The sequence below is a fragment of the Urocampus carinirostris genome, chromosome 6, assembly GCF_059441175.1.
Source record: "Urocampus carinirostris isolate Australia breed hairy pipefish chromosome 6, RoL_Ucar_1.0, whole genome shotgun sequence".
Lineage (NCBI taxonomy): Eukaryota > Metazoa > Chordata > Actinopteri > Syngnathiformes > Syngnathidae > Urocampus > Urocampus carinirostris.
In genome coordinates, this window is record NC_142354.1 from 27,452,379 (window position 1) to 27,556,924 (window position 104,546).

Genomic DNA, 104,546 nt, shown 5'->3' on the forward strand with positions numbered 1-104,546 from the left:
TTTATTTTATTTTTTTCAGCCCAATATTCGGGGAGTTACGTTAGATTAAATAGCACTTGTAAAACAGGGGTGCCGGTGCCCCCTTGGCAATAAGAAGGCTAAACAAAATCCTGTGAAAACACAGACTGCACTTAGTTTCTTCTTATGTTTGTCAATAGGTAGAACGTGATGGCCTATAAAAAAGCCCTGAGAGTTTATAAAATTCTCATACACTACAAACTCCACGTGCAGACATTTGCGGTTCAGTACTGACCTTTCCTCTGCACTGGAGGCTTATTGAGAGGAATAATGATACAGTTGTGTTTGCTGACTTTTTGATTTTTGTTGATTAATAAATCGGAGAGAAACGAGCTTTTTGTTTGTTGTCGTCAAAAATAGTACCTGCAGCCTTACTTTCTTGCTCCTTTCGTGGCCTTTTCACGAATGTGTATAAAAACTATCCTATCTATCTATCTATACATACATACACATATATATATATATATATATATATATATATATATATATATATATATATATATATATATATATATATATATATATATATATATATATATATATATATATATATATATATATATATATATATATATATATCTCATCTCATCAGCCGTACCGCTTATCCTCATTAGGGTCGCGGAGGGGCTGGAGCCCATCCCAGCCATCGCCGGGCAGTGGGCAGGGGACACCCTGAACAGGTTGCCAGCCATATATATATATATATATATATATATATATATATATATATATATATATATATATATATATATATATATATATATATATATATATATATATATCTGTGGTGACATTACCAGAATCCAAATTTACGTCAAAATAATTAGCAAATAACAATAATAACAAATAACACACATAATACACAAATTCGAATGAAAAAAAAAAGATTATGTACCATTACTGCTGATTTCAGGAAGGAAAACAATGCTCCAAATTTCACTGAATATAAGTTATTATGTCACATTCCCACTTAGAAGTGCTAGATGTTTCACTATTGGGAAGTGCAACTGAAAATGAGTGCCAAAAAAACATTAAAAAAAAAATGACAGAGGCTCAGTGATCGAATCAAACTTTTTTTTTTTTCAAATCCTTTCACATTTTGATTTTTGGGGGGGTAGGGGATACCTGTAGCAGCAGGATGGCCTACAATTATATCAATTCCTTTTATATGTGTTATGTAAAATAAATAGGCAGCACGGCAGCGCAGTGGTTAGCGCTTGTGCGGCACAGTTCATGTCATGGGAACCTGTCGTGGGTTCAAATCCAGCTCCAGACTTCCTGTGCGGAGTTTGTATGTTCTCCCCGTGCTTGCGTGGGTTTCCTCCGGGCACTCCGGTTTCCTCCCACATTCCAAAAACATGCATTTCAGGTGAATTGGCCGGTCCAAATTGTCCCTAGGTGTGAATGAGCGAATGAGTTGTCTGTCCCTGTAGGCCCTGCGATTGGCTGGCCACCAGTTCAGGGTGTCCCCTGCCCACTGCCTGGAGATGGCTGGGATGGGCTCCAGCCCCCTGCGACCCTAATGAGGATAAGCGGTACGGCTAATGAGATGAGATGTAAAATAAATGTAAATATCTCGACCTTTGAGTATTTTAAATACATGTTGATATGATCGTTCGTGTATTGTCAAATCAATGTTTTTTTTTTTTTAATGACTAAAGGTTGTTTTTTTTACCACTTGGAGGCGCTTAATCATACCTTATGTCCTTTTAACAAAAAGAGCTCCATCCTATTGGACTTATGCATGAAAACTGTCATGATTACTGATGCGGGGCACCTGAAACTGCTTCGTTGGCGCCAACAGCCGTGGACGCTGATTGGCTGCTTTCTCTTTTTTAAACCCCGCCTTGCTGACAACACTCGTCGGAGCGTTTTGTGAACCTACGCTACACGCTATGCAAACCTTCGTGACTCCTGACTCTATCCTGCCTGATACCTGTTGCCGACCTTTTTCTGGACCCGTTCCTGATTTTGCTCCTCCGGCCTGGTCATCGACCCGTTTTATCGCTGTCTAGGACTACCCTCGCTCGACACGGAAGTGCCACTTCCGCGTTCCTGCTATCTGCCACCCGTCACCGACGATCATCGTGGATCCTTCTTAATAAAAACTGAGTAAAACGAACGCAATTGGGTCCCATCTCCGTTCCTGGTTCGTGACAGAAACATGCGAACAAACAAACTAACTAACTAACTAACTGTGCTTTGGAATGCTCTGCCCTCTGAGATTCGATCTTCAACCTCAGTGGAAGTGTTTAGATCTAGGCTTTAAACACACGTCTCTATAGCTTATGAACGAAGCTGTAAAACGGCCCCTTCTCAAGGTTTCTTCTCTTCTCATGCTGAGGTTTTGAATTTTTCCTTGCCCTCATGTAGGTTTTAGGTCAGTATTGGTGTAGTTGTAGAAATAGTGGTAATAGTAATCGTAGTAATAGTAATAGCAGTCTGTCTTCTGTACCCCCTTTTGAGACTTCTTGTGATTAAGGGCTATACAAATAAACATGACTTGACTTGACTAACATATACATGTGCATACACACTAGCATGTTATAGGACGGTAACGGTTAAAAATCCGAGTTTAAATAACTTTTTCAATTATTATTTTTATTCGGTACTCGTTTTAATTCAGGTGTAATATTCATCGAACAATCCAACAAAGTCCTCATCTTCTAAATGAAATCAATTTAAAATGCTAAGTTCAGTCATTTTTCTGGCCAGTCTTAATACCACCGGGCGCATACACACTAAACAAGTGCTATGCACTTGTCAAGTACAAACCAAGTATAACTGAGGACAAAATGGCTGTCGTTGTATAGTCAAAAGGTTGTAGATCAAATAGGGGGACTTCCGATTTCTACATACACAATAGTACCGAATGACTCAAGTATGTTTAAAATATGTTAGATGTCATATATCACAGAAAGTATTGATGCTTCGTACAAGCATCAACAGGAAAGCCCCAAAGGGGTTAAAAAAAAAAAAAGCTATTGTAAGTGACTTTAACAAGTGCAAGTTCACACAGAGATTGGACAGATGGGATGTGTTTTCTTCTTGGAAAATGATATTTAATTCTTGCTAATCTTAACCACTAGCCAAAGGCTAAGGAGCAAAGATGACTCTTTGTCTAGTGCTCCTCCTCTTAATGAAGTGGTTTTGTCCCTACAAGATCTGATATCGCTGTTCAGAATAAACTAAAAATGCTTTTGATGAATCAAGTTTGGGTGAAAGTATTTATGCAATAACATTATATAACAAAATAATCAATATATTGATAACCTGATCATTGTTATGCTGGGGAAAAAATGAACTATATGAAGAGCAGTTCAAAATCATATGTGCTAAATGAAAAAGCTGAACACTTAGCTAGGAGTGTGGTGCAATGAACTATGAATGCTGAAGCGTTATATTAAAAGTTGATCGGCCAATCCAAAATGTGAAGGTATGAATGACTACTTCCGGCGCTGTCGCGAATGGCAGCCACTCCAGCAGCTCCCGTGTTATTTTCGCTACTTTTGTGATTTATTGTTTTGTTTTTGCTTATATCTTCAGTGTTTGCCTTGCAGCACTTGGGATTACTTTCTATCCTATGGATATGGGTTATAACGCACAAAAATGCGTTTATTCGAGGAATCAACTCCTCTACCTGAAGAATTCTCGAGCCGGCGTGGTTCCCCTTTTACCTGACGAGGTGAGGCGGCCCTATCGGGGGTTCAGAGCCGGTGCTAAGGTAAAGGCTAAGCGGCTAGCGGCGAAATAAGCCCTTGGTACCGTCCATAATCATGGGGAATGTCAACTCCCTACCAAATAAGATTGACGAACTGGCTGTGCTTGTGAAATACATCAAAGCATACAGGGAGTGCAGTTTGCTTTGCTTTACGGAAACGTGGCTCACGTCTAGCATCCCGGACGCTAACGTTGAGCTAACCGGCTTCTGCACTGTTAGAGCAGACAGAGACAGAAAAGCCTGCGGGAAGCGCAGAGGAGGCGGACTCGCTAATGTGAATTTCCCTGCGGGGATGAATAAAGTATCTATCTATCGAATGAGCGTGTGAATGGTTGTATGTCTCTGTGTTCCCTGTGACTGGTTGGCAACCAGTTCAAGGGGTCCCCTGGCTTATGCCCGAAAATAATTGGGATGGGCTCCTCTAGAGGGATAACTGGCTGAGAAACTGGAAAGATGGATAGTTATTTAAACTGCAGAAGATTTGCTTTTAAAATACAATGGGCCTTATTGTTGAGGAATGCGGCCCACTCTCAGTTATTTAAAGCAGCTCCCCTCATATAGCTGAAGCACAAAATGACCTGCATGAGCCATGCTTTTGAAGTGTATTTATGCAGCTTAAAATAAAAATGTCCTCTAGTGGTTGATCTAGTTTGCTACATGTGACATTTTTTGATGCAATTCTTTATGTTCCAGACAATTTCCAGTTTTTTTTTTAAGTTTTCATTAATTTTCACAGTCCTCTATTAAACAAATTATACATACATTTGATTACATAAATTATATGAAACCAAGTCTATTTCCAAACATGACTTACACAACACCACAGATTTAGCCATAAAGCATGAAAAAAAGACAAGAATTCAAAAGTAAAAAAAAAGACAAAATATTACACCGAATGCAAAATATATTTACAATATGATATTTTTTTGTCATCGCATTTAAAAGCAAAACATTTTTAGTTGTATAGTTTTTTTGTCAATAGCCTTTCACATCGCACTTCAAACACGTCCCAAAGACTCGGATTTGAACATCGTAATAAAATTGAGTAAATGTTTGGCATCTCCAGAAGATAAGATGCGCCCCAGGTGCAGCTTGTCGACACAGGAACAACTTGACTTGCCGGAACGATAACAATAGATGTATTTCTTTTAGGGGGTCAAGCATTGACGCCCCTTGCTTGAAATGTTATCAGTCCTGAAGGCGAAGTTGAAAACGTAGAGTCATGTGTTCTCTTTGAAAAGGTAATAAAATAAAACGAGAGCTTGTACGGAATAAAAGAGACATCCTTTGTCTAGATTTCCCTCTTCCACCCAAAAGTTGGGCTGAAGGAGAAGGCTGCTTTGCAAAGGGAACCTAAAGGAAGACTTGGTTACGACTCAACAATGAATGAATTCTTCCCTGGCTTTTATCAGTTAGCTGTTGCGCTGGAAGGCACTTCCACTGAGTTTGTATTTATCTCCTCAAATCCAAGTCAAATTCCAGCTATCCAAACAAAAGTTTTTTGTGTGAGTGCTAATGGCATTATGTGATGACATGGCATATATATATATATATATCTCACATCTCATCAGCTGCACTGCTTATCCTCAGTAGGGTCGCGGGGGTGCTGGAGCCCGTCCCAGCAATCATCGGGCATTGGGCAGGGGAAACCCTGAACTGGTTGCCAGCCAGTCGCAGGGCACACGGGGACAGACAACTCACTCGCTCATTCACACCTAGGGACAATTCGGACCGGCCAATTCACCTGAAATGCATGTTTTTGGAATGTGGGAGTAAACCGGAGTGCCCGGAGGAAACCCATGCAAGCACGGGGAGAACATACAAACTCCGCACAGTAAGGCCGGAAGCTGGATTTGAACCCACGCAGGAGGTTCCCACGACCTCAGAACTGTGCCGCACACGTGCTATATATATATATATATATATATATATATATATATATATATATATATATATATATATATAAACTTCAGACGAGTCTCACAATCCCTTTCGTCGCATCCCTCAGCCGAGGGATAGGAAGAAGGAGAACCCTGACTTGGGTTTGCCGTTTTCTGGCTGGGAAGACGAGGCTGTGGCTTTTGGCCTTCCTGGTCTTCATCGTCCCCAGGGAGCCAAGGCCGTCGAGACCGGTCCTGTGACCAGAGAGTTCCTGCTTTTCAAAATGAAGTTCTCTAACTAGTTGATTATGATTATCCTGATAATCATAATTGAGTATAGTAGACATAATTGTATGAACATGACACACAGATACAGTTCAACTAACTTTTGATTTCATATGAACACTTTGGGGGTTCAATTCTTCATTATTATTATTTCTTTCATTATTCCTATAATTTCATCTCATCTCATTAGCTGTACCGCTCATCCTTATTAGGGTCGCGGGGGGGCTGGAGCCCATCCCAGCCATCTCCGGGCAGTGGGCAGGGGACAGCCTGAACTGGTTGCCAGCCAATCGCAGGGCACACGGGGACAGACAACTCACTCGCTCAGTCACACGTAGGGAGGAAACCGGAGTTCCTGGAGGAAACCAACGCAAGCACGCGGAGAACATACAAACTCCGCACAGTAAGGCCGGTAGCTGGATTTGATCCCACGCAGGAGGTTCCCACGACATCGGAACTGTGCCGCACACGCGCTAACCACTGCCCCGCTGTGGCCCCCTATTCCTATAATAATTATTATCAATAGTTGGATCCCTTAACGACTAGGGTCATAGGGTTACCACTTCTTGTGGTTTGTCTAGGGCAAGTACAGCCTGTGGCGCCCAACCCTCTCCAGGCCAACATATGTTTTCACCCGGTCTCCAACCGGGGATCTTTCGCGTGTTAGGCAAATGTGATAACCACTTATCATTATTTCAGCTGAAGAGTCTGGTCACTTGTCTGGTCGCTCCTGTAGGTGGAGTAGGCTGGGGCCATAGTCTCTACGTATGTATACTACGTAAAGTAGTCGTTACGCATTTCAGTTACGTTCTTTGTTATTTTATTCTTTTTATACCGGGGTTCAAAAATATTAACGAAATACCAATACTTTCTATCCCCTGCCATATGGCAATTTCACTTTAGGATTCCGATTTCAGAACGGAATAAGGTTAGATCGGGGGATCTACTGTATGAGGAAATTATTTTACACAATGGTCTGTGCCATATTTAGGACAGGATAAATCTACTAGCCCAATAAATTTTACTCAGATTATTCAATTTAAACAATGTAAGTAAATAAAAACAAAAGCAGCAATCATTACACAGCAGTTTCACAACTTTAAATGAGACGTACTGTCTCACAATTCCAAGCTATTTATCAGCGTATTATCAGCTTGATTGCTACATGCTTTTGAATGATTTTTTTTCTTTCCATATTTTATCATAAATCATTTTTTTTCCTCGAAGGAAGAATGTCCCTTGCCCGAGAACTCATTTTTAACATGACCTTTTAGTCAAACACTCAAGCTACCTTACATTCCAGCATGTGCTTGATAGCCAAAGCTGCTAGCAAATAACAATCGGTGCTAGTATTGCAACTCTGTTTATTACTCCATTTACAATTTTGAGTTCAGTTGCTAGTGTTTCTGTAAATACTTCAAAGTGGATTGGACTTTCTTTTTTTTTAAAAGTTGGTTTAAAAGCTAAAAAAAGTACATTACTGTGTCAAAACAGAGGTCTTGTGGAAGACTTCTGGAGGCTCCTTCTTTCGTATGTATCCTCCATTGGAAAAAAAAAACTAAACAATTATTTCAAGCAACTATTTTGGGTATTAAAGTCTGTACAGTAATTTAAAAATATACTTCAGATATCTCATAGTATGTCAGAAAAATGGTGGAGAGTGAAGTACACGAAAAGCATAGCAACATAGCATAATGCAGCGTAGCTTTGTCAAAGAAATTGGCACTCTGGGACCATCTCCATGGAAACATAGGCTAAATATGAAGCTGTGGGAAATTTAGACACAGGGTGTTTTAAATGTTATGTGTGACCAATAAGTTAATCCTTTTGGAAGTCGCGGGCTAAAATCCTGGATGCAAATATAAGCTACCAATCTTGGTGTGGGAGGTCTGGTTAAATTTGCTCCACTGGCATGCAATAGTGTGGAATTGTAAGGAAAAGACACCCTTCTGTTGTATGTAAAAATTAGAATTTTTGCTGGACAGTTTTCTTTTAAAGGAGGACCCCTCAACCACGAGGGTCGTATGGGCACCATTTCCTGTGGGTGTCTGGGGCAAGTGCAGCCTGGTGGCACCCATTTTTTGTTTTTCCTTTCTTTGATCAAAGCAGTTTAGCTCATCTAATTTATTAAAATTCAAAGCACTGTAGAATAGTAATTGCTATGCATAATTCAAATCATTTTGTGCTCAAGTGTCTCAAGTTCTGTCTTTCACAAAAACAAGAATGGGATGTGGCACATTAGAAGTAAAATATTGGAATATATTTCACAATGTTTTGATTCTATCAAATTTACGGCCTGCAGGCCAGAGGCAGCCTGTTGGATAATTTAATCCTGCCCATAACAAAATTCTGAGTATGTCAAAAAAAGCGAGTCTCTAGGTAATTTCTATCAAAAGTTTTGTTTTTTAAATACAAACGCTGCTTTCTTACAAACCATCAGGGCGATCGTTCGTAAGTTGAATTTGCTCGTGAGTGGCTTTAGTGCTATATTTTGTATGTTTAAGGCTTGTATAAGTAACCTGTATTGTTTTGTACTAAAAAAAAACAAAAAATCATAAAATAAAGTGCTCTATAAAGATAAATAAAGTGAGGTTTTACTTACTTTTGAGACTTGTGCATCAAGAGGTCCTCCTCCGTGGTGAAAAAAGGCAGAAAAAAAGCATTTCCACCATTTTATCAAACACATCAAGCTTTCTTATACCACTTTCATTTCAAAAGAAACGGCTCGCCTCTACTTTACACTTCGTAGGTCGGGCAATGTCTGTAGTCAGTAAAAGACGCACACAATACAAAATCTAACTTACAGTAATGTCCGGATATTTTTCGACATCCTGAAAAAAATGTTAATTTCTAACGTTTTTGTAAGTCGAATGGTCGTAAGTAGGGGAGCATCTGTAAATGCAAACAAATGTTCTATACGGCCAAAAGAGGGCATTAAAGGATATAGCTTTACTAGGCACTAGTTTGATCTGATGTAGTCTAGTCTTATTGCCCATGGACTGCTAAAAAATATATTTTGTGTTTTTCTTTTATAAGCCATTATGACGATCAAGGCAAAAATGATAATTGTTTTCATAGCTCCCACTTTAGATTGTATAGCGTGGTAAGTTGGTTCAGGGGTAAAACTGGATGCACTCTAACTGGTAAAATAAACCAGTTAACACATTCATACCAAACATGAAAATCATATTTTTGGGAATGTATTATGCTTAGAAAAGATCCCTTGTCATCCATTATTTTAATATGTAGGGTAGGCTACTTAGTAGACCTCAGGATAAGACATTGTACTGAAAAACGACGGTGGGCTAAACATTTTGAGTTGATATTCTTTTACTGATCCGGCCCGCCTGAAAAAAGAAATCCTGGATCTGGCCCCAGAGCCGAACTGAATTTAACTTATCTGGGCTAACCCATTATTTTCTCAGTTTTCTCAGAATATTTATTCTCTTCGCTACGCATTTTTTAAAATTGTCGTGTTGGAAGATAATAACGTCAGAGGTGCTGAGCATGGTTTTTTTCTAGATGGTGACTTGAAGGATTTTTATCTTCTTCTTTGGCCAGACCCTCCATAGCACTCCAGGGCTTCTGTTTTTCCACTCCGCATTCTCAACGGTACTGAGGGCCAATGGCGCACAACCGCTTTTGTTTGTCACACTCTGGGAGGCTTTTGTCAAACAATAAATAAAATCCAAATCTGTTTTTCCATCTCAAAGTCATAATTCATACTGACCAGCGTAGTTGCGATTTGATCCAACAAATTTCCATTTCTACAATTTTCACTTTGCCCTTTGGGATGTTGCCAATAATGATGTTTGACACTGTGGTCAATAGTGTTACCCATAATAAGGTTATAATGTTCATTAGCACAGATGTTCTATAGAAGCCTTAAAAGTGCTATAAATATGACAGATGATGTCAAGCAGTGCCCGCTCGAGAGAATGATGCCCGTGGCAATACCCAAAAAAATTTGATCAAAAAAATAAAACGCATTTCAATGTTTTCATGCTGCTTAAAAAAATCGCCAACCCCCGCCCAAAAATGTTCAACTTTTAAACAACCCCCCTAAATCGTGCACATAAAAACCATGTCTAAAAATCTGCTTTTAACACCCGCCATACATCAGCTTTTTTGCTATGTCTGGCTTGTGTGCGGACAGAAGCACTCAGTTGTAGTCTTGATAATCAGAACAAACAATGTTCTATACTTGATGAGCAGAACGAAAGAATAAATGTTAGTTGGCCTTAAGCTAGCTTCAGTTCGCAGACTTCTGGCCAAATCATAAAAAGGCTTCTTTGTGAGCTGGAAGCAGTGACGTCAAACAGGCTCCATAAAGACATAAATTCATAGTTTAGCCAGAACAACACAACAGAGGGAGGTGTCCCTCTCTGTTTTTTAACTTGCATAACTAATGAGCCTTAAATCCTTGATAACTTAGCCAGGGAAGGCTGACTGCCACCACATTGACTCACGCTAGGCTAACAGGGTAAAACGAGATAGCAAACCTAGCGAAGTGAAAGTGTGAATTGTTTATTTTTTTACAAAACCTATCATGTTGGAAATGCTTGAGTACAGTCACTATCAGGTAAGATGGCTGGATTTTATACTCGTGTTTTCACTCAGACTATTTTCATTTGAATTGTGTGTGTGAAATGAATTACATGGCCGCTGCCAATATAGTTATTATACTCATTGTCATATATACAGAAGTACTTCACTTATTTTACTTTGATTACTTCGTTAAATATTGAGTGATACAAAGCAAAGCTTTTCATGTTAGATCATTTTAGCAATTCTGTGCGGATAACCAATTTTCTTGACCAATAGCTTTGAATGCAAGATGGAAAAATAGTAACCTCTACTTTTTTATCGGGATTTTTTTGCCTATTCTAGACAATCCTACATGGTTTTAGGCAAACAGTGGATCCCACACATACAAAATAGGCCTAGATTAGAACCAACAAACTCAACGTCATCTATAAGCTTCATGAGAATTAGTAGTGGATAAATTGATGATTATTGCCATTATTTTACAGTATTCTACTAAAATGATTCAAAACGTCCCGAGAAGTGATGAACTATTCAGGAAAAAAACATGTTTTTTAATGAGCTTCAGTGTTTATCTAATAGTTAAAGATTAACACTGTACTGGATAGCTCAGGAAAGTGTTAACATTTTCCATTTTTCGAAACCACATGTGTCAAACCCATGGCCCGCTGGCCAAATGTGACCCGCCGCTTCATTTCATGTGGGCAGCGAGACAATGTTGAGAGAATCAAAAAAGAAAAGTGTGATTATTGTTTTCAGGTCTGCATGAGTTTCCTCAAGTTAAATAACCTGTAGTGCAAATGAATTAAATTGCTCTTTTTTTCTTTTTTCAACTAATGCACAGTTGATAAACACTACAAGGGATTCAATCTCACTGGAGAAAAAATATTAAAAGAAAAAAATACACTCAATAATCAATTCATAATTAAACCTTACAATCTAGCGCTTTACCAGTGGTGGGCTGTCAGGGCCCGCAAGGCCTTCTCTGCTGGCCTAAACATATCTGAATCATGTGAAGGCAATTAGATCTTGTCGACGAACCTTTATTAAATAATTTCAAATTGTCTGTCAGCTTCCTATCATTGCTTTTCCTCTGGTCGTGCTATTTCCAGATGTGTGTCTTCATATTTAAGCATTTAACCAATCACGTTTCAAGTTTCCAGGGTCAGAAAATTAGACATCAGTTCTGCAGGCCCTGAGACACAGAATAAGTGCCAAAAAAAGCTGTTTGTTTATCCAATTAGATTTTGAGTTGATGCACACAGGGCCTTCTAGTTGGCTTAGGGAAAAGTCTGCTTTTTCACAAACTATAGTTGGCTAGGGCGTAACAAAGGTTTACAATAAAAAGGTGAAGAAAAATATCCCTGTGTCCACTGCTTCTGTCGTACAGACATTTTCAGCCCTAAGTCGAATTAATAATCTAGGCCAGAAATACGACAGGACAGGCTTGACTCTCAGCGTTAGCGTCTATCGCAATTAAAAAAAAACTTCTTGGTGGAACAGAAACGCACAGATAATCGTTACGACAAAGTAACTGAAAGCTAATAGAAAGAAAGAAGGACTAATCTTGGGCACACATGAAAAGGATAATGAGTGATTAAAAAGTGACTATGTTCCTAAATAATTGTGGAATTTTATGAGGTTATTAGTGATGTATGCTTATATGTGTCCCAGATGTAGCTGCAGTAAATGTTTTGAAGCCATAAAAAAGTTATTGAGAATTAGATTGAATCGGACATAGCACTACTGTAGGCCTCAATGTGAAATATAGGGCTCGCCACTATGGTTTACAAATAGCAGCATAAAAAGCAGTATTAAAATCCATCATATGAAACATTGACACTTATCTTGTGCTTATGTAGGTGCAATCCCATCTGGACAATCCCAGCAAGTACCACATCCCGCAGAACCAAAGGCAGCAAGTGAGACCTTATCTGTCCCCCGGCCTCGCGGGCAAAGCTGGCGGAGTGTGCCCGAGCCAGCCCCCCGAACACGGCATGCCACCCGGGCCCGCCAGCAGTGCCCCCAACAGTCCCATGGCTCATCTCACCCTAACTTCCAACTGCGAGAAAGAGGTACATTCAGCAAAGGTCGATATTATCAACAGTGCACTTATTTCCATTTGGAGTATTCTTAGAAAGGAATGCATCTTTTCCTTTCATAAAGATGGATGACGTCATTGATGACATTATCAGCATGGAATCAAGTTACAATGAAGAGGTTCTCGGACTCATGGATCAGGGAATTCAACTAAGCACCGCAGTAACTACAACTTTATTCCTTTTTTTCTATTACAAAATGGAGATTAAAAATCTTTAATTTCCTTTTTATCCGTCCAAAGATACCTGTAACGGGAAATCTTCTCGAAGTATATAGCAACCAGGGACTCCCCCTACCAGGCCACGCCATCAGCAACTCCTGCCCACCAAACATCAAAAGGGAGTACACAGGTAAAGTACTGAAAAACACAGATTATTTCACTGTTGAGACATTTTTTAACATATTAGTTTTGCTGAACATTGCATTGAAAAAACAAGTAAAATATGTCAAATATTATTCCTAGGAGAAATTAACTTTTAAGAGATCTTTTTGTAAACATCTTGTTTTACTTACATTACTTTGATAAAAGTACTATTTATTGATCTATTTGAGATCATTCATTATAATATTGTAAAAACATGAACACTACTATTTCAAATGGGCGAAATTGTATTCTACATCAGATAATTTTACTCGTTTTGAGCATTTTTGTTGGACTAAATAAACACAATAGCAGCATTGGAAAATAAGAAATATAATTATGAGTAGAAAAATAGTTTGCAGTGGACTTGTCCGAACAATTAAATGATTTAAACTAAGGATGCATTATTGTTCAAAATATCCTCATGAATCCGATTTTTGTTGTGAGTTATTGTAATTGCAATTTATCGGTGAAAAACCAAGGGACATTTTGGTAAATTCCTATCTTTTAAAATACATTTTTTTTATTACGATGCACCATTGTATTTATATTGTGTGCAATTTAAAAATGCACAAAATACAAAAAAATGAATATTATGTCAATCATTTATCAAACAATTGCTCCAGCTCCTGGCATGAAGCAAGTACTGGGCAAACCTGGACCGTGTGGCCGGTACGAAAACTATCAAAGATCAGATGGCTTTCCAGTAGGTAAGCAAAATGAAAAGAGATTCTAAACATGGTTGATCTGGATTTTTGAGCACATTTTGTGAAACGTTAAAATTGCACACAATATAAATCACTTGAATTTGAAAAGGTGGGATTGTTTTTATAGGCTAATCCTAAAAGTATTTCGCCATTTAAAAAAATCATATTGTTAAATGTACCATATTTTTAGATTCTAATTTGAAATCAATCTCATCAATCAAAAATGCCGCATCGAAAGGAAAACCTATGTAAACTAAGCAGCACAGGAATTTGAGCAAAGTTTTGGGGAAGTTTAGTTTATAAAAAAATACAAATACACTGTCCTGTTTTAAAAATAGCTCACCAGTGATGGGACATGATCAGTATTTTCAAATAAGTTAATTCTTCCCCCCCAAAATCAAAATGAGCCTATTTTATATATGTAAATCACTCAGTGCCCTTATACCAGTGAGATGTTTTAGTTGTTGACTGAGTTTCTTTTAATCCAACTCCCCAAAAATTACAACCTTCTAATAACATAATAACATATTAACAAATCAGTAATTACACAAACTCCCAATATAGAAAAGCTTATCAAACGGATAACCTTTCACGCTAATCAGTAACAAAAATTAGCCCTTATCTTCAAAAAGTTGACTCTGATTTAAAGCAAACAAGATTCATTTGGATTAAAAACTCCCACATAAAGGAAGATATATTTACATTTTTTTTTAATAATGAATAAATACTGAGTTGAATTAATACAACCGTTTTCAACTACTCTATTTCACTATATATTTTGCACAGCTCCTAATAGAACAATTTAAAAAAAAAAAAAATTTCTTAGAAGAAAAACATGTTGGCTTTCATTTTTGTGCAATATGCCAATTTGAAAAAAAAAATACATCTCTAAGCACAATGCGAGAATTAATTGTAGTTTTAGGTAGCCGTTCCACACTAAAAAGAAAAGAATTGAGGTTTAAAATATACGATTTAAAATATTTTTAAATATTTAACTCCACCGTAAAGAGGTTTGGGGAACAGCAGCTCGAATTTGTATATACAGTTTAGACCTTAGTACTAGGACAAATAAAGCTTTATGAAGTACTTGTGATGTTTTAATTGTTTTCATCTGTTTTATCATTTATTGCACTCTTAAAATGATCAACATTTAATTGCACTTTGCCATGAGTTAAACAAAAAACAAAGGCACCACTTAAAGGGGTAAAAATGTTGCAACTGCTTCATGGAGCTTCATTTTCCCATCACTACTGAGAAAAGTCACATAACATGAAAAAAGTGCCTTACTTACTACATAACCCAAAAATATAATGTGAAAACGTTAGTGTCTGAAATTGAAACAACTAGAAAAAACAAACAGGAAATGAGATGATTTCACAGTCTTTGATTACTTGATAGCAATAATCTCACTTTGTTTTTGCTTTAAAGAGGCTGAAGTTCGTGCTCTGGCAAAAGAGCGACAGAAAAAGGACAACCACAACTTGAGTGAGTCGCTTTTAGATTTATTTTATAATTTCACTATATGGGTGGATGGATGTGAATGTTATTATAAGTAAAAAAAATATTGCAAGTGCTTCATGAAACTTCATTTTTGCATCATTAATTATTGACACTGTTTGAGACGGACATTTTCCTTCGTTTTCTGAAACAGTAGACGTTGGGATATGGCCGTCCGGCCTTATAGTGTTTTCACTTTATGGTGCGGTATAAGATGTTTTTTCGGCCCCACTTCACGGCTTTGTCCCTTTAATATTACTTTTGCTTGCCAAAGAACTTGTAAAATTCAAACTTTGTGGTGTTCGTGCCTATGTAGAGTTTTCGATACCTCTCAGCTTTTGGTGGACATCATTTCAAAAATGCTGGTTTACTGTTGGTTCGCGTCGCCACATCATAAAAATGCAGAGATTACGCTTTGCGATTCCCACCTCAAAACGGATTTATGTTAATGGAATATCCCAGGGATCTACTGTTTATCTTTTAAAGCTAAAAAAAGAGTTCCAAAGCTAACTCTTTTTGTCTAACTTGCAGTTGAACGAAGACGAAGATTCAACATAAACGATCGGATCAAAGAACTTGGAACTTTAATACCAAAGTCAAATGATCCGTGAGTATGTTTGAAATGCATCAAAGCTCACGCGCACACACATTTGGGATTTCCCCCCCCCCCCCCCCCCCTCCCCCCGTTCACAGTTTTAAATCAGCTATCAACGGTATTGGGTTCACTGTCCTTCCCACCCAGCCCCTGTGCCCTTTAAGTGTAATGATTTATTTGTTCATATTGCCCATGAAGAATGGTCTGTTGTTCCGGACAGATGCTCAGCTGACTCTTGACTTTAGACCTTTTGTCTCCTGTATACCCCAGAGATATGCGCTGGAATAAGGGAACCATTCTAAAAGCTTCAGTGGACTATATAAGGAAACTTCAGCGGGAGCAGCAAAGGACCAAAGAGCTCGAGTGCAGACAGCGGAAGTTGGAGCATACAAATCGTCACTTGATGCTTCGGATTCAGGTGGGTTTCCAGGCTTGCAAATAACACAAGGGCAGTGAGAAAACTTTCATCCACGTCGGATGTAGAAATGGGAAAAGGAAGTTTCATGGAGCTCCTTCTTTGAATCATCATCTTAATTATTTTTTTACACTGTGCTGGATCTCAGGTGTATAGCTAGTAAACTATTCTTTGAATTCAGTAACCACAATTATTTTTACTACAAATACTTGTATGGTTATTATTATTATTATTATTGTTATGAAGTTTTATGAAGCACAATTTTAAAATCATCATATTAATTATTACATAATTTTTATTTATTTATTTTTATTTTTTTATTTTTTTAGACCCGGTTAATGGGGACCAAAACCACCCACGAAAAGTGAAAATCTGCGAAGTAGTGACGCCCCTTCAAAAATGCTTAAAAAAACTTTTTTTTTTTCAATAATTATTTTATTTTATTATTATTATTATTATTATATTTTAGACCCGCGAAGCTCTGAACCCGCAAACGTGGGACCGCAAAGTAGCGAGGTCTCACTGTATTTTCAAAAACCTAGAATTGTTATTATTACTATTACTATTTTGCTTTCTGCAGATTATTATTCATACACTTGCCACTAACCATCACATAATCTATATTGTCCTAAAACAACAACTAAAACATAAAGAACCAAAAAAGTGAAGTTAGTTACCGTATATTACATCATGTTATGCTCTTATTCTACGCTATCACGGGGAATAGTTCAAGACAATTTTAGTCAACCAAAACAATTCCTGTAATAACTTATTGTAATCATTTATACTTAGAGATGATTCTTCTCTATTTTTTTAAAAAATGGGACGACGAAAAAATTAAATCATTTAACTGTAAATTACGTCATGACATGCTCTTACGCTAAGCTAAGACAACAAAACAGATAGCCTAAAGGAAGTTACTGCCAGCTCTAATTGACCAAAACTATCAACAACACTATTAAAATAATGATGGGTTTTTTTAATCCTACTTACGGACAATTGTTGTTTGATTTACAACATAAAGGATTAAGACGAAGATCCATAGGAGCGATTCAACGTTGCGAGGCCATGTTGAAGATGTCATCGTAACATATACGATTATACACCACAAGATGGCGCTCAACGGGTACTCAACGTATACAATTATCATATTTGAATTTTATAGTCCAATTACGTTAACTGCCGCATTTTTAAACCCACGGGCGGAAGCACCCCCAAATTCAACCCAAGCACCCCCCAAAGATATAGCATTTTTAAAACTCTTTTCCTTAGCGATATGCTTAAGTATGATGAAAAACGCTAAAAAAGAAATAATAATCAGCCAGAAACTCTGGCTATGAACCTAAAATCGCCCGTTTAAACATAACTGGGCCATTTCGTCAATAGATTTAGTAAATGTAACTATAAATAAATATAAATAAACAGATATTGTGCTTCTTCCTGTTCCTTTTTGCACATGTTGTGTCAACTCTGTTTTTTTTAATTGTAGTTTTGTTTTTATCGTGTTCGAAATAAAGTATCCATCCTTCCTTCATTCATTCATTCATTCATTTATTCACCCATTCATCCATCCATTCATATCATAAGCACCCCCATTACATTTCATAGATTAATTGGCCCCTAAAACTGATAATTGGATTGGCCACCCACAAGTATAGACAAGTGATCACAATAAAGTGTTTACTATAACTTGCAGATAATTTTTGAAGAATTTGCTGGATACATTTTGAACATTTTGAATAAGAATTAAGAATTAAGTTAAGAGCTGCCCTATGATACTGATTAATATATTTAATATTTTCAACATTATTCTGAATGTCACATTACACAGTACTAAAACCAGAAAACACGGAGCTGTGATAGCTATGAAATATAAAGTTTTAAAATATGATATTAACAAAAGTAACTCGAAAAAGAGATTAGGTTAGCTCACCAACTCAATCAACTTAACAATTATAGAATATAGACAACAAAGCTATTCTCGAAAGGCTTACGTAGAAACGAAAGTTGTTGTTTTTTTTTAAATAAATTTGATTCCAATGGAAACTCAAAAATACCTTTATTATCCATAAAAACGGACTCTTGTCACCCACCCACCACCCATTTGATCTGTTGCCCTATGGTAGGCGCTACAGGTCGCTTAAAACAGACAGACAGGCTCGAGTTTCTTTTCCAGGGTCACCACCACCCTAAACTGGCGTGCAAAACTGTGAAAAAATATAACTTGTGACTCATTTGGGAATTTGTGTTGCCTCTTAATGTTATAGCACTATTTTCATTATATCTTATAGCGGTCTCAGGCACTATGTTGTAAATATTTTAGCATATTTATCCAGACAGTATTTGATCCTATTTTTCTCTTTAAAGACTTTATTACATGTTTACCCTGGAGTGCCATATCTAATCTCACTGCGTACAATGATTTACCACGTTGTTATCAATGACAATAACGACAATTCAATTCATAAATTACCTGATGAAGTGTAAATGTAATAGATTCAGGTGGTTATGCCTAGGTTTTTTCAAGGGATTGTAGTTTGGCATCTAGGGTGTCTCTGAATCCTTTTATATTTTTCACACAGGAGTTGGAGATCCAAGCACGGGCTCATGGTCTCACAATTGTATCAACTCCATCGGTGTGCGCGTCGGAGATGATGGGCCGGGTCATCAAGCAGGAGCCCATCCTGGACGACTGCAGTTCGGATCTTTATCACCACGCCTCGGGTCCCGACATGTCCCCTCCGACCACACTGGACCTCAACAACGGCACCATAAGCTTTGATCCGATTCCCGCAAGTGGCGGGGATTGCGGCCCGTACGGAAATCCCAGGTCTTGTAAAATGAAAGAACTCGTCAGGGACAACACTTTGTCACCGATTTCTCCAAGCGACCCGTTATTATCGTCAATGTCTCCAGATAGTTCGGCTAACATCCACCACAGTTCTAGAATGGAGGACAAGGAATGTTCCTGTTAGCTTAGTCTGCAGCCTCACTGACTTTACGTTTGTAGCATCTCAGCAATGAGACGCGCATTTTCATTCAGAAATTCAAAGGTCTTTTTTCATTGTATAAGTTGTTTTTCTGTTAGATTGAATGTATGGTAGAAGAAATGTGCTGGATTAGTACCTTTATGCAAGATTTCCTAATTATTTATCACCATAAAGAAGATTGCTGTTTAGTTCGCATCTCAAATATATGATGCTGATTTTGTTGACATTTCTTGAACAGTGATGTCACTTGCATAAAAGTGATGCCTTTTGGGATCTATGGAGATTTTTTTCGTCTTCAACGATTGTGAAGAAATAAGTGAACTGAATGGACACATTTACGAGATTCTGACCTGCCAAAACAACCTAGGCTATAGAGTTAGTAAGTTTCAACCAAGTTCACGCATCCCACTAGGGACGTCCGGCATCACTTCCCGTGGTGTTTTTTGGGCAAGAACAGCCCGGCGGCACCCATCCCTCTCCAGGCCGTTTTTAGAGGGTTAGGGGTTTGCTCCCCCACATGAAACAGATGGTACTGGTTTCCATGTTTACCAAGTGGCGGGAGAAGGTTCCTGATTTGACTTAGATACAGCACTTTCATCGCCTGGTCACTGTTCTTGTTCTTTGTAAAGCGTCATCCCGCTCTTCAGAGATGAGCCGGACCTCAGCATTGACGGAAGCGGCATGTGACGTTACTGATACGATCAGGACTGAAAGGTTTAAAAACAAACTTTGTCCTCATTGAAAAAACTCGTTTTTATTCAATTCAATTTCAAGCCAGAATACGTAAAGAGCATTTATAAGGTCGATTTGTCTTTACTGTGCTTTGTTTTTACATTCAGAAAATGACGATCATATTTTATTATCCTTTGCCAAGCCCCCATCCCTTATCCCACCCCAGAAAGAAAAAAACAAAAAACAAAAATAAATAAAATAAAAAAAGGCCAAACCAAGAACTGATTAACTTTGACCGTGGCTTTTCATTTGTCAGTTTTAAATACGTGTTTGCAAAAATGCCCCGTCCTTTAATTAAGATTACTGGAAAGCATCTTCAACGCACACACATACAAAACAAAACTTTAATTTTTTAATTTTTTGGTGGGAGTAAATATTTGTACAAACTACATTCAGGAGTCAAGAACGGTCCTGAAAGTGCCACAGAGCAATAAATAAAAATGAACTTTTTAAATAAAAAACATATAGCTAAATATCAGGCAATTATGAGATATGAATATGCATTTTTCAAATTAGAAACGTGTATTTACTGTAGAGCATTCTGAAATAAAAGTCCATTGTGCAAGAGGACGTCTTGTAACAAAAATACTTTGCGTAAAATAATCTTCAAAATTAACGTGAAATTACATTTGTATGAAACAGGGTTAGTACACATTTTTCCATGGCCAAATTTAAATATTTTTTAAGCATTTCAGCAAATTTCCCAATTTTCTCCACCATCCGGCATCTTAGTCTCTTCACCTGTCCCCCTACGACACATAGGGATAAGGCTTCCCATGACAACACCATACAAAATAATGCCAGCTGCCGTTAGTCACAAAGGAAGAAGAAATACAATGTCAAAATGAAGCCACCAAAGCAAGCGTGTCCGTGTTACTTTTGAGAACACTTGATTATTATTTTTTGTTCAGTTACCGCATTGTCTATCGATTCAGACTGCTAGGAAACAATGGCAAGAATTTCAAGTATTTTCAAGCACTTCATCCAAAATTCAAGCACTTTTGAAACCTTGGAAAGAAAACATTAAGATTCAAGCATTTTCAAGGATTTCAAGCACTTGTATAAATCCAAATCAAATGTAGGATGATCTTCAATTTGGGATAACGATTTTGATTAATAGATTTTAAAGAAATATCCGGACATTGCTGTCAGTTAGATCTTTTTATTGTGTGCACCTTTTTCCGAGTACAGGACAGTACCGTAGTGCTTCTTTCTGCCGCTACCGGCGTTTGGTGGCGCTGTGAGAGGTCACCCAGCATCCACCACGAAGAGGAAATCCGGCTTCTACTCCCTGGTTCGTGTGTAATCATAACAACGTGTACTGTATCGCTACAGCGCTAAGAACTTAAACCTTTTTGTTGTTTAATATCTCATGCATCCATTCAATATGGTTGGTTTAAAGTGTAAAGAAGAGGTAAGCCGTTTCTTTTGAAATGAAAGTGTGATACGAAAGTTTGATGCGGTTGAGAAAATGGTCGGAACGCTTTTTTTGGCCACTTTTTACCACGGAGGAGGACCTCTTGAAGCACATCTTCCAAAAGTAAGTTAAAATAAAAATGTATTTATCTTTATAGAGCATATTATTTTATGAATTGTTTATTTTTCAGTACAAAACAATACAGGTTACCTATACAAGCCTTAAACATACTTATATAAACCTTAAACAAATAAAATATAGCACTGAAGCAACTTATCTTGTTCGTAAGTAGGGCAGCTTCTGTATATTTTTTTTCTCAATCTGCCCTTGCAGGTGTTAAAAGAGCAGCACATTTTGCAAGTCCTGACAAAATAAATATATAAAAAAGTCACCACTTATTACGGAACAAGTGAAAGTTTTTTTAGTCTGTCCATTGCAGCATATTTAGACCCAGGTAAATTGTCCTTTATTGCATTGACGGCATCAGGTTTAATTTCCTTCTCTCTGGGAAGAGCCGTTTGCCTTTTATGTTTTGTTTGAAAACCTCTTCCTGTTCTCTCAAATCCAGCTTGTCTTTCGGCACCACTTTTTCTCTGCTCGGAAACGCTTCTTCTCAAACGGGATGCCTTGTTTCCATTGCATTCTCCTTGTTGATTTGGACCTTCCCTCGAGGCGCTGGAGCACCTGGCGGGTTTGTGTTTAGCTTCTTGGGCAGGATTGCGAATGTTTCCCAAAGCTTGCATTCTCTTTACGTGGATCGAATTAGTCCTGGCGGGACTGCCGGACCTCGGTTTTCGAAAGTTGTTTTTCTCAAGGTGTGAGCGATTCTCACTGGAACTCCTTTTAGGTATGAATACGGCACCGTGATGCCCCGTCAAGGGGGTGAGTCTTGATTGGTGGTTGCAAGGGTAACAATTTGAAGTTCTGTGAGCGTGGCCGGTGCAACGTCCAGCAAAAGTAGAAAGGAAAGTCATAGGGAAAGCGCGCTGACACTGAAGAAAACATTTCGGAGAGCTGAGACGAGATGAAAAAGCACTAGGTGTCTTATGACAGGTGGCTGCCCCACCTTCTTCCTGAATAGTTCTAAATTGATGGGACTCCAATTCCAGAAGTCTTTCCAAGTACCTTTCCAGAGGGGCTGCAGGCTTGTGTCGCGAAGCCCCTCGATGTTCTATGTTGTAGAAAAAACACAGCTGACTTATTGTCCACGAGTTAAACGGAGGAGGGAGAAAGTCCGGGAAGTCATACCCATTGAGTTTTTGAGTCTTGGTTTTGATAACGTGAGACGTACAGTCTATGGTTTGGATGACTTCTGGTCTCAGCTCAAGCTTTGGAGGAACTCCACCCGAAGGTAAAGTAGAACTTCTTTCGGAGTCAGACACGTCAGAGTCACTGTTTTCCTCCTCTGTAATATTTGTGTCCTCCGCAGTAATTTTGATCCTGTTTTTGTGATAATTCTTCAACGGTCTGCAATGTTGGGCAAAGTGCTGGATGACTGGATCCATTGCAAAGGAGATGATGATGACACTTTGCCTGAAACACAAAATGCAAAGTAGCATACCTGTCAACTGAACGTATGTAAAAGGGATTTTTAGATAAGGTTTACTAGATCCATCAAATTATGAGTTGAAAATTACATCTTTGGGGTGGTGTTAGAATTGAGGAGCGGTGGACCTCAGAAAATTTGTGTGAGAGAAAATGACAGTTGGCTTGCGTGCGAGTGTAGATTGTAACCTTAAAATGATGAAGTTATATTGCATTTGGTGTTTTGTTTGATACGGCTGGACGGTTGTTGAGATTTTCACAGGAATGTGCTTGTATATAGATCTCATAAACTGAAATTGATGTTTCCTATGTTCTATTGTGTATTCTACTCAAAGAACGATCGATCCAACCATTATCTGTACCTCTTATACTCACTAGATTGACAGAGGTGCTGGATCCCATCCCAGCGGTCTTCCAACAGTAGGCAGTGGACACCCTGAACTGATTGCCAGCCCCTCCCAGGGCCCACAGAGACAAGCATTGATATGCTAATTCATACCCAGGGACAATTAGGAGTCACCAATCAAAATGACATGCATGATTTTGAAATGTGGGAGGAAACCAAAGTTCCCGGAGTAAACCCACACAGGCACGAGGAGAACATGCAAACTCTTCACAGGAAGACTGTTTGATTTGTACCAATGACCTCAGAACCGTCCGACAGACGCGCTTAACACCCAGCGGTTTTGTTATAAAACAAAACACAACTGAAGTTACATATCGTAATCATGGTTAAACAATGAATCATTTATAAATGATGAAAGTACATCATCATGACTAAACATAGGCAGCGACATATATCAATATCAAAGACAACGTATACGTTTTCCCAGTATTTTATACGTTTTTAGATCATTACAAATTGTGTGCGTACGTCATAAAAAATATATGGGAATTTGATTTTAAATATACTGCTCCGTATAATAGTCAACACTAAATTTATTTGATGTGAGGAAATAACTAAAAAAGATGCTGAAACAATTTTAGATTAGTTTTTTGGTAAATAAAATATACTGGTTTGACACAAATCAGTCTACCTATCTGTCATGCTGTGAGTAAAATGGAACCACGTTATATTTCTAAAATTTCTTTTTGGGGAAAAAAGGGAAATGCAATAATCAATAAGGGGAGTATTTGGCTGACGTTGACGAGTAAGAAGTAGAAATAGGCAAATTGCATTTCATTACGCCTACGTGACATTTTCAAATTCTATATGGCAAAACAGATGCACATACCTGTCATCCTGTACGTTTTTGCCATACAAAGTATGTTTATTATGCATTTTAAGACGTGTACGACGTACAAGGAAATCTGTACGGAAAAACGCAAATTGGTCGATTATCGGTACCATCCGGTATACACCGACTATTACGAAACGGCAAATCAATCACGTCAAACGAGTTCGCCGCGGTAGCCTCTATCTCGGTATCGGTTTATTTTCGTTGCAAACGAAGCGAGCGGTTTGATGCTGCTACTGTGCGCATGCGTCTGCTGCCTGGGAATTTCGCATCATGCATCATTCCGTGGTAGTTGTGTGAGGTCCATCTCTTTTTAGACAACCGGCTTTTCCGGCTCAACTCATTAAAGAGAGCCAATTCTCAAACGGCTCACTCGCTTTGATGCATTATATTACGAATTGTTATGTTGTATAAAGAAGTTAAGAAAAAAAGGAAGTATAAAAGGAGAAAATGAAAAAAGACAGGTTTGTGGTTATCCCTTTAATCGGTATATTACCAACAATAATTTAATGCAAAAAATGAATTAGTAATTTGAATATAAGAAAAATCTACTTAATTATATTTGCATGTATTTTTTCCTTCTACAGTGAACGTCCAAGCTACTTAATTTTTGAACTTTTTTATAATAAACCTCATTCATGTCGAGCAACTCAGTATTTCACAACAAAATGATAATTAACAATACATATGATATAACGAAACACATGTACAATATAACACGTTAAACTACATAAATAAACACGTTTGAAAAAAAATATGGTGTAAGATTATTTTGTTTTTTGTGAGGGAAAATACGACAGTTTGTAAGAGAATGGAGCCCTGGAGATTGACAGGTATGGATGCAAGAAGAAAAACGATATGTAATGAATTCCATTGCACTAAACAAGACCACCATCCAGCGGAATAAAATATATTGTAAGCGCCCCATACATTTTATACATTCTCCCGTCTCTTTTCCGTTGGCTAAATTGAAAACATTTGCACATTATACACTAAAAATGTTAGTGAAAATGTGTACTTTGGAGCTATTTGCAACAGTAATTATTCTCTTGGCCTCCTTTGCAATTAATTGATTTTTTAATGAGCATCGTAGCCATAAACGCGCCTTCGTATTTTGAATGCAAAGCAATTGAAATAATAGCCCATAATCCGGGATGCATTGTAGTTTTAGAGATACATGCCGTGCTTCTGAATGTTACGTTCCAAAAATATCACAATCTTAAAATCAGAGGCGCAATGGCAGTAGGCATCAACACATCTTTTGTCGAATCTTTTGTGTCTATTAAACGCACTACCTGAAAATGACAGGTCCTCAGTCTGTTGCTCCAAAATGCTTGCTTCTTTGACTATTCTTTTGGGAAAATATCATAAATAATAAATACGGTGCATCAAGCTTGTTTTTCTTTCGTAGCTCCACCCTCGATGCGTTTCGAGCCCGGAGATGGCGTCGGGGATGTGCTTCCTGTTGATTTTACTTGCATGATCAGATTTTAAAATTATATTGCTTTAAAAATGAATAGTGACTTTTTTGAGTCCATGCAATTTTCAATTTCAGTCTGTTTTAGTGGATTGATGATAAATATAATAGTTAATTCTCTAATTAATATTTTTTTTATAACCTGCATTGCTTTAACGCCATGTCTGCCAAATCAAATATGGCGGACACACCGACGTGCCACAGAAATCAACGATGCTTTTGATGTCCAGCACAACTTCATATATATATATATATATATATATATATATATATATATATATATATATATATATATATATATATATATATATATATATATATATATATATATATATATATATATATATTTTTTATTTTTATTTTTTTTAGTATATATTAAATGTAGTATATCATATAATATTAAATATTATGACACACAGAGACGGAGAACTCACTCGCTCATTCACACCGAGGGACTATTTGAACCGATCAATTAACCTGACATGCATGTATTGGAATGTGGGAGGAAACCGGAGATCCCGGAGTGAACCCGCGCAAGCACAAGAAGCACATGCAAACTCTGCACAGGAAGGCTGGTAGCTGTATTCGAACCCATGATCTCTGCAGTAGCGGATTGATTTCGGAAAATACATTTAATGTGATGAATTCAGTGTTGGGCACGATACTGTAAAAGGTATTTGGTTATAGTTACTCACTTATTCTTCCAAAAGGTAAATGAGTTAGTAACTGAATTACTCTATAGTATAAGTAACTAGTTACAAGGGAAGGTTACTGTTTCCATGACTTAAAAAAGAAGTTGTTTGTCAAAGAGTTAGAATTTTTCGGAGCGAATTTGAAACACCACAGTGACATCTTTGATCACAGTTTACTTGAAAAGATAGGAATTCCGAAAGTAAGTTGTCGGTCTCTGTGTGCCCTGCGACTGGCTGGCAACCAGTTCAGGGTGTCCCCTGCCCACTGCCTGAAGATAGCCGGGATGGGCTCCAGCACCCCCGCGACACTACTGAGGATAAGCGGTGTAGATGATAGATGGATGGATGTTTCTCTCTGTAGGCCCTGCGACTGGTTGGCAACCAGTTCAGGGTGTCCCCTGCCCACTGCCCGAAGACAGGTGGGATGGGCTCCAGCACCCCCTGCGACCCTACTGAGGATAAGCATCGCAGATAATGGAGGGAATCTTTATACTATAAAGTATAAAGTTTATAGCCTTGAGGCAGTGTTGAGTTATAAAGTTTAAAGCTTTTTCATAGTCAATAGCCTGCACATGCCTGTTCCATACTACTTATATAATATGTATATTTATTGCACGACCATGTCCTTCTTTTATATATAGATAGATAGATAGAGAGTGAGAGAGAGAGAGAGAGAGAGGGATAGAGAGGGATAGAGAGAGAGAGAGAGATAGTTCACTCCTGCACTCTTATACATAAATATTTAATATGCATAGGCTGCTGTGCACTTCTGGTTGGACACTGCATTTCAATCTGCATTTTGTTGCCTTGTATTTGTGACTTGTGCAGTAACATTAAAGTTGAAACTTATCTAAAGTAATCTAATGTAGGGGGGGCATACCCCTACCCCAAAAAACAACCATGAGAGGCACAGGCGCCACCAGCCTGTACTTGCCCAAGACACACCACAGAAAGTAGTGCTCCGGGAATCCTGTGAACAGTGAAACTCACAGAAAAAAGGATACATTCAAATTGCAGATTTTATTTGAACCATGAGTACCTAAAACTGTTAAGTAGATGCAGATATTCATTGTAACAGCAATTACTTGTAACTAAAAAGTGCTTCTTTGACGATTGTGTACTGTTATTCCTTTCTATCAATGGGATATCATCAATGTCAATTAACAAACCTTACTCCAAAAAGTAATTCGTATTTGTATCACATTAATTGGGTCACTAGGAATATAATAATATATGTCCAGATCCTTGTCACATCATGGAAGACATAGAAGCAATTTATGTCTCACAAAGGCTTAAATTACTTCACGAAAACAAGGCATATTATTGACACAAGTGGGTGCAATTTTTGAACAGACAAAACAGGACATCAGAATCAGTAAGAAAAAGAAACAGCCCTTTAAACAAACACACCGAGCCTCAGAATCAATACTCGATGGTCACAGCCTTCGTCTTCAGGTATTCGTTCAGTGCTTCTTGTCCTGGAAGAAAAGGCGGTATTTTACCGTATTTTCCGCACTATAAGGCGCACCTAAAAGTCTTAATTTTTTTCAAAAGCTGACCATGCGCCTTATAACACAGTGCGCCTTATATATGGCTCAATATTACATTCGCAAGGTCTCGCAACTTACTCAACAGCCGCCGACTCGATTTTACCCCGAACGTGGAGTAGTCCGCAGTGTATGCTGGGATTTACATACCGGCGTTTCATTGGCTAACCAATGTGTCAATCATCATTTGAATCGATCACTATTGGCTGAAGTTATTCGGAGCCTCGGATTGGCTAGATGGCCAAAACAAACCCTGCAATCGGCCGAGTTTAGCAATGGCGTAGCAAGTCCGCGGTGTATGCTGGGATTTATATACCGGCGTTTCATTGGCTAACCAATGTGTCAATCATCCATCAAATCGATCGCTATTGGCTGAAGTTATTCGGAGCCTCGGATTGGCTAGAGGGCCAAAACAAACCCTGCAATCGGCCGAGTTTAGCAATGGCGTAGCAAGCTTGCTAAAGTACGGCATAAAGAAACATGTTTCATTAGTCTGTTTTTGTAATTATTCTACTCTCCTGGATTTACTTCACTCACGGTTGTAAGAAGACCATGATTGCGTATCATTATTGAACGTGAGAACTTAGGTGAGTTATGCGGCTTTATATTTTCCCGGTATCTTGTTTTAGAACGCTCTTGATGTTGCTGTGATGAGTTGAGTGAATTAAACTCAATTCCAAGTGTTTATTGTCATATGCACAGTAAAGTTGTGAGCGAAAAAGAAAATAGAAACATAGAAATGTTTGGCATTTCTTGAATCCCAAGACTTCAACCTTCCGAATGATATTTGAAATGACGCATTTAAGTGACATCGTACGGACACCGCATCCACACGTGTCTACGACACGTATTTGCTTCTTTGCAAGCTTTGGGAATGTTAAGGGGGTAATAAGTTTGACTGAACTATCTGACTGTTTTGTCGACGTTCCCATTGTAGCGCCTTATAATCCGGTGAGCCTTATCTATGGAAGATATAGGACCAAAAACTATTTTTTGGGGGTGCGCCCTATAACCCGGTGCGCCCTATAGTGCGGAAAATACGGTAATTTTTATTTGACATCATCGTCACCTTACGATATTTTCACTTTATGATGTGAAATAAGATGTTTTTTCAGACCCTCTTTGCATAGAAGTACATGAAATGAAATGAAATGATCTGCATTTATATAGCGCTTTTCAAGTCAATGACTTCCCAAAGCGCTTTACAATGTGCTCCACTTTTCCCAATGGCGGCCTTGTATTGCAGCCATGTAAGACGCTAACCTGCTTATTGGAGGTATTAGGGGTTCAGTGTCTTACCCAAGGACACTTCGACATGTAACACGGACAAGCCGGGATTCGAACTGGGATCCCTTGATCCCAAGACGAGACCTACCTCCTGAGCTACTGCCACCCATGGTTATAATATTTTTGCTTCTCCCTTTTGCATCACTGCAAGTCTTGGAACCCATAGCCAATAAATATAGCACAAATAAATACAGTACTGTACAGTATCACACTACTACACAAAATCTGAATGAAGCAAGCATAATTCTGAATCACACTACTACACGAAACTACTGTCTGTTAAAAAAAAATTCTCATCACCCTCTTCAAAAATTTTCTTTATTTTTCTGACGCAGTAGACCCCGATATAAGGTGATATCACATTACGATATTTTCACTGTATGATGTGGAATAAGATGTTTTTTCAGACCCTATTTGCAGAGGAGTACAAAAATATTTGAAATGCTTCATGAAGCTTCTCATCACTTATTTTGTCATCATTCATTTCAGAAATTGGCATTTTCTTTATTTTTCTGATGCAGTTGACCCCGGTATACGTTGATATCACATTACGATAATTTCACTTTATGATGTGGAATGAGATGATTTGTTGGCCCTCTTTATGGCACTTTCCCCGTAATGTGACATCAACAAGAAATTATTTTGCATACCAGAAACTGAATTATGCTGTGTACTTGCGTATCACGAGTTATGTCTAAGACCCCTGTCTGCTGTTAGTCAAGGTCAAATTAAATGCTGGTATGCTATTGGCTTTTGTACAGTATTATGAAGACGCCGATATACAATTGGTTGAACACCCTTTTAAGATGTCTTTCCCTTTCCGCTTTCGATTCAGAATTATGCTTGCTTCATTCAGATTTTGTGTAGTAGTGTGATACTGTACAGTACTGTATTTCTTTGTGCTATATTTATCGGCTATTGCAGTGATGCAAAAGGGAGAAGCAAAAATATTATAACCATGGAAGGGAAGCTTGCTATTATCAATAAATACAAATAAGGTACAAGTATTACATACCTGTCAACCTCCACGGCTTCAAGCCCTTACAAAATGTTGTATTTTCCCTTACAAAATACAAAAAAGTTTTTCAAATCTGTTTATTTATGTAGTTTAACATGTTATAATGTACATGTCTTTCGTTATATCACATATATTGTTAATTAACATTTTGTTGTGAGATACTGAGGTGGTCGACATGAATGAGGTTTATTATAAAAAAGTTCAAAAATGAAGTAGCTTGGACGTTCACCGTAGAAGGAAAAAATACATGCAAATATAATTAAGTAGAATAGTACATTTTCCTATTCAAATTATTAATTCATTTTCTGCATTAAATTATTGTTGGTAATATGCTAATTAAAGGGATAACCACAAACCTGTATTTTTTCATTTTTTCCTTTTATACTTCTTTTTTTTCTTAACTTCTCTATACAACATAATAATTCGTAATATAATGCATAAAAGCAAGTGAGCCGTTTGAGAGACGGCTCTTCTTAATGAGTTGAGAAGCCGGTTCTCTGAAAAGAGACGGACATCCTTACACTACATCAAACCGCTCGCTTCGTTTGCAACGAAAAAAAACGATACCGAGATAGAGGCTACCGCGGCGAACTCGTTTGACTTGATTGATTTGCCGTTTCGTGATAGTCGGTGTTTACCGGACGGTACCCATAATTGACAAATTTGCGTTTTTCTGGACAGATTTTCTTGTACACCGTACACGTCTTAAAATGCATAATAAGCGTACTTTGTACGGCAAATACGTACAGGTTGACAGGTATAGTATTATTACCCTTTGCTGAAGAATAATCAAGACAATTCTTAAGAATAAGGAGGCGGTTAAAGCAACTAAGTCTTCTGAGGGCATGGCAATCCTTACATACAAGTGGAAGTTTTATTCGTTTATAATGTTATTTAATCATATCTACATGTATAACACATAAGAAGTACTTATTTTAAACTATTATAATGTTTTTATTTGGGATACCAGGGGTTTGGAAGTAATTAATGACCATTGATTATGTCCCCATCTATTTGTCAATTTCACTTTGCAATCCCCACCTCAGAACCGATAATGTCATTTCCTGGGGTCTGGAGTATTCATGATATTTAAAGTATTTATGTGGTTTTGCTTCTCCCTGTTGGCGACTGAGTAAAAATGTTATAAAATCGTTTGAAGCGTCAACCTTACAATAACAAAATCTGCTTCACTCAATGGAATTCTCCGAAAATAAACCTTGGACAGGGCTGTTGTAATTTGGTGGAGGAAGACAGGGCAGTCTGAAGATTAACTGAAACTGATAGGACGATGAGACAACATGAATCTTTTAACATCTAAATAAATTTAATCTAATTTATATTTCTTTTATAAATCCCACTTTGTGTGTGTGTTTGTATGTGATTTGTAAGCTCCGAAATGGCTTAACTGATTTTCGTGATAATGTACACAGTTGTACTTGAGGCCTCGCTAAGTGTCTTTAGCTAGGTTTTATGTCCAGACACAGCCAATATCAACAAAATGATAAATATCTGCTTTTGTGGGGTATGCTTTTGTGAGGTTTCTAATACCTTCCGGCGGCCATATCAGGTACTGCAGTTCCCGACCACCAACTGTGACAAGTAGCCAAATCTAATATTCTATCGGAACACCTGGATTGATGCTATTGTTTCAACAAACACAGCATGTGCTTGTTTAATACTAAAGGTTGACTGAAACTTTAACAAATACGGAACTCTAATGCGATCGTTGGAGCAGATTATTCATGCACAAAATAAAGCAGCCGTAGACTAAAATAATAGTCTTACTTCTTTGTTTAAATTTGAAAAAGTAGTATATATTTTTTTGAAAAACAATAGGGGTTTTTAAGGGGGGAAAATCGGTAGTGTAACATGTAAAGAGGAAGTGTTGACATTTATTTTGAACTTATAAATATTAACATAATTTTCAAAAATTCTTACCCAGGTCTTTGCCAAAGCCGGACTGTTTGAAGCCACCGAATGGAGATGCCACATCAGTCTTGTTATACGTGTTTACAAAAACTGTTCCTGCATTGAGTTTTTCACTGACGTAAAGAGCTTTGTTAATGTCCCGTGTAAAAACACCTGAAGCTAGGCCGTACTCCGTAGCGTTGGCTCTTTTCAGGACATCGTCGACTTCACTAAACAGAATCAACACAAAGTGTCCGAATATCAAACCATCGTTTATTTCTCGGAGTAAAATATCCTGTGAATGTCACTCACCCACTCTTGAACTTCGATATGATCATCACCGGGCCAAATGACTCTTCTAGAGCGATGTACATGTGGTCTTGCACGTCGGTAAATACCGTAGGTTGAAAGAAAAATCCTGCCGAAAAGGAATATTTAAACTTAAACAACTTTACATCCAAGTTTTAAAATGTCTGACATCGCCTTACCTGGCCTATCTACCTGTTTGCCCCCGCAGACCAGAGTTGCTCCCTCTTTGACACCAGTCTGACAAAATAGGACCAGTTTCTCCAAATGGGCTTTGTGGTTTTGAGGGCCGTGGTCGGTTGAGCGGTCCAGTGGATCACCGATTTTCATTTTCTTAATCTCTTCAACCTGCACCACAAGAATTTGAATGAGAATTTTATTTCTACATGTTACTATATGTATTATGACTCCATGTCACATCACCAAGATATTTCAATCAATCATTTTATTGCAACTTAAAGGAGTTGTACGGAATTTGGAACTTTGTTACTCCCCGCCACCATCTCTTAGCTTGTGTCATCATTGCAGCCTCAGTCAGCTCATTCCTAATGCGCGTGCAAGTATGTGCATTTCTTAGATGCGCCCAAATAAACGATTCTTTTTTTAATCTTTCTTGGAGTTTGGGTTGGCGTTTGAAGCACCATTTTTGAGCTACACTGACAAAAATCTATGATATAAGTACAATAAGAGCAAATAGGCACAGTGGGGAAAGAACATAAAGGCTATTTGAACTCAGTTGGACATTGTTAACACAGGGACAATATTCAAGTTTAAACTTTTTATAGACACCTCAAACGCACCACACCTTTAACCATAGTTGGCACCCGTAATATATATATATATATATATATATATATATATATATATATATATATATATATATATATATATATATGTACATATATAATATACAGTATAAGATTATATATAAGATGTATACGATAGTCTAATGTTTTCTCCTTATTGCCAAAAATAAATATTAACCCTTTATTGACCAAGTATCATACTGGCTGCTTGGAATTTTTTTGTTATTTTGGCAATGAAATAAGTGATGACCTCTGAACAACTCAGACTTTCAATATCTGGAAATATCTACCATAAATATGTGTTAAGACAATGTAATAACAGTTTAAAATAAAAAACAAGACTCATGACGGACTTGGATATGTTGAGGATTATAATGAAGTAGAGACTGGAACTGAACATTAACAAGTTGTAAGATAACATAAACTGGAAAAATGTGAACTTTTATAAATGTATACCAATAAAGATTTTGTGTCTTTCTCTCTCAGTTGTCCATATATTGTCAACTATTTTTCACTATGACCAGGCATTTAATGGGTCTGTGTGGTGTATGGTAAAGCAATTACTGAAAATAAAGACCCACATTATACACTTGACAATCAAAACTAACTAAGTAATGCTCAAATAATTCAATTGTGTTTTTTGGTTATGGATAACAAACAAAGGTGCATGACTTATGTATGCCCCGTCTGTTTCATTTCTTGCCAGTGACTGGTCCGTTGCCACACGTGGATGCCTGTGAGATCCGATTGTGGGTAGTTGCTGCCACTTTGTGGGTCTTTTGGCAAAATACTTTGATTTAATTTGATGTATTTTATATTGCCGCAAAGCCCGTCTTCTCTTCCCTCATGGAGCTGTTTGAATTTTCTCTTTAGCCCAATGGTCGCAGATTTACAGTAATTTAAACAGCATTTGTAAAATGGAGGCGCTGGTGCCCCCATGGTAGGAAGATAAAAAATAAAGGACACATACCACTCTCGTCACAAAGTGGTCATGTATATTCTCTTCCACAAATAGTCTCCCAGCGGCGATGCAGTTCTCTCCTTTATTGAAGAACACCGAACTCATGCCCTTGAACACACATAAACCACTAGTTTGACTGACAGCTCGTCTGCAAGAACGAAATGCACGTACCATGCGCAACGCCTTGTCCATGTCGCAATCAGCAAAAATGATGAGAGGGGATTTCCCTCCGAGCTCCAGTGACACTTTTTTAACGTTGCTGATTGCACAGCTTTAGACAAATACAAATCGGTACTAATTAAAAGCTTGTTAAATGCTAGGGGTGATTTGTTTCTAAATTCACCTCTTACCTTTTCATGATGTGTTTACCAATTTCCGTGGAGCCAGTAAAGCCAAGTTTCCGAACATCGGGATGGTCAGAGAGTCGCTGACCCACCAGTGCACCTACAAGGCAAGTGTCAAGTGTTTTTTAAACGGTAGTTTGGAAACATGCAGGGGAAAATCACAGGCCAAGATGGCAAAACAACCAGTCTACAAGACTAGTTTTGAAGGGAAATGGGTTTTCCAATATTTTTCAGAACAAAACTATTTCTTCCCCCATTTGGAAGATAAATGTCGGATAAACAGATTTTTTTTCTTATTTACTATATTTGCCCCATTTTTGCCAAGTTGATAATGAGAATGATAATTAAAATGTGTAGCACATTCACGTTGGGTCAGAATTCCGTTTTACAATGTCAAAAACAATATTAAAACAATGTCAGAACATAAACATCAGAACGTTATCTAGTAACACCTGGGTGTAAAATATAATATCTTGCATGTGTGAAACAAAGAAACAGTTCGGGTTCCCAGGAAGCGGTTACACCAGTGGGAGCCCCCGGAGCTGGGAGCCAGGACGCCTGACACCTCGCAATTTTGTTTTTTTAGCCAGCTAAGAGGCAAGAGGTCTGGCTAACAAAGGCCCAAAAGAGTTCTCCAAAGCCAGAGAGCCAGGTTCCAGCCAAACAAGCAGTGCGGGACCAAATCCTGGTCCGTACGCAACTCAAGAGGTTCTGACCAAGTACCAGCTCAACAAGTAACCGGAGAACATTGCTTAGTCACCGGCCGAGCCTGATCGAGCCAGCGGCCAAACCGGTGGGACCCAGCCAGCGACCTCAAATAAGCCTCCAGCCACCAATAGTGTTCCCTCTAAGCTGCGCACGTGCGCAATTGCGCACTGCTCGCACATTCTCAGCGCACAAGAAAATCTAGCCAGCGCACAAAAATGAGGGCTCAAAATTACTACCGGTAATTAAGAAGCGACTTAAGTTACAGTGCATGAAGGTAAAAATACACGGGTTCCCCTGACGTTGTGTCCTAAATGCGGTATTTTGAAGTCGAGTCAAATTAGAACGAAGTTGAGTAAAGTTAGTAGAGTTTGTCAAAAACCGGCTTCTTTGGCTCGGCTCACTAAAAGGAACCGGCTCTTCAGGTTGTTTTTGCTTCTTTAATCCCAACACGACCAAATATTATGTAGAATTATGCACAAAATGACTTGAAGGAAGGGGGGGAATAGAACAAAAAAGAAAAAAATACCAAAATGAAAAAGTAGTGAAAAGCTGAGAAAAAAAGAAACAAAAGGAAGAGAAAAAAAGAAGGAAAAGTTTAGAAAAAAGGCAGAAAAAAAGAAAAGAAAGAAATGTAGGAAAAAAGTAAATAGAGAATAGAGATTTTTTTAAAGGAATTTAAAAAAACGTAGAAAAAAACACGGAAAAGAAGAAAAAAAATTGTGTTGCATTCAAATAATTTCCAATTATATCAAGCGAATCTTGTTGCCAACATTGTACTTCCACTAAAAATGTGATTAAGTACAGTTTTGTATCTTACAACCGACTAAATAAGCCCCCAAAAAAGTTAATACTATGCGACAAAATATATCAGGAAATAAAAAGAAATGGATATCTTGTGAAAGAATTGCAAGAACAAACGACTTTGTAGGCCGTACAAGCTTTGCAATTGTACATGAGTCAAATCATTCAAAAGAGAAAAATAATTTTGCATTGCCGGAAACTCAGCAAAATGTAACTTGATGTCAAGTTTTGGACATGTTTGATAATTAATTATCTTGCCACACTTGGGATTAAGGTTGCTCACTGTTGTTTCAAGCGTTGCTCACCGACTTTGTGTGAACGCTCACTCAGACCCGTGGAAAATTAGAGGCAACATTGGCCACCATTATAAGAATAATAATTGGATCAACCTGAAAAATAATTTGAGAAATATGAAACACAATCCTTTACATAAGCAAACTACTCTGTTGACAGATTTACTAAAATAATGAAAATTATAGTACCAGGAATTTCCTTTTATAGAACAAGAAAGACCAAAACCCTATGCAACGACGTTCATATATTTTAAGTCAGCTATTTTTTTCTCTTGTTTTCATTATTTCTTTGAAAATGTAAGTTAAAGGGCCACTCAAGTGATGAGTGCAGCGTACCTGATCCAGGTAGAATATTAATCACCCCTTTGGGCAATCCTGCTTTTGCTGCCAACTCAGCAAACTTGAGCGCTGTTAATGGAGTCACCTGCAAATAAAATATTAAGATTTTGAACCAGCAAGTAAGTGAAATGTTTTTTGGCTCAACCATTTTTTAGAGCATCACCTGTGCCGGTTTCAGGACAACTGTATTGCCTGCTGCCAGACAAGCTGCAGTCTTCCAAGCCAGCATCATTAGAGGATAATTCCAAGGAATCACGATGGCACATACTCTGAAGACAGAAAAAGCATTTTTATATGAGGACAATGGGAAGTGCACCAGACAAAAAAAGAGAAAAATAGTCAAGTAGAATCACAATTATTAAAAAACGGACGAAGAGACTCAGGGTTAGTGTCTTCCCCTGGGTCAGGGGTCAGCAACCCAAAATTTTGAAAGAGCCACAACGGACCTAAAAAAAAACTAAAAATGTGCCTGGGGCCACAAATAAGGACTTTTATAAACAACATATGTTTCCACCATATTTGATATATGTTCTAAATATTTATAAAGGTATGGAAGTAATTAAGAAATGTTTGGATCAAGCACGCCACCTTTATCCAGAATGTATCAATGGGTAGATGAATTGGAAGACCCCACACCCGTTCCTTATCACCTGCATCTGACTCTAAACAGGAATTTAGTATTAAAGGACTGTGCCGACAGCAAAAGCTGCCAGATAGTTGTTTGTCCTTGATGTTCCTGATTTCCTGCTCGAGTGTACCTGCTGATCTGTTCTGGACTGTCTGAACTTTGCCAGCCGAGAGAGTTTTCTAGATTGTGTTTTTGGTTATTCATTTTTGTCCACTCTCCCAAATAAACTCTAGTCAGTCAGCTCGTCTGTTTGCGTGTGGGTCCACCTCATTGGAACGTGACAAAGAATGTTTATTTCATATTTGGCCCCCTGATAAACAAATATATCCATCATTCCTTCCCCCAATTCCAAACATTTCTGAAAAGCTGCTGAAAGCCATTATTTTGGTGCAGCCTGGTCAGAGCCATAGGTTGCTGATCCCTGCCCTGGGTCATCACCACCATAAACAAGCAAACCAGGCTGTGGAAAAAGAAAAATATATCTTGCATGTATGTATAGAAAAATATAAACAGTATTTACTGTACATTACATTTCTTTACTCTTATTTTGGACATGGGTTGCTGCACTATTGTTCTGAAGTGCTTACAATTAAGGCCAAGTTACAAGGACCACCTCTTAAATATTCCCCTATTCATCCATGTTTTTAAGTGTTTTATTTCATGTCCTTCTCGAGTCACTCCACGTCTACTCTCATTCTTGGAGAGTGGTGCACTTAAGTACTTCAACGCACAAATACAGAACAGCCTCGACCAAAAACTCCATAAAGAGCGACCAAGATAGTATAAGACGAGGCATTACCTTTGATAAGACCGAGGCAAACCTTTCAGCAGATACAAAAAAATCAAATCAATCAATAAGTTATTTCCCATTAGTCCGACCCATTTGCCATAATTTTTCATCCAATGCGCTCCGCAACTCAAATAATTTGCCCACTGCTGTTCTTATCACAAGATAAAAACTATAAATTGTAAACAATGTTCACTACTCTCGTGACACTACAACCGAGACAATTCTAATTAAAATAGTTTTTGGTGAGACTAGCCATCAACTTGTTTTTGAAGGAAATAACAATGGATGTAATGAAAATTTGACAGGGCTCCATATTGTAAACTTTTTCTTCTTACCCGATTGGTTCCTTTTTGGTGAAGGTAAGGTTGCGATTGGGCCTTGCTTGGTTGATTGGGATAGTGCTGCCCTAAAATTTGGGAAAACAAGGACATTGAAATGAACCTGTGGGGTAAATTGATCCATGCATTTGTTTAAAGCCCTTTTTTCTAGTTTGCTCTTACGAAGCGTAGGTGATACTGGGAATTTTTGTATCGGTCCATTCTAAATAAATACAGAATAGCCTTAATTGATTGGATCAAATACCAGTCATTGAATAATTGAACCCCTTGAGATAGTTTAGAACTCTGATCAACATAGCAAAAAGTTTGTAGGAACTAAAAATGTTCTTTTTTAAAATGAAATAACTACAATGCAAACTTTGACAGCATTAAAACAAAACAACATAAATAGTTCTTATCAACTGTTTCAGGACAAAAGTCAAGTGAGTCAAACCCCAAAAAGCAGCAACGTAACGAAAATACAAGTATTAATAAAGAAGACAACTAAAATACCTTCCATTTGCACTAAATGTTTAAAATGAAGACAAAGTGCAAAGAGTGTAAAAAGTATTTTAAAAAGTACTTCTTCTACAACAACTGTTTTAGAACAAAAGTCAAAAGAGTCAAAACAAAAACAAAAAAATAAAAAAATACAAATTCCAAACAAGAATGTCAACAAGGCAACTAAAATATTTATCAGTGGCACATTATTTTAAAAATAAAGTCAGTAGTGAAGATAAAGTGTTAACACAATCGGATCAAATTAGAAAGTTATAATGTATATAAATAATTGTATTACCCGCCAACAACATTATCATAGTGATAGTTAAAATGTGAAGAGAATATCAGTCCTAAGAAAGTAGTATCATTCCGATCCAAGTACCGCTCAGTATTGATAAGATCTGCCCCTCCTTAGCTCTCACCTGAATCTTGTCACACCAGCCAGCAAAGTAGCGAAAGGTCTGAATTGACATGCCGACGTGAGTCTTCAAGGCTAGCGTGTAAACGGCTCCAGAGTCAATGGATTCGATGGTAGCCAATTCCTCTTGATGCTCCTCCATCAGATCAGCCAGCCTGTGTTGACACACAGGGAAAGTAAAGCTAATGAAATTGTCACGGGCATGCAAAGTTGTGCCTTGAAGCTGGAATTGAAGTAAGCCACATCATATGAATAAGGCCTTGGACACATTTCAAGTCAAGTCATTTTTATTTGTATAGCCCATAATCACAAAGAGTCTCAAAGGGCTGCACAGGTTATTGCACAGATTATTATTTCACCATCCCCTGATCTGAAACCAACATGAGGGCAAGGAAAAACTCAAAAACCTCAACATGAGGAAAATGAAGAAACCTTGAGAAGGGACCACACATATGGTAATCCCCCTTTCAGGATGACCAGGCTGCAATGGATGTTGCAATTACAAATAGTACAGAGATATTGATGTTACTTAATTTCACGGCTCAGCTTTAAATATTATATCCTAATAGCTCGAAGGGATGACGTGGGACCCTTTGCACATGGGTTCACCACTTGTGGGAGGGGCCAAAAGGGTCGAGTCCAGGGAGTGCCGTGTAGCAGCCAAAGGAGGGGTCCTTGGCATACCGATCCTCGGCCACAGAAACTGGCTTTTGGGACATGGAATATCAACTCTCTGGCGGGGAAGTAGCCAGAGTTGGTGTGTGAGGTTGAAACGTGTCCACTAGATATAGTCAGACTCAACTCCACACAAAGCTTGGGCTCTGGTACCAGTCCTCTCGAGAGGGGTTGGACTCTCTTCCATCTGGAGATGGCTCAGCTTCACACTGCGAACTGCTTCACACTCAGCTGCAAACCGCTGCAATAAGACTTAAATTGAGTTGGCTCGGGCTTCTGATAAGGATGCCTCCTGGAGGCCTCCCTATGGAGGTGTTTTGGGAATGTCCCACCGGCAGGAGGCAACCGGGACAACCCAGGACACGCTGGAGAGACTACGTCTTCAGGCTAGGGATGTTTTGAAGAACAAACTCTGTTTTTGAAATGCAGAAAAATAGTCTAATCTGGCTCTTCAAGTCGTTTGTTGAGTTTCAAAAATAATTGCGACTGGAGCATCAATAAATAGCCCATATGAAACGAGACTATTCTTTATGAGATTATTAACTTTTTTGCTCATTCATTTACTTAAGTATTTTATATAAACGCATACATTTTACACCACTAGGGTGCCCTACAGAATTCCCTCTGGGGTGTAAAAGGGACATTGTGTATTATTTAGTGACTCTAGTGGTAAAAATAAAACTTCATTTCTTAAAAAAAATACATGAACTATCATAGCATTAAAAAAATACTCATTGATCCAGAAATTTCTTTTTATTTTACATAAGATGAGCCTCACCTAAAAGGCCTGACAATAATAGTTTGCCATCTTGCCTCTACGTGGAGCCAAAATCTAAAAAAGGCGGGGCAAAAAATTGAAAATTAAATGGTGCTTTTTGATGACTTTGAGTCTCTGTAGTTTGTATTCTCCCTTGTGCTTTTCAGCATCTGTTTTAGATTGCAGAGCACAATGCAGCAACATCTAGTGGTCAAATAATACACACTGTCCCTTTAAAGGAAACGTAAATATTCTTTTAAAAAAATAACAGGATTATTAGATAAAACATGTGTTTTTTCTCATTATTTTCATAATGAATTAAGTATTTTACACCACTAGTGTTCGTTTTATAATGCACTTTGGGGCATACGTGAGTAGGTTCGTCAAGTTGTTTTACTTATGTGTACAGCTTAAACCGCAATTCTATTGACCCACAGGCAGATACAGGCAGCAAAGGGTCAGGGTGACTGCTTAGCCAATCACAATGCAGAACATAATGCACTACGAAAATATGCTAAGCAGTGAAATCGCGAAAAGTAAACTGCGATACAGCGAGAGATTTCAGTACGATTGATCTATTTTGGGTGAAATGAAAATAGTCTATGTTGTGATTTAGATACTGACTTGTACATGAGTCTGCCTCTGTCTCTCGGGTTCATTTTTCCCCACTCCCCCTCCTCGAAAGCTTCCTTAGCTGCAGCAACGGCCTTGTCCACGTCACTTATCTGCGCGAGAGCCAAATCGCAGATCACCTGCAAAATAGAAATGCACGATTTTTACATCTAAAATGTAGGCAAGTGTTCGATGACAGAAAATCCATGACTAATTGATTTGTTTGTCTTTACTGTGCCATCCGTTGGGTTTATCGTCTTGTAGATTTGTCCTGCCTCTGCATCGACAAATTCCCCATTGATAAATAGCTGATGAGGCATTTTAATAGTCATGTTGTTGATGTTTTTTTCCACCTGTTGAAGAAACTCAAATGAATAAAGTTTAAAAAAAGACTCCAGTGCCTGCGTTTTAGCCAATTGCAAAAAAACTAACGTTCAAAATATACGTATCGCACATAATCAATGATCAGTTCGTCTTCATCTTCTTCTCCTCGCAGCTTCCTGACACACATCTGAATAAAATCCTGGAAGGTTGTGTACATGTAGACGTCCTCGTTTTGGAGTTGGCAGGCGCTGGCGCATAGCTTCACTTCTTCTACCAGCCTTCATATAAAAAAAAAACAAATATCAATGTGAAACAGAAATACTGTATTTTCTGCACTACAAGGCGCACCGGATCATAAGACCTTTGGTCTTATAATTTTCATACACAAGGCGCACCAGAATATAAGGCTTAAGAAACTGAGAGTGATTATTCATGTATAACTGTTCTTATATCAGTCGGTACGTGTCGCTGATCAAAATTGCAAAATACTGTTTGCTACGGGAATAGAACTCAAGTTGTGGGGATGAGAGTGGCGACTCTTTACCCCTCGGACACTAGTGCCAGAGATGACACAGAAAAATGCATTAGGGCTTATCTCATTATCACACTATTTTTTACTCACGATGCCAGAAGCCCTGATTTGCATAGTCCATTTTGTTTTGCCTTCTGATAGGTTAAACAGTCGCCACAATTCTTCACCTGTGCGTCATAAGATTACTGTTTGAAAGGTATATACATGTAAAAGTCAGGTCAAGTCATGCCCTTAATCACAAGGAGTCTCAAAGGGCTGCACAGACCACAGAATATAACAAACTACAGACTATTATTACACCATCCCCTGATCTAAAACCTACATGAGGGCAAGGAAAAACTCAGAACCTCAGCATGAGGAAAATGAAGAAACCTTGAGAAGGGACCGCACATGAGGTAATCCCCCTTCCAGTATGACCAGGCTGCAATGGATGTTGCATTAACAAACAATAAAATTAAAATAATTAAAGTATAATATAATGACAGGCAGCACGGTGAGTGAGTGGACAAGCGCGTCCGCGGCATAGCTCTGAGGTCATAGGATCCAATCCAGCTACCAGCCTTCCTGAACAGAGTTTGCATGTTCTTGTGCCTGCGTGGGTTTCCTCCCACATTCCAAAAGCATGCATGTCAGGTTTATTGGCCAGTCCTAATTGTCCTTAGGTGTGAATGAGCTTGTGAGTTGTCTGTCTCTGTGTGCCCTGCAACTTGCTGGCAACCAGCTCAGGGTATTCCCTGCCCTCTGCCCGAAGATAGCTGGGATGGCCTCCAGCACCCCTACTGTGGATACACGGTCCAGATAATGGATGATGGATAATATAATGACCAGAGGCGTGTTCAGGAGAGTGAGTGATTGCTATCGCGAGCTATCGCTAGCTTCTGAACGGCTAGTGATTATTGAGCGCTCGCGTGCCCGAGTAATCACGGGAGAAAGACCGCTTACTTTGATTTCCAACATGGCGTCGACAGTGCAGAAGATGGAGGATCTCACCCTGACGAGTGCTGTTGGCGATGTAATATATCGTCTTACATTGCCTGGTAATGTTTGTGAACAATGCAAGACAGGTATGACCCTTCCACTGCGTTTAGGATAACCTTAACTGTGTCAATATGCGAACTGTCGCTCATATCAGCCAACTCGCTCAAAGCAAGCTGTAGAACGAAATCCATTGTACTGTCGTCGGCCATTTTGGATCAGTAAGGCAATCACAGTGAGCGATTACAAAACGTTCAGCAGTGCGCAGCAAGCGATTATCAAGAGACTACATGTCTGATCACTCTCCTGAACACGCCTCAGGTTGCAATGGATGTAGCCTTAACAAACAATACACAGATATTGTCAACATGACATATAGGTCATTCATAAGCCATAGAATGTAAAGAGTTTGTATAGTATTTTGTTGAAAGACTTTTTTGTTTTCTGTTTCTACCTTTTGCAACGTTATTGACATACAGGTGAAGATGTGGAGATACGGTTTAACCTATTCAGAATGCTGAACAAATGCACAATGCAAATCAGTGTTTCTGGAACCTTGAGTAAAATAAGTGTGATAATGAGATCAGCTCCGGTGCCTTTTCATATGTCAGGTGGACCACTGATGGTTTAGTGGATAGTGTGTGCGCCCTTAGGGTTGACCCGAATATGACATATTTGTCTAATCACGAATATGAAAGTTATTCGCGAATGTTTTTAACATTTTCTATTACCGTCTACTATACCTCCTTTTACTTTGTACCAGTTTTTTTAAACTCTTCAGGACTTGTAGCAAAGAAAATACATTTGCATGCTGCTGTTAGCTGCATTTCCTTTATATATGTTGAAATCTTAAAACGTGAAGCGAAGCAAAGAGAGCTCTGCTGCAGTTTTCACTTCAAGTGTGTGTGTGTCGAAATTAGACTATTTTTTTCTGAACTGTGCACCTCATTTTTGCACTTTGTTCAATTTTGCACTTTATTACTGAAAAGTTGAGTCAAAGACCTGTTGCTTCACCTCTGCATTGCTCCTCACAAGGTTTTAACCTAACTGGCTGAAATCCTGTACTGTTGCAGTTGTTTTCATAAAAGGAACAGAAAGATAAGTTGACATCGATTTCGTCATCATTTCTTGACCAATAAAATGCTCTTCTGTGTTAAGGTGTGCAGTATATGCAATATTAAGCCCATATTAGTATAGTAGCATATTAGACAGAGAGGGAAATGACAATATATTTGTCAATCATGATTATTTGTGTGACAATTAATCATTATATACAATGTATTGCGATTTAGGTCTGAGATGTTACTTAAATACGGTAGCGGAGAATAAAACCGCCTGTGGCAATGCACACCCTGTACAAAGTGTATGAATTATCACTCCTATCCTCCATATTCTGCTGTATATAAGGCCAGGGTTATAAGGCGTACGGTCTGGCCAACTCAAGGTTTTTAGGTGCACATTATAGTCTGGACAATATAATAATAGAAAGCTATCGAAAATGGAATATATATGTATATATTTTTTTACCTGACTACATCCATTGAAGCAGCACCTGATTTAAAGAAATCTGTGGAGTCTTCAATATGGCTGACATTAGTCAGAATGCTCTGCCACACTGACTGAAAACAACCGTGACACATTATTGGATTAGCATGCAGCTCCCAAGCAATTTATTGGTCGAGTCAAAAAGACTTCTTACCTTGATCTTCCCAGCAAAAGTTTTTTCCTCCTCTGTTAATTCCACAGCTGATTTGCTCCCAGAATGGAAATACTTCGAGGCAGAGATCATCCTCCCGTCTTCAAACTGCAAATTCTTCACCGAAAGCTACAAGCGGAAAGAGTTATATCTTAAAGGTTGACTTAGAAACCTTGCAAACAGTTATTTAAAAGTACTTGAAAATGTACTTTTTTTAAATGACATTTAGAATTTGTCGGAATCTGGCATCTTTCTTCCCACAGAGGGTGCCAACATGGGGGGAGCGGCGCAACTGTGCCCACCTGCGTCCAACACCCCCAAAACAGACTCCCAGGCAAACATATTTGCTCATTTTAATGATTATCAACACTTGTATCAACAAAAAGATACGACTCATTTCTAACAGATTTTTTTGCTTTTTTAAGGAATGTTTTGGCTATTCTTCCAACACTTTTATCTTGGTTGAATTGCATTTTTTACATGTTTTTTTTTTCACAAAATAAGAAAAAATTATCCCAACAGATATTTTTTCTCGTTAAAGAGTTTTTAAAAATTGAAATAAAAAAAAATTCTTATTTTTAATACAATATGAAGTATGTTACAAAAACACTGTGAAATAAATTTTAATTAGGTAAAATAATTCTCAATAAAAATTCATGATTTATTCTTAAAAATTCCTTTATGGTATAATTAAAGATTATTTAATAAAATATAAATCACATTTAAAATAGTCAATAACAACACAATGTTAGTATTTTACTGGGTTGAAAATCCTAAAAACATTAATAATAATGAGAAAACAACTGTAATCCCTGACTACTTCCCGCTTTGTACTTTGCAACCTCAGTGCATCGCAGATTAAAAAATATTCCGCGATTCATTATCCCGATCGCATATTGCTGCAAGAGGGGACTAGCAGAGCATTTTTGTTCGGGCCAGGCAACTTTTTTTTGCAGTTATTTCTGCCTAAAATGAACTGCACCCATGCAGCTGCGATCCATTGTCCCCGTGTACTATTGTTGCGGGTGGGCGCCAGGAGAACACATGGGGGGGTGTTTTGCAAACTTTTGCATATTGTGAGGGGGTTTTGGTTTTCATTAACCGTGATAAATGAGGTACTTAAAATGTCTGTGAATGAGACTATTATTTGGCAGTATACAAAGTTGAGGTGTGTTCATTTTTTAACAAGTGTTCATCAATTATAGAATATGAAAAACACTGATACAGAGGAACTAGCATTGAGGAAATGGGATATATCACGTGTGTACATAAACATGCACTATATTTGCAACACATTTGTTGTTTCACTCTTTTGAATTAGCATCAGCCCACAGGGTCATTTTCGTTTAAAGCCTAATCCCTTATTAGTAGTCCGCACGGTCTGTGGTTGGGCAACTTACTGCCTTTGAGTCATTTCCATAGAGCAAGAGGCCTTCTTTCGTGACCAGGCCAGGTCGACTCATTCCAGGGATCTCCAGGGGCTTTCCCTTTCTGTCGTTTTCGCCATCTACTAACCTGGAGCCGTAGAAAGTCACCTTCTACACAAAAGAGGAAAGAGATTGAGCATGCGTTTCCAAATGCGATTAGACACTTAAAATGTTCAGTTTGATTCCTTGTCAATATTCTCGTTTCATTTACAGTGATCCCTCGTTTATCGCAGGGGTTAGGTTCCAAAAGGAACACATGATAGGCAAAATTTGTCAAGTAGAAACCTCTGTTTACAATAACTATACAATTGCACTGCATTCAAACCAGAGAACAAAACCTTTTTACAGGCCCTAACATTCGGTGAACAAATACAATTTCTGTATACTGTAAACATGTACTCATTTATGACCAATAACTACTATCTTTGGGACTCTTGAACCAATCAGAATGCAGAACACAAAGCACGATGCAAATCCATGAAGTAAAACGAGGTATAGCGTGGGATCACTGTATTTGTAGGCCATCAGAATTTTGAGATACCTGTCCATCAATTTCCGCCCAGGCACCGGGAACTTTGTCATGCCCTCTGATCCAGTCATGAAGAGCTTTAGCCGACTGGTCCCAGTTGATCTTCAAAACAAATTGTAATTACAAGGAAAATAAAATTATTGTGATATTCATTTAAAGCCCTAATGTGTAATATTTGACCACTAGATGGCACTGTGTTGTATGGTATGAGCGTGGGCCAGTGGTAGCAAGATGCCAGACAAAAATGGCACTGACTTAAGTTGGTATTTCACAGTGTAAAAAATTCAAATTTCCCTACCTAGGATGTTTATGTTACGATTGGTATTTTAGTTTAAAGTATTTTTGCCTAGTATTATAACAATGTGATTTTTTTTTTTTTTACTGGATAAAAGTTTTTTTGTGAGGACTTCCGGTGGCGCAATGAGGTAGACGGCAGCAAGGAAAGTAGCTCTGACAAAAATCACTAAAGAGTAATGTAATACTTGGAGAAAGACAGAAAAGGTATAAATTGTGACTCATATTAAAGACAAATTATTCAACAAAACATGGTCAAGAAGGGGAAACTTGACGAGGAAAAGGGCGCTAAGGAGAAAAAGATCGAGGGAGCAGAAGGAATGGCATCGGTCGACGAGGGACGTGACTCGGCCATCCTCCACGAAATCCGTAAATTACGGCAAGAACACACTGAAGCAGCAAGGGATAGCAAGATTGCGATGACAAGACTGGAAAAGAGCATCGAAGAACTTCTGGAGCGCACTGTGTTGCTGGAGCGGAGGGTGGAAAGCATGGAGGAGCTACATGCTAACACGGAAGAGCGAACGTCAAAACTAGAGCAATTAACAGTCTCCTTGCTCCAACAAACCACCAAACTAGCAACAAAGTGTGAGGACTTGGAGTCGAGATCACGACGGAACAACATTAGGATACATGGGATTCCCGAGGGTGCCGAGAGAAAAGACACAATCGGCTTCATAACAAACTTTATTAAATCGAACATTCCGACAACCGAGCATATGGATGTGCGCATTGAGAGGGCACACCGCTCACTGGGGAACACGTTTCAAGATAAAGCACTGCCACGGGCAATTATCGTACGTTTCACCGACTACGTAGTGAAAGAATCCGTCATGAAAGAAGCATGGAAGCAGAAGACAACGTACGAAGGCAAGACCGTTTACTTCAACCAAGATTACACCACAGAAATCCAAAAAAAGAGGAAACAAGTAAGGGACGTTATCAAAAAGTTAAAGGAAAAGAACGTAAAGGCACAATCACCATATCCCGCCCAGCTGAAGATGTTTTTGGACTCAGGAATAAGAACATTCTCTACACTGATGGAGGCAGCAACATTGCTAAAAGAAATGGGGATCGAAGTGGAAGAGGACAACACGGAGACACTGCAAAAGATGTTGTCAAAGAACATTTGGACCACAGTGACCGGAATCGAGAGGAAGACAAGGGAACACCCCCATCATAGAAGGTGACTTACAAGCTCCTATGGAGCAAAACGAAGCCATATTCGGATTTGGGGAGAAAGAGTAAGGACCATATATGCCCTTTCTATTATAAATTCAATAAGTTAGAAGTAAGTTAAATACCAAGTAAAATTGTTATCTTTGAATTAAAACAATGTATGTATATATATTGGCATAGAGCTACTTTAAAATATTTAGTTAGTTATAACTATGGACGACGGTACAAAAGTTGTTCACGCACTGAGTGCATATTTCCAGGAGGGTAGCCACAACTCTCCAATTGGACTCTTGGAAGACATGGGTTTTTGTTTTTTGGGTGTGTTTTTTTTCTTTTTGGTGGGAAATTATGTGTGCTTGTCAATATGTTTGTTAGTAATTTGGTTTGTTTTGTCAATGGAGGTGTTAGTAATTAATGTAGTGTTTCTGTATGCTTCAAAAATCAGTGAGACTCAATACAAAGCATGAGCAATCTAAATATTGTTTCATATAATGTACATGGGCTAAACCACCCCATCAAGAGAAAAAAGATATTGAATCAACTCAAGACATTGCAGAGCTCAATAGCCTTATTACAAGAGACACATTTGACCGAAATTGAACATAAGAAGCTAAAAAGAGAATGGGTGAACCAGGTGTTCTACGCATCCTATGGTAAAAGGAGGGGAGTAGCAATTTTACTTGGAAAAGGGGTGGCGTTTAAAGTCGAAAAAGAAGTGAAGGACAATCTGGGGCGATATATAATGATTATAGGGTCAATGGCCGGTTGGGAAATATCAATAATGAACGTTTATGCACCAGTTGAGGAAAAGGGGACTTTTTTTCAAGTATTAGCTAAAGTAATAACCAACTGTGCGAAGGGAATGTTACTTATAGGAGGTGACTTTAACACTGTACAGAATTGCAAAGTGGACAAGTATCCTTCAGTACACGGAACAAATACAAAGACGTCGAGGATGTTAAATAACATAACTAAAGAATTGGGATTGATAGATCCATGGAGAGAGAAGAATCCCCAAACTAAAGACTATACTTTCTATTCAAACCCGCATGGCAGCTACTCGAGAATTGATTACTTTTACATTTCAAGACAACATATGCATACAGTAGTAGAGTGTGGTATAGAGAATATTACTATAAGTGACCATTCTCCAATTACTTTGAAATTAAGTTTAGACAATGAACCCCATTTTAGGTATTGGAGGATGAATGTATCTCTCCTCTCAGATAAAAACGTAGTACAGGAAATAAAACGGAGTATAAAAGAATATTTCCAAATCAATGACAACAATGAGGTTTCTCCAACAATATTATGGGAAGGAGGGAAAGCTGTAATAAGGGGGAAATTAATAGAAATATCGTCCCGGCTGAAACGAATACGCTTAAAGAATCAGAAGGAATTGGAGGATAAGATTAAGGAACTAGAAGAAGAACATAAAAAAACACCAAATGAATCCAGATTACAGGTATTAAAAACAACCAGAAGCAAATTAGATGAACTTTTGACAAATAAAGCAGAAGGGGCTCTGCGCTTTGTGAACCAGAGATACTATGAAATGGGCAATAGAGCCAGTCGACTGCTAGCCTTCCAACTTAAAAAGGCCCAAACAGATAGAATTATATCACAAATAAAACATCCTATCTCTAAACAATGTTTAGTAAAACCCAAAGGTATAGCAGAAGCATTTGCAGATTATTATAAAGAATTATACAAGGACTCAGAAAATGACTTAGATAACTACAAGGCACAAAACTTTTTAGGAAAACTACATTTACCAACACTAACAGGGGGGGATACATTAGAAATTATTCGCCCCATTACAAAACAGGAAATACAAGATACAATAAATAACTTAAAAATAAATAAATCACCAGGAACGGATGGATTCCCGGGGGTGTTCTACAAAAGCTTTAAGGAAGAATTAACACCAGTACTGCAGAAAGTATTTAACTATGCTCTAACAAAAGGAGATCCCCCCAAATCATGGTCGGAAGCCATCATAACAGTCCTGCACAAAGAAGGAAAAGACCCAATATTGTGTGAAAGCTATAGACCAGTTAGTTTACTTTGTAATGATCTAAAAATTCTTACAAGCATACTGGCAAAAAGAATGCAGAAATTTATAGCGAAATTAATTAGAAATGATCAAACAGGGTTTATTCCGGGAAGGCAGGGTGCAAACAATATTAGGAGGATACTAAACATAATTACGAGCACAAAATCTAAGACCCAACCCTCGATGTTACTGAGCTTGGATGCACAAAAAGCTTTCGATAGGGTGAAATGGAGCTTCTTACATCAATCACTTATAGCTTTTGGCTTCCCTCCAATATTTGTTGAATGGGTGAAAATTATCTATAAAAATCCGAAATCTCGTCTTCGTGTAAATGGTCACTGTTCAGATTTCTTTGAAATCAAAAGAGGAGTCCGGCAAGGGGATTGCTTAAGCCCACTCTTGTTTGCAATAAGCATAGAACCACTCGCAGAATCAATTAGACAAAATGAGCAAATAAGGGGGATATTGGATGAAGGAGGAACAGAACATAAAATATCATTGTTTGCAGACGACCTGTTGGTAATGCTGAAGGAACCTTCGTTATCAATACCACCACTGTTGGAGAGCCTTAAAATATATGGAGAAGTAGCTGGGTATTCAAATAATGAGAGCAAATCAATAGCAATGATGATATCGGGAAAATGTCCAACAGATGTGATTGAAAGGTTTGATTTTAAATGGACAAATAAAGGGTTTAAATATTTGGGGGTGACCATTACACCACATTCCACACAGCTGTTTGATGCAAATTATGGAATGTTGATAAAAGAAATAAGGAAAGATTTGGAAAAATGGGAAATTTTGCCCTTAAGTCTTATCGGCAGGATAGAAACAATCAGAATGAACATATTACCAAGACTATTATTTAAAATGTTAAATAAGTTAATAGCAAAATTCCTTTGGCAAAACAAGAAACCTAGAATAAAATACAAAACCCTGTTAGCTCCTAAAGAAAAGGGGGGCCTAGACCTACCCAATATTAAATATTACTATTGGGCAGCTCAAATTAAAGCACTCATCTTGTGGATTACTACAGACAAAGATGCGATATGGGTGGACATGGAGCAACGATCTTGTCCAAATATGCTGGTGGAATTGTTACCATACATATCAGTCACGAGGTGGAAGAAATTAAAAATCCAGAATGAATGGATTAAGGGAACTATTAAAACTTGGTCAACAATACAAAAAAAATTAAAAATATCAAGATCTGTGAATAGGGCTACCAAAATAGCGAAAAATCCAGACTTTAAACCTGGGGGTATGGAGGTAGGGTTTCAAAAATGGGCCCAAAAAGGACTGATGTTGATTACCCAAGTATTGGAAGCACAGGCAATGAAATCATTCGAACAACTCCAACAAGAGTTTGACCTACCCAGAAATGATTTTTACAAATATTTGCAACTAAGGCATTACCTCCAGAAACACGAGGAATGGGGGAAAATATGTAAGGAGCCAACTAAGGTAGAGGAATTATTAATATCGTATACAAAAGGACAATCAATAAAGGGGGTTATATCAAAACTATATAAAGCCCTGAGAATGGATCTCAGTAATGAGGACATGGCAGTTAAGGAAAAATGGGAACAAGAAACTAATGTAGCGATAAAAGACAACGAATGGGAAAAAACATTGAAAGAGGGACACAAAATAACCAACAGCCCGACATGGAGGGAGTTTGAATGGAAAGTAAAAATGCGATTCTTCTATACACCCTCTATCACTTCAAAATATAAAAATACCTCAAATCTATGCTGGCGTAACTGTGGGGGGGTCGGTGACTTTACGCATATTTTCTGGAATTGCCCTGTAATATTAAATTTTTGGAGAAGTATCCAGAGAGAAATAAAATTAATCACGGGCTGGGAGTTGCGGTTGGACCCAAAGGCTTACGTAATAGGAATTTTGCCAGAAGAATTACTATCTGGTCAACAGAAATATATACTAAGGGTAATGCTTCTGGTAGCAAAGAAAATGATCACAGTGTCCTGGCTGAAACCACAACCTCCTGACATAAAACAATGGAGAGACAAATTAAAGCAAATGTACATTATGGAAAAAATCACTGCAAAACTTCAACTGAAACTTGACCAATTTGAGAAAAGATGGAAGCCTATCACACAAATTTTACTTGATGTCTAAACACCTCCCCCTATTTATTATGTGCGTTGTTGTTTTTTTTTTTTTTTTTTTTTTTTTTTTTTTTTGGGTGTATATTTTGATTTATTATTTTATATATATATATATATATATATATATATATATATATATATATATATATATATATATATATATATATATATATATATATATATATATATATATATATATATATATGTATATATATGTGTGTATATATATATATATATATATATATTTCTTTTTGTATGGATGTATTGTATGAACATTTATTCTTCCTTTCTATTAATAGTATTTTTTTCTTCTTTGTTGTTTCTTCTGTTATTTATGAGTGTGTCAAGTGTATATATTTTGTGTTGATGTATGATGGAGGAATCAAACCTCTGTCAAAATTGGTGTGAGAAATAAAAAGTTAAAAAAAAAAAAAAAAAGTTTTTTTGTACCATTAGGAGGCACTGAATATGACGCACCGTCTCTTTACTTGTTTTTATTCATGTAACACATTATATCCAAACAGTAACCATTTTAGAATGGGACAACATTTAGTAATTGTTATTTTCTGCTGCAAAAGAAAAATATCAGTAAGGTCCACTAAACAATTTAATAAATTATTATTGATCCGTTGATATATATCTCGGGCGGCACAGTGGCTGGGTGGTTAGCGCGCAGCCCCATAGTGCAGAGGTTCAGGGTTCCAGGTCCAGTTATCACAGCCTCCCTGTGTGGAGTTTGCATGATCTCCCCATGCCTGTGTGGGTTTTCTCCGGGCACTCCGGTTTCCTCCCACATTCCAAAAACATGCATATCAGGTTGATTTACCGGTTCAAATTGTCCCTAGGTGTGAATGAGCGCGTGAGTTGTCTGTCCCTGTGTGCCCTGCGACTGGCTGGCAACCACTACAGGTTGTCTCCTGCCCACTGCCCGAAAATAGCTGGGATGGCCTCCAGCACCCCCGTGATCCTAATGAGGATAAGCGGTGATCAACATTAAATTTATTTGCATACTATTTGGAAGAGGAATTCTACAAATTTCAACAACGGTAGATAAAATAAGTAAGTAAATATAAAACACAAATATTTTCCACAGTAATTGTCTTTTTACAAAAGATTGACCAATCTAAAAGGGGAATTTTCAAAGTTCATGTTCGGAAAAAAATGCAGTTTCTGGGTTTTAATTAAAGTGTTTATTTTAAAACTTTTAATGTGAATTTGGTGATTTAATTGGTTTACCTTAAACACAATGACTAATAATTGTCTATTTTTGTGGTCAGATAGAGCTACACTGCAAAAAATTACAGTGAGACCTCGGTTATCGCGGTTAATGGGGACCAAAACTACCCGTGATAAGTGAAAATCCGTGAAGTAGCGGCGCACCTTAAAAAAAAAAAAAAAAAAAAAATATATATATATATATATATATATATATATATATATATATATATATATATATATATGTATTTTTTATTTATTTATTTTTTAAACCATTACAGACCACGAAGCTCTGAAGCCGCGAACGTCGAACCGCGAAGTAGCGAGGTCCCACTGTATATCTATTTTTCAGCATTGGCATTTTCTTCCCCTTTTTTAATCTCATCTCATCACAGCAGCCGTACCGCTTATCCTCATTAGAGTCGCGGGGGGGCTGGAGCCCATCCCAGCCATCTCCGGGCAGTGGGTAGGGGACACCCTGAACTGGTTGCCAGCCAATCGCAGGGCACACATGGACAGACAACTCATTCGCTCATTCACACCTAGGGACAATTTGGACCGGCCAATTCACCTGAAACGTGGGAGGAAACCGGAGTGCCCGGAGGAAACCCATGCAAGCACGGGGAGAACATACAAACTCCGCACAGGAAGTCTGGAGCTGGATTTGAACCCACGACAGGTTCCCATGACATGAACTGTGCCGCACAAGCGCTAACCACTGCGCCGCCGTGCTACCCTCCCCTTTTTAAATGATTACTTTATTTGATTTATTAATTTTAGTTTCAACACAATCATTCTGAAAAAAAGAAAACATATTTTTAAATAGCAGTTGGCGGACAACTGTTTTTTTAATAAAATATTTTTGTGTCAAAAAAAGAAAAATAGTAGAAAAATGACAATCATGCAGATTTTATGTATCATTTTCTTTTAGAAAAATGCAAATTGGAAAAAAAATAGGGGGTCTATGAACAAAAACGTTTTTAAAAGGTAGAACAAAAATCAATTTTGCAGATTTTAGAGATTATCTTTCTCATTTTACTAGTTTTGACTAATATAATAAAAGTGGTAAACGGTCTGCATTTATAGATAGATAGATAGATAGATAGATAGATAGATAGATAGATAGATAGATAGATAGATAGATAGATAGATAGATAGATAGATAGATAGATAGATAGATAGATAGATAGATAGATAGATAGATAGATAGATAGATAGATAGATAGATAGATAGATAGATAGATAGATAGATAGATAGATAGATACTTTATTCATCCCCGAAGGGAAATTCACATTTCCAGCAGCTTCCCTGAGCTGAGAACAATACAATAATAAAGCAAAAAGAATACAATATACAAATACCCAGTGTGACGTGCAAATGCCCACTGTAGCGTGTTATAGAGAATATCTAAATAGTGCTACACAGAATACATGTTGCAATAAAATTCGGTAATATGCAATGTAGGTGGGGTGGTTTAATGTGTGTTTATATAGCGCTTTTCAAGTCAATGAAGACCTCCCAAACCGCTTTACAATGTGCTTCATACTTACCCATTCACACACACACTCACACACCAATAGCGGCCATGCAGCCATGCAAGGCGCCGACCTGCTTATTAGGGGCATTAGGGAATCAATTTATATTAAAAATTAAAATTAAAATAAAAAAAATATTCTGCCAACGAGGTAGGTGTTTTTTTAAAGGGAGTCTGTAGACAAATAAATATTTTAAAGGAAGAACAAAAAGATAATTTTGGTACATTTGCTACATTTGCGACAAAATCAAGTATTAATATATAAAAGGAAAACAAATTCACGGAAAGAGGCATTTTTTGTAAAAGGCACAACAAAACGACTATTTTGTGCATTTTAGGAATTATTTTTTACTAGAAACATCAATAAAACTACAGTAAATATATTTTTTAATCCATTCATTAGAAAATTAAGTATAAAAATTAAAAAGAAAAATGAAAATAAGAAAATAAATCTGGTCATGAAGTACTTTTTTGGAAGGAGTCTCTAAACAAAACGCATTTTTTTCTCAATATTTTTAGCCAAGCTGATATCAGTTCTGTTTTAAAAGCAGAAGCCAATTCATCGACAAAATACTCACGCGATTAATTAAATGTTAAAATACCTTTATCAGCGCCTAAATAAAATAATTTATTTTCCTCCTAAAGCATTCCTCACCTTTGCATTGTCCTTTTTCTGGATGCCCTCATAAGTGGCTCCTTCCTCTGGCTGAACGATTCGTGGCGCCTTCCCCTCGGCGATCAACCGGACAGCCTCTACCTTTAACCAGGAAGAGATATTTATTTTCCGTCCTCCTCTTCTGCATCATTTACACATGCACTTACAGTTCCTCTGACTCCCTCTGGGAAGAGAAACCTTTTGTAGAGTGTGTTGACCGTATCGTTGATGTCCACCACGCATTCCCTCTGCAGCAGGATGGGCCCCGTGTCCAGTCCGTCGTCGGCCCAGAAAACGGTGAACCCGCCCTTTTTGTCTCCGTGGATCAACGTCCTTAAGCGGAAATAATATTTATTTAAAGGCTTTCTCTGCTTCTTTCAAATACAGTGCTGAAGAGGACATGCCCTTGAAATGGGTGTTCCAACAAGACAATGATGCCAAACACACCAGTAGAGGAGCAAAGTCTTGGTTCCAAACCAATAAAATTAATTTTATGGAGTGGCCAGCCTAATACCCAGATCTCGATCCAATCGAGAACTAATATAAAAAATGCGGTTTGTGAAGCAAAACCAAGAAATCTAAATTAATTGTGAAATGTTGTTAAGCAATCCATTGAGACTCTACTGAGGAGCAGATAATGCAAAGATGGATGTTAAGAACTCATGGAGCAAAATAACAACTGAAAGGTGCCACAAGTTGGTTGACTCTCTGTCACACAGATTTGAAGCAGTTATAAAAACTGTGGTCATGCAACTAAATATTAAGATTGGAAAATCCTACCTTTTTTGGGGAAATACAAAAGAGTTTTGAGTTTGTACAGTTAACAGCAGACACTGCTATATTTTTTACCACGCTCCTTTTGCACAAACTTCGAAGCGTGCCTATTATGAAGGCTAGGTTTTGTTGGTTTTCTGAGAATCTACTGTACCCACTGGTAACTTGTTTGACATGCAGCAATAAAAAATATACTAAAACCTGAGACATTCTGGTTAACCAAATTGTACTGCTATTATTTTTAACAGCACTGTACGTATTGTCGTATAAGATTTTCTTGGGCAAACTATGACCCGCTGGTCGGATTCGGCCTGTTAGGCTTTTGAATCCAGCCAGTTGAACCGAAATAGTTAAAATATTACGTTCAAAAAGTATTACTAATATATTTTTTACAGCAATGCCCACAAGCAGCTCCCGTGTTATTTTCGATTGTTCTCAGCTCAGGGATGCTGCTGGAAAAGTGAATTTCCCTTCGGGGATGAATAAAGTATCTATCTATCTATCTATCTATCTATCTATCTATCTATCTATCTATCTATCTATCTATCTATCTATCTATCTATCTATCTATCTATCTATCTATCTATCTATCTATCTATCTATCTATCTATCTATCTATCTATCTATCTATCTATCTATCTATCTATCTATCTATCTATCTATCTATCTATCTATCTATCTATCTATCTATTTCACAAAAAAAAGATGCACTCAAACCACATTGCACATTGTTGGAAGTAAGCCCTCCATTGCCAGCTGCATCGGTGACTGAAACTACAGTGAGGCTTTTGTGCATGGAACAGATAGTATGAATTCAATTGTCTTTATCGCCATTGATAATAATGTACTAAAACATTGTATGCAATGCGATTAGACATGGCACTCCAAGGTAAACACGTCATAAAGACTGTCAGGATAAATAGGCAAAAATATTTACAACATAGTGCTTAGAGACTGGCCTAAGCTATAAAATAGTACAATGAAAAATAGTGAATGGTAACAATAGTGCAAAAAAAGTAGTTTACCAATATTGAACAGCAACAAAAATTACCCAAATAAGCCCAAATGTATGTATTTTTCACAGTTTTGTGTGCTTGTTTAGGTTGGTGATAGCCCTGGGGAATAAACTGTCTTTGGACCTGTTTGTCCTTGTTTTAATTGACTTGCGGTGCCTACCAGAGGGCTACAGATTAAAGACGTGGTGGCCGGGGAGATAAGAGTACTTTATAATGTTGTACCATCAAAGCTTCTCTTTACAGTCTGTTATTAGTTAACACTTAATCCCTTCATTTAAAAAAATACTGGCGGATGAAATTAAATGAACATTGAACGGTGCACCAACAAGATCGGAGAGGTGACAGGACGATTATGACGGTAATTAGCAGTTGTGTGGTACATAATTTCAAATACGTTTTAAATGAGTACTAATTATTCAAACATGCAAGCGTTGTCCCCATTGGTAGAATTTTGCAATTTTTAAAATAGGGTGCGCTTATTTGGTGGTGAAAGAAGTCACTACGTTGCATTTTTAGCAAGAAAAATACTCTTGTCCCCAGAGTCCTATTGTGAACCCCCCAATGAACAATACATTATTTATATAGTATCTTAGCTGCCTATAAGAGTGGCAAATTTTGAATAATACAAATATTATGGCTACAATTTTCTGTATTTTGTAAATGCATGTTGGATAAAGTTTTTTGATAAAATTAAAAAAACAATACTCTAAATATTTTGCCACAAAAATCTAATTTTGAGCAAAAAAAAAACCCCACCAACATCTTTTCATTTTGAGTTTTCAACACTTTTTAAAATATAAATGCTTAAAAAATATATCTGTATATTTTCCGCACTGTTAATCCTAGACATTTCACATAATTTAGCTTGTATTCCTACCGATTTGATGACATGTATCAGATCCAAACAATCTATCGGAAGATACTTAAAGAGAAAGTGTGTGATATTTAGTGCCTCCTCTAGGTACAAAAACATGTAATTTAACTAAATAAAAACAACGTTTATCTGGATAGGCAAAAATACATAAACTATCATACCAATGTACAATTTTATATAAAAAAATAATCTATACCTAGAGGCTGCGCCATGTTTTTCTGACGTCTTGCGGGTGAAAACCAGCGCCACAGAGCATAGCGTAGCAGCATTAGACAACACTGCCATCTAGTAGTAAAATTTTACGCACTGGAGCTTTAAAATAAAACCAATCATTTTTTACACGAACCAGGCCCTTCTGCATAATTTCAGAACTCAGTACTGTTCACGAGTCATAAAGTTGCCGGGACACACCAGTTGATGGCCGAGGCTCCTCTGTGGCGAGGCAGCAACGAGGGGTGATAGATGATGGAGCCGTGCTTGGGGTGATCAATCACTTCCATGGGAATGAACTGAGAGCAGAAGGGCATGACGTTGAGTTCGGCGCCCACGGCTTTGTATTGGGCCACCACTTCAGGGATGGCCTGGCCCTTCACACGCCAGCGAGGGAACTTGAACACGCTGATCCCATCCTTCTCTGCCTCGGTGGCTGTGGTCAAAATGCAATTTGGTTTGAAAATGCTATATTGTATGATGTGGATATGAACCAAACAGGTATACTTTAAATGTCAGAATCAAAGAGTTTTTTACCATTAATTCAGGCCACAAATGCCAAAGCCCGTTAATCTCAAATCCAGCTCGTCTCTGAAGATCGGGAAATCGCTTTATACCGAAAAACGACAGTTACCAGATGATGTGAGTGCTGTATTTGTGTTAGATCAGGAGAAATCTCCTACTACTGTTGACCATGGAACCCGGTACTATTTGTTTCATTTGGGGGAGCAAAACCCAATCCAAAAACCAGGCCTGGAGACAGACGGGTGTCCTCAGGCTCTATTTGCCAAAGACATGTTACAGGAAGTGGTGCCCCTCGACCCTTATAGGTGGTTAAGGGATCCGTGAACCGTGAACTATGAATTGCTCATAAGTTTAATATTTTGTATTCACTCAATAAAAGGAGAGAAGGCATCCGGGAATGTTGGCTTGCAAGGAGAACAGGACAGGACTGTAAAGAACTGTATACAAATCCTTAAGATAGTAAAAAGTACAATCTTAAGGTCCACTCCTGAGCCATTTTTTCTCCTAGTTTAAAAAAAGGAGATCTACTTTAGGGAGTGGAATCAAAGAACAGCAACATTACTAGCCTGTAGCTATAATGATGACAACAGTGCATACTGGTCTAAATAATGAACAACCCCGGTATCCAATGCAATCTCCTTTGCAGGTATTGAACATTAGAAACAGAATAAACTGAATAAATCTTTATCTTTTAATCGTTTACATTATGCTTGTTTGTTGTCTCGGAAAAAATATAATATGGCGATGAAGTGATCTATTTTCTGCCATACAATTTAATAAAAGCAAATATGACATACATTTTGGATTAATTACAAATCAATTGAAATATTGAACCTCTGATGGCTGTTTTAATGCCCATAAACATCGATTGCCCGCCTCCATCCAAAAATGTTATCTCCCACGCCCTCACCCACCTACTTATGACCTTTAGCATTCACTCAGCAGGTTGCTGGTGCCGTAGCTACCTGTGTTATCTTATCGATCACCTATGAAAAGCATGAATCAAATCCGGGTATTACCACTAGCTTCTATTAATAGCCTAATTGGTTTATTGTTTGTTATATTGCTTCTAATAAAAGGATGATGAATTACAAATAATAATAATAATAAAAATTATAATGTGTCAGGTCAAAGGGACAACATCTATTATTTAGCGCCTCCCAGTGGTAAAGCTTATATAATATAGCTTATGATTGACCTATATTTAATGTTGACAAAATGTCTGTGTATTGCAACATCCATTGCAGCCTGGTCATCCTGGAAGAGGGATTACCTCATGTGCGGTCCCTTTTCAAGATTTCTACATTTTCCTTATGTTGAAGTTTTGGAGTTTTTCCTTGCCCTCATGTAGGTTTTAGATCAGAAGATGGTGTAATAATAGTCTGTAGTCTGTAGTCTGTAGTCTGTACTAGTCATTGGTCTGTACAGCCCTTTGAGACTTCTTGTTATTAAGGGCTATACAAATAAACGTGACTTGACTTGGCTCTGATTTTAATATTGTCGATTATGGCCAAAACTTAATTATATTAGAATGTCGTAAAAGGTATACTATATGCGGTGGGAGTTAATCTGCAATGTTAAAAAGACCAATATTTGAGTTTATTTATAAGGAATCCAAAATGTATGTTTTTAAAAATTGCGTTCCAGAAAATATAAAATATCATAATATATTCTCATATTTTGAGACAGACCTGTATATATATATCCATCCATTATCGCTTATCCTCAGTAGGGTCGCGGGGGTGCTGGAGCCCATCCTAGCTATCTTCGGGCAGTGGGCAGGGGACTGGTTGCCAGCCAGTCGTAGGGCAGTATATATATATATATATATATATATATATATATATATTGTCTCCCTCCAAGGTCGCAGTGAGGCGCTACGGTAGGAGATTTTTGTTTATTTCTTTACCCCATTTCTTTTAACTAGCTCTGCGTCCATGTTAAAGATTTTTTCACTGCTACCCTTTGTGTCTACACTTCATATTCAATGTTTGTATGCTATGCAAACTGCGTCAAGGCTAAACGTAAACGAAACACAATGCTACTGAGAACGCCACTGCCCCCTTGTGTACTGGAGGTGCAATTGCATGTTACTCTGGGAAGGTTAAAACAAAAGTTCTCGCAAGTTAAATGTGCCCGTGCCCCCCTTGCCAGAGTCTCGCGTCCTACTAGGGGAGCCTGCACACTATTCAGGAACCACTGATGTAGGTTGAGTAAGTGAATTGACATTATTATCGATATTAAGTTTACCCGAGTTTTGGAAAATATAATTAATTAAGCATTAATCTGATGGAAAAGTACGTAGAAAAGATTTTTAACCTTCCCTCAACATAAAATGTACTTACCCAGAGGGTCTGCCTTTCCGTCCTTGTCAGGGATGGTGAATATTCCAACAATGGTGTGGCCCTCTCTTCTCAGTTCTTGATAAACTTCTTGTCCAAACAGACTTTGACCAATCACAGCAATCTTCATCCTTAGGCCTGGGGACAGGGATGGAGATGTAAGGTCATAAATAGATTTCAAAAAACATAATTATTAAAATGAAGACTCCACTTCAATCACTGAGCACCATTTTATCATAATCCCCTTTTAATGTAGTTCTATTGACGTGAAGACAACACGTATCATTTTGTCTGTTTTAATTTCTCCTGTATGTATCCGAAATCACTATCATCTTACGTCGATGGAGATTCAATTCTTGGCAAAGAATGTTAGTCAGTTTGGGTATAATTTCATCTTGTTTTAAGATACAGAATGTTTCCTGTTTGAGTAATAAATCAAGAAAAGACAGTGTGCCTTATTTGACCACAAGATGTCGTTGTATTGTGTAGTACAACCAAAACAAGTGTTGAAAATCACAAAGCACTGTTTCCTTACATTTGTTTGTTTGTTATTTAAATTAATATTGTTATAAATGAACAAATTCATTTTTCCCTAGGTGTGGATGAGCAAGCTAGTTGTCTGTCCCTGTGTGCCCTGCGATTGGCTGGCAACCAGTTGGGGGTGTCCCCTGCCCACTGCCCGATGATTGCTGGGATGGGCTCCAGCACCCCCGCTACCCCACTGAGGATAAGCGGTGCAGCTAATGAGATGAGATGATATTTTTTCCCTTCAAGAAATGATAATTGTTTTAAGAAATATTTTTTTCCAAAATCGTAAATAAAGTACTTAAAATGGGCAAAATTATTTCCGATCAGGTAGAAGAGGTAAAATTTTAGCATAGTAAAATACATTTAACCTTATTCTACTACAGAAACGATTTAAAATATATTCAAATTTGAAAAAAAACAAATCTAAACGAAAGCCACATTTTAAGACAATGGGTTAAGTTTTTATTCTATTAAAAATACTATTTTGCTGTGTCATCGTACTGTCATTTTTAGATGGCCCCAACGTGGAGAAAAAAATACATTCTTACCCCATTTTTAGAAAAAACGCGCACAGATTAGGTAAAACAGTTCTTATTTTACTGTATTTAATCTTGTTTCTCAAATGAAATAAAATAAACCATCTATAAAATAAGATAAATTGTCTTGTCTAACTGTTGATCATTCTGCCTGAAAAGGCATCTTTTTTCTTATTTTATGATATTTCTCAAATTAATAAAAAAAATTTTATTGAAAATATGCATTTGGTAGATAACATTTTAGGAAATATTTTAACGTAATTTAACTTAAACTAATTAATTAATAATTAATTAATAATTCAACTACAATTTAATTTGCCCCTATGTTTCAGTCCAGAGCCTTCGCTCTGAAAATGCTGGTCTACTAGTGATCCCGAGAGCCAAGAAGAGATTTGCAGGTTCGAGAGCGTTCTCCATTTGGGCCCCGGTGCTGTGAATGCTCTCCCCCCTGAGATTCGATCTGCAACCTTAGTAGAAATGTTTAAATCTAAGCTTAAAACACACTTCTAATCTATAGCATATGAATAACCTATATTTTATGTTGACAAAATCTGTGTATTATTTGTCCTCATATAGGTTTTAAATGAGGGGATGGTGTCATAACAGTCTGTAGTTTGCAATAGTCTTTGATCTGTGCAGCCCTTTGAGACTCTTTGTGATTAACAAATAAACATGACTTGACTTGAACTAATATTTTAAAATAGTACTCAAAACAAGCAAAACAATGAACTGTCTGCTAGATAATAAATTATTTTCTTATGTCAAGTCAACAGTTTCTTATTTTAGTATAAAAACAAGATTAAATAAGAAAAAAATATGCTTACAATAACATTTTCTGCCAGTGGTATAAGAATTTAATTTTTGCAGCGTGAACAAAGCTAACTTTTCTTTCATCTTTACATATCTAGTGTTTAAATATGAGTTGTATTGTAATCTTAATTAAAAGAAAAACCTGGAATCATTTTATACATTGTACTGTTCATTCTATGGCACATTTTTCAATGTCCAATGCTTAGTATTTAATACATGTGCTCTATGGTATCTTGATTAAGTGTTTCAATTGAATTTTTATACAATGCCATCACTTAAAGGGCTTTATCTATTAAATCTGGTCAAATATGCTTGTGCAACAACACCTGCTTAAGATATGAACGTGACTTAACGATCAAATCCAAATTTTGATATGTAATATTAAGTTTCAAAAATGTCGACTACTGATATACTGTACAAACAGCGCTTTCGTCACACAAACATGCAAGTCATTGTTGTCTGACTCGGGTCAAAGACCAAATTGAGTAACGTTCTCGTAAGGTTATCAGCGTAGTAGGAGATGCATGCAAGTGTATGTACACATGTTTTGCAGGAGGTACTTTGCATAAAATGTATTCAATTAAATGTTGGGAGTAATTTGTGCAAAAGTTGATTCAATTTAAAAAGCACTGCAGTTGAAGTTTTCTTTTGTGGCTAATTTTAAACCAATGACATCAGTTTTTTCTCAGTTCAAGAGCAAGGTCAATTTCAAAACACATTTATTGTTTTTGAAGGAAATGCAGAAAAATGTCAATGTACTGTGTGTATGTGACTTACCTCTTGTTGCAAAGTCGACACTTCTCTGGTGTGCTAAAAAGAGTGTTAAAACTTGAGACCTGTGCTTTTATTCTAGCAGCCCCGTGTGCAGGCCGTCCGTTACGTAAGGCGATAGTCGGCAAGGATTGGACAGGCCGAGCATGAGACTACGAGGGGCAACCTATCCGCTCTTGGGGGTCTTTAAAGGAACCTAATCTTGCTAAAATGACATTATAAGTCTCTCAAAAATTTTGTCAGAGGCACAGATTGTTTGTTTCTTTCCAGTTATTTCAAAGCACCTCTCATGTGACAAAAGGGATTGTTGAGCAGTTTTCAGAACACTTACTTTGGATTATAATTAATAATTTAATAATTTCCTTTGTATTGTCATTCTTTGTAACAATGTACACAGAACGAAATGTCGATACACCTGACCCGTTGTAGCGAGCCGATGCAGCCGCAGCCAACAGAGGGCGCCGCCATTTTACCAATTAGGTATGACTCGGCCGAGGCACGAACCATGTGGTGGAAGCAACCTTGGACTAGGGACCAATGGGGATTGTTGGTAGACCAATAACCCTATTTTCCGCACCACTGTATATAGTATTTTTGTGATGCATTTTTTCATATATAAGCTATCTGGAATATGAGGAACATACAATTAAAACTACATTAAGCGATAGAGTTGCGTTAATAAAAAAATAAAATAAAATATTAGCAATATTAATGATTTATTTCAGAGAACAGCGGCATGGCGGCTGGGTGGTTACCACGCAGCCCTACGGTAAAGAGGTCCAGCGTTTAACTCCAGCTACCACAGCCTCTCTGTCCAGAGTTCGCATGTTCTCCCCATGCCTGCATGGGTTTCCTTTGGGAACTCTGGTTTCCTCCCACATTCCAAAAACATGCATGTCAGGTTAATTCCCCGGTGCAAAATGAGTGAGTTATCTGTCTCTGTGCACTCCATGATTGTCTTACAACCAGTTCAGAGTGTCCCCAGCCCACTGCCTAAACATAGCTGGGAGGGGTTCTGGCACCCACGCAACCCCAGTGGGGTCAAGTGGCGCAGCAAAAGAATGGATGGATTTCCATCCATCCATTATCTGTACCGCTTATCCTCAGTAGGGTCGCGGGGGTGCTGGAGCCCATCCCAGCCATCTTCGGGCAGTGGGCAGGGGACACCCTGAACTGGTTGCCAGCCAGTCACAGGGCACACAGGGACAGACAATTCGCTCGCTCATTCACACCTAGGGACAATTTGGTGGACGTATTTCATAGAATGTAAATTAATATTGACATCCAGTGTTACCACCAAAATTAGTTTTAGGCTTGAGCAATTAACATCTCAACCACAAGTGGGCACTTGAAGACCACTCTATATGTTTTTCAAAGGGAGTTATCATATGTAGTATCATTTAATTGTAACCATGCATTCCGATTTTATCCACCGTATTGTCTGGTATATAAGACGCTTTTTCAAATGTTTTGAAAATTTGAAGTTAGGTATAAAAATTGCCTCGTACATTATAAAAACAGTTGGGTTAAAAATAACCTAAGTTTGGTTCAATAATTGACCAACCCAATGTCTGGGTTAATATGACAAATGTTCTGTGTTGTTTTGAAAGAAAAAAAAACACAAAAATTGTGTAATTTCTTGTACAAAATAATTCAGCGAAAAGGATTACCTGTATTTTTTGTAAAAAAAAAAAAAAAAAAAATCTCCCCCCAAAATTAATTAATTTTACACTAAACGGTCTGGGTCAATTTGTTGAGGACAACTCAAACACTTGGGTTGTTTTGTGTAAAACAACCCAGGAAAGTCAAGTCAAGTCATGTTTATTTGTATAGCCCTTAATCACAAAGGGCTTCACAGACTTAAGTTTTTCTGTATGGTGAGGAGAATGTACAGAGCAGAAGTAAATAGAAGGAGACCAATAGGAAGGCCAGGGTTGACGTGGATGGATGGTGTTATGAGTGCTCTGCAGGAAAGAGGTCTAAATATAGAGCTCTTATTTGTGATGGGAATGAGTGGAGAGGTGTTGTGAAAGGATAGTGGGATGTTTAGATGTGTTCTAAGGGATAAGCAGGGCACCTGTATGATGCGGCAGGGGTAAACCAGTGAAAGCTGTCAGGCCCTGCTGTTGTGTCACCCTGATCCGAGTGACACGGCGGCTTTCTTGTGTCCTGTTTCATCTGGAGTGAGGAAAACCTTACCGACCTGGGTGCCGAGGTGCTTAACTTGTTTTGGTTTTAGGCATTTGGGTTGACCATGGCCCAAAAATTTTCGTGTGTGTTTCTTGCAACTTTTTCCCTTTTTTATTTTTTTTCCTTGTTTTTGTATGTGTTTGTCTTGCTGTCGGTCACCCCTCTTGAGGGATATGACCTGGGTAGATAGATAGATTTATTTCTCATGATTTTAACTCTGTTTTTCTCATTTTCTTCTCTCTTTCTTTTCTCTTTCCTTCTTTTTTTCTGTCTTTCTCAGGAAAATGGGTCTAATTGACCCAACGATTAAGTCCCATTTTTTTTTAGAGAATAGACTATTACTAAAAAATAAACCATTATAATAGAGCAAACATGCAATTAAAATTGTTGTTCTCTTTAAAATTAGCAAAATTATCTGTTGACAAAAGAAAATTTCAAAATTATGATTGATATTATTTTACCACATTTTCTTGTTTTCTACCAGGACATTTTGCAGAGTGGCATTAAAGATTCAGAAATTTATACTCAAAAGCAAAAAAAAAGTAAGAAGAAAGCAGTCTCACCTTGTCTCGTTTCATGATCTAATAAATTTTGGATCTCAAATAAAGGACTCTGTTAGAATGGGTTTCGTTCAACTTTATTTTGAAACTGCATCATTTAAGGTGCAAAGGGGAAAATGTTGTCAGAGTTAGGGAAATCTTCAATTATGGACATATTTAGAGTTAATACTAAACCTTGAGTAGTCACCATGACAGACAGTAAGTACATTTCCCACAGGAAATACTTTTACAGAACAGTATATTTTATTTAATATTGTATTTATTTAATGGCAATTCACCATTCGTTTAATTCCAGGATCTTGATTGTTAAATGGTCCTTAAAGGAGAGGCAATATGGTTCTCGGCACACTCTCGAGTACAGATACCTTAAAAAAGGCTGGTCTCATTAGCACCGATACCGATACATGGCATTTATACTTCACCATCTCCATTTGTGACAGAAAAAAAATACAAAATACAAATTCAGTATTTTCATCCTCGCAGACAATTAAGCCCAACGTTTTCATAGGTAAAAATGTGTTCCACTTGTTAAAGTTCAAAATGTAAACATACCACATGAATGTTTCGCAAGGAAGTGCTTGGAGAATTTCCGAACAATATCATAATGTATGGGGCCGGACTGGTCTCAAAATATTTTTTTAGTATGTATAATACAGGTAAAGAAACAATATCTACCTGATTTAATCCATCTCCTGGGCAGCCATTTTGAGAGATGGTGTCTTCCCTTGACACCATGACATCGCAAATGCTCAGGCTAAGAATCAATCTTGGAAGTGCTTAAGGAAGCAGGAGAACTAACAAAAATGTCATCATAGCTTTACACGAAATCTTATAACACATCCCAAGAAGATATTCCACAAACATAACGATAATAAAAGATTATTTTTAGGTCTTACATAAAAACACTTTTCACAGATGTTTTTAAACTTTAAAACGTTTGAAAAATTAGCCTGAAAGAAAAGTAATCATTTGTATTCATTCGTGTTTAACGTGCACTTGAGTATAGCACGGACCCTAAGCTCAAACCAAGCATTGTGAGTGACAAACATTGTTAAATACGTGCCGATAAAAATCCTTTATTGACATTGTGAACTATGAACACAATACCAAAGCAAAATTTACAATATATATATATATATATATATATATATATATATATATATATATATATGTATATAAATTTAATGTCCTATGTCTATGTCCGATTCATCAGATACACCAAAGAATTGTTTCCCACTTTGTGCTTCTTTGGGTCTATTTATATCTTTCGGGACAACTTTCTGTTTTCTCCATTCTCTAACATTTGCCTCTGGTACAGTGAATTTTTCATTAGCTGCTCGATTTCTGTGAACTTCAGCATGATCGGCAATTTTGAGCAGAACGTTTCCTCTTCACAGCCTGAGTTGCCATCTAAGGAGGACCAATATATCTAATATATATAATTAAAAATATAAAGAAGACTTAATCGAAACTTTACAACGAGATGTTGGTATTTGGGCAAAAAAGCAATGCTAGGTTCCTGTTTCTGTGTGGACGAGGAAAGGAATGAAATGAAGTAGCGCCTCATCTCTGCACACGAGCCATCAATAATTACCATATTCATTATAAAACGTCCAATATATATCAAAAATACCCCTTAGCTGTCTTGAGGGTCAAAAGATGAGGTTGCATTCAATGTTTTGTGATTCTGGTCATCGATATTTTCGACTGTCCATCAATGCGCGAGTATGGTTATATACTACCGCAATACCTGGTGTATAACTCAGACACAACTTTAAAAAAAAAACAAAGTGAGTTATACACAGATAAACACGGTACATCCAAAATATGTTTTTTCTGTTTGAACGCCCCTGCACGGCACTGCACAACAAAGACTTCCTCGTGTGATAAACATTATGTCCTACATACATGTGATCAAGGTCAGACTCAAGGTAAATTAACGGAAAGATGTTCTTATTTAGCTTGCTCCGTTTCAGTGACAATAGCACCATCAAAAAGCGACGGCCTAAGTCTCTGCCCGGAACCAATGCCGTCGCTTGCTTTAAAGGCTTCGCCTCCTCTTTTTAAGAGATTTTTTTTCAGAAGTGGATTTGAGGCAGTTTGGTGTTTACTGTTACATTTCGCATCTTGTAACTATGGTAACGGACTGAGCACCAAACAATATGATTGTCCTAATTGTCCATTGACCGTTAAAAGTGTTGCTAGAGGAAAATCCAGAAGTTTTCTGTAGTGAAACTGAGTAAGAGTTTGAGTTTATGTTTCAACCAATCTGAAACCAGTCATCTGAACCAGGTTCTGGTGAGGGGATAAAGGAAACTTCTTGAAGCAGTTTTCTATTTTGCTCTTTTAGATCAGTGGTTCTCAAATGGACTGACTTAAGGACCCACTATCTCAACCTAATTATAAGCTGGAACACAAATAAATTTTAAAAAAGTCTACTTCTCAAATGTATTGAATGAAAGGCGGTTTAAACCAGAGATGGCAGAATATATTCAGGTGCCTTTTTAAAAAACAAGTTGCGAAACTAAAACGACTTCAGGGTTTAACATGCCCGTCAATGCTCAATTAACTGCATTTTCAATTATATCCAAAATACTCCACTTCAGTAGCTTCAGCTATTTTTAATACACTCAAAATGCACACAAAAAATTAAAGAGTGCAACATTTTTGTAGCGCATGGTGGCTCTTCTGCTGTTCTGGCCACAAAAAATGACCTGGCCTTGTGTGGCCGCGGTCCATTATTTCTGATCGCATAATGCTGTGAGCAAAAACCGGCAGAGCACACCTGTCGGGAGGTGTGCCGTTCTGGCCCGCCTAAAATGGAATGCAATCCATTAACCCCAATCGGCTATTACTGCGAGTGGCAGACGGTGGTGGCAGCAGAGCACATGTTGAAAATGGGGGCCTACTTGGTTTTTTGGTCCGTGTTCACACAATATAAAGAATATAGTATCTGGGTTACACCAATCTCAACATAACAAACTTGATTGGTCTTTTTCTGTGGTTTCAAATAGCAGGAGTGTAACCGTATCTGCAGGTCAATATTGCCATAGATTGTTGAATGTAATTGACCCTCGGTTATTGTTGTTTTCTTAACAATTTTTTGACAGGGTAGAGGCCTGGAACCCACTGAAAACCGGTCAGCGGCCCACTTTTAGGTTGCAACTCACAAACACTGCTCTAGATCAATGGTTCTCAACTATTATCAAGAGATGTACTGTTTTTCGCCAAAATTCCCCTAACCTAAGTATACAACGTGGTCCTCGGCAAGGATCGGGTAGCTCCCAAGAACTCTTGGGTAGCTTATGGACTGGTCCTAAAAATACATCACCAGTAATGTGATTTTCTTGGACTTAAAAAAAATGTAAACGATGGAAGATATTTATAGAAGTGTTATATTGATAGTATTTTTATAACTAGTTTATAAACTACATATGCAGTCGCCCAGTGCCCTTTTTTGAGAAGGAGGCTAGGCCATTTATGCCCTACCCCTACTAGCAACCTAGTAATAACATAATAATAACATGTTAAGAACACACTCCTGACATAACATTTGTTATTTCAGAAATTATCATCAAATAGGTAGCCCTTTGTGCTAATCCTTAAAAATGATATACAGTAGCTTTTAGCTTAAAAAACAACACCGTTATTGTGGCGAATTTTTGGGAGTTGCTTTAAACACATTGACCCAGTTTTGGCGTGGGTTATTTTATACAATGCCATAAGGTTTTTTTATATACAAATGGACCAATATTTTGGTTTAAGAGAGCGTGTGTATTAATTGGGGCATCCTAGTTGCAAAAATACATGAACTATCATACAAACATGCATTTTTTTAACTACATGTAGGTCGAGAATTTTGTATTGATTTTTTTTTTAATTTATTTGACATGACATGATCCCAACCTAAAGGGAGCTAACATAATTGTCCACCATCTTGCTGCTACAGGTACCTAAAATCCTCAAAAAGGCTGGGCAAAAAAATAAAAACGTAAATTAGTTTTTTTGACTTTTTGAGTCTCCATAGTTTGTATTCTTCCTTGTGATTTTTAATCACTTTTTTTTTTGTTGCACTACAGCATCTAGTGGTCAAATAATACACACTGTCTCTTGAACAATGATATAGCTCTCATCTTCAAAAAAGGTTAGGGACCCCTGTTGTAAACAAACACAAAAAATGTATGGCGTTTTTAACGAAATTGCCTCTTTTGGAACTTTTAAACATATTGACCCAGATTTGGAGAGGGGCAATTCATTCAATAGGACAAGGAATTTAGGAGTTTGTTTTGAAAAATGAAACCAATATTTCGGTTAAGATTAAGTTGTAAAAACAGCCTACTTTAGGTTTGTAAGAAAATTACCCATTTTGGGTATAAATATTTATGAAATAAACCTATTTGAGAACCACTGCCATGCGTGAATCCTAAAAAGCTTAATGTCTACATAGCTAAACTACGTTTTAGGTCTTCATATTCTCCTTGTACTACAGTACTTTAGCATTTGTCTTAGCATTTTCAGTTAGCCTTTACTTTGCATAACATGAGGAATGTCAAAAAGACTGGCGGGCTTCAAGGCCCTAAATGCAGGACGTCCTCCAAAGGAATACACCACAAAGTCAAGAAATGTCCTTCCATGACAGATTGGTAAATTTGATGAAAAGACAAGAGAAATATGAGCTTAGCGCGTGTGCGAGATCGCGTGCTAAAGTGCGATGTGAGCCACGGCCGGACGTCCACGAACCGTCCGGTTGCTCCGTGGGAATCGATGCACTTTGACATGTTTGGACAGATGGTCGCTGCGAGCAAATTTCTTCTCGCAAACTGGACATTGGTACGGCTTCACCCCCGAGTGCGACCGCCGGTGTCGCGACAACTCGTCCGAACGGGAGAACCTGCGGGGCGGAAACACGTGTGAATCAATTGAGCAGAGCGGATCGTTTTAAGGACTTTTGGGTGAGTTGGCGCCCTCTGGTGCTAAGTATGGAAAACCAATAAATACATCCATCCATCCATTATCTGCACCGCTTATCCTCAGTAGGGCCGCGGGGGTGCTGGAGCCCATCCCAGCCATCCTCAGACAGTGGGCCTTGAACTGGTTACCAGCCAGTCGCAGACCAGTAAATACAGTACATCAATAATGGTACTAATGCAGTGAACCCTAATATATCTCGGTGGTTACGTTCCAAAAAGAACCAGTGATAAAAAAAAAATCCATTAAGTAGAAACCCTTATTCACAACTCTTATCAAAATGTTATTAAAGGTGCTGTCAGGAATTTGAAAACTTTCTACTTGCTGATGCCATCTTCAGGCTTAAGTCATCATTGCAGCCTTTGTGTGGCGCTTGAAAGTACATTGCATTTCTAAAAAGAGCTCAGACTCTTCTTTTTTCATCTTTTTGGAAGTTTGGGTATTTTAAACCATCTTTTTCTTACTTTTGCCAATTCCATGCTACACTAACAAAAAACTGTGATGATGAGCATGAAATCACTCTCCATTCCCCTGCTCCCACCCAAATTTCCTGGTTTCTAGTGGGTTGTGCGTCCCAAACAACTCTGATAAAAGTAAGATAGAAACAAATAGGCCCGGTAAAAAAAAAGAGAAAGAAATAAAAAGGCTATTCGAACTCAGTTGGGCCTTGTTAACAATACTTAATAGAGAAAATTAACTACTTGTAACTTTTAAAGGACACCTCAAATGATGCACCCCACATTTAAATACTCTATTATTGACCCTTTGCACGTGACGTCACGTTGCCTTCACTGGCAGAATTAGAGCCATGACGGGCGACAGGAAGCACTTGAGCGCACGGTGTTGAATAGGCAGTTAAGTTCAAACAAATACCAATAACCACAATAAAAGAATATAACCACCACTTTTTTTACCAGGGTGAATTATTCCTGTGGCAGGCTTCTAAGCCTGATTTGGAACTGTATCCCTTTAGATCAGACCTGGGCACTCCGGTCCTGGAGGGCCGTATGTTCTGCATGATTTTTGAGGTTTCTCTGATCCAATACAGGTGATTCCAATCACCAGTATCGTTAACGAGCACTTGCTAGCTTGCTAACGAGGTTATAATTTGTATCACCTGAGTTAAAGAAGAGCAAACCTCAAAATCTGGCAGGACGTATGGCCCTCCAGGACCGGAGTGCCCAGGTCTGCTTTAGATGAAGACAGAAAACAGCAATGTTTATCTGCAGTCATGCGGGGGACTGCTGTTGGGCCAAGGTACAACAGTACCAAGGATTCCAAGATTTGCGGCAAGGATTTTTTTTTTTACAAGTTTGAGCTATTTAATGTTAAGTAGGTATGAGTCACATCGAAGACACTCAATATAATAAGCTAGCTAGTGCTAACTAGCTATATTAGTGGCTTACAGTTGCTATTTCCTACTACGTAAATGAGTTGCTTTTATTGTGATTACCCAGGGAATCAAAACAGTAAACTTCCAAATAGAACATGTATTAAAAACTGATATGTGCTCTATCATAAAGCATATTACGCCAAAATGATCTGTCAAATCATCAGGCCATGAAATCGGAACGATAGTTCAGGAAAAAAAACAACCCTTATTTCGCCGAAGTAAATATTTTCAATATGCTTAAAAGTACTTCTTATATGTGGTGCAAGTGTCCTGTGCTTTACTGTTCTATTACATTCCCCGAAGATTTAGATATATAGTAGTTTCAGTAACGTTCAGTCACGGCTTGCGTTTGTCGGCAAAACTAAGCACAGTAACAGGTACCAGCTACAAAGAAGTGCTAAGCATCCAGACTCTTATAAACTTTTAGATAAGCACAGGTGTATGGGGATACTCCATTTACAATATAGAAGTACAGATCGTGTGGACTGAAGTCAGGCAGACTGGGCGATTTGGTCGGATGAGTGAATAGGTCAGGAGGAAGACTGTATGGGTTGGTAGCTAGCATTGCTAATGCTATCCTCAGTTTTTCCAAATAGCACTCTTTGTGCTTTCCGACAAGGTGAGACACCTTATCCGACAGCTGCACTATATTCGTTTGTCTAGTCATTGCCAATAGTGTTGAGTAGTATTTAGCTTTTTGTTGTTGTGTTGGGTTTCTACCGTCTGTCAAGGTTGTCCGCAATTGATTAGGTCACGTGTGTGCAAAGGTTCAATACATTGAAGCCAAAGACCGACCCCTATTACAGGCTTAAGCGTTTGCTTAATAAATAATTATACTATATAAACGTTAAATTCTTTATTTTTTTCCACAAATAACTACTGGACTATTTATTAAACAATAACAATCGGTAGAAACTGTTTAGCCAACCAGGATGCATAACACGATGTGAATCGGTGAAGTACAGAGACTGTGAAAAGTAAATCGCGTTATAGCGAGGGTTCGCTGTTTTAACATTTTTAGTTATCTTTTAGTTACAAATTGAATTTTTCAAAGCTGATGCAGAAAACAGGAAGAATAAATTCTTGTCCTATTGGCAGAAAATGTATGCTGAAATGAAAAAGTCAACTTAAATTGAACTTAACTTACCTAACCAGCGCTAGACTTTAAATTTATGGCTGGTCTGGTCCATTTTTTACTTGATTTAGTCTCAAAATAGATATCAAAAAGTTGTTGTCCAAATTTAGTCCAATACGATTAAACCTTGTCGTTGTAAATTGTTTTGACTATTATGCACGGTTTACATCATTGTCTGTTAACGGGCAATCGTGTACTTGTTCGCAATGTTCCCTCGAATTTTCCACGGGTCTGAGCGTTCACACAAAGTCGGTAAGCAACGCTTGAAACAACAGTGAGCAACCATAATCCCAAGTGTGGCAAGATAATTAATTATCAAACATGTCCAAAACTTGACATCAAGTTACATTTTGCTGAGTTTCCGGCAATGCAAAATTATCTTTCTCTTTTGAATGAATTGACTCATGTACTATTGCAAAGGTTGTACGGCCTACAAACATCGTTTGTTCTTACAATCCTTTCACAAGATATCCATTTCTTTTTATTTCCTGATATATTTTGTCACATAGTATTAACATTTTGGGGGGTTTATTTAGTCAGTTGCAAGATACAGAACTGTACTTAATCACATTTTTTAGTGGAAGTACAATGTTGGCAACAAGATTCACTTGATATAATTGGAAATTATTTGAATGCAACACAAACCTTTTCTTCTTTTTTCCGTGTTTTTTTTTCTACTTTTAAAAAAGAAAAAAAAAATTTAAATCTCATTGTGTTTATTTTTTCCGAGCTGTTACTTTTTCTTTTTGTTCTCTATTGACTTTTTTCATAAATTTCTTTCTTTTCTTTTTTTCTGGCTTTTTTCTAAATTTTTCCTTCTTTTTTTTCTCTTCCTTTTGTTTCTTTTTTTTTCAGCTTTTCACTACTTTTTCATTTTGGTATTTTTTTCTTTTTTGTTCAATTCCCCCTTTCCTTTAAGTAATTTTGTGCATAATTTTACATAATATTTGGTCATGTTGGGATTAAGGAAGCAAAAACAACCCGAAGAGCCGTTTAGGACCCGAAAGGGCCGGTTCCTTTTAGTGAGCCGAGCCGAAGAAGCCAGTTCTCGACAAACTCTACTAACTTTACTCAACTTCGTTCTACTTCGACTCGACTTCATAATACCACATTTAGGACACAACGTCAGGAAAACCCGTGTATTTTTACCTACATGCACTGTAACTTTGACTAAAGTCGCTTCTTAATTAGTAATTTTGAGCCCTCATTTTTGTGCGCTGGCTAGATTTTCTTGTACGCCGAGAATGTGCGAGCAGTGCACAATTGCGCACGCGCGCAGCTTAGAGGGAACACTGCTTGTTCGTTGATTTCCACACCCTCTGGGGCGACTCTGCTTTTGTAACTGAGGATATTTAATAAAAAGAAAGCGCTTGGGGGAAGACCTTTAGTACAGGTTGGGATTTCTTATCTGAGGTTTGTGCTCACTCTGGTGTTCTCCATGCAAGTTCAAAATCCATTGATGTCTTCTCTCCTTATTTTGTGTGTCTAAAAAGCCATAAACTTCATTCATTTTTCAGTTGCTCCTGAGAAACAAAGTAAAGAAATATAAAGAAGAGGCCTTGGATCTTTTGATTTTTCTGTACGTGCTCCTTCCAGGAAAACATTTAGGACACCCCTTTTTAATTGGAATAAAATGGGAAATCTTATCATGGTATCAGATTCTTATCACTTCAAAGTCCATCACGATTGAAAGTCAGACAATTTTATGAACTGCACAGAAGGAAAATCGCTTGAGAGACAATGGGACGGATACTCACCGCCATCCACATCCCTGCCAGTTACAGGCGAACGGTTTCTCTCCGGTGTGCCTTCTCAGATGGGCCTTCAGGTGGCTGCTCTTGGTGTATCTTTTGCTGCAGCCAGTAAAACTGCATTTGTGTATTTTGAGCAGGTCCGCCATTGGGTTCTTCTGAAACTTGGAACCTCCGACGAGTATCTCAGATCCTTGTTGGCCGGCGTTTTCGCAGATGCTCAGAGGCTTGGCTGCGATGCGGACAAACTTTGAAGGGATGTTGAGAATGGGGGAAGGTGGCGTTTGGGGTAGTAAGGCGAATGTCTGACCTTGGATGTTGAGCACTAGTGGTGCCAATTTGAGTTGCGAAGGTGGGGGTGGGGATACCGGTGCTAGATGCACCAAAGCTGGTTCCCGTTTGATGTGAACAACGATTGGTGCTCGTTTATTGTCCGGTTCACCACCAGGTTTCTTTTTGCTGTCATTGGTGGATCCCCGTTTGGGGTTAGAAGTTTTGGTCTCAATATGACTTTCTTGAACAGGACTAGAACTTGGAATAGTTTGAACCGAGCTCTCTGTGTCAGGCTCAGGGGAGGCCTCCTTAAAACTCTGGAGTCCAACCTCTCCACTCCCTTGTGTTTCATGTTTCATCATCACAAGTTCTTTGTTCTCCTCCAAGAATTCTTCAATTTCTTCCAGTGTAGGCTGAAAGGACCCTCCATGTTCCTTGTCTGTGTTTGACCACAAAAAACACTCAAAACCTTCCTTCTTGACACAGGTGTCGTCCCAACGAAAGCTTGGTGACAGGGTAGGCACCATAGAGGCCGGAACAACCTCTCTGGTTCCTCCCAAAGAAGACTGAGATGGCAAGTGCTCCAGGTTTTCAGCCCGACTGTCAGCAATCAAGTCGCCGGAAGAACTAGAGATTAGTAGATGCGAGACCGCACTCGAAAAGGAATGCGGGCTTCGGGACTCAATCGGAACCTCCGCTGAAAAATGGCAGCTTGCCACCTGGTGGTCCGACTCGGCAGCCGTGTTAGAGTTTTTGAAGTTTTTTATCATCACGGATGCCAGATCTGGACTTGGTGCGTTTTGGAAGACTTTTGTCGCTTGTTTTCTTTTGGAGACTTTCGAATTCTCTCTTCCTGGAGTGAAGCATGTCACGGAGGACAAGAGGACAATCAGCCAGGCAATCTAAACAAGAAAGAAATAGATATTGTAAAAATGGACTTAATTCTAATTGTTCTATGATTGTTATGTATGTTATTTTTAATCCAGGTAATAGCTTTGTGTCTCCATATTTGCTTAACACGCATTGGAAAAGAACAGGGTAGGGAATTTCTTTTAACTTGTAGGCCACACTGGGTTAAAAAAATTGGCTGAGACCGGGCCAGGTGGGGAAAAAAATTACGGATTTTCTTTTTTTTTCTTTTTTTTGCACCGAGAATTTTGACTCCGATAACTCGATATACTTAAGTGGGAAAAAAATCATGTCGTACCATCCATTTTTCTCTCATTTGTATCTATAAATAAATATACATGCATACATTTACATGTTATATCCCAGTTTCAATTTCTTTATGGATTCATTTAATCAGATTGGTTTCGAAACACAAAATAATATATAGGTGCCTGTTTTTAGGCACAAAATGTGAATATATGCATTGAAAAAATATCACATGAAGCTTAACAATATAATGATACCATATATAAATGTTAAAAAATGAAGAATTACTAGTACTATATAAAATTATTTATAAATAGAAAATGTAAAAAAAAAATACTAATATACATTTGCTGTTATTTTGGTATCACAATCAACCTTGGTATCCATACATTTTTTGGTACTAGCTATTCTTTAATCATACAATTATTTAATTTATCAATACATTTATCCAATTTGAGACAAAACCCCCCACATGAACTAACTTTAATTCTGAGTGTACACACAGTTGACTACTCTCTAGCAAAAACTTAGATATGTAACCTTCAATAGGTAATCTATCCACTAAATCTAGTAATCTGTACCTAAATCTTAGTTATATGTACCCACAGTTTACAAATCATTACTCTTCAACAATTTACTCATTTGTAACCACAGTTAAATAATCTGTGACTACAGTTGATTCTTCTGTACCCCCCATTTTACCCAAAGTTAAATAATATGAAAATATATACTCTAAAAAACATAAAATATAGTCATCTGTTCCGGTTCCCTCATCACAGTAATCTGAAGCCACAGTTTACTAATATGTACAGTACCCTTATTTTAGTAATCTGTCCATTCAATTTATCAATCTGTGCCTCCAATTTTTGTACTCCCTACTCAAAATCTAGAAATCTGTTCAGTTGACCAACGCGTACCAACAAACTAATCACTGTTCCCGATCAAATTCATACAACCTTTCAAATATCAAACGGTGGGTGGAGATTTGAAAGAGGAAACAAACAAAAAGCCAGATTTTCCGGCTTGACTCTGCACATAAAAATAAATTAATTATTAAATCATCAGAAGTATTTTCACATTTTAAGTAGAATTATTCTTATTTTTAAAAAAATTTTAGTTGTTGACAACGTGATCTTTGTGTATTGTGTAGTGCAACTGAAAACGAGCGCTACAAAGCACAAGGAAGAAACAAACTACGGAGACTCAAAGTGACCAAACCACACTATTTTTACTTCCGATTTTTTTGTTCGAACATTTTGAGGTTTTTGGGTACCCATAGCAGTAAGCGGACCACACCATTTTTTTTATTTATTGCCCTGCCTTTCACAAGGTTTTTGTCTTTTGTGGGTACCCGTAGCAGCAAGATAGCGGACAATCATGTCAACTGCCTCTAGGTGACCCTCATTTTAAGTAAAATAAATACAAAGGTCTCGAAAAAGATCTATTGTTTGGATATCACATTTATTTGAGGGTTTATGATTTTTTTTCTTATTATTCAAATCAATATTCTTTTTTTCAATGACTGAAAATTCTTGCCACTGGGAGGTGCTGAATAATCAGTGTTGGGAAAAACGGCATCAAAAATAAAGCTGTTATGTAACAGCGTTATAATTTTTTTTTTTCCGGTAACGGGGTAATCTAACTAATTACTTTTTCGGCCTTTACAACGCCATTATTGTTACTAATGCTCAAAAGCGGTGCGTTACTTTAGCTGTAGAACGCCAACGGTGGTGTGATTCATTTGGCACACAGGATGCTGTTTTCCGCTCTACTTTGAGTTGTTTTAGGTCACGAATCATGTCACCAATAAAAATAACGATAATCATATAAAGATAAACCTTACGATTACCCTAATTACTAATGCGCCGAAAGAAAAGGCGAACGAGGGCTGAGTTTTGACAGCACCCAGCTCGTGTCATTCGCGGACGAAACGTCTCTATGAACCGGCTTTTGGAAGAGAACGAGAGGAGCCTGCTCCCCACTGACACCTGTCGGCTCCTTCAGAGACACCTTTTTTCCTCTTATGATTTGTCAATACAGTGGAACCTCGGTTTTCGGACGCCTCTCAGTTCGAACAAATCGGTTCTCGACCAAAAATTTCGAGAAATTCTTGCTTCGCTTTTCTTTCAAAAAAATCGGAGTTTGAACGCCGGTATTCTAGGGGCGATGCTGAGCGGCGTACGAGTGTAGATTGCCCCCACCCCTCGTGAAGAACTGTTGTCACGGCAACGCGCACTCCTTCTCTGCTTTCGTTTTTCAAAAGCGGTGAAGGAAGTGTTTTAACTCCTAATTATGCCTCGGAAGAAGGTTGGTGCAAGCAGCAAAGTTGCTACAGGTGAAAAAAGAGGAGTAGTGCGTACAACTATTGCATTTAAGAAAGAAATAATAGCAAAATATGAAGAAGGTGTGCGAGTTTCCCTTCTTTCAGGAATACAGCATGGCTTCTGCCGACAACCGCCAAGGTAAGAAATCCTACTTATAATTCTTTTCTTTATCCTTTAACCGCTCACCACTTGTTGTGGAGACCCGGGTGCTAAATGACCTGTAAACGACCTGATTTTTTTATTTTTACACGTTCATGTTAGCGTAATCTTTCGTACAGAAACATTTAGGGTGTTGGAACAGATTAAAACAATTTTACATGACTTTTAATGGGAAAAAACGACTTCGGTGATCGGACAAATCGGTTTTCGTACAAAGAAATGGAACGGATTATGGTCGAGAACCGAGGTTCCACTGTATGTATTTTTCGGGGAATTCTGTGTTGTTGAATTTAAAGTTGTTGAGCATAAAAAGGTTTAAATTGTTCGTATTTTATCTTCTTTTTTTGTTGGTTTCCAATAAAATTGATTATGATTCCTGTGTTTTTCAGTGTTTACATAAAAATGTAAGGTTTATTCCTTTTTTCTTCTTTTATTCTGTTATTGTATTTTCCCTGTTGTTTCTTTTCTCTATTATTGTGTTTTTGTATCCTTGCATAATCCTACATATTAATTGCTAATGTAGGGATTAAAGTAACAAAAACCACCTGAAGAGCGGTTCGGAACCCGAAAGAGCTGGCTCCTTTTAGTGAGACAAGCAAAAAAAAAAAACGATTCTCTAAAAATTGTCATAATTCCCCATTCTTCGAGTTAACTCTGGTCATAAGCGTAATTGCTGTTTCGTATTTGCTCAGAAAATGTTAAAATCTTTGACATACAACTTATTTTTAAAGTAACAGAAACAGTTACTTTCCCTGGCAGCTAGTTACTTTGACTAGAGTAATTCAGTTACTTTGAAGAAGCAGTGAGTCACTATAACTAATTCATTTTAAAAGTAACGACCCTAACACTGTAAATAAAACACGATGTCCCTTTAAAATTTAAAATGTAGTCATTCCTGGAAAAGTGGAAGGTAACTCTTAATCCTAAACCTCTTGACTGAACATTTCCTTCCCTAACCAGGGCCCCGCTTCCTCTGAATGACCGACAGTAACCCTACAACATGAGAGGGGAGACAAAAACGTCAACATTTAGTTAAAAACACATGCAAAGTGCGTAAATATCTGTATTTGACTTGCATCACCTTCGCTACGTTATGTTTTTAATCGAATAATAATAACAACACAAAGAAAGTCTCCAGAAAATCAACTTTAAAGGAGGATCACGTGGATCACGACTGTACAATGACGTTCTCGCGACAACAACCCAAATCGCGTCGAGCCCTCATGTCGGTCACGCGCGCGTACGTGCGTGCGCGCTCCGCGACGTCAACATGTTTTCGTTGGGCACGATGCGGCAGATGGTACCCAATGCTCACACTTCCCAGCCTGCAACGCCTCCGTGAAAATCTCGTTCCTGACCTGGTGCCCCGCAGCTAGTCCCGATGCAGAAACTGTCCTGGGATCCGGGTTCCGTTTTTGCATTCAAAACCAGGTTTTGTTGACACGACGCTCCCAGAAAGTGAACTAGTAGCAGCAGACACGGGATCAAGCGATGACTGACGCCTAGCATTGGAAAGCGGGGAAGCCACGTGACCGCTGTCCATTCAGAAGCGGGGAGGGAAGGCTCGTCTCTGTTCTGAGTCCTGATTGGTCGGTTCTGTTGTGGCAATTAGCCGGAGGGGGCTAACAACAGTGGCTGGTGGGTTAGCTAGTTGTTTGATTATTTATATCATGAGTTACAAACCATTTTGAAGCCGAAAGATACTTTTTTTCATACAGCCTGTCGTAAAGGGCTAACAAATTGACATTCATTTACAAAGAAACCCTTTGTTGTTACCATGTTATACTTGCCCGAGACCAGAAGTGGATAGTAACGAGTTACATTTACTCCGTTACATTTATTTAAGTAAGTTTTCGGACATTTATGTACTTCTAGGAGTGTTTTAAATCACTATACTTGAATTGTACTTGTGTTGATTTGTAAAGCAGAGACTAGACTTGTTCTCCGCTACATTAGGCCACATTGAAGCCGTTATTTAAATCCCCGCCACGTAAGTTCGCATCTGTCTGTCTTCGTGGCGGACCGTGCATGAGTGATGCGTCATTCGCAAATGAACCGTCTCATTTAGCGTAGTTAATATGTTGTCGCATTGAAAAGTCAATGGTTTTAACTAACATTTTTATTCAACATTGTGTGTTGTTTGTCAGAGATTCCGAGTGGCTTGAAGTTGACATTAGTTTTAAGTATACAAAAAGTGTGTTCAAAGTTCAAACAAGTTACACAACACTGCGACATCTTGTGGTAGGGTGAAGAAATACATGCTGCTATACTTTTAGACATTATTATTATTATTATTATTGATAATATAGTAATTAAGAGGACCCCCAAACCTGTTCCTTTTGTCTTAATATTTTTCTACTTTTTTCTCTTTTTTTGCACACAGACTGAAACACACACACAATTCATACAAGTTGATGGGCTAGCAGCTAGCTTGAAGTTCTTCCTGCGCAGCCTGTTAAAAAAAGTACTGGCTCTCTAAGTGTGCTGCTTTTGCTTAATGTATTTCTTTGATTAAACTGTTTTTTGTTATTGTTTATTAAAGTATTTGAATTTACGTTGATTGTTTTAATCTATTTTCAAACTTGCTGTTATTTATTGTTGGATGGACTTTTATGATTTGATGTTCTGATTTAATAGTTGTTATAAAAATAAAATAATCAAATAAAACTTTGCTGCAGTTACTCAGTAGTTTTTCACAATATATTTTTATATTTTTACTCGAGTAATTACTGTATTTGGATAACTACTTTTTAGTTTTACTTGAGTCATATTATTCTGAAGTAACAGTACTTTTACTTGAGTAAAATTTCCGGCTACTCTGCCCAAGACACACCACAGGAAGCGGTGCCTCGATGTCCTAGGTTAGGGGTTAGCAACTCATTGGACCCCCTCTAAAAAACATGTTTGGAGCCCCCAAAAGTAAAAGCTTTATAAAAGCCTTATAAGGAAGGAAAAACATACTGCATATATCTACTGTATATGCCCTGGAAAACGTTAGGAATGTCTGTCCTACTACAAAAACCATTTCATTTCCCATTGTCAAAGTTTTTGAAAAAGCGCCAGCAAGCCACTAGCACCAAAAAGCCGCATGTGGCTCCAGAGCCGCTTGTTGCTGACCCTTGATGAAGAGATCTGTGAACCATAAACTGAATTATAAGAGGTAGAATTTAGTCCTGTTTATTTGTATAGTCCTTAGATCGACCACTACGTCTGCTGGAGAGGGATGGGCGCCACCAGGCTGTAGTTGCCCAAGACACATTGCAGGACATGGGGCCCCTACGACCTGTGTGTTTAAGGGAAACACCCACCCACCCATTAGTATCGTCACATGTCGCTCCCCGTCAATGTGGAGGTCCGGCTCATCTTTTGAGAGTGGGAATACGCATTCCACCGAAGAACAACGGTGACCAGATAATGAAGGTGCTGTATCTGTCACGGAACGGACCAGGAGGCAGGAAGTGTGAACTCATTTTGCGTGTACGATCCGTCACTTTAATTTAGAAAATAAAAATTGTCCAACACGCAGGGACCAAAGACAAAACAAAACAGGCTTAAAGGCAATCAAAAATTCAAACTAGGTAATACTCACAAAACAGGCTTAAAGGCAATCAAAATTACAAACTAGGTATACTCAGGTCAAACGGGCATGAACAGGTCTTTCCTCAAGTTAAGCAATGGTCTGGCAACGGGCAGTCCCAAAAGTATCCCACACGCAATCAAGTCAATCTGTCTCAGCCGGTGTCAAGGGGCGGGACTAGCTGGGTGCCAACTCAGGAGGTAGAGCGATCGTTTTAGGATTAAGGGATCCCAGTTCGAATCCCGGCTTGTCCGTGTTACATGTCGAAGTGTCCTTGGGTAAGACATTGAACCCCCAATTACCCCCAATAAGCAGGTTAGCGCCTTACATGGCTGCACAGATCACGGCTGCTATTGGCAAATGTGAAGCACAATGTAAAGCGCTTTGGGAAGTCATTGACTTGAAAAGCGCTATATAAATGCAGATCATTTCATTTATCAACTCTGCATTTGTATTATTTAACTCCAGGAAACTCATGTAGACTGGAAAGTGACAAAAATAGCATGCAAACACAAATGTAAATAATTAATTTAAGGATTTGAACGTCTGTTTTTTTTTTGATGAAAATATTCACCTAAATATAAAAACCTTGTTGTTGGGTTTCATACCTATTACAGAAAACAGCTAAAGCTTAAACTTCTGCAAAGACACCCAGTTGCTATTTTTTATTTTTAGTATTTTTCATATTGCCTTAAACAGGGCATCAGTGACTTTTTTGGAGTCCAAAAACATGTCAGGATGGTTTTCCCATATGTTCTCTGGTTGATTAATGGTAGCAAGCAAATACAGATACTGTGGATGTTTTGCAAGTGACACCTGGCTTTGATGACATCCAGTGGACATAAAGCTGCAAGTCATTGTGTGATGCAATGCTGAACATTTTTCTCTTGTGCTTCTCTCGCGGACCACATAAATTGATGAGGTGGGCCACATTTGGCACGTGGGCCATGAGCATGACTTGTGTTCTATTGAATCCATTTTAGGTGCTATTTGCTTTGCACTTAAACTCCTTATGTACTTAACTAAAATGTGTTTGTCGGCATGGTAAAATTAGAAATTAGAAATACAAATTTTCTCTTATCCGACGTCCAAAGCTCGTCTTTGATACTATAAAAGCATAAAAAAATCATTTTCATATGCAAGTAAAACACTGATGTTTATAACAATACACGATATCACATATACAGTATACAATAACTATTTACTATTCCTTTAGTTACAAGTTTACCGTTGAATGACCAATAGAAAACAACCCATACCAAGCATCAGTACTTGCCAAGCTCTGGTTGAAATATTTTTGTACTATATGTACTCGGAATAAGGGACAAATAATATAAAATTCCTGTAGCCTCCATTTGTTCAAGGTTCTCAATGTGGTGCTCACGGGGACCAGGTTGCCCCCTAAAAATACCTGAGTAGCCTACCGACCGGTTCTGGAATTAGCTCACTAGTGATGAGCCATTGTGACTTTCTAGGACATTTGATTACTAACTGGCATGATAAATCATTGACATGAGTGTCTTTGTATACATGATCAATTCGTGAACATTTTTAATTAGCTTATTATATATGTAAATCACTGGGGGCCCTTATACAAGACAGATGTTTAAGACGTTGACTGAACCTATTTTAACCAGGCTTATAATCAGGGTGCAGCACAGCGGAGCAGTGGTTAGTGCATGTGCGGCACAGTTCATGTCATGGGAACCTCCTGCGTGGGTTCAAATCCAGCTCCAGACTTCCTGTGCAGAGTTTGTATGTTCTCCCCGTGCTTGCGTGGGTTTCCTCCCACATTCCAAAAACATGCATTTTGAGGTGAATTGGCCAGTCCAAATTGTCCCTAGGTGTGAATGAGCGAGTGAGTTATCTGTCCCCGTGTGCCCTGCGATTGGCTGGCAACCAGTTCAGGGTGTCCCCTGCCCACTGCCCGGAGATGGCTGGGATGGGCTCCAGCCCCCCCGTGACCCTAATGAGGATAAGCGGTACGGCTAATGTGATGTGATATAATCAGGGTTGGGGAGGGTTACTTTAACTGGATTACTTTCAATTGCTTTTGGATTACTCCAATACCAAATATGCTAATAAGAGACAAAAGAAATTAAATATGAGTAAAATTATGACTCTCGACACGTGGTAAGCTTTCTCTCCTGGCTATGATCACTTTGATCTCCGGCAAAACTAACATAAAATGCGACAAAAACAAAACGAAAATAAATCCAAACAGCTTGCCAACATAATTTTTGTCATTCCATGTATTCCAAGCCTGCACAAAATGTAGTAATTTTATTCATATTTAATTTATTTTGTCTTTTATTAGCATATTTGGTATTGGAGTAATCCAAAAGTAATTGAAAGTAATCCAGTTAAAGTAACCCTACCCAACCCTGCTTATAATTACAACCTGGTGATAACATAATGGTAACCATTTTTAAAATGCATCTTAAACTGGTAGTTGTAACAAAAAAGTAGCTCTCAGCGTCAAAAATGTTGGTGACCCCTGGTTGCGATCATGGTTACAATATAAGTGGAATAGCCCTCCAGCTGGTTTCAACACAATCGAATCAGCGTAAAATTCTTTCTGGCCCAAGTGGAGAAGTAAAATACTGAAGAGCTTTTGAGCATTTCACAACAGCTGTCTCCTTTTTAATTTTCACACAAAGTATCTCGTGCACAACATCAAAAATAACATCTGTCATGGGAAACACTGACGTAGCATAGATCCAACGTTTTACAGGCTCTTGAGTATTTTGTATAATTTATACCAAAGGAAGTTTCATCGCGGCGTATCGATGCATTTTTTTTCATGACACATTCAGCGATTTGCAAGTTAAACGCGCTCGAAAATGAAATTCACTTCAAATGAATTCATGAACAAGAGGATATTGTTACGTTTTGCAACATCATAACAGAACACAGCATCACACACTGACACAACAGACGTGAAAAACAACAAAGCGGAGATGTTTAAGGCTTTCCACATTTACGCATCAAGAACACACCTGGTTAAGCGGGAGTTTTTGTTTTACATTAAAGAACCAATTTGAAAATGAGACACATGGAAGTTTCTGTCCAACTTTGTCTTGCATCAACATTACGACAATGAAAACAACATACTGCATTTGTTGTAAATGCTGTGAGGTAGAAACTGAAGGGAAGGACATGAATTCATGTCAAAACATGAGAGACATAGTGTGGGTGGCGCAGATATTTCGACAAATGATAGAAAATACGACACTGCTAAAAAGATCGGGCTTCGTTTCCTGTTAGCTGAAAAACATAGTCTATGTGTTCATTTTCAATTTGATTATGTGTTCATGTAAAGGTAATTTAAAGCGAAACTCCTCAACTCACTTCAATATAGGTATTAAACAATAGCATTTCAATAGGTAGGAACCTGAGCACAAAAACAAGGTACCGGAGGTAAAAACCACCTGTTTAAAATAAGTGTGGAAAGTCGAACCTGACAACATTTCAAGGCAAGCCACCAATTTTCCCTAATAAATATTTGGATGAAAATTTTTAAATGTATAATTATCAATGTTCGTCACCGCTTACACACATAGACCACAATCAATGAATTTCAATCCATTAAACTGGATGCCATAAAGGAATAAATGCATGGTACTTCTACAAAGTAGATTTACCCCACAATTGATTTATATTATTTTTTTCTGTACTGGGAGTACACAATACTTTATTTACCACCATTTCAGTTGCAACAGATCATTAAAATGTGACGCGACCACAACAGAACGATGCTAGGTCTTCCATTCTGTATTTACAATAACTAACAGTTAGAACTTGATTTGTTTCTCATGCAGCGTTTTCTTTTGTCAGGGAAATGAGAAGTATAATTACAATATAACAAGTATACAGGATGAACACATGGCATATTTAGCATTCGGTGGTGGGGTAATCATTTAGACTCTTATATACACTGATAGATTCATTATTTACTTCTGGGGACGACCACTTATGAGAATACAAAATAAGTCCAAAGTCACTGTAATTTGCAATCGTAAGGAGTTTTATCATGCTGTTAATGTCAACCAATGGGCATCTGTTTAGCTCAGAGCGTTTGAATGAACTAACAGGAAGTGTTAGGCAGACGGCGCTTTCTCTGTAGGGCCGGTGGAATGATGAGAGTTACCGATGTTGGCGAATTGACTACCAGTCTGAGTTACCCCAGGCTTCCTCAGCAGGTTTGGTTGGACTCTTTTTGGCTTTACCGTTCTCCCAGTTGTTGTCCCAGGCCTCCCAGCTCTCCTCGGTGCTGTGTTTGTTGTTGGAGCCGGCATCGGAGCCCCAATTGTCCCAACTGTCAGAGCTCTTCTTCGTCGAATTATCAGCAACGGTCCAGCTGTCGCTGCTCGGGGATTTCTTAGCCTTCAGGGAGCTGTTGCTACCAAATGTTTCCCAGAAGTCCTTTGAGACTGGCTCGCTTGAGCTGCCCTGGTAGCCCTCGGTGGCATCCATGTTCTGATAGCTATCCCCAGCAGCCCTGAAGCAAATATATGGTTTGCGTTAATGCACTTTATACTCGATGTCGGGAAGTAAAATGAGTTTTTACCCATCTTCTGGTTTTCCAGAGAAGAGATTGGTCAATTTGGCACCAGCTCCCTGCACCTAACAGTGAGGAGAGACTAATCTCAAAAATACTTACTACAAATGTACACACAATATAAGTAAAGAAAGAGGGAGAGCAAGAGAAATTGTGTGAGAAAATTGTAAAAAAAAACGGGAGGGCCAAGGGGAGAATGAGAGAGGGCCACAAAGAGGAGATGTTTGATGGGGAGCATAGAAGAGAAAGGCCAAGAGGCAGAGAGCATGAGAGGGGTAAAGAACAAGCGAGGGTAAGTAGTGAGAGAGTGGGAGGCACAAGAGAGAAAAAATGAGAGGGAAGAGGTGGGGAGTGACAGAGCGCAAGAGAATGTGAGAGAAGATTGAGAGAAAAAAAGGTGATGAGAGAGGCGAAAGAGGGAGAATGTGATATATGAAGAATAAGAGAAAGGGTAGTGTGAGAGGGGTAAGAATAATGAGAGTAGGGTGAGTGTGTCAGAGAATGAGCAAGAGAGATTTTGTGAGAGGTGGATAAGAGACAGCAAGAGGAGATTGAGTGACAGGCAGAAAGGGGGAAAAAGGAATGAGTGGAATTGGGCAAGAGAGGAATTGAGAAAAGAAAGAAAGAGGAAGAGAGGGAGTGAGGGGAAGAGACGGAGAGCGAGGAAGCGAGAGAAAGGTGCAGGTACAGAGATGTAGGTAGAACTTTGGAGAGTGGGAGGAAGAGAGGAAGGGAGAGATGGAAAGAGAAAGAAATTGGTATAGAAAGTGAGAAGGAAAGGTAGATATGTAAAGAGAAGAAAAGAGCAAAGGGGGGAGATAAGGAGAGGCAGAGAGGTAGAATAAGATTTAGAGAGAGTGGAAGAGGGGCATAGGTAGAGAGGTGAGAGAGTAAATTGAGCAGTAGATAGAAACAGGAAATTAGAGCGGTTTGGGCACATAAAATACGCGAGTCAAGCAGTACTACTTAAAAGCGGCATTTAGTTGACCATTTTTTGCAATTGGATCTCCGATACGACGTAAACGCGATGAAAGCAAATTCAATAGTAATCGAGACTTGCTGCTGAACAAGAGGCGGGGGGCAACCCACAGTCACTGTTAAAGTGGCGCTCGACATGCCAGTGACTTTCTGCAAATTTATCGAGTCATGATTAATATTTCTAAATATTATTATCATTATTATTATTTAATAGCCACAAACAAAAGTCCGAACATATCTTGTGCACTGTGATCAATTTAAAAACAAAAACTGGTACCACCGCTGGAGGAGTTACTAGGGAGCCGCAGTAAATGTTGCCATTAAAGACTTTAATTTAAAAAAAAAAATAGCACATACTCACCACCAGGGTAAAATTGGCAGCAAGAAAAACAACAGCACATATAATTAATACAAGCACATATACATGTTTCAACAAAACCAGTCTCTTTTGAGTGTGACAAAATGGAGTGCCTCCATGACCTCGGCGCATGTATTGCATGATTCCGAAATAACTTATTGTTCCGGCGCTGCTTTCCACTCCCAAGACTGGTTTTGTCCCTTCAGTATGGCAGAGTTCTGCCATTCGTCCTACCTTGTTGGCCAAATCAGCAATGCCGACTGTCATTTCATCTAGCAATTTGCCATCTTTCACCTGGATGAGCCAAATTGTATCAATTTAAGCTTAGCATATTATTAACATGTTTTTGGTCAGTCACAGTGCAATAACAGAACCAACAACCCTGTGTTCGAATGCCAGGTTTCTGTGATTTAAAAAAAAAACATGAGCATGACAAATAAGCTTTAAAAATATATTGTTTGTGGGACCACAACAAATTCTTCTCTACAAAGATTTATAATGATCTGAGTCATAGTTTTAGAGCCCTGATTCGTATTAGATTTTAATTTTTTTTTTTTTACTACCAGACGGTACTCCTCAATCTGATACTGTGACAACGGTTGGTTGGATCTCTTAACCACTGGGGCCGTAGGGGCACCATTTTCCCGTCGTCTTAGGCAAGTACCGGTACATATGTTTCCACTGGGTCTCGAACTGGCGACATTCCGCGTGTTAGGCATATGTGCTAACCACTGTGCTACATGAGGAAAAAAGAGACTGTTTTTCACATGCATTTCTGAATAAACAAGCAGAAATCTACATGTTATATTTTGTCTTTTTATTTCCATAAAATAAATTGATTTCATCAAATTGCTTTTGAAAGCAGAATAATAAATTATGTCCATTTAAGCACTACATTTTTTTAATCATCTTTTTACAACTAGCAATACATCAGAATATTTTTGCATGAAATATGATACATATATATATATCATCTCATCTCATTAGCTGCACCGCTTATCCTCAGTAGGGTCGAGGGGGTGCTGGAGCCCATCCCAGCTATCATCGGGCAGTGGGCAGGGGACACCCTGAACCGGTTGCCAGCAAATCGCAGGTCATATATATATATATATATATATATATATATATATACACACACATAATAGATAAAGCACAAAAATGTAGTTAGATAATTTGATGTTGGCTATGAACGCAGTACACATTGATGCTTTATGAAATCTATTCAAAAGGGACACTGGGGATAGGAGTGGCAAACAAAAATTCCTTATCAAGCCACATCTATTTTTTAAATAGACCATATTATTCCCTCCAACCCGAAACACGCAATACATACACACACACACATACGTCAGTAGTACGTTTTAAATTAGGTATAAAAAAAAATACACACCCCTATTCTGAATGCTTATGTAAAAATGTTTTTTGTTTTGAGATCACAGCTGTTATTTTTTTTAGCACTTCCACCCACACAAAAAACAAACCCGGGTAAGTTGTAAGCGGTTAATAACATTTCTTATATCACTCAAACTTGGCATTGGAACATCTGTGTGTACTTTTGCAATCCATTTGATATGGAAAACAGCAGGTAGTAAGCAATCATTTTGGCTGGTTCTGCTTTATGATTCCAAGTGCGTCACTCAGCAATAGAAGTTCATTAGAAAGAGACGTGGCAGCCCTCATCCAGAATGACAGAAAAGACAAGTGCATGCAGCATGAGCTTTATGTAAACAATGTCAATTGTACATTATAAGACAAAAGAAGAGTGACTGTCCAGTTCAGGGCAGCAACAAACAATTGTGTAAAAATGGCATTATTCTGACAAATAGTTTTGAATTCAATTGCCCTATTCAAAACAGTATATTGGTAAAATCTCTTTTTTATGATTTAGTTATTTATTTGGTCCAAGAAAGTAACCAAAATTGTTAAACATTAGCTGGCATCAAGCTTAAAGCTTCTCCCTACAAGTTAGCATGTTTGTCCAAACAAACTTTTAAACTTTCATTGTTAACATTTTGGACTGGTTAATTTGTAGTCAAAACAGTATAGGTGAGGTGAAAAATATATTTTTGAAAACTTATTTTTAAGTCAGTAAAATTTACATTTTTTATATTGACTCAACACAAATGGTAATCGTTTTACTGTGTAAAATAATTAGCAAATAATATTTGATGTTGAGACGGTCACATTTTGAAGATGAGAACAATACAAACAGTATTGAAATCGTTAGTCAATTAAAAGCAGAAGGCGATAAATTTGATACTCAATTGGTAGTTGCACCGTTGTCTGGTCAGTGAATATTAGGAATTCAAGCTAATTTTCTTAGTCCCCCAAAAACATTGCTGTCGTGAATAATCCTAAAATTTGGCAAATTCTTTAAGTGGAAGTCAACCTATAAATTTCCCCAACAATACAGACGTTCCCCTACTTACGACCATTTGACTTGCATAAAATGGTAGATACAATAAAACGTTCGGGATGTCAAAAAAATATCCGAAAATTGCTGTAAGATAGATTTTGTATTGTGTGCAACTTTTTCCTGGTACAGGACATTACTGTAGTGCTTCTTTCCGTCGCTATCGGCGTTTGGTGGTGCTGTGACAGGTCACGCAGCATCCACCCCGAAGAAGAAATCCGGCTTCTACTTCCTAGTTCGTGTGTAAACATAACAACATGTACTTTATCAATAGGACGCGAATAACTTTTACGTGTTTATTATTTAATATCTCGTGCATCTATCCAATATGGTTCATGTAAAGTGTAGAGCCGAGCCGATTCTTTTGAAATCGAAGCGGAATAAGAAAGCTTGGTGCGGTTGAGAAAATGTTCGGAATGCATTTTTTCAGCCACTTTTTACCATGGAGGAGGACCTCTTGAAGCCCATCTTCCAAAAGTAAGTTAAACCCAACTTTATTTATCTTTAAAGAGCAAATTGTTTTATGAAATGTTTATTTTTTATTACAAAACAATACAGGTTACTTATACAAGCTTTAAACATACTTATATAAACCTTAAACATACCAAATATAGCACTGAAGCAACTTACAAACAAATTTGACTTACGATAGATTGTCACTAACCTCCCGTTCTTAAGTCGGGCAGCTTCTGTAATATATTGTATGGGCCAACACTAGTCTAAATGTGGCGTGTTAATTAATGTTGCTATTTGCTAGAGGATTAACTCAGACTCAATATTCACCTGTTTTTAAACCATTTGTGGTGGCGGCGCCATTTCCAAATCTGTCATCAAGCTCACCTAAAAAACAACCTCGGTTTTGCACGCTTTCCGACGCAAAGCCATGATGGGTGAGTAGCTCAAACTTCAACTTCAATCAACACCACGTCGCAAAATGGCCACATTGTGTGATGAAGAAAAACATATTGCTACTTGACTCATATTGTACGAAAACAATTATGTGTTTAAAACTAGTATGGGCCCACATAATACTGTTATACATTTGGGTTGACTTCCGCTTTAAAGAAATAAAAAAAAGTCCAACTTGGATTAGTGCTGGGGAAGAAACCTGAACACCCTTCTTTTCCCGAATTGCAACCCAAATCAAACATTAAAACGGTTAAAAATGGCAACAATGATCAATACACTGCCTTTGCCTTATAATGTGCATTCACATGAGGCTAGAAGCAAGCTGTAGAAAATAGCACATTCACATCTGAAGCTGTTTCCTTTTGAAGAGCTGCAACCCACCACCAATTCCACAACTTCAAACATCAATGTTACCTTTTCTTGTGTAGGTTTGATAACACTCTCATTTATTGAGTGTCCTAACTCAGAGGCCTGGTCAAAAGTCAGAGAGGAGGGAATAGAATATTATTATTTTAACATACTCATACTGACAGCTTGGCTTGAAGTGACAACAAGTAGCTGCCAGTGGAAGGGTTTCAATATTTACATGTAGGATTCCCTTTGACTAAACTTCCAGGTTACAAAATATAGATGTTGGTGATTGTGTGCCATTAAACATCGACAGCACTAAAATAAAGTGACATGCATGAATAAAAATCTAAATAAATACACATTTTACAATGGAGTCGTCTACAGCAGACAGGAGATATCAAATGTTCTTTGGTAGCAAAATAAATCACCTCGTCAAGCATAAAATAAGAAAAAAAATAAGAATAAACTGTACAAGGCACAAGAAGGTTTGTCATGCAATCCATTTTCTTCTTTTAATAAAATAGAAATGACGTGAGTACAAATAGGAAACAGGAAACAGCTCATGCGCTCATTTCTTGCATTACCGGTTCTGGGGGTGCCTTATAGCCCTTTAACTAAGTCCAGAGAAGGCAAAAAAATATTATAAATAAAAGCGATTTTAAGTGTGCAGTGTTAAGAAACCAAGGAAGCATATAATCTATGTTGAGTCAAGATTACTAGTACATTTAAATATTTGCTCAGCACACCTGAAAGATCCGAGAAGTAATAATACAAGTCTTACCTTCAAAGTAGCTTGATTTGCCAATTTTGTTGTCTAGAAAAAAATTGAAAAATAATTCACCACTTTGGTTTAAAAAACTGGTTTTTTTTTGTGTTGTTGTGTGTTTCAATTGAAGCATGTTCTTACATTATCTTTCGCAATGGAAGCAAATTTGGAGGCTCCGACTGTGAAATTGCTCCAACCCTGCAAAGCAGAAAGATAAAAGGATGAATGAAAACCAAAGACAGAATGTTTAACTGATCCCACTGTGTCTTACTGAATAAATGGAGGACATTGCATTATTAATGAAGTCGTCTTCCTTTTTGTCAGGGGTCACAGTGTTGCCGAAGCCGACGTAACGGTTCTCTTGATTCCCACTGTAACCGCCACCACTGAAGAAAAGAGTAAACAGAGAGCTCAGGAAAAACAACCTGGAACAGAAGCTGCTGGTGTCCTTCTAAAAGGCCACAGAAGGGAACATACAAGCATACAGCATCATGATGTGGCATACACGGAGCACAGCTGCAGACGAAAAAAATCCTACTGAGAGTCGTCAACAAATCTTAAAAAAATCATTGGCTGCTCTCTGCCCAGTCTGGAGGACATTGCTGGCTCGTGATACCGGAACAGAGCAAACAACAATATAAAGGGACACGGCTCACCCCAGGCGCTACCTCTTTGATGTGCTGTCCTCTGTCAGGCGCTACAGATTCCTTATAATAGGAATGTCAAACAAATTTTAGCTCGGGGGCCACATGGCAGAAAAAAATATTCTCACGGAGGCCGGACTATTAAAGGCACAGATAAATGCGCCTTGTCTGGAGGGCTGGGGTCTATTTGGATGCTCAAATTATTGTTATGATTTAGGGATGTAAAATTTCATTTTAAAATAATTGACGAGTTTTTACTTTAGGATTTTTTTTTTACTTCAGTAAGATTTGTAGGTTTTAATCAACTGTGCATTTCCAATAAATAAATAATAAATAAATAAACAAATAAAGCAAACCTACAAGTGAAGTTATGAGTATTTAATTTAGGGAAAACCGTGCAATGTGACAAAAATATATGAACACTAATTCAAAAGATTCATCCATCCATCCATTATCTGCACAGCTTATCCTTAGTAGGGTCGCGGGGGTGCTGGAGCCCATCCCAGCTATCTTCGGGCAGTGGGCAGGGGACACCCTGAACTGGTAGACAGACAGTCGCAGAGCACACAGAGATAGACAACTCATTCTCTCATTCACACCTAGGGACAATATGGACCTGCCAATTAACCTGACATGCATGTTTTTGGGACTGTGGGAGGAAACCGGAGAGCCCGAAGAAAACCCACGCAGGCATGGGGAGAACATGCAAACACCACAAAGGAAGGTTCGATCTCATGACCTCAGAAATGTGCAGCACACGCACTAACCACTGCCCTGCCGTGCTGCCCATGATTCATTTAATGATTTCAAAATATTTCTGCTTTTTATTTTTAAAAGAAAATGTTCACCTGAATATGGGAACATCGCTGTTACATTTCATATTTATTATATAGAGAGGAGCTAAATAATTCTTTGACCTTCTGCAAAGACACCCGGATGCTATTTTTTTGTATTTTTTTATATATAGAGTCCCTACAGCTTAGGGTAAGTTGAATTTGATACTTTTTAAGTCTTTTAAAATCAATTTCAAGACCAAATTAAAAAAAAAAACACAATTGAAACAAACAAAACAAACAATAAAACCACCACATTATTTAGAGGCAATTTAAACAAATGTCTAAACATTTTTTTTAATTGAAAATCACATTTTGGTCCATTTGAAAACTTTCCATCTGAAAACCATAGCACTCTTAAATTCTAGACATGGAAAACAAAAAATAAAAAGTATATTAACAGTACATCACAGATCTTAAGTCAAAACTGGCAGTTAATTACTAATGCCAAAGAACTCTTCTGCTATATTTATGAAGCATTTTTAACATAATGCATCATGGTTTTTTACTAAATCTTTTTAGGTCAAACAAATATAAATCCTATTTGTTCACATTTTTAAAACTTTTGAAAATTGGGGTTAAGACATTTTAATCCCAATTAAGGCCTTATTTTTAGAATATTGAATTCAGTGCATTTTAAGACTTTTCAATGAGCCACGGGATAAACTACCAGACGGGTCCATGACTTTTATGCAAGTAAAATAACAAAGATGGGTTCCCTCAATTTTCTCTGGTTTAATAATGGTAGCAGGCATCAAAATTCCTCACCTTTTGAAGAAAGTTTTTTTTTTTTAATTCAATCCTTTTTGCACCCACGCACGCACACAGCAGTCATCAGCACACTACAGTGGAGGCTTTGGCAACATCAAGTGGACATGTTTTAGACCGCAAGTCATTGACGCGATGCAGCCCATTTTTCTCCTGTGTTTCTCTCATGATTGTCTCAACCCACATCAAATTATATGGCCATGAGTTTTGACACACGTGCCTTATGACAAGAACTAACAGGCTCCAAAACAATTTTCTTCCAGGGCCATCAGCCCCCTACACCAGCACAAAAGACTAAAAAACTACATATCTTGACTATGTATAGAAAAATGTGTCTTCATATTTTATTTCTTGACTCTTATTTTGGAACTATGATGCTGCTAATTCAATTGCACTACCTTGTAAATATTTCCCCAAGTATACTAACATTCTTTTTTTTATATATATATATTTTACGTATTTTATTGTGTTTATCCTTGGATATCCAAGTCTAATCTTGCAAACAATTTTCACTATTCCTATGAAAATGAAAACAATTCTTAATCTAATACATCTACATACAAAATGTTCAAAATACAATCATTAATAGAAAGATTAACTTATTACCTCTGATAAGAGTTGACGTCATCACTCAACCAGTCTTCAAATGCTTTATCGCCAGATTTGGCAGAGGTCACTCCAGGTCCCCCAGACCTGCGGCATAAAGATAGCAACTAGTCACTTACTGGTTAATAATCAGGTATTTAAATTCGTGTCCAATTTACCATACCGATGTGAGGATGAAAGGGTGCTTTTAGGTTGAGGTGATGTCCAATTTTTGGCGGATGATGTTTCAATAGACCACTCCTTCCCTTCTGCTTCGGTGGCAACCTGATACCAATAATATCAAATGACTAATGAAAATAGAATGCATATTGTTTTTTAACAAATATTATGACATTTAACTAAAGTATAAGAAATAAACTGACTCATACGATGGCCAAAATTCTGTTGGAAATGTGTCTGAGAGTCAGGAAGTGTTGAAAGTAGTTCATATAAAATTGACATAGTAAACAATTTCCTACTGGCATAGCAAGTTTTCTCTTTGCTTAACTTGGAAAATAAAATTGCTATCCCTTTATTTGCGAAAAAAAAAAAAAAAAGAATCATTTCCAATGGTGGAAGTGTTGATCTGTTTTTAACTAAGTAAAAGTAGATATGTATTTCTAGGTGCAAAGAAGGTAGTATTTTGGGTCATAAATCTGTCAAAATAAGTCAAACAAATTGCGAAAAAAATTAAAGTCGTAAAAATTGCAAAATAAAATAAAAATCACACAAATCATGAAAATTCTTCGATTGACCAGGTGAACAGTCAAACACCAAGTAAGTCAGTCACATTGACAAGCAAAACGCTGAACATTTGACATAAGCTTGGTCAAGCAAATTATTGGAATCAACTATAGAAACCAAATACAAAGTCCCAGTTGGTTAAGAGATCCCAGATAACTGGGTGCATTATAATTGGTTTTTAATTGCAATGCAGTTTCTACCTGCCTTTTATGCACTGTTGATAGTATTGATGAGACAAAAAACATCAGAAAATAAGCCAGTATCAGCGTCCCTCTAGTGGGCATTTAATCACTATCTCGAAAGAATTAATTTCCAGGAATTACATTTCCAATAATAATGCAATATTAACAAAAAAAAGTAGTCAGCCATTCTATGGCCAGAGGGACCTTTTTATACTAGAGATATTAGGAGCTGTCATTCAACACTAGTCAAGGGTCTCTAAGATGTGGGATCGCACATCTATAGTTTTCTTTTAGACATCCTTGACAACAGCTTACCCTGTCTAGAATCCTTGTAGATTGATTTATATTCATAAAATTACAATTTTCCATAAGTTATGACTATCAGTTGTCAGTAAGATCTTAAGCCCAAACCCATGTCCGAGCAAGACCAGAATATTGGCCCAGGTCGGGCCTAAAATGTTAACTATTATGTTCAAGTCGAGGACCTGCTTCGCTCTAGCTGACTTTTTGAAGAATAAATATATGTTAATAAAAATATATACCAAAACAAAAACAAAAAAACAAAAATATAGGCATTTGACGGGCTGTCTTGTGCTTCTTTGACTCTCTTTAGACAGACTACTTGGATTTTGTTTCAAAAGAGGACCTTTAATTAGTTATCATAAATCACCTCTCATCCTCCCGAGTCATCACAAATAAAATGTGAAATTTTTGATTTGGTCTCGGGCTTGCAATCCTAGTTAATTGGTCGGGCTTTAATATCCGTAGGCCTGGGTTGGGCTGGATGTTTTTAGGCCCGTTTTTACCTCTCCTATCACCATGTTCCCATTAAACCTCCATCTTAAAAACGTCAATTACACAAACAGAACAGTATATTTACAAAAAAAAAACTGCACTGCAACCAGTCAACACAGGACAAAGCATTTTTCGCCGTAAAGGTGCATATCTCACCTTGTCCCTAAAGAGCGCAGCAGCTCTGCTGTTATACTTCTCCTGTAGGGTCCAGTTGGGATTGTAATCATCTTGAAGCTCGAGAAACATACGGAATTTGCCATTCCCGCCCGCTTTCATCTTCTCGAGCTCCACATCTTTCCACTTGTCCATTGTGACGGAACGCACAAAACTGCAAACACAACAAAAGTGTTTGATGACGGACTACAACAAAGTTTAGGTAACACTTGAGAATAACGACAGGCTTTTGGTAATCATTCACCTTCAGCGATGATGTTTTATAACCTGTTATCAGACTTGTATTACACCCAATAAGGGTGTGTGTATTAATGGTGCTGAACGATATCAAAGATGGAAACGTATGCACTCGTGTCTTTAAATGCACAAATCAGCATTTTTCTCTACCTGAGATGAACACCCAAGCCTCTGTGTTTTCCGGAGCATTCCAGACATATCCAAATTCCGTAGGTCACACTAACCCACTGGGGGTTAAACGCCCCACACTCAAAGCATAGCTGAAAGGAAAAGAAGGTGCAAAATATAACGGATTTATTATTTAGAAAAACCATGACTATTATTAACCTTTGAATGTTGCTAGGTTGTTCAGCCGCCAAGGGGAAATACGGATTTATTTTTCTTTTCTTAATTATTGGTGACATATTTAAGCCAATTCCAAAATAAAACACTATGATTTACCTAGTGATAAATTACATAGTATTGTTTATTTTTTTTCATTTTCTTGGCCTCGTTTTATAAATCCTCACAAAACATCAATATGTTTACATTAACTCAGATTGAAGCAAGATGTCACCATTAAAACAACTTCCGTATTGTTATTGGATTAGCAGTAAACATGAAGCAACGATTGCCCTAACCTTTTTGTCAAGTAGCTATTGAACAAAACTGGGTTTCTTTATGGACTCACATTGTTTTCATCTTGTGTTCGGACTTCTTTCAAAACTCTTCTTGTTCTGGGACTCGCCATGATGATTCCTTAAAAATAAGTAAAAAAATTAAGTTTAGAGAAGGGTTAAATACTGTGTGTAACGGTGAAAACAGATTGAAAATGTAAAGAAGCTACAAAGGACTTTGAATTACATTTTGTTTGCAGCAGAGTTTATCATCTCATATCCATAACATCTTGTGATTGTATGTAGTGAAAGGTGTTATTTATTTATAAGGTTATGCTTTCACTTAAAAAAAAAAAATCTCGAATAACTTTCAGAATACTGTTATTTGGCAATACAGTATTCCTACAGATGTTTCCGAGGGTCACTTTATTTTAAAGATGTCCCCAAGATTAAAAGTGAAAATTGAGAGGATGCAACTCACTTTATAGACGGAGCTTTGAAGACTACATAACAAAATATTCAAGGTAATTAACAATATATACCAATAGTTTATAATAATAAAAAAGTCGTTATCATGTCCTGGCGTTGTACCAGGGATTTCATACCCAAACGACTTTAATATCTTGATAAAAAAGACCAAGCTTGTACACTCTGCAGGAGTTTTAATCTTATTAAACTCCCCAAGGATACGACCAGTCTGTTCGTGGCTGGTAAGAGAAGTAAAATCAACTGATATCAACGGTCATTATTTAGTTCTTGGATGGGTTATTCACTCAGGTAATCACAGCGAGCCTACAAAATGATCTGAACAAAGACGAGTGAAGTTGCTTTCGTTGAGGTCTCGAGAAATGTTCTTGCCGTTTAGAAATAAATGTGACTTGACTCGTTTTATCACATTCTTTTGTGATTACGGCCGGCAAACGATAGAGATTTATCGTCCTGATTCCCACATGCATAAATAACAAAAAATATTAGTTTAACATTATTGATACATACATCTCTAAAGTCTCATCAATATATAGTCTAATGTAAGTCTAATGGAGGGGTATCCAACGTGGTGCACCCTAAGGACAGTTGAGGTGTCTGCAGACCTGTTCTGTAAAATTATTTTTTTCTTGGTTAACTGAGTCTATTTTAAGAAATTCAAATAAATACATTCCTGTTCATGGGCTGTGTGTACAAAAAACTATTGCAATATTGATAATTATTTTTAAACAATTAGTTAAGAGAATAGAATCAGAATCTATTCATGTATTAAATAAATGTATGCATTCATCTTTTTATTGATTTATCATACAAGAAATGCAACAAACTAGATTGAGATTTATGGGTATTACAAAGAAAATGAGCAAGAAATGTGCAGTTTTTTTAGCTTGCTATCTGGCTACCTTTTTAGCTTTGTAGCTAGCTATCTTCCTACGTTTTTAGTTGTTAGCAAGCTATCTAACTAGCTTTTTACATTTTTAGCATGCTATCCAATTTCTTTTTTGCAAGTTAAAGCTAAATTTTGGCCTTTCCATCAAGCTATCTAGCTTTTTGTTAGCTTTCCATTCGGTTATTTAGTGGGCTGTTTACTCTTAACTAGCTATCTAGCTTCCTTGTAGGATTTTTTTGGGTACCCAATCACTTTTCTGGCTAACCATCAAGCTACTTTTTAGCTATTTAGTCACGATCTAGCGTTGTTGATTATTTAGAAACTCATATCAAACTGGGTTCCCTTTGCGCTAATTAGCAAAAAAAAAGTAGCTTTCAGAATAAAAGAGTTGGGAGACTAATCCCAAATTTTGATAAATCCAGATTTTCCTGGTGGGCATTACTTTTGGCTAAACATTACAGATTTTATGCACATTTAAATATCTTGTGAAATGCAATTGGCCATTTACGTACAAAGCACGGTAAAACTCTAGAGGGGTTGTTGAGTGCGCATGGTGGTTGGTTGGATCCCTTAACCACTAGGGTCGTAAGGGGCACCATTTCCTGTGGTGTGTCTTGGGCAAGTACATCCTGGTGGCGTATCACTCCGGTGGTGGACCAATCAGAAACGTTCACGGGAAAATCAACGCATGTCAGCCACGGAAAAGAGACTAGTGTCATTGAAAAATAAATAACGCTAACAAATGTGGTCTATATAAAATGGTGTACATTTTACCTGTATTAATAAAATAGTGTACAGCGTTTAAAACAACAACAACCGGTAAAGGCCTGACGTAGTAGAGAAAGGTGGCAAGTCACGAGCGAGCATGGATTTCCGATTTCGGTGGTCACTGTCTTAGATTACCTTAAACCGTTTCAACTTATCTCATTCATGAGCGTCACTCAAAAAATGTTTTACAAAAACTGTAATATTTCTGATTAAATACGATACCAAACCAATGAGGCTAAGTTAGCCGGCGAGCTATCCGGTGAACTACTTCTTACCTGTTCGCACCAATAACAAAACACCGTTGTCAGTAGATTCAGTTGAAATAAATTCAATAATTCTATTCCGTGACAGACGAATCACAAAAATTAATGAGTCAATTTGGAAGAAAGAAGAACCGTCGTAAACAAGCAAAATTTTCTGCTGCTGTGTCAAACACCGGCAGCCATGTTCCTGTTTGCCTACGTGGGCGGTGAAATGCATCCTGGGAATATATTCCCCGGAAGCCATTTTTTGGTCCTCACATGAAAAAAAAAAAAAAATACTACTACTACTACTACTACTACTACTACTACTACTAATAATAATAATAATAATAATAATAATAATAATAATAATAAATATAGATATATAATATATATATATATATAGAGCAGTTTCAGCGACAGACTGCTGTCACTGTCTTGTACTACGGACAGACTGAAGAGTTCTTTTCTTCCTCATGCCATGAGGCTCTTTAACTCCACCCGGCAGAGTAAAGGCCCACATTAAACCACACCACCTACATTGGATCTTACTGCATTATGTGTAGCACTATTTAGTTAATCTATATAACATGCTAAAGTGGGCATTTGCACGTCACACTGGGTATTTGTATATTGTTTTTCTTTTGGCTTTATTATTGTATTGTTCTCAGCTCAGGGATGCTGCTGGAAATGTGAATTTCCCTTAGGGGATGAATAAAGTATCTATCTATCTATCTATCTATCTATATATATATATATATATATATATATATATATATATATATATATATATATATATATATATATATATATATATATATATATATATATATATATATATATATATATATATATATATATATATATATATATATATATATATATATATATATATATATATATATGCCGAAGATAGCTGCAATGGGCTCCAGCACCCTCGCGACCCCACTGATGATAAGCGGTGCAGATAATGGATGGAGGGATATATATATATGTATATAACGTCCATCCATCCATTATCTGCACCGCTTATCCTCAGTAGGGTCGCGGGAGTGCTGGAGCCCATCCAAGTTATCTTCGGGCAGTGGGCAGGGGACACCCTGAACTGGTTGCTAGCCATTCGCAGGGCACATGTATATATTGTATATGTATATAAGATGTACATATAGAAATATAAATCCCAAACATAACCATAATCCTAATTTCAAATTAAAGCAAAACTCCAAGTTTTAAGCCTGAAAAGTGGTCGAGACACATATGTACAATAATTTTATGGCGATATTCCCACTTACCTAAAAAAGGATATTATTGACTAAATAAATACTGATGAATAACTGTCAATTTAGACCTTTTCCCCACATTTTTACGTTTATATCATTTCAAATTGGGTCAGTGTAAAACAATTTCTGTACGGGGAATGAAATATATAATTTCTTTTAAAAACTCGTTTTATTGTTAGACTGATCTCGTTTTCTAATCCAGATAGTGTTGGTCACTGGTAGCCAGTGTTGAGCTACTGAAATGAAATGAGTTACTGAAATGAGTAATTACTTTACTAATTACTTCATTTAAAAAGTAATAGTCATGATTGTCAAATCGTGTTTACTTGTATAGCCCTTAATCACAGAGTCTCAAAGGGCTGCGTTACACCCCAAATTACTGACACGCAGAAGTAGTGTGTTACAATGAAAGTCATTATCTCGGTACAAATGACCATAAATACTCACATTGAAGCAAACCCCCTAAAACTGCTTAAAATGGCTATATAACGGTAATTAAATAAATATGAAAACGTATACGTCATTCTGTGGAAGTGGTGAACCCTTATATTTCTTGTCTTGTGCAAGCTTGAGAGCTTGCAAATGAACACAGCTGAGATACTCCATATCCATTTTGTCTTTTGTCTTCAAACCACTCGAAGATTTCAATCTCCATTTCTGGGTAATGTCCACAACGTTTTATTATTTTTACAGGCATTGTTTTTGCAAAAATATTTTACAAATAAAAAGAAAAAAAATCAGTAATCTTTTACAGTAAATTATGTGCTGACGTTTGCCACATTCGATTTATTGTTCCTGTAAAAGCCGCGCCTTTCTAATCGCTGCCCACCATTTCCTATTGGTGAAACAACACAAAATAATGCATGTGCATGATTTATCCATGATTTAAGTATTTTATTTTATAGTTTAAAATACATCTTAGATGTGAGTATATACAGTAGAGAGAATATCACAATGTCAGTAAGGAGAAATCATTATTATACAGCATTGTGTTGCTGACGGGTTGATGGAGGAACCGGTAAAGAACAGTAGCAGTGTAATGCACCATGTTGCACTGCCGTTTATTAAATTACAGTAGTACTTACTGAGAAAAGTAATTCCATTCAAGAAACAAGTTCCTTTGTAACACAACAGTCCCAAAACTACTGGTAGCAGACGACGGTGTCATTGTTTGTTGATATTGTCATGGTCTTCTACATAGTCTGTCTTACTGTGAGTAAACAGCTGCCGTAAGGGTTCGTAAAGTTTATAATCACTTAATGAGGGGAGTATTAATCATTAAAAAAGGAGAGCATTTGGCTTAGACTGACAGGTATGCTGATGAATGAATTGACCC

The 104,546-nt window shown here is 37.7% G+C and overlaps 5 protein-coding genes and 1 long non-coding RNA gene across 12 annotated transcripts; 1 reads left to right on the plus strand and 5 right to left on the minus strand.

Annotated features, from left to right (window-relative positions):
- Positions 1–10,301: 10,301 nt before the first annotated feature.
- On the plus strand, positions 10,302–19,803 carry mitfa (melanocyte inducing transcription factor a). 2 transcript variants are annotated; one of them, XM_088338535.1, is made up of 9 exons: positions 10,302–10,486; positions 12,312–12,524; positions 12,616–12,711; positions 12,791–12,899; positions 13,537–13,620; positions 15,046–15,102; positions 15,646–15,721; positions 15,980–16,127; positions 18,707–19,803. In XM_088338535.1, exons 1-9 carry the CDS (start codon positions 10,454–10,456, stop codon positions 19,097–19,099), a joined length of 1,209 nt encoding a protein of 402 aa, XP_088194661.1. In that variant the 5' UTR covers positions 10,302–10,453; the 3' UTR covers positions 19,100–19,803. The 2 variants fall into 2 exon arrangements, with proteins under 2 accessions (XP_088194661.1, XP_088194662.1); XM_088338536.1 differs by lacking the exon at positions 13,537–13,620.
- Positions 11,922–17,221, minus strand: LOC148364444 (uncharacterized). The gene is made up of 3 exons (XR_015850755.1): positions 17,118–17,221; positions 12,795–12,867; positions 11,922–12,511 (listed from the first exon to the last, which is right to left on the minus strand). It is a non-coding gene; the product is annotated as an uncharacterized LOC148364444 (long non-coding RNA).
- A 411-nt stretch (positions 19,804–20,214) lies between the features above and the next one.
- fam217bb (family with sequence similarity 217 member Bb) lies at positions 20,215–25,679 on the minus strand. The gene is made up of 2 exons (XM_088337202.1): positions 25,666–25,679; positions 20,215–22,796 (listed from the first exon to the last, which is right to left on the minus strand). The coding sequence occupies exon 2, from the start codon at positions 22,766–22,768 to the stop codon at positions 21,662–21,664; it is 1,107 nt and encodes a 368-aa protein (XP_088193328.1). The 5' UTR covers positions 22,769–22,796; positions 25,666–25,679; the 3' UTR covers positions 20,215–21,661.
- Positions 25,680–27,216: 1,537 nt separating this feature from the next.
- aldh1l1 (aldehyde dehydrogenase 1 family, member L1) lies at positions 27,217–64,285 on the minus strand. The gene is made up of 23 exons (XM_088338537.1): positions 64,173–64,285; positions 61,525–61,659; positions 58,856–59,090; positions 55,948–56,113; positions 55,781–55,882; positions 46,727–46,816; positions 46,159–46,296; positions 44,762–44,887; positions 44,590–44,681; positions 41,686–41,833; positions 41,465–41,584; positions 41,244–41,371; positions 39,192–39,342; positions 38,287–38,357; positions 36,697–36,802; positions 36,531–36,618; positions 34,399–34,492; positions 34,220–34,319; positions 34,058–34,156; positions 32,464–32,629; positions 32,288–32,393; positions 32,006–32,205; positions 27,217–27,693 (listed from the first exon to the last, which is right to left on the minus strand). The coding sequence occupies exons 2-23, from the start codon at positions 61,649–61,651 to the stop codon at positions 27,638–27,640; spliced, it is 2,709 nt and encodes a 902-aa protein (XP_088194663.1). The 5' UTR covers positions 61,652–61,659; positions 64,173–64,285; the 3' UTR covers positions 27,217–27,637.
- Positions 64,286–70,922: 6,637 nt separating this feature from the next.
- Positions 70,923–81,590, minus strand: LOC148364447 (Krueppel-like factor 15). Its single transcript, XM_088337203.1, has 3 exons — positions 81,433–81,590; positions 76,170–77,338; positions 70,923–71,807 (listed from the first exon to the last, which is right to left on the minus strand). Exons 1-3 carry the CDS (start codon positions 81,493–81,495, stop codon positions 71,618–71,620), a joined length of 1,422 nt encoding a protein of 473 aa, XP_088193329.1. The 5' UTR covers positions 81,496–81,590; the 3' UTR covers positions 70,923–71,617.
- A 4,673-nt stretch (positions 81,591–86,263) lies between these two features.
- On the minus strand, positions 86,264–102,156 carry arfgap1 (ARF GTPase activating protein 1). 6 transcript variants are annotated; one of them, XM_088338544.1, is made up of 14 exons: positions 101,964–102,156; positions 99,620–99,687; positions 99,100–99,209; positions 98,695–98,866; positions 97,002–97,102; positions 96,839–96,925; positions 94,259–94,373; positions 94,129–94,185; positions 94,003–94,035; positions 93,806–93,835; positions 93,285–93,341; positions 89,783–89,842; positions 88,222–88,277; positions 86,264–88,152 (listed from the first exon to the last, which is right to left on the minus strand). In XM_088338544.1, exons 2-14 carry the CDS (start codon positions 99,677–99,679, stop codon positions 87,819–87,821), a joined length of 1,272 nt encoding a protein of 423 aa, XP_088194670.1. In that variant the 5' UTR covers positions 99,680–99,687; positions 101,964–102,156; the 3' UTR covers positions 86,264–87,818. The 6 variants fall into 6 exon arrangements, with proteins under 6 accessions (XP_088194670.1, XP_088194664.1, XP_088194665.1 ...); XM_088338538.1 differs by lacking the exon at positions 93,806–93,835; XM_088338539.1 differs by lacking the exons at positions 93,285–93,341; positions 93,806–93,835.
- Between the last annotated feature and the right edge of the window lie 2,390 nt (positions 102,157–104,546).

What these genes read in the sequence shown, in the direction of transcription:
- mitfa (XM_088338535.1), top strand. Translation starts at nt 10,454, where the DNA reads ATGTTGGAAATGCTTGAGTACAGTCACTATCAG. An exon ending in TTGAGTACAGTCACTATCAG is followed by an intron (nt 10,487 to 12,311) that starts GTAAGATGGCTG and finishes GTGCTTATGTAG; the next exon opens with GTGCAATCCCATCTGGACAA. An exon ending in ATACCAAAGTCAAATGATCC is followed by an intron (nt 15,722 to 15,979) that starts GTGAGTATGTTT and finishes TGTATACCCCAG; the next exon opens with AGATATGCGCTGGAATAAGG.
- LOC148364447 (XM_088337203.1), bottom strand. Translation starts at nt 81,495, where the DNA reads ATGCAAAAACGGAACCCGGATCCCAGGACAGTTTCTGCATCGGGACTA. An exon ending in GACTAGCTGCGGGGCACCAG is followed by an intron (nt 77,339 to 81,432) that starts GTCAGGAACGAG and finishes TTTCTTGTTTAG; the next exon opens with ATTGCCTGGCTGATTGTCCT. An exon ending in TGGCAGGGATGTGGATGGCG is followed by an intron (nt 71,808 to 76,169) that starts GTGAGTATCCGT and finishes TCCGCCCCGCAG; the next exon opens with GTTCTCCCGTTCGGACGAGT.
- aldh1l1 (XM_088338537.1), bottom strand. Translation starts at nt 61,651, where the DNA reads ATGAAGATTGCTGTGATTGGTCAAAGTCTGTTTGGACAAGAAGTTTAT. An exon ending in CAGAGGGAGTCAGAGGAACT is followed by an intron (nt 55,883 to 55,947) that starts GTAAGTGCATGT and finishes TCCTGGTTAAAG; the next exon opens with GTAGAGGCTGTCCGGTTGAT. An exon ending in ATGGAAATGACTCAAAGGCA is followed by an intron (nt 44,888 to 46,158) that starts GTAAGTTGCCCA and finishes TTCCGCTTGTAG; the next exon opens with CTTTCGGTGAAGAATTTGCA.
- fam217bb (XM_088337202.1), bottom strand. Translation starts at nt 22,768, where the DNA reads ATGGATCCAGTCATCCAGCACTTTGCCCAACATTGCAGACCGTTGAAG.
- arfgap1 (XM_088338544.1), bottom strand. Translation starts at nt 99,679, where the DNA reads ATGGCGAGTCCCAGAACAAGAAGAGTTTTGAAAGAAGTCCGAACACAA. An exon ending in ACCCTTTCATCCTCACATCG is followed by an intron (nt 96,926 to 97,001) that starts GTATGGTAAATT and finishes TTTATGCCGCAG; the next exon opens with GTCTGGGGGACCTGGAGTGA. An exon ending in ATAAGGCACCCCCAGAACCG is followed by an intron (nt 93,342 to 93,805) that starts GTAATGCAAGAA and finishes ACTTTTGACCAG; the next exon opens with GCCTCTGAGTTAGGACACTC.